This window comes from Nycticebus coucang, chromosome 12, assembly GCF_027406575.1.
Source record: "Nycticebus coucang isolate mNycCou1 chromosome 12, mNycCou1.pri, whole genome shotgun sequence".
Lineage (NCBI taxonomy): Eukaryota > Metazoa > Chordata > Mammalia > Primates > Lorisidae > Nycticebus > Nycticebus coucang.
The window spans coordinates 55,631,780-55,775,958 of record NC_069791.1 but is presented as its reverse complement, the minus strand read 5'-3'; the positions used below and the strand labels follow the sequence as shown (position 1 = coordinate 55,775,958).

Below are 144,179 nucleotides of genomic sequence, written 5' to 3'. Positions count from 1 at the left end.
GATCTTTCATGTGACAGGTTGTTTAGACAATTCCTTGCCTCTCTGGTGAAAGGGGTCCCAAGGTTGAATCTCCTATAAGGACTCTCCCGCCATCCCTACCCCTTGAATCACTGGAGGGGAACAAAGATGAGTGCCAGTGGGAGACAGGGGGTGCACAAAAGAGGAGGGGATGGGGAGAGGGCAGGAGAGCCGTACCAGATTCCACTAATGTCTAGTTATCCATCAACCTCTGTCCTTTCTGACTCTGGTTGTTTACAAAACCCTCACCCCAGTGTGAGCTAAGCTGTCTCAAACAGCCCTCACTCCTTCCTGTAGACGGAGGCATTGCCTTTGTTATGGCCAAATCTGAAAACCAAGACTTATCCAAAAGCTGCTTTCCAGGTGATCCACACCCAAGAAGTGTGAGTGTGTTCTCTGGATACTCTCAAAGGCGATCTTTTCCTCCTTCTTCCCCTCTGCACTGTGTATGAGTTTATTTATTACAAGCATGGGATGGGGGAAATGTGAGGGGGTGAGTGCCACCAGTTCCCAGCAGGAAGGGGACGTGGACTATCATGGGTAAGCAACCAGATTCTAAGTCCCAGTAAAGCCTAGGGCCCTGTTAGGGAATCTCTCTCAGCCCATGTGCTCATTCAGGAGCAAGAGCCCTACAACACAGCATGGTGCCCCCTCCTAGAACTTCGGTAACATTCTTTCTAAGGTTTCAGAGTCCCTGTGAACTGAGGATAAATGTGAGTCTGACCCCTCCATACCTTCAGCATGCCCCCTTGTCCACTCACCATCCTCATCTCACCCTTCACAAAATCAGTGCGTGCTCAGGGAAGGCACAATTATTTTAATACGACCTGGAAGAAAGGCACTGAAGGTAGGGCCACTGCCCACCCCCTCCAGGACAAACAAAAACTCTTAAATATTTCAATGGTTTTGTGATTCCTGTGTCCTCCCAGTCAAGGACACAAGTGCATCTTTCCATTTGTTGGAAATCAGACCATTCAGCAGATGTACGTGTAAAGCAACTGTGCTGTGAATCCTTTTGCACAGCGTGACTCCATCTCCCTACCACCTCGATCCGGGGGGCGGTGAGGGCAGTCCTGGGCCCTCCTTGCCCTGACAGGGCAGCCGGCTGCTCTCTGGGTCCAGGCAAGCATCTCTCGTGGATTTACTTTCTGCAAGAGCTTGAGGGGAGAGGACAGGAGAGCAGTACCATAGCCCCAAAAGTGTTTTGCCCCCAGTACACAGTTTCTTGATTTTCAGCCCTTTTTGGATTCCAGGGCAGTGTAAGTTATGTGTGCCTGGCTCATTGCAAACAGCTCAGCAAAGGCTGGTTTGTAAGAACTATTTGGTGATTAAGATGCCTTTCTGTCCTGATCTTTTGGGCTGGAAAGCCCAGCCCCAAACCCCAACTCTGGCAAGAAGCGGGAGAGACACCACCCAAAGTAGCAGTGTGGAGGGAGCCCAGGCACCATGCAGAAGAGCGCTCATCCTCAGGACCCTCCTTCCCATGTCACAGGTGAGCCACAAAGGCTCAGACAGGGACCCAGCCATTTGTGAGTGAGAGACGGCAGAGCTGATGAGTCTGCCTGACTCCCAAGCCTACCTTTCCTGCTGCCCCGCTAACTTCATACCCCCGGGGAGCATGGGCTCAGCCCGGAGGGTGCCAGCCCAGGGCTAAAGCTCTACTTGGCCACTCTCCTCGGTTTCCTCTTGCTGAAGCCCTGTGTGAGTTGGACTCTAGAAGGGCCATCTTGCACTTCCCCAGGAAAGCTGTCCTGATTTTTGCTATACTATTACCATCAACACCTTATCAATGTCATGTCCTTACCTGCTGGCCCTGATGACTTGGGGAGTAAGTGGTGAAGGGGAGAGGGACACAGTGGGCGGCACTGTCACGAACATTCAGTGGCACCTGAGGAGCCCTCCACACTGGGGCCATATCCCTGGTCGCTGAGACCCCTTCCCACTCTGACAACGTGAGAGAGATGCTGCTCCTCTTCCTAAGAGGCCAAACCAAAAACTTTTTAGCCTGGAAAACAGTGGCTGTGAGTCTCCTGAGATATAATGGGCAGACATGGAGTTCCAGCAGGCGAAATGGAATCTGTCCTGCCTCCTCTAAGGAGCTGCCAGGATCAGAGAAGATAACATCTCTGAAAACATTTGTCAGCTGTTTGGTGCCAAGGCAAGGATCAAGGACTTTTACTGTGTACAGGAGCTGGGGGTTCTCTCCTGGGGCTTTCAGGAGTAAATAAATACAGCCTTGCTTTACAAAGAGGGGCACAAACCACCCAGCAGAGGGAAGGCAGGCTCATAAGTGCAATAGTTCCAAACAAAACTTTGAACAATTCACAAATATCAAAGGCTTCAAGGTTAAAATCAAGGCATGCCAATGCAGCTTAACACAACCCAAAAAGTTATTATAATCTCCATTCGCACCCACCATCCTTTAAATGTGCACCTTTCACACTGTTTGGTTTGATCTTCACCACACAGTTCAGGGAGGAATTATCTCATTCTACTAAGAAGAGGAAATGGAGGTTCAAAACTGGGTTTTATGAACTGCCCCAGGTCGCACCACCAGCAGGTGGTACAGCTGCCTCTTCTAACTCCAGGTGGAGGTCAGTGCCCTTGCCCCTCTATCTTTGCTCACTCCCATGATTGAGTCCTTCACTCATCCTTGTGTTTATGCAATCAAAAGATATTTACTAAGCATCTTCCAGACAAAGGAATCTGCAAACTGGATCGTATTTTCTTTCCTTTTTCATTGTGAGATCAGGACATGCCCACGTCACACTCTAAAACCACTTAACGTCATCTCATTGTCTTTGATACTTCTTACCCTGGCAGACTAGATCTTAATGATTGGGCCCATCTCTGACTTCATCCCTGCATCGTCTCACCTCCCTCTCTGTGTTCTGAGTATACTGACCCTTCATGACACACACCAAGCTTACCCTGTCTCAGGGCCTTTGCACATGCCATTTCCCTGGTACATGCCATTTCTCCTATACAAACATGACTGTACCATTCTTATAATTCAGGTCTGAGCTCAAATGTCATCTCACAAACGATTTTCCAGAACAGCCTCAATACACACAGGCCCTCTTCTTCCCAGTACTTTTTTTTTTGATGATGATGCTTATCACTATCTAAAAATTTCTTATTTTTATTTACCTGTTTGCTATCTGTCTCCCTCTACCACTGGCTTCAAGAATGGACACTCTAGGAGAGCAAAGGACTTGTCTGTCTTGTTTACTGAAGTAGGCACCTGTCCCATGTTTAAGACATAGGAACCATTCAACAAATGTTTATTGAATAAAATCATTAATTATTGCTCAAAGTGTTTACTACATTACATTCAATTGCACAGTATACAGGCAGTAATTGTTATAAGCTACAAATGAAAAAAGAAAAGCCTTTCTTTAGGTTATTTTGAAATCGAATTGCCTGCAAGTAAAATGTTTTAGCAGCCATAGTCAAGTCACACACTAGATCAGAATCCTATTCCCTTCATCCTTTCTTGTGTGTTTGTTTGCATATGTTATCAATTTACGGACACAGTTCCTTCTGCTTCCAGAGGTACCTTGGCTCATGGAAATAAACTCACTTGCCCAAGTTACAGAGCTGGGACATGGTAAGGCTAGAATTCCTTCTCACTCGGAAAGCCTTAACCTTTCCTTCGGTGTCCATCTTCACATTTGCAAGTCATGGCAACCTATTGAAGAATGAGCTCATCGCTTCCAATATATGCAATTATATTTTCATTTCCCGACTTAGAAGTGAATGTTCAGACTAAGTTTTGAGTCATTTTCTTGGGTTTGGGGGACATTCTATATGATACTGTCTTCTTAGACAAATATTGACTGATACCCTTGTTTGAAGGGACAGGGAGAACCTGTCACTAGAAAAGCCCATGGCGGGGTGGCACCTGTGGCTCAGTCGGTAAGGTGCCGGCCCCATATACTGAGGGTGGTGGGTTCAAACCCGGCCTCGGCAGAACTACAACAAAAAAATAGCCGGGTGTTGTGGCAGGCGCCTGTAGTCCCAGCTACTTGGGAGGCTGAGGCAAGAGAATCGCTTAAGCCCAGGAGTTGGAGGTTGCTGTGAGCTATGCGATGCCATGGCACTCTACCGAGGGCCATAAAGTGAAACTCTGTCTCTACAAAAAAAAAAAAAAAGAAAAGCCCATGGCCATGTCCTCACAGAGCGTGCGGTCTCATAGGGACAAGGGGAGTGGAGGAAAAGCCATACTACTTAAGGAAAATGTGGGCTATGTCAGATGGGGGGAAGTGTGGAACCAGGGGGAGGGATTGCGATTGTGCAGGGGAGGCCTCACTGAGAAAAAGGACTTGAACGAAGACGAGCAGCTTGTAGTTAATCTGGGGAAGGCTCATTCCAGGTGTGGAGATGGCAAGGACAAAGTCTCCGAGGTAGAGCAGCACCACATTGGTTACAAAGATAGCTTAATTGTATGAAAAAATATCAGTCTGATAAGTTGTTTGGTATTTTAAATGCAAAAAAAAAAAAAAAAAAGCAAAGAAGAAGGAAATCTTGAGATGAATCTCTGAGATAGAATCAGAACAGTGGTTTTACCCAGGACAGGGTGGTGCTGCTTCTTCTGGGTACAGTCCACAGCTTCAGCCCTTGTGGGATCACATATTCTTGCATTTACACAGTTGATGTGAAATAAAAAGTGATAGCACAGTGATAATAAAGAGTGGGTGAGGGAGGATGCTGGGGGCAGGGCATTAGAGGCTTACAGCCACCACCTGCTACATACTTACGATTGTACACTTTGCTCTGTAAAGTTACATCTCAATTTTTATTTATTTATTTACTTATTTTTGGTAGAGACAGAGTCTCACTTTACCGCCCTCGGGTAGAGTGCCGTGGTGTCACACAGCTCACAGCAACCTCCAACTCCTGGGCTTAAGTGATTCTCTTGCCTCAGCCTCCCGAGTAGCTGGGACTACAGGCGCCCGCCACAGCGCCCGGCTATTTTTTTTGTTGCAGTTTGGCCAGGGCTGGGTTTGAACCCGCCACCCTTGGTATATGGGCCAGGTGCTCTATCCACTGAGCCACAGGTGCTGCCCACATCTCAATTTTTAAAAATGCAAGAAAGAGAGGCCTTAGCTTTCCCCTTATGGCATCTGAAGTCACATATTCACAAACTGCATAATAGTATCAGAATTTTTAGTGCACATTTCATGTTTTCTTCTTGGCCAGCCCCCATGTAAGACCACAAGATTTGCTTCAAAAAACACAAGCTTAACAAGAACAGCCTTGGAGTCTTGGCTCTGTGATCTTTGTAAAGTCAATCACTCTCTCAAGATCTGGCTTTCCAAACTAGAAAGAAGGGCTGATAATGATAGCATCCGCCTTTTGGAACTACTGGGAGGCTGAACAGGGTAATGTCTGTGAAAGTTCTCATTTAACTGTTAGACCACAGAAATCCTATTCCACATGATAATTATAGTGTACCTGGTGTTTCACCAAGAGAGCCTGCAGGGTCACTCCTAGGGTCAGCTCTTACTTGGGCTCTGCCACTATTTCCTCTTGTCTTCTGCTTGTCACCTCTGCCCTGCATGGTGGGTCCCTCCTGCCACATGGTGTTCCACAGTGATGGGGGAGATATGACTTCTATTGCTGTTGGGAAAGCTGTGTTGGTAAGGAATCCCGAACTGAGCTAGTTATTCCCTAAAATCTTGGAGGTTGAATCAAAAGCCCCTTCTCTTTCCACCACCCAACCCTGCAGGACTCAGACTTGTGTCCAGAAGGGGCTGGTCAAGAAGACCCATGTGACCAGTGGGAGAGGCCAATGCCAAGCTGTGGAAAGAAGTCCGTCCTCTCTCTGGAAACCAAGCTTTGTAACTAGATGACACTTGTCCTCCTGATCCTTCAGGATGCATTCTCCCAAGATGGAGGGCTTGCGTGGAGACAATTAAGGGACAGGTCAGGAGGCATCGTCTGTAGGGGATTTTAAACATTGGTGATACTAAAGCTTGTCTGACTTGTATTATCACTAGCACCTGCAGTTCTTTTTTTTTTTTTTAGACAGAGTCTCACTATGTTGCCCTGGGTAGAGTGCCATGGTGTCACAGCTCACAGCAACCTCAAACTTGGGCTTAAGTGATTCTCTTACCTCAGCCTCCCAAGTAGCTGAGACTACAGGTGCCTGCCACAACATCTGGCTATTTTTTTGTTGCTGTTGTTTAACTGACCTGGGCCAGGTTCAAATCTGCCACTCTCGGTGTATGTGGCTGGTGCCGTAACCACTGTGCTATGAGCGCCAAGCCACGCCTACAGTTCTTAAAAAGTCAGTGATAAAATACCGCTCCTCCCAAGACAGAATATTATATTGGTCTATGTTCTGAATAGTTGCTGTGATTACTATTTATTGACCTTAATTATATACACATATAATTATATATGTATAATCATATTAAATGTATGACTACCTTTTCATTATCTGTTCTTAATAAACATTGTATTCTATATGGCAGTTAATGGGGAACTCCTAGTTACACAGGCCTGTTCCCAGCTACCCACCACATCCTCAAAGACTTAGCTAAAGGCCTCTGTTTCCAGAGTTGATTCCTAATAGCATAATGGTTTGGAATAGTTGGAACTTTCTTCTGGGTACAGTCCACAGCTTCAGCCCTTGTGGGATCACATATTCTTGCATTTACACAGTTGATGTGAAATAAAAAGTGATAGCACAGTGATAATAAAAACAAAGAAACAGAATTTGAGTCACTTCAATTTTGTCGTCTTCTGTGAGGTTTTAAGAATTTTTATCTGTGTTTTAAAAGCTAAAACAGGGAAACAGGGTATGAGCTGCAAGGTATAAGGTTTTATTTGGTAATAGTTCATTTTTGATTCCAGCATGAAATATTTTATGAATTTGGATAATATCTTTAATACTGTCATTTATGCTCTTTTTATTGTTATTTTAAAACTAAAGAATAGAGTGGGAGTGGTGGCTCACAACTCTAATTCTAGCACTCTAGGAGGCTGAGGTGGGTGGATTGCTTGAGCTCAAGAGTTCAAGACAAGCTGGAGCTAAAGCGAGACCCTGACTCTAAAAAAAAAAGAACTAGCCAGGCATTGTGGCATGTGCCCGTGGTCCCAGCTACTTGGGAGGCTGAGGCAAGAAAATCTCTTAAGCCCAAGAGTTTGAGGTTACTGTGAGCTATGATGCCACAGCACTTTACTGAGGGTGACAAAGTGAGACTCTGTCTCAAAAACAAAAACAAAACTAAAGAATAAATCATGAAAGGTGCTGGGACTGCGATCGGCACCCTCCCACCTCTGGAAGAGCTGCACCGGGACCTGTGATCGGCACACTCCTGGACCTCTGTACGAGCTGCGCCCTCCCAGATCTGGGTAAGAGCTGCGCCAGGCCTCCCCATTCCCTGACCAGGAACTCGGGGAGCTGTGCAAACCCGTATCCTCCCTCCTGTACCCTCCCTAACTCCACACCACCTGCTGGTCTGGCTAGGGACTCTGGTACCACGTGCCCTCCAGAGCCCTTCCTGCCTCTGTGTGGAGCCCTTCTCCTGGCCAGAGACTGCTGGAGCCTTGAGTGCTCTGTGCCAAAGTGACTGGGTGCCAGACCCTCCCAGAACTGTGTGCACCACTCCCCACCCTGTTGCTGGATCGGGGGTGTCACACTCTGGAGCTGCTCCCACAACCAGAAGTCCCTGGCTGGGGCAGCCCCAGAAGAGCTACACAGGGTCACTCCCTACAAAGATCCAGCAACAATATAGTGATCCCCCTGGGGTCTAATCTCAGAGAGACACCACCCCAACTCTGAGGAAGGCCAGAGGCAACAGTGAAAAACAATCATGAGACGAAATCAAAGGAAAAACTCTGGTAATATGAATAATCAGAGTAGATCAACTCCCCCAAGGAGCAATGGGGCAGACACAGCACAAGATCCCATGCACAAACAAACAGCTGAGATGTCAGAAATCGAATTCAGAATATGGATAGGAAATAAGATCGAATTAGAATTCCAAGCAGTAACCTAAAAGATGTCTCAAGAATTCAACGAATTCAAAGACCAAATGACCAAAGATTTTGACACATTGAGACAAGAAGTTGCAGCCCTCAAATATCTGAGAAACACGGTCAAATCCCTCAGTAACAGAATGGAGCAAGCAGAAGAAAGGATTTCTGACACTGAAGACACAGCTTTTGAATGCTCCCAAACTGTCACAGTGGAAGAGAAATGGAGGGCAAAAACAGATCACTCTCTCAGGGATCTCTGGAACAATTTGAAGAAAACCAATAATCATCTTATAGGAATCCCCGAAAGCAATGAAGTGGCTTCACAAGGCACAGAGTCTCTTCTCCATAAGATTATAAAAGAGAACTTTCAGACATGCCAAGAGAGCATGAATTTCAGATAGCTGACAGTTTCAGAACTTCAGCATGACACAACCCGAATAAGACATCCCCCAGACACATCATAATCAATTTCACTAAAGTTAATATGAAGGAGAAAATTCTGAAAGAAGCCAGACGAAAGAAAACCATTACCTACAAGGGGAAGAATATTAGAATAACTGCAGATCTCTCTGCTGAAATCTTTCAAGGTAGAAGAGGATGGTCATTGACTTTTAATCTCCTAAAACAAAATAACTTTCAACCCAGGATAATGTACCCAGCTAAACTGAGTTTCATTTATGATGGAGAAATAAATACTTCAATGACATTCACATTTTGAAGAAATTTGCCACAACTAAACCAGCTCTCCAAGATATTCTCAGACCTATCCTCCATAAAGACCAGCATAATCCTCCACCACAAAACTAAACCCACCCAGAAAATTTTGATCAAATTCCAACTTCCACAGTTGCAAAAAGATTAAAAATGTCCACCAGACTCTCAAAAAGCTTATCCATATTCTTAATTAATGAGAATGGTTTAAATTGTCCTCTAAGGAGGCATAGGTTGGCTGACTGGATACAAAAACTCTAGCCAGATATCTGCTGCATACAAGAATCTCATCTTATATTAAAAGACAAATATAGACTCAAGGTGAAGGGATGGTCATCTATATTCCAGGCAAATGGAAAGCAGAAAAAAGCAGGTGTTGCAATCGTATTCGCAGATGCAATAGGCTTTACACCAACCAAAATAAGGAAGGATAAGGATGGACACTTCATATTTGTTAAAGGTAATACTCAATATGATGAGATTTCAATTATTAATATTTATGCACCCAACCAGAATGCACCTCAATTTATAAGAGAAACTACAGACACAAGCAACTTGATTTCATCCAGTTCCAAAGTAGTTGGAGATTTTAACACCCCTTTAGCAGTGCTGGATAGATCCTCTAAAAAGAAGCTAAGCAAAGAAATCTTAGATTTAAACTTAACCATTCAAGATCTGGACTTAACAGACATCTACAGAACATTTCATCCCAACAAAACTGAATACACATTCTTCTCATCAGCCCATGGAACATACTCCAAAATCGACCACATCCTAGGCCACAAATCTAACCTCAGAAAATTTTAAGAAATAGAAATTATTCCTTGCATCTTCTCAGACCATCATGGAATAAAAGTTAAACTCAATAATGACAGGAATCTGCATACCCATACAAAAACATGGAAGCTAAATAATCTTACGCTCAAGGATAGATGGGTTATAGATGAGATTAAGAAAGAAATCACCAAATTTTTGGAAGAAAACAACTATGAAGACACGAATTATCAGAACCTCTGGGATACTGCAAAGGCAGTTGTAAGAGGGAAATTTATAGCACTGAAAGCCTTCATCAAGAAAACAGAAAGAGAGGAAGTTAATAACTTAATGGGACATCTCAAGCAACTGGAGAAGGAAGAACATTCCAACCCCAAACCCAGCAGAAGAAAAGAAATAACCAAAATCAGAACAGAATTAAGTGAAATTGAAAACAAAAGAATTATACAACAGATCAATAAATCAAAAGTTGGTTTTTTGAAAAGGTCAATAAAATAGATAAACCTTTGGCCAACCTAACCAGGAAAAAAGAGAGTAAAATCTCTAATTTCATCAATCAGAAATGATAAAGATGAAATAACAACAGACCCCTCAGAAATTCAAAAAATCTTTAATGAATATTACAAGAAACTTTACTCTCAGAAATACGAAAATGTGAAAGAAATCGAGCAATACTTGAAAGTACGCCATCTACCAAGACTTAGCCAGAACGAAGTGGAAATGTTGAACAGGCCTATATCAAGTTCTGAAATAGCATCAACTATACAAAATCTCCCTAAAAAGAAAAGCTCAGAACCAGATGTATTTACATCAGAATTCTACCAAACCATTAAAGAAGAACTAGTACCTATATTACTAAACCTCTTCCAAAATGTAGAAAAAGACGGAATATTACCCAACACATTCTACGAAGCAAACATCACCTTGATCCCTAAACCAGTGAAAGATCCAACAAGAAAAGAAAATTATAGACCAATATCACTAATGAATAATAGTGATTTTTTTGATGCAAAAATACTCAATAAGATCCTAACGAACAGAATCCAACAACACATCAAAAAAATTATACACCATGACCAAGTGGGATTTATCCCAGGCTTTCAAGGCTGGTTCAACATATGTAAATCTATTAATGTAATTCAGCACATAAACAAACTAAAAAATAAAGATCATATGATTCTCTCAATTGATGCAGAAAAAGCTTTGGATAATATCTAGCATCCCTTCATGATCAGAACACTTAAGAAAATTGGTATAGAAGGGACATTTCTTAAACTAATAGAGGCCATCTACAGCAAACCCACAGCCAATATCGTATTGAATGGAGTTAAATTGAATTCATTTCCACTCAGATCAGGAACCAGGCAAGGTTGCCCATTGTCTCCATTGCTCTTTAACATTGTAATGGAAGATTTAGCCATTGCCGTTAGGGAAGAAAAGGCGATCAAGGGTATCCACATACGGTCAGAAGAGATCAAGCTTTCACTCTTCACAGATGATATGATCGTATATCTGGAAAACACCAGGGATTCTACTACAAAACTTTTAGAAGTGATCAAGGAATATAGCAATGTCTCAGGCTACAAAATCAACACCCATAAATCTGTAGCCTTTATATATACCAACAGTAGCCAAGCCGAAGAAACAGTCAAGGACTCAATTGTGCTATAGTTGGGTTATAGCCTTCATATGAAAGTTGTAAATTAGCTTCATAGTAGGATTCAATTCCTTTTACCAAAGAAGATGAAATATTTGGGAGTTTATCTAACAAAGGACGTGAAAGATCTCTATAAAGAGAACTATGAAACTTTAAGAAAAGAAATAGCTGAAGATGTTAACAAATGGAAAAACATACCATGCTCATGGCTGGGAAGAATCAACATTGTTAAAATGTCTATACTACCCAAAGCAATATATAATTTTAATGCACTTTCTATAAAAGCTCCATTGTCATATTTTAAAGATCTTGAAAAAATAATAGTTCATTTTATATGGAATCAGAAAAAACCTCGAATAGCCAAAACATTCCTCAGCAACAAAAACAAAGCAGGAGGAATCACGCTACCAAACCTGAGACTGTACTATAAATCCATAGTGATCAAAACAGCATGGTACTGGCACAAAAACAGAGAAGTAGATGTCTGGAACAGAATAGAGAACCAAGAGACGAATCCAGCCATTTACCGTTATTTGATCTTTGACAAGACAATTAAAAGCATTCAGTGGGGAAAAGATTCCCTATTTAACAAATGGTGCTGGGTGAACTGGCTGGCGATCTGTAAAAGACTGAAACTGGACCCACACCTTTCACCATTAACTAAGATAGACTCTCACTGGATAAAAGATTTAAACTTAGGACATGAAACTATAAAAATATTTAAAGTAAGTTCAGGGGAAACTCTTGAAGGAATCGGCCTGGGTAAATATTTTATGAGGAGGACTCCCCAGGCAATTGAAGCTGTATCAAAAATACATTACTGAGACCTGATTAAACTAAAAAGCTTCTGCACAGCCAAGAACTTAGTAAGTAAAACAAGCAGACAGCCCTCAGAATGGGAGAAAATATTTGCAGGTTATACCTCCGATAAAGGTTTAATAACCAGAATCCACTTAGAACTTAAACGTATTAGCAAGAAAAGAACAAGTGATCCCATCTCAGGGTGGGTAAAGGACTTGAAGAGAAACTTCTCTAAAGAAGACAGACCTACAATCTACAGACACATGAAAAAAAGCTCATCATCAGAGAAATGCAAATCAAAACTACCTCTTTCATGTTTACATGGATGGAGCTGGAACATACTCTTCTTAGCAAAGTATCTCAAGAATGGAAGAAAAGGTATCCAATGTACTCAGCCCTACTATGAAGCTAATTTACAGCTTTCATATGAAGGCTATAACCCAACTATAGCACAAGAATATGGGGGAAAGGCCAAGGAAGGGGAAGGGAGGGGGGAGGTTAGGGTGGAGGGAGGGTAATGGGTGGGGCCACACCTACTGTGCATCTTAGAATGTGTGCAGGCGAAACCTACTAAATGCAGAATACAAATGTCTACATACAATAACTAAGAAAATGCCATGAAGGCTACGTTGAACAGTTTGATGAGAATACTTCAGATTGTATATGAAACCAGCACATTGTACCCCTTGATTGCACAAATGTACACAGCTATGATTTACCAATAAAAAAAGAAAAAGAATAAATCACGAAAATAGTTATTCTTACATGATCATTATGGGTAATAATGTTGAGGGAAAGAGGGAGGGGTGATAACAAAATTAATGACTCTGGGTGTCAAATGTACTAGGCACATCAAACACTGCATGTGTTACCTACGCCAACTCGTTGGATTCCACTGGTAGGGATATTTCGTGCTCAAAGTCCTACCATGCTGCGTTATCATCGCCACCCTTCCAGGATGGTTTCAGATACAGCCCTGTTAGGAAGAAGGGGGTGATGAAGATGGCCTAGGAGATCTCTGCGGTCACTCACTCATTCAAAAAGCACTTATTGGGCACCTGCAGTGTGCATGCCGGCATGGCAGAGCACCGTGCTTGACCCTGGAGGAGAGAAGATCCAGGGCTACAGGAGCTACGGTGTCCCTACTTTTATTCCCCAACTGAGAAAAACAGCAACAGACAAAGGTTAAATGTCTGGGTGTTTAAGTGGCTACCAGTACTGTATCATTTCCAAAACACACCTATTAAAACCAGGGGTTTATGGGGAGGAAATGCACACTTATAACCTAATAGTTGATAAACAGAAACCCCATTTACGTTATTATATATTTAGAAGATGAGTCCTGACCTGCTGCAGAGAGAGGGAGTAATTGTAGAGAGACTCCTTCACAGCAGAGCCGTACATGCCGCAACACCCCACGGGGCTCAGGGAGCCTGGACCTGTCTCCGGAACATGTTGTGAAGTGTGTCTTCCTGATTCAGTTAATAAAAGCAATTCTTCCTCATTATTCTTTTTATTATCATTGGTCATAATGATGACAGGGTGTTTGAACATGTTACATTAGCCCTGGGATTGGCCAGGAGGGCAAACTCATTTCCTGCTGTTTATTACTCATCTAACAGTGGAGACCTGTGAACCAACAAGTGAGCGTGGGGGTGGGGGGATACACTGTCATGAACCAGGGAGGAGTGGTCAGTGCTATAGGTCACTGTTATCTAGAAAGGCAAGGACAGCCGGACATGGCACAGTGGCATGCTCTTGTCGTCCCAGCTACTCATGAGGCTGAGGCAGGATGGCCTGAGCCCAGGCGTTGAAGGTTATGGGGTGATAGTCAGCTATCCTGATGCAACCACACTGCAGCCTGGGTGGCAGAGCAAGACCCAGACTTTAAAAATAAGAAAAAAACTAAATTAATTTTTTAAATTTATTTATTTTTTTGAGACTGAGTCTCACTTTGAAATCCCTGGGAAAGTGTCATGGTGTCGTAGCTCACAGCAAGCTCAAACTCTTGGGCTCAACAGATTCTCTTGTCTCAGCCCCACAAGTAGCTGGGATTTCCAGTGCCTGCCACAATACCGGCTGTTTTTAGAGATGAGGGTCTTGCTCTTGCTTCGGCTGGTCTCGAACTCCTGGGCTCAGGCAATCCACCTGCCTTGGCCTTCCAAAGTGCTAGGATACAGGCATGTGCCAATCACACCTGGCCTTTTAAATTAATTAATTAATTAAGAAAATAAAATAGAAAAGCAAGGGTAGCAAAAACTACTGGACACTGAAAGCCACCTCGCTCTCTGTAAGCACTCAGATGTAGGCAGGCTTTGTCCCTGGAATAAAGACAATGATGAACAGTTTCCCAGCCCACTGGGGTCTGCCACTGGCTTTCTCACGTGGACAAGTCTTTTATCGCCTCCTGTTGAACACAGGTGCAGTCCCCTTGGCCCTGAACACAAAGGAACTAAAAATCAACTGGGGATGCCAGGAAGAGAAGGTTCATGCACTGACCCAAGTTTGAAGCTCCTACTACTTGATAGAGGTGATACTTTCCAGAAGTTACTCCAACCTCCCAAGCCCCTTTGTCCTCAGCTGTGCATGTGTCTCATGACACCAAGCAAGAAGCACATTATGAGACTTTGATGCAAAACTGTGTGCTGAAACAGCTAGCACACACTGTATGCTGCAGCAGGTGGCTACTGTCGCGCTGCCACACCCCCTACCTCTACGCCCCTTGTCGTGTTTATGGCAATCCTGTCCAAAGGGGAACTGCAGCCCACAGTGACCTTCCCTGTTATTCATTCTTCAGGAAGTCTCCTCTCCTCATTCCAGTTGTCAGAATAAGGAGAATGAGTTGGAATTTTTTATTTCCTCCCAAGGCATTTACAAATCGCTTTGATCAAGAAATTCTTCATTTGTTTTTATTAACTACAATGACGGCAAAGTATAATGGTTCCTATGCTTTAGACAGAGTAACTGAGGCCTGAAGGAGGTGAGGGAATCACTTTTCAAAATCTTGTGATAAGCTAGAGCTCTTTTACACAGGAAGTTCTGGGTTTCATTTTTCCCTTAGGGTGCTTTCTTTTTTCTCTCTCTTTTTTTTAATTTTATTAAATCCTAGCTGTGTACATTAATATGATCTTGGGGCTCCATACACTGGTTTTATAGACCGTTTGACACATTTTCATCACACTGGTTAACATTGCCTTCCTGACATTTTCTTAGTTACTGTGTTAAGACATTTATATTCTACATTTACTAAGTTTCACATGTACCCTTGTAAGATGCACCGCAGGTGTAATCCCACCAACTTAGGCTGCTTTCTACTCTTTTCATGTTGGTGAACAAGAAATAAAATAAATTGGAACCACTATTGATAAACAGAGCTCTTTACAGTTTACAAAGCACTTTCACAAAAAAGTCTCTCTGCTTCCATGTATAACTACTTTCGCTTCAAGTATGCTCCCTCATGCCCAAACCCTCACCCCTGCATCATTTCTCTGAAATCTTTGCTCCACTATTAAGCCTTCCTTAAGTCATTGGCTCTCAAGATATCCTGGTCCTTAGCTGGGTGTGGTGGCTCACGCCTGTAATCCTAGACTGTGGGAGGCCAAGACAGGTGAATCGCCTGACCTCAGGAGTTTGAGACCACCCTGAGGAAGAGCAAGACCTTGTCTCTGTTAAAAATAGAAAAATTAGCTGGGCCTTGTGGTGCATGCCTGTAGTCCCAGCTACTCAGAAGGCTGAGGAAAGAGGATCTCTTGAGTCCAAGAGTTTGAGGTTGCTGTCGCTATGATGACAGAACAGTACTTTACCCAGGGTGACAGATGAGACTCTGTCTCAAAAAAAAAAAAAAGTATCCTGGTCCTTTAACCTTATCTTTGTAGTCCTGATGCTCTTGAGGTTCATCTTACATTTATAGTGCATTTATAGAGTGAATTTAAATTCATTTGATCATCTGACTTTATTTTTTTATAAAAAAAAAATTTTTTTTGAGACAGAGTCTCACTGTTACCCTGGATAGAGTAACATGGTATCACAGCTCACAGCTACCTCAAATTCTTGGGCTTAAGCGATTCTCTTGTCTCTGCCTCCCAAGTAGCTGGGACTACAGTCGCCCCCCACAACACCTGGTTTTTGGTTGTAGTGGTTATTGTTGTTTGGCAGCCCCAGGCTAGATTTGAACCCACCAGGCTCCAGTGTATGTGGCAGGTGCCCTAGCCGCTGAGCTATAGGCACCGAGCCTATCATCTGACTTTAATACACAATCTGTCATAAAAGATAATCCAAGGTTTGTGGGACCTGAAATGTATGCAATTAGGAGGACTCTTGTAGGTGAAAAACCCTCAAAATCAAAATTATGTACAGAGCCTTATAAAAAGCCCATGTAAGGGAAAGGCTCCAAAACTTAAACTTCTGAGCTTCAGGGCAGAAGCTATGAATCCACCGATGTGCCCAAGTAAGATTCCACTCCAGTCTGGTTACCTTTCTACGAGTCTACTTCGAAGTTTAGTTCACTTACCTCTCATAGCAGCCTCGCCAGGAAGGTCTGACTATCCCCTTATCACTCAACTCCTCTCCAGCTTGTTGTTTTTAATTCATGTTTGAGTTGCTTGAGCTGAGGGATCTATCTGCTTTTTTTTTTCATGGTAAAGTCTCCCTTGAGCCCAACACAATCCTGAGTTCATGAATGTTTTATGAATGAATGGATGCTTGAAGAAACGAATGAATAAAGGAACATGTTCCATAGCTACTTGCTGACTTTATGGCAGAAAATGTAATGATTATCATAATTACCATGTATTGAAGGCCTATTATGATCCAGTCACTTCTCATATATTATTTCCAACTCACACAGCCACCCCACAGACTGGGTATTATTATCTCTGTTTTATAGCTGAGGAAACTGAGGCTCTTTGCAGTTAAGTCACTTGCCTAAGGTCAAACAGTTGGTAGGCTGCAGAGCCAGATCCAATTAGCTCGAAAGCCCAGGCTCTTTCCATCTCACACTACATCTTAGAAGCAAGAATGAGGAGATTGCAGGCAGGGGTACTATGTCATGCCTGGCTCTGCACCTGCTCACAATTACGCCTCACCTGTAGGTGGAGGTGATGGGCGGTCCCTCCTGCTGTAACAGGCTCTGTCTTCTCTTGGGCCCCTGTGCTCCCACAGTACCTTGCACATGCTCTGCCCACGTAACATACTTGTCACATGAATAAGAACTATGGGTAAAATTCCCATGGTAGGTCTAAAGGAAGAAGTTGGGTTAAAGAGACGTTGAGGTCAACACTCCTGAATCACTGCCTGGGCCCAAGCAGAGAGGAAGAGGCAAACAAGACCCTCTGGGACTTTTGCTTTCTGCCATAGACTTCTCTGTAAATACAGCAGAAGAAAGATGGCCCTTGTGGTCTCTTTGGACTGACAAGACTCTGTGATCATAGAGGAATGTGAGGATGAATGCCAGATTCCCACCAAGTGCTGGTAATAATGAAGTCTCTCTTGGGTAATTTTTATATAATGAAAATGTGGTTGTGCTTTTAAGTTTCAAGAGCCTCAGGCCAAAAGATGCTCTGATAACAGCAGAACAGGGTGCTCAAAGGCTTTTACCTCCATTATCTCATTGAAGTCTCTCCAGTCCTTTAGGGATGGGTGGGAGGAGGTCAAAGTAATTCCCATTTTACAGAAGGGAAATTAAACACTCAGGATCATAGAGCCCAGAAGTTCTGTGTGTTAATTCTATATTTGGTTTATTAGGTGGGTGCCTTTAATATAAAAGGTGTAGGGCAGCGCCTGTGGCTCAAGGAGTAGGGCGCTGGCCCCATATACCAGAGGTGGCAGGTTCAAACCCGGCCCTGGCCAAAAACTACAAAAAAAAAAAAAAATGTGTCTAGAAGATGTCTTTCCTTTGTATTAAAATTCATTCTAGCATCACAGAGAATGTGGTATTTCAAGAATGCTGTTTGATGTTGGGTGATGATCACAATGAAGACTGGAGCAGCTTACCTATTCCCAAGTCCTGGAGCCCTGAGCTCAAAGACCTTGCAGAATCCCCCCAGCTTGCTAACAAACCCCTCCTAACATGAGCTACCAAAAAAAGGGAAGCAAGAAGATCAGAACCAACCTGCTCTTTAATGTATAGTCCTAGTCTGTAGTTAATGATTCCAGATTCCAGGTGATTCCCTGAGCTAGCTCATCAGTAACTTCTTTCCATAGGCATATCTAGCTTTGTCTGTGGACACTGGCAGATGAGGACGCGTACTGCTCAGATGGCCCTTCTTAAAAGGTCTTGAAGTGTAATTAGCTGGTAGGTTCCAGCTTCTAGCTTCCTGGGGTCTACTTCAGCTTCCTAGCAGGGGTCACACATTTCTTAAAAGGGAGCAGGTGAGAGTCAGCCCAGGACAAAGCCAAGTGTTAGTATAAAACTCTTCTAGATATTGGCCTAGGAAAAGAATGTATGGTAATGAGAATCACAGCAACAACAAAAATCAATAAATGGGACTTGATTGAATTAAAAAGCTTCTGCACCACCAAGGTAATAATCAACAGAGAAAAGACAGCCTACAGAATGGGAGAAAATATTTGCATGCTCTACATCTGATAAAGAGCTAATAACCAGAATCTACAAAGGACTCAAGCAAATCAAGAAAAAAATCAAAACCTCACTATAAAGTGGGCAAAAAACATGAACAGAAGTTTTTCAAAAGAGGATAGACAAATGGCCAATAAATGTATGAAAGATTTCTATTTTGTTTTTTTAATCCCTAATTAACAGTAATACCTGGTGATTTCTGTGCTATGTGGGACTCCTCAATTGGATAGTCGTTGCTCTGGAGATACCCATTGGACTGGCAGAGACATTGTTAGATGCACATTATGATCTTGTGGCTCCCCCTACCCTATTCTGTTTTCTCCTCTTTTCTCTCATAGGTCTCACTCCCTCCAAACCTTGTGCGTCTCAGTATCTGCTTCCCAGAGAACCCAACCAACATGCCTGCCTTAACCTCCAAAGCACTGGAGGTATCCAGCGCCTGGACAAAACTAGAAACATTGGAACATGCACCCAATAGAAAGAGAAGGAAGAACCCAGCCCATAGGTCCCTAGAAGAAGAAGACAGCTCAGTGGCTGGAGGCCTGGGTGGCACAGCTGGCACCAAAGCTAACCAAGGGTTTCAGGACCCCGGGGGCAGGTTCCTTTTCAAGCACAGCTGGCTGCACTTAGGTGGTAATGCTGAGACTTTCTGCAATAGTGTGAAGCTAGGGTAAATGGTTTTCCTGCCTTCAGTGTCAGTTTCACCACATATAAAATGAGACAAGTAACAACATGTGTTATTAAGATTTGCCCTTCAGTTGATCTCAAGATAATTCTAGAGATAGAAAGTAGATTAATGGCCACTTAGGAGAAGATGGGGCTATAGGAGGATGACAGCTCAAGGGTACAGAATTTCTTTCTGATGTGATGAAAATGTTCTAAAGTTGGGGCATCAATTATACAACTCAGTGAATATATTAAAAACTAACCGTATACCTCAAATGGACGAGTTGTATGATACATGACTTTTATTTCAATGAAACTATTATTTAAAACTGTTCAATGAATTTTTACAAAATGAATAACCATATCATCATCATCACCCAGGTCAGGGGATGGAATATTCTTAAAGTCCAGAAGTCTACCTACCCCTGTGAGGACATGTATTTTTATTTGTTTGTTTAGTCCCTTCTCCACGGAAATATTACTGCAAATTTCTGGACTAGGTCATTGGTGTGATTGGTATCAACTTCTGTTGGGTGTGCAATAGAACATGGTGGCTTTCCTTGCCATCTTTCTCATGAAACACAGAGTTAACTTCTGGTGTCCCATTCTAAAAAGGATGCTGACAAATCTGGGGTTATCCCAAAGGCTTACGGATAGGGAAAGGACTAGATCACACAATAAACAGCTGAGTACCCCCAGGTCTCCTCAGCCTGAGAAAATGCCTCTGGGGGACAGGGGAGATAATTGCTTTCTTACCAGGTTCAAGATTTGCGTGTGGAAGTGAGCCCACGTGTGCTGTGTCACCCACAGGGCAGATCAAGACGATGAGGAGCAGGGGCAGGCATAGCATCTGGTGTCACTTACATGTGGCCCCTTACACACAGACATCCCCAAAGACATTCACCGAGGCTCTGCATATCATCTCACATCCTTGCAGAGACCTGGTCAGATGGATACAATTACACACATTTGACAAACAAGGAGTCAACTGGGAGGAGAAAAGTTGCTGATGGGGACAGGTCACAGAGAGTGGTCCTCACCAGCCCAAACATCTTTATCCTGCTTGAAATGAACATGCAAGCTTGCCCCAAAAATAATCATTAAAGGCTGACTAGAAGAGGAAGAGGAATCAAGAGGGAGCCAGGAGCTTCCCAAACTGGTTGTAGCTGTGGTTCTAAGAAATGCAGAGGCTCCCCATCCTCTGACCCTCCACACAGTCCTCCAGATTCACTTTGAGCTCCGGGCAGAGGTTTCCTTACTTTTACCAGGAAGCCTATTGCAAAGGACCAGGGAATATCCTCTCGAAGCACAAAGCCAGAATGTTCCTGATGTGAAGGAGGGGAGACCAAAGAGACCAGCAAGCAGGGGTGGGTTTTAAGAGAACTGCTGATGAATGCCAGGACCCATGTGGCACAGAAAGGTAGTGTGGCTACTCGTTGGGCACTGAGGGAGAGACTGTTCCTGTAGGTGGTCCTGGCCCCACCTGGAAATCCAGATTCCAGTTCCCTGTGTCCTGAAGGCCTACTGTAACTTGCCAGATTCACTGTGAAGTAAGCAACATGGTCCCTATTTTAAAGATGGTGAAATGAAGGCTCAGGGAGGTTAAGTCACTTGCATGAGTTGAGACCACCAGCTGCATGTGAATCATTGAGTGAAAAATTGGTCAAAAAATCTGTTTCAAGCTTCTTCATGCTTCCTCATCTAACCCATGATGAGGTTATTCACACATACTCCAAGTCACTCTTTTCCTAGACTTGGTGTCCCGATCTGCGAGCTAGGGGCAATGGGCAGTGGTGGTATGGTGGCTTGAGCCAGAGATCTGAAGAGAAAAAAGAAAATGGGTTGTTTTTGTTTTGCTGTTGTTTTTTTTAATTATTATTATTTTATACAGGGTCTTTTTTTTTTGTTTTTTTTTTTTGTTTGTTTTTGGCCGGGGCTGGGTTTGAACCCGCCACCTCCGGCATATGGGACCAGCGCCCTACCCCTTGAGCCACAGGCGCCACCCTATACAGGGTCTTGCTCTGTCACCCAGCTTGTAGTGCAATGATGTGACCATACCTCACTGTAACCTTGAACTCCCTCCAGGGTTCAAACCATCCTTCAGCCTCAGGCTCTCAAGGACTAGTACTACAAGCATGTGCCGCCACACACCAGGCTAATTTTTTTTTCTTTTCTGTAGAGATGGGGGTCCAGACTGGTCTCAAACTCCTGTGCTCAAGCAATCCTTCTGTCTTGACTTCCCAAAGTGCTGGGATTACAGGTGTAATGCCAGGTCAAGAAAGTGCTTTTTTGGAATTGGGTCCATGCTGTAGCATCATTTGGGTGTAGCCCTACAACTAATTTTGGCTCAAATTGCTCATGAGTTGGCCATAAAGAAAATGATACAGGTAACTAAGATTTGCTGACGGTGTCAAGAGATAGGACAAGTTGTTCTAGACTTGAAGACCAAGGTTTGATGGTTCAAAGCTACAAATCTTGTCTCTGGGGCTCTGGCCAAATCCTGTGACATGTATTTGCTTTTGGTTTCCTTTGACAGAAGTGTGGAACTGGTAGGTCAGGGAAACCTGACTTTTTCCTCAGATCCTATCACGCATACTTAATAGGTGTGCATTTATGATCATCCAGTGAGGCCATTGATAGCTTCTCAACTTCTGTGCTCACACCCCTGCGGCCTAGCCCTGCTCCATCCTTTTGAGCTCCACCAGTCAAACTTTCAATGAAAACAGAAACAGGATCCCTAATGGCCCAGTGGCTAGCTCTGGCTTCTTTCTTGTTCATTCTATTCTTGGCCCTCTTACATGTTCTCCATACTCTAAAGCAGTGATTTTCAGCCGGTGTGCCATGGCACACTGTTGTGCTGTGAGAGGATCTTACCCTGTTTCCCCGAAAATAAGACATCCTCCAAAAATAAGACCTACTTACAGAAAAGATAAGACATCCCCTGAAAATAAGACCTACCGCATCTTTGGGAGCACACCTTAAAATAAGACACTGTCTTATTTTCGGGGAAACAGGGTAGGTTTGCCTCCAAACTTTTTAAAGAGCATTCATTAATTTATTTTCGAATGAAGTTCAAAGCACAGAAAGTATATTCTTTTTTTCACTCCTTTTTAAAAAATCAATGTAATTTAAATGTGCCATAGAAGTTTATAAGTTCAAATTGTGAGAAAAGCACTGCTCTCAAGGAAAGATTTTGTGAACTCAGTGAAAGGCTATAATCATTTCTGGCTTCTGTACTTCTAGCTTGGGGTAGTTTAACCTCTCAGGGCTGCAAGAGCTTTGTATATGCCTAGATCGATTCCATTGCCTCTGGATTGGCGACCTCTTGAGAGCTTCCCCGGCCTCTCCTCCTCCTCGTTTCTTAGAGTCACAGCTGAACGGGTCTTGTGAATCTTCGATCAGATCAACCAGGCATCTCCAAAGATTCTCACCACCTGTGCCAATGAGAACCTCAAGGTGAGCACAGACGGTGCCTTGACAGCTCACATCTGCTGCTTTAGAGGGCTCAAAAAATGCAAGTCCTTGTAAGGACAGAGCAAGACCCTGTATAAAACAACAACAACAACAACAAAAAACACACAGAAAACAAACAACAATAACAGCAAAACAAAAACAACCCATTTTCTTTTTTCTCTTCAGATCACTTGCTTAAGCCACCATACCACCACTGCCCATTGCCCCTAGCTCACAGATCGGGACACCAAGTCTAGGAAAAGGGTGACTTGGAGTATGTGTGAATAACCTCATCATGGGTTAGATGAGGAAGTATGAATAAGCTTGAACTAGATTTTTAGACCAGGCTGTATCAGGTAGTAACCCTGCCTTCCCCCGGTCTCCTTGGAGCCTCCCCCTCCACGGTCTCACAGCACTGCCTATGTTCAGCTCTTGTTAACAGTCCCATGCAAGGTTTGGTTGGGTTCTCCTGAACATGTAGCTCATTTTCTCTAATAAAATCTATTTACCTTAAGCAAGGTAGATATAATGTATACTTAACCATCTTTCCTATTATGGCTGGCATTAAGACTAGCAAATAGAAATGAAAATAAAGCTGTGAGTTATGAGTACTTACCCTGTTCCAGACACTAAATGAAACTTCGACTACTTAGCTAAGCTTAGATTAACTTGACAAAAATCCCATGAGCTAGATATTGTTACCATTTGAAAGACAAGGAGTTAGGAATCAGATTCATTAAGCAACTTGTTCCATCGAGATCACACAGCCTGTGAGAGAGGAAATCAGCTTTCTAGCCTAGGGCCATCTGAGAAAAAGCTGCATTAGTCAGGCTGGGCTAAGGTATGCTGTGGTAACAAATCAATTCTAAAGTTTTATGTACTTTAGAACTTTAGTACTTTTGTGTATTAAAAGTGTATTTTTCACCCATGCAAAACTGCCACAGATCCAAGTAGGTCTCCAGGGCACTTTTTCCCATTGTGGCAGCTTTGACTCTTTCCCTTGTGGCCCTGGCACCCTGCATATGGCCTCTGCTGTCAATCTGCCTGAGAAAGAGGGGGATGGATGGTTGCACAGGGGCTTAGAGACAACCTGACCTTATCACTTCCACTTACATACAACCTAGCATAACTAGTCACCAGTGGGGCCCCACTTAGCTTCAAGGGAGCTGGGAAGTGGACTTCTCTGTGCCCAGGAAAGAGGAAAGCCAGGTATAGGGGGGCCTTCGTCATCTCTGCTACAAAAGCTGATGTGTGTTCTACCACACTAAGTTGCCTCTAAAACTTAAATAAAAAATAAAGTGTTGTCTTATGACATCACCACTCGGGCTGTCACTTGGACACCCAGAGAAGAGTGGGTGAATTGGGGGGGGAAAGGGAGCTCTTTACTTTGGAGATAAGACATAAGACTTTGGTACATTGACTCAGTCCCCAAATTCCCAACCTAATTATCACCCAGACAGAGGAGCTGGACTGCCCCTTCCTCCCCCTCAGACGACTGCTGTTCTCTGTGGCTTCTTCTCATTAAGATTCCCCTAATATTCACCATAACCTAATCTCCCCCACACACATGCCCATATGCTGGTGGGGTGCCCAGTAGCAAGAGGGAAGTCTGGAGGCAGGGCTGCTGTGTGTGATACTTTCCAGTTTACGTAATTCTTTTCACCTACACTTTCTCATTTAAACCTCACAGCAAACAATCCTCTGAGCAAATCTAATGTAGCTCTTGGTACTTTCACCTATGGAATAGTGCAGAGAATTGAGACTCAAAATGATTAAATAACTTTCACAGGGTCACACATGGGGATCGTCTGAGTCCAAATCCCCCGTACTTTTCCTCCTAGGATCATGCTCAATTTGTCACCATGCCCTTTTATTTCCTGAAATGGATTTCAGTGGCATTGAACTGGATAAATCATAATACTTATTTCATGATGCACTCGTATAGTTGTTCCATGCATAACCCTGCTTGTTTGGATATTGTTTTTAAAAACGCAGCAAACTCCTAGAAATACACTGCATAATACACCATTCTTTTTCATCCTATCCTCTTTGCCTCTTTCCATAATCAATGTAATAGAGTTTGGATATATCATTCCCTTGCTTTACTTTTTATATAATCTTATTTCACTTATATGTCATCCTAAATTATACACATTTTTATTTGATTTAATTTAATTTCATAAAAGAGTATCATTTGTTGTAGGTTTTCTTTGGGGGGGATATACTTTTCCACTGAATATGATAGCACTACAATTTATCCGTACTGTGCTTCACCATGGTTCACTCATTTTTAACACTGTATAATATTCCACTGTGTGAATTACTATATATAATGTTTTCAGCTACTCTCTAATTTTTGCTATTGTGAGCAAAGCTGCTATGAAATGTCTTTTGTGTGTGAAAAGATTGTTGATATAACTAGAAGTTAAAATTCTGGGCTCTTGAGTATGTGAACATTTTTCAAGGAGGTTGTCACCATTTCTGCACCCTTAAGCAATGAGATATGTGGACCTACTTCCTCTCCAACATTGGGTTTGGTCAGACTTTTAAATTTGCTAATTGAATAAATGAATTTCTCTGGTCACCAATAGGCTGAGTATGTCTTTGTTTATTAGATGTGATTCCTCTTCTGTAGAATATGTCTGTGTCTCTTGATAATTTTTCTATTAGGTTGTTCATACTTTTCTCCTTGATTTGTAGGAATTCTTTACAAATTATTCAAACTAGAATCTACAGAGAACTCAAATTAATCAACAAGAAAAGCGCAAAGAATCCCACTTATAAATGGGCAAGAGACATGAACAGAATCTTCTCCGAAGAAGATAGAATAATGGCAAAGACACACATGAAAAAATGCTCATCATTTCTAATCATCAGAGAAATACAAATCAAAACCACCCTGAGATATCGCCTAACCCCAGTGAGATCAGCCCACATCACAAAGTCCCAAAGCTGCAGATTCTGGCACAAATATGGAGAGAAGGGAACACTTTTACACTGTTTGTGGCATTAAAAATTAATATGGCCTCTTTGGAAAGAAATATGGAGAATCTTCAAAGAACTAAAAGTAGACCTTCCATTTGATCCCACAATCCCATTACGAAGTATCTATCTAGAAAGAAAAAAATCATTTTACCATAAGGATATTTGCACTAGAATGTTTATTATAGCTCAATTCACAATCACCAAGATGTGAAATCAACCCAAGTGCCTGAGAACACATAAATGGATTAAAACTGTGATATATATATATATATATCACGGAATACTATATGTATAGTATCTATGTTATAGACTATACTATACATACTATAGATATATATATCTATGTGAGAATATATCATGGAATACTATTCAGCCAGAAAAAAACATGGTGACTTTACATCTTTTGTATTAAACTAGATGGAGTTGAAGAACCTTACCAAGGTATCACAAGAATGGAAAAGCAAGTATCCAATATGTATTGGATAAGCAAGTATCCGTATTAGTATTTCAATACTAATATGAAACCAATAGGAAAACAAGTACATACCCACATGAAAGAGAAAGAATTAAATTCAAGGAGAGGAAAGGGGGAGAAGGGAGAGGGGAAGAGGGAAGGGGATTGGTAAACTCTTACCTAATGGACACAATGTGAAGGTATACCGCACACCCCCTGGGTGAAGGGCTCAACCACAACTTGGATTTTTTCTGACAGATGCAAACAATGTATTTTTGCCTAACCATTTGTATCCTCATATTAATTTGAAATAAAAAAATTCTTCAAACTAATATATTTATTGCTTGCCTTTTCAGTTTCTTTAACGCATCACTTGATGTTCTTTGCTTTAATATCTCTAAGGCTAGTACTTTCTATCTTATGTTTGAGAAACCTTTCCCTGCTCCAAAGTCTAAAAGATATTCATTTATATTTTTTGCTAAATTTAGAGTTTACAATTTGAAATTTAAAAATCTTAAAGTTTTCTTTTTGATAATTAAGTCAACCTGAGGCTGTTTATTTTTATATGGTGTGAGGTAGGGAATAATTTTCCCTTATGAATGACTGGGTTCCTTTTTATTTTTCCAGTTTCATTTATTTGTTTATTTATCTATTTTCTTTCTTTCTTTCTTTCTTTATTTATTTTTTGAGACAAGAGTGTCACTATGTTGCCCTTGGTAGAGTGCTATAGCATCACAGCTCACAGCAACCTCAAACTCTTGGGCTTAAGTGATTCTCTTGCCTCAGCCTCCCAAGTAGCTGGGACTACAGGCCCCTGCCACAATGCCCGGCTATTTCTGGTTGCAGTTGTCATTGTTGTTAAGCAGGCTCTGGCAGGCTCAAACCCACCAGCCTTGGTGTATGTGGCCAGCACCCTACTCACTGAGCTACGGATGCCAAACCTTCAGTTTCATTTATTCAATAAATGAGAGTTCTTGGAGGGAAGGTACCTGATGGGATTGAGGTCTTGGTCTGCCATTTATTCAATAAATGAAACTGAAGCTTCTTTCCCCTTAATGAGCCATGCCACCTCTGTCACATTTCTCAGTTCCAAGCATGCATGTTTTTGTGTTTTCCATCCTATTCTATTAGTCAGTATGGCCACTCTGTGGCACTACCACAAAGTCTTTTTTTTTTTAATATATATATATAGTAGCTTTATTTATAATGGCCCCAAACCATAAACAATCCAGATGCCCTTCAACAGATGAATGTTAAACTGTAGTATGTCTAACAAAGTCTTGATTACTCAGGCTGTGTGAGCTTGGCCACTCCTGGCTCTGCTTCCCCACAAATTGACAGCAATGTCATCTCTCTCCAGAACTTATGGTTCAGATGAATTTCCTTTCCTCTCTATCCATTCTATTGAAATTTGATACTTATTACATGCAAGGGGTCTTTACACATAGAAAGAGTTGGCAGACTAAGACCTTGATCCCATCAGGTACCTTCCCTCCAAGAACTCTCCCCCTGAGTGATGGGAGCTCAGGACCCAGGATCTCACACCTGCTTGTCATTAGCCTCAGACGTGTCTTTCTAGACCTTTCCAAAACCACCCATCAACTCTGGAAGCTCTCATAGCATCTCAGATAAGCAGCATCCCCATCTCTTAAGAAATTTTACTAAAACCCAGGGGAACATTTGTAATGGGAACAGAAAAACTCCCAAACTTCTGAGGTTTGCTCTGTTTTGTGGCTAAATGAGTCCTGCTTGCCCAAAATTTGATCCAGTCCAAATTAAAGAAACTATAATTTCAGAGTTTTTCTTGGTCCTTTATGGACCTAATGAAGGAACACCTGGGGTTTAGGAAAACTCCTTCAAGGGATCTTTAGATATGCAAAGGGAGACAGATCTCAAAGCTCAGTGTAATATTGAGGTTAAAAGCAAAATTGCACAGAGTTGGGACTCTGGAAGAGGGAAGATGGGTAGAAAGGTCCTCAGAGGAGGGTCTTCAAATGGAGGCATGGCCAGTGTTCCATGTCAGGGAATAGCCAATGAGTTTCTAGATACAGTGCTGTCTGGCCTTTGATGTGGAGCTTTTCCTCCCTGTGCCACCCAGCCAGTTGTACCTAACCCTTGGGAGAAGTTCAGCCCAGTGGCCTTCTGCTAGTCATGCTTTGGGGAAAGGAGAATGGGCATTCTAGGCGAGAGAGGGATGAGTAAGAACTATTGCTCCAGGCTGGGGTTAGGGAGCGAGCAACAAAATGTAAATGAGAATCAAGAATTTCATAAGGGAAATAATCAGAAGACAAATATGACCATGAGAAAATAAACCCTCCAGCAGAATCCTGGGAGATATTGGGGAGGGCTCTGGCAAAGTCTCTGAGCTCCCCAAGGTAGTAGGATGAGTGCTCATTCCATATGGGTGGGCCTCCATTTAGTGATGCAGGGTCAGAAGGGGTGCTAGGGAGGTGATGGCCATGAAAAGTGACGGGGGCTCTTTACATCTGGTCTAGTCTTTCATTTCATAGTTGCTTTGTGGGGCGGCGCCTGTGGCTCAGTCGGTAGGGCGCCGGCCCCATGTACGGAGGGTGGAGGGTTCAAACCTGGCCCCAGCCAAACTGCGGCCAAAAATTAGCCGGGCGTTGTGTTGGGCGCCTATAGTCCCAGCTACTCGGGAGGCTGAGGCAGGAGAATCGCTTAGGCCCAGGAGTTGGAGGTTGCTGTGAGCTGTGTGACGCCACGGCACTCTACCGAGGGCCATAGAGTGAGACTCTGTCTCTATAAAAAGAAAACATAGTTGCTTTGTGAAAGAAACAGAACTGGATACATGGGCAACCCCAAAAGCTGAAAGATTAACTCACCAGGGCTGAAAGACAAAAATCCACCCCTCGGGGGCCCCTGTGTCCTGACAATAGGCCATTCTCTGAATCAGAGGACCAGCCATTATTAGACGTTGGCTAAGACTTTTCTTTCTCCATCTCTCCAGTCTCCCTTATTGCCCACACATATGATCACCAGAGAGCATTTGTGAAGCCAATCTGAATTTAGGCTGCACCTGGCAAGCTTGGATTAAAAAAAAGAAAGCAGCAGTCCTCAGAGTGTCCCTGAGCCAAGGGCCCTCCAGTCATTCGCCAAATGACTGAACAATCTCTCTCTCATCTCTGGTGTAAAATTCACATTTTAACCATTTTATTAGTTTAACCTTTTTTAAATATAGATGTTAGTGCCATTAATTACATTCACAATGTTTTTGGGGCAACCATTACTGTTTCATTACCCCAAACAGAAACTCTATACCCATTAGATAATAAACCCCCATCTTCCCTTTCCCCAACCCCTGGTAACCTCTAATCTACTTCCTATTTCCATGAATTTGACCATTCCAGGTACCTTATATGTGTGAAATCCTACATTTGTCCTCCTGTGCCTGGCTTACTTAGCATGATGCTTTCAAAGTTCCTCAAAGTTGTAGCATTTAATAGACCTTCATTTCTTTTTATGGCTGAATAATCGTTGATTGCGTGTATACACCACATTTTGTTTATCCATTCTCTGTTAATGAAGACTTGGGTAGTTTCCACCTTTTAGCTATTGTGAATACTGCTGCTATGAACAATGGCAGACGAATATCTGTTCAAGTCTTAACTTTCAATTTCTTTAGGTATATACCTGGGAATGGAATTGCCAGATCATGTGGTAATTCTATACTTAGCTGTTCACAGTATTTAAACTGTTTCCCCTAGCAGCTGTAGGGGAAACCATTTCACATTCCTCCAGCAATGCATATGTCCCGATTTCTCCACATCCTTGCCATCATTTGTTATTTCACTAATGTATATGAAGTAATATTTCACTGTGGTTTATTTATTTGTTGGTTTGTTTTTGAGACAGTCTCACTTTGTCGCCCTCGGTAGAATGCCATGGCATCATAGCTCACGGCAACCTCAATTTCCTAGGTTTAAGTGATCCTCTTACTTCAGCTTCCAAAGTAGCTGGGACTACAGATGCCCACCACAATGCCCAGCTTTTTTAGAGACAGGGTCTTGCTCTAGCTCCAGGCTGGTCTTGAACTTCTGAGCTCAGGCAATCCACCTGCCTCTGCATCCCAGAGCGCTAGGATTACAGGTGTGAGCCACTGCACCTGGATCATTGTGGTTTAGATTTGCATTTCCCTAGTAGCTAGGGATGTTGAGCATCTTTTCATGTGCTATTGAATATTTGTATATACTCTTTGGAGAAATGTCTATTCAAGTCCTTTGCTCATTTTTTGATTGAGCATTTGATTTTTTGTTGTTGAATTATAGGAGTTCTTTATATACTCTTGATATTATCAGACACATAATTTACAAATATTTTCTTCCATTCTGTGTGTTGTCATTTTCACTCTCTTGATAGCACCCTTTGAGGAACAAAACTTTCTAATTTTAATGTGATATGATTTATCTATTTTTTTCTTTCATTGCCTATGATTGTGGTGTCCTATCCAAGAAATCATTGCTAAATCCAATGTCATGAAGATTTTCTTCTTTACTTTCTTCTAAGAGCTTTAGTATTATTTCTTACATTTAGCTGTTTGATTCAAATTTTATATATGGTATAAGGTAAGAGTCCAATTTCATTCTTTTGGATGTAAATAATCATTTTCCCAACACGATTTGTTGAAAAGACTGTCTTTCCTGTATTGAACAGTTTGGTCTCCCTCGCTGAACATCATTTGACCATATTCTCAAAGGTTTATTTCTGAACTCTATTCTAATCCTTTGGTCCATATGTCTGTTTTTATGCCAGTACCATATTTGTTTGATTACTACAGGTTTGTATTAAGTTTTAAAATGAAGAAGTGTGACTCCTCCAACTTTATTTTTCTTTTTCAAGACTTGTTTGGCTATCTAAAGATCCCTTGAGATTACAGGTGAGTGTTAGGATGGGTTTTTATATTTGAAAAAATTTTTTAATTTAATCAGCATTGCAGTGAATCTCTATATTGTTTTGGGTAGTATTGTCATCTTTACTATATTAAGTCTAATAATCCATGAACATGGGATGCCTTTCCATTTATTTATTTCTTCTTTAATTTCTTTCAGTAATGTTTTATAGTTTTGAATGTACAAGTCTTTCTCCCCCTTGATTAAATTTATTCCTTAGTACTTTCTTCTTTTTAATGAGATGAAAAATGAAATTGTTTCTTTAATTTTCTTTTCAAATCATTCATTGTATGGAAACACAACTGAACTTTGTATCTTGATTTCATATCAACTTTGCTGAGTTTTTGTGGAATGTCACACCATGTGCAAATAGAGATGAGTCAATTTCTTCCTTTCCAATAAGGATGCCTTTTATTTATTTTCTTGTCTAATTGCCCTCGCTGAATTTCCAATACAGTAGAACTTCTGTAAGTTGACCACCCAAAGGACTGAAATAAGGTGGTAAACATAAGGAACTTCCATTGAATACACATAGTACATGTCCAGTTTATGAAAATTAGGTCAACTTACAGAGGTTGTCAATATAGGGAGGTAGTCAACTATGGAGGTTCTACTGTATTATAGAATAGAAATAGTGAAAGCAAACATCTTATTCCTGATCATAGGAAAGAATCTATTTTTTATTGGAAATGGAATCTTTTCATTTTTCCAATGAAGAAATGAAGTTTAAAGTGTACCTAAAACAGCAATATGAATATAAATTTACAACTGGAATGACTAATATTAGATCCCCCTTTGGGATAAATATTAGAAAATTAGAACTTACAGGACTCGTAGGGATCATGGGTAGCTGAAGGCCCAGAAAGGTAGAGTAAGTTGCCTAAGCCCACATAACGAATTGGATACCAAGTAAAAGCTAGAAATCAAGATTTCTGACACTTTTCAAGTGCTATTTACATTAGAGCATGAACAAAAACACAAAATAGGCCCCTGCAACTCTCTAGGTGAAAAAGGAATCTCAAGAGTAGCAGGATTGGCTCAGCACCTGTAGCTCAGCAGGTAGGGCACCGGCCACATGCCCTGGGGAGGGTTCAAACCAAGCCCAGACCTGGAAAATAACAATAACAACAACAATAATAAAATAGCCAGGTGTTGTGGTGGTCACCTGTAGTCCCAGCTACGTGGGAGGCTGAGGCAAGAGAATTGCTTAAGCCCAAGAGTTTGAGGTTCCTGTGAGCTGTGATGCGATGGCACTCTATTGAGGGTGGGGGGGGGGAAACAAGTAGCAGGAAAGGCCACAGAATGGGAGAAAAGCTTTTGAGAGCCAGACTGATTTAAAGCCCTTGCTATGGCATAATTTGGCTAGAATGCACCTGGAAACAAATTCAGATGTACAATTGCTGCCAGTGGAGGTTTAGATTAATAATTTATTCATTTAAAAAAAGTATTGAGGCCTACTATGCTGCAGGTACTGGGAATGCAGCATTGAATAAAACCAACAAGGATGCTGCTCTCAATGAGCTGACATTTTAGTGCTGCTCATTTTGAATCCCATCTTTGACAATTTCTTTCTTTCTTTTAACTCTCCATGGGGCAAGTTGAAACATAAAAATTGGGAAAATTCAACTGAGGTCAGAGATCCTTATTAAAATTTGGAACATGAAAATAATGACTCCAACTAAAGCAACTTTGGGGATTCCTTAGGGATATGAAATGTGTCTGGGGGCCTCTGTCTCCTCAGGGACGATGAAGAGTTGATGGTAAACCCAGCCGTGGAATGGTAAAGCCAGCTCAGCAGTGGCTGATGGAGTGGCAGGAGTCCATTAGCTCTGTCACTATACTAGGAAGTCCTTGGAGCTCACTTTCACTCATCAGATTGAAGATACCACACCAAATTCCAGCTGTGGTTCTCCTATTTCTGAGAAAGACATGGCGTGCATTTGAATGTAAGACAGTCAGGTCCTGTTGCAAAGTTCAATTCTAGAAGCTATGGAGAAAGCAATCGTAGGCATCTTTGGCTGGCAGAACTGGCCTTCATCAACATTCTTAGGGTGGTTTGCTCCTTTCTCACAGCTGGTTCTCTCCCCTCTGCCTGCCTCTGTCTTTCTATTCTACTCTCAACCCCACCCTCAGCCCTAAAAGGCAAAAGGGAAGAGCAGGGAGAAGGTGAGGTGAGAAAGCCTTCAGAAGATACAGAGTCCTTCCCTGGAAGTTCAGGGTAGACCAGAGGCAGGAGTCAGAAGACTTAAATGTTAAGTTTCATTTCTTTTTTTTTTTTTTTGTCTTCTTTATATTCCTGGAAAAAAAAAATCACTTTACTGTTCTTGACCTCAGCTTCCTCATCTGAAAAATGGGGAACTGCATTAGTTAAGATAATGCTATTAATAGCTACTACAGCAGTGAAAGCCTCAAATCTCAGTGGCTGCAAAGGAGGAAAAATTCTCATTTGCTTAAAGTCTACCTGGCACTGGGAGTGAAGAGCTACTCCACAGCCTCATTCAGAGTCCCATGCTGGCAGGGGCTCTGCCATCTTCACGCTGGCTTCCAGAGATGCCTGGCTGTTGACATCCAGCTGCCAGACAGGGAATAAGAAAGTGAAGTGAGGATTTCATGGGAGATGTCTATTCTGTGGACCAGGCCTGTAAATGGCACACAAAGTTAGGACAATCTAATTAATGAACTCATCCTAGAAAAAGTACTACACACCTCATTACTGAATATCACTACAGTCACCTTTGACGGACTCCCCTTGGGAAGCTCTGCACCAACGCCAGCACCTAGTCTACCGTTCAAAGCAATTTTGGAACTCTTTTTCTGGAACGGCCATCAGAGCTGTCCTCGCGTGAGGTCTGACAAATGAAGTTTGCAAGCTCATCCTAGAAAAAGTGATTATTACTGCTGAAGTCACCTTCGAAGTACTCCCCTAGGGAAGGGCACTGAGGCCAGTGCCTGGTCCACCCTTCAAAGCACTTTATCTAGGATGAGTTTGTGAACTTAATTGTCAGGCCTCATATGATGACAGTTCTGATAGCCATTCCAGAAAAAGAGCTCCAAAATTGCTTTGAATGGTGGACTAGGTGCTGGCATCGGTGTGTAGCTTCCCAAGAGGAGTAACTTGAAGGTGACTGTAGTGATATTCAGCAGTGAGCACTTACATATTCAGCATGTAGCACTTTTTCTAGGATGAGTTCATGAACTTAACGGTCTGACCTTGTATATCACACTGTGCACGTTCAGTGGCAACATCTCCAGGTAGTCTAGGCAGCATAGATGAGCCATGTGCCTGAGAATTAAGGGAAGCAGGCCTGGTGAGTAGCAAGTCAGCCTCTGCCCCAGGAACACAGGGTCTGCTTAGTAAAGCCCACGGTATTGTTTTTTGAGTTTTTATTCGATAATAGGCATCAAAATGCCTTGAAATATCAACATTGCTATATAGTGTATGGAGGTGTTAATAATTAATATAATAATGATTCATCATGTGTTCAATAAATGATTTAACACCTAACATGCTCTGAGCAGACCTTGCCCTTGTGTTTTCCATAGACCACAGCATCAGCATTTGCTGGGGACATATTAGATAGGCAGAAGCTCAGACCTCTCCGCAGATGTACTCAAGCAGGACCTGCATTTGAATAAGAGCCAGGGTGTCTTGTATGCACAACTCAGGTTTGAAAGGATGTCTAAGGAGGGGAAGTGCGGATGTCCAGCAGCCCAGCTTCCTTAGTGAAAATGACTAAGGACTTTGGAGTTTAGTGAACCAGAATGAATCCAGGCTCTGCCACTTCCTAGCCATACAATCTCAGGCAAGTTACTTAATGAATCTCAGTTTCTAATGGGAGTAATAATGATAATAATAATAAAAAAGTTAACAAATGAAACAGATTACCACTCAGTTCAAGGTGCCTGGTACGTGGTTTATGTTCAGTACATGTTAACTGATATTGATCTCATCACTGCTATTGTTGTTCACAGAGTTGATCTTCCTACCTCCCATAAACCGACTTCAGCACAAAGACAGCAGATGTGTGGTATATGTCTTATACTTTATTCTCCTGTGTCCTCAATAGATGTTGCTGATCAATCAGAACACTCCTTCTCCCGGGGCCCAGGCTTACCATAGAATCTGTCTTGCTCAAGGTTCCAGATTCATGGAAGAAGGTATGCCAGATAAAAACCACTGGCCACCTCTGGTGGACTTGGACATTCCTAAAGACCAAATCTCTCCTTCACTCTCTGCAATGCTCATATTCATGTTAGTAACTGAACTGGGGACAAGGAAAGGAGGAGAGCAAAGACCCACAGTCTGGGAGGTGGTGAGAATGGTGGAATCAGCAACAACTCAGGAGAGGCAGGAGAGAAAGTGTTTAGAGGAATGTGCTCAACTAGGAGTATGTTGATTTTAAGACATCCAAGTGGGACTGTCCAAGAGATAGTTGAAAATAAAGGTCTGCATTTAGGAGAAGCATCTGGCTTTGGAGACAAAGACTCAGCCACCATCCATGGCAGACACTGTTGACTGGCCAAGAACTGACTTCTCAGATAACTGTGCCCCACTTCTGTTCACTTATAGAATGGTCACATCTTCAGAGGAGTGTCTTCATCCCAGCCCACCTGCACCAGCCTGTGAATGAATCTTGGATAGCCCAGAACAAGCATAGATGGCTCCGCTCCCTTTGCCAGTGGCAGGATGGAAACCGTAATACAATTTTGGACAATGGAATGGCAGGGGAAGTCTGCAAGGAAGATTCTAGGAAAGTCATCTTTTAAAAGAGGTAAAAAGAGACTCCCTCCTCTCTGGGAGGAAGCCTGGCTGGAAGCTGCTGCAAGCATCCCAGGACCATGAGACACAAGTCCAAGGGCAAAACCCAGCCTGCTGAGGATGGCAGGCAGAAAGATACAAAAAAACTGGATCTCTGATGACATCATCAAGCCATTGAGTTATCCAACCCCAGAAACAACGGCAGGACTCCTTGCTGTGTGATAATAGCAATAACATCCTGCTTGTTTAAACCGGTTGAGTCAAGGTCTCCATTGGTTGCTGCTGAAAGTATTCCAACCAATTCACCAAATATGCACTTAAGTATCTGCATGACGGAGGTGACCACTAAAGCATGGGAGTGTTTGTAAAACTCAACTGAGTGTGCACAGTTAGGAAAAAAGCAGTGGAAAGGGTCAATAGTACAAAGGGGGAGAAGAAAATGAAAGAGAAAAAGAGACAGGGAAAGAGCACCGTCGGGTGGGAAGAGAATGGAAGCACGCAGTGTTGAGCTGGTTAACGTGATGAAAAGGTTCAAGTACAAATATATGCTAAGCAGAATGAAACCATGTGTGGAAATGGAGCTGAATTAGTTCTGCAAAAACAGAATAGTGCAGAAGCCAGTGGGAAGAAGGGGGAGAAAATAGTTTCTCTTGGTTAACTGACTACCTGATCACCTGTTGGAAAGCTTTGGCGTCCCTCCCCGGCCACTCCATGGTGGTCAGGACGATCCAGGCTTCCAGGACTCGGGCAGCTTTGATCTTTTGGTGAGAAAGCAGCATCCCTCCGTGGGGTGCCACAGGCCCAGGGTGTCTGGGACTATGGAGTGTACAGAATGCTGCCCATTGTCAAATCAAGAGTCCTGACACCTGGTTCTGACCCTATCTTCTGTAGACAGAACATGAAACACAAGAGTTTTTTTAATCTGTTGTATGTGTTTCATTTATCACTCGAGGGAAGTTACTTTGTTGCATTCTTGTTACCAGTACAGGGAACAGGCCCAGCTTCCTGGTCCCCTTCTCACTCTCTCCTTCCTCCTGCCTTGATCCTTGGATGTCCAGCATACTCTGTTTCCTAGTCTTTGCCACATTCTTCCCACTGTCAGGAATGTCCTTCCTCCTCATCCCATCTACATGTTAAACTCCCCTTTCCTGGTTGAGTGTGGTGCCTCGTGCCTGTAATCCTAGCACTCCGTGAGCCCAGGACAGGAGGATTTCTTGAGGCCAGGAGTTTGAGACAAGCCTGAGCAAGAGAAAGACCCCATCTCTACAATTTTAAAAATGAGCAGGTGTGGTGGCAGATGCCTGTAGTCCCAGCTACTCAGGAGGCTGTGGTGGGTGGCTTGAGCCCAGGAGTTTGCGGTTACTGGGAGCTAATATGATGCCATGGCACTCTAGCCAGGGTGACACAGTGAGACTCAGTCTCAAAAATCACAAAAACAAAAAAACTAAAAGGACCTGGCCCCTCCTCTATGGAGTCCTCCCTAGTATCCCCAGGTGGAAATCACCTCTAGGGCTTCAGCACCTCCACTCTACCTAGCTTGGGCCTCTGTTCCTCTAAGCACCAGGGAGGACATATTTGGGGCATGTGTGGTCTCTTGGGAGACATGAAAGCAGACCCAGAATTAAACAGGAACCTTGCACAAAATATCTGTGCCACAAAGGGGAGAGAGAAGTGACCAAACCCTCTCCTTCCACCTATGAAACATCTTTGATATTCATAAGGAATCAAAGGTAAAATGTCCCTCTTACTTTCTCAGATTGTCTTTTAAATTCGATCAACCTTGGCAAAGTAGGATGGGTAATCCCCTGGACATTGGCAGTGAACAATCCTGTACCCGCCTTTCCTGCTTTCTGAGAGCAAGTGACCTCACAGGACTTCAGACCAATGCACATGCACCCTGTGAGCCTTCCCTCCCCTTGGCCTCTCTCCACCCCGGCAGACTCTCTCCTGGGCTCCAGGCCCACTGTCTGGCCACTCTGTCCTTATCTCCCTTTCTCATTCTTTATCTGTCATTGTTTCTTTCTCTGCCTGCCCATCTCTCTCAGGCGCTGTCCTTGTCCTTTCTCACCTCTCTCTCTTACTCCCTGACTGAAAGGAAGACCCTCTAAAGAAAACAGACAGGCATCCTTGCACACAGAAGTGAAAAGCTGTCGACAGATCCTGAGGAAAGAGAAAACATACCCCAAAGTGACAAGGTTTTAGGGGATACTGAGCTGCAGAGAACCACAGTTCTGCAGACCTGATCTGAACTTGGAATGAAAGCACCTGCCACGATCCAGGAAGCCTGAGCCTGTGTCTTCACTAGTGTCGCAAGCCAGTGCCTAATTCTTTCGACTGTGCTGCCCTATCAGTTAAAACAAACTGAATGCTTTTCTCGATACACGCATATCTACTTCCTTATAAATCACATGTAAAATGAAAACCATCTATTGGGACAACTGATGATTCTTGTTTCTTTTCTTCTGTGGTATTGAACTCCCTGAAATTCAAATGGCCCCATAGACACCCAAAATTCAAGTTCTATTTCCCATGCCCTGGCAGCTGAGTGTGGCCATGGAGATTAAGCTCCTGCCAATGGGATTTGAGCAGAAGTGATCATGGAAATTCTTGAACCCTCCATTTCACCCCCAATTTCCTGCATGCCGTCCTGGGAGTGTGGACTGAGTAGCACACCACCTCGGACTTTGTGAATAAGGATAAATCTAGAATGGTGAAGGGACGGGAGAAGAGGGACCTGAGTCTCTGCACTGAGGCTTCACACTAGCCCAGGCCATCTGCCTTCTAGACACTTCTGTCTCATTTCCATCCCACTGTCACGCAGCTGAAGCTGCATTTGAACTATACTAGACCTTTCTAAAAACACGCTGTACATCAGAAAACACAAGCAAAATACAGACTATGAAAAGGATGGAATTCTTTGCAACCTAATTTTATATGCCCCCATATTAATCTGAAATTTAAGAAAGAAAAAGGCAAAAAAGAAAAAGATGCTATTCTTCAAATGATCTTTTTATTTTAGAATAAGTGTAGATTTACATAAATGTTTTTTGTTGTTGCCCTTGTTGCTGTTTTGAGTGAGACTCTGTCACCCTTGGTAGAGTGCCATGGCATCATAGCTCGTAGAAACCTCAAACTCTTGGGCTCAAGTGATTCTTTTTTTCTTTTTTTTGAGACAGAGTCTCACTATGTCGCCCTCAGTAGAGTGCTGTGGCATCACAGCTCACAGTAACCTCAAACTCTTGGGCTTAAGCAATTCTCTTGCTTCAGCCTCCCAAGTAGCTGAGACTACAGGTGCCCACCACTACTCCCGGCTACTTTTTGGTTGTAGTTGTCATTGTTGTTTGGTTAGCCAGGGCTGGGTTCAAACCCACCACCTCTGGTGTATGGAGCTGGCACCCTAGCCGCTGACCCACAGGCACAGAGCTTCAAGTGATTCTTTTGCTTCAGCCTCCACATTAGAATCCAAAGGATTTAAGTGCCGAGGACTAAGAAATGGAGTGACCGCTATGAGCACAAAAAGCTTCCTGGAGGTTGTGCCAGGGAAGCCAGGTACTGCAAAGAGACACAGGGACTGATGGAGAGAAAATTCTAGCATTTCCAAGGTAGAGACTACACCCTGTGCAGCCCCAGGAGTGGGAAGGAGCAACAGTGAGATGTGGGTGGCAGCGAGGTGGAACCTGGTTTGCATTAGGAATGTGGGCTGAGAAGCAGCACCAAGCAAAGCTGACCAGGGTGGTGGGCAGACATCTGGCCAGAGTCTTGGGTACTTTCCTTGTTCCTGAACCCAAGGCACTGTCTGTTCTGCTGGGCTCTGTGTATCCTGGCTCCTCATTAAAGTGGTGGGATTTTCCTTGACCCTTGGGAACCCGTGTGTCTGGAGGGCAGCATATTTTGGAGAAAATTCAGAGCAAGACACCCTTTTCCAGGACAGGCCACAAGATAAGCGCTATCGGGAGAACTACGGCCTTTTCTGGGACATATGCCGAATGCACCCGCCACATACGTTACACATCCCTTGTTGACAGCTTCTATTCAGATTCTGATTCCCAGCAAGGAGTAAGAACACAGTTTTATGTGGCTGTGCTGGAAGATTCCTAGGAACAGAACGAGTTCAAGAAGCAGGGCTCCTGGAATCATCTGAATTTGTTCTTGTTTGGGGAGACGAGACCCAGAAGTTGTGCCTGGTGGCCCAGCATCCAGGCTGTCATCTACGTCTTTTTTGTAGAAACACAGGCGTACAACAAGGAAGTCACAGACAGTCCTGAGCAGAAGGAACATAAAGTCCCACACATACCAGGGCATTGAAACAAGCGGTTTACTTGCCTAGTCTGTGACCATTCCTGAGGTAGACCAGGTCTTGTTCCCCCTTGCCTGGCCTGCAATATGTGTTAAAGGAATTGTTCACCCACCACACTCACCTCATTCATGGCAGAACCAGCTGGAACCTGGGGATCCTCAACTTTGGGTCTCAGCATCCCTTTCACTGAACTGCTTCTGGATCTTCAGCTTCGCAGAAGTTCCAGATACTTTCTGGTCCCTGCTCCCCTCCTCTCCTGGTAGTTCAACTGAGCTGATCAGAGCATGAAACTGACAAAGGCAGCTGTGGCCGCAGGGTTGGGGCTCACCTGGGCTGGTTAACTTCAGGCATCATCAGGCTGTGACTTCCTGGCTCTAGGAAGTCTTCTAAACAAGAAGGTACAAATGAGTACAGGCGGTGTTGTTCAAACCTGTAATTTTCCGTGGCTCCCTAAAGGACAACAGTCTCTCCATGGGGTGCACATACCACAGGGGTGCACGGATGCGGGGGATCAGGAAGAATAGGATAAACTTCTCCTAACTTAAGAAATTCCACTGTAAAACAGGGACCTAGCCAATAATAATGTATTGGTATTGGTTCATTAATTACCAATAATAATATATTAGGATTGGTTCGTTAATTACCATAATGCCATTAATTACCAAATACACCATCACAAGGTATCAATAATAAGGAATGCTGGATGTGAGGAATCAGGGAGCCCTCTGCCTAGAGAATAAAATCCAAACGTTTTAGGGTAGAATTAAGGTTCTTTATTTTTTTTGCCCTCTGTGTCTCCAGCAGCTTCTTTTACACTCTCACTTGTCTCCTTACTCAGATCACTCACTTCCCTCAAAATATGCATGGTTCATTCAAATTTAATATTTTCTATTCCCTACTCCTGGCATTTTCCAAGCCTCTGCTCAGATTTTCCTAGGCCTGGGGATCCCATCCCTCCCCCCCCACCTCTCCCAATCCAAATCCTCCTCTCCCCTAAATCCTGGATGGAATTTCACCTCCTCTAAGCTTTCCTGACTCCCCTTCTACCTGCTGGGAGATAATGAGCGTCACTCTTTCCTCTGTATTCCCGCAGGCACACTTACTCCCCAGCAATACAGTTCGTTTTATGCCCATCTGTGTCCAGCAGAAGACCATGAGTTGTGAAGGACCTGGGTGCTGGCCTCCTTGTCCTCCATGTCCCTCCCTCACCCAGATGCTTCTGTACATCTGACACTGGGGAAGGGTGGGGGTGGAGTAAGTGGGCAGGGGCACTTTCTCCTTGTTGGAAGAGTAGGGCTTTCTTACTGGTTCACATTCTGAATGGGAACATCCCAAGTGGACTATTCTTAAAATAAGTTTGGTGAGACCACTACTGTGCAAGGCAGAGAGGATCTTGGGAATCTCGAGATTGAGCAGGGACCATATAAATTAGCTTGTCTGTCAGTGGAAGCATTTAGACCTGGAATGAGCAGGCCGCTTAGAGCCCAGGCTGGGAAGAACTGGCTAACCCAATCTCTGGGGAACAGCACCTGATCTCCAAAGGGGCAGGAGGACTGAGTTATAAACTCACAAGAGGCTCAGTGGATCCCAAAGAGGAGAGGGAGAAGTCAAGACATCCCTGTGAAGTCGCTAGCTCCTCTCCCTCTTCTTCCTCCTTCCCTTAGTGATACTGTCCAGAGCCAGAAGTTGAGTGTGGGGGTGTGTGAGGAACCCAGCTGCTTCCCAGAAGCCAGTCTGCATTTGGAGAGGAAGAGGAAGACGGATGGATTTAATAATTCTGGCTCCCCCAAGGGTGAAGGTCACCAGCACTTACTGCTTTACCTTGCCCCTCAGAGGGGAGGGAGGCAGCAGGGACTGCGCATGGAAGACACCACAGGCACGCGGATCTTCCCTTTCTGGAATCCTCTTTAATACCCTTGTAAAGATGGGCTCCAAATTTACCACTCTGAACTTTACGTCGAATCCAACTGGGAACAAAACACGCAACGCCAGGATTGTTCATAAACCCTATCTAGCACAAATGAATGTCAAAAATTGCATCCCCTATGGACAAGTCTTCCTGCAGCCATCCCATCAGGCACAGGTGTGGGTACCACCTCCCACTTTCTACCTCTTCCCTCCTGGGAAGATTCCCAGATGTCTCCCCCACAGGTCCCAGGGAAACCCCGTGGCCTCTGAAGATAGGGCTAGTTCCCATCAGTGGCCTTCTCCCAACATCCTCCATGCCACCCCCCTGTGCCTTTTCCCTCTGAATGCCGCTGGGATCCTTGGATGGAAGGCGCTTGGCAGCTCTGTGGATTTCCCAGGCAGCTGCTACTTCCCTAGGCTCTTGCTGGTGACCTTCACCCTAACACAACCATGACCCTTGGGCTTGGAACCAGAATCATTAAAACCATCCATTTCCCTCTTCCTCTTCAAACAGGGTGGGGTGAACTGGCTTCTGGGAATCAGCTGGGTTCCCAACACCCACCATATTCTACTTCTGGCTCTGGGGAGGAACAGTAAGAGCCTGGGATAAGCTGTCCATGCTTCCCTGAGAAGGGCCCATCTCAGCAGCCTGAAAACACAATCAGCTCTGTCTCCATCAGATGTCAGGGGACCCACCATCTCAAAAGAGTACTGGGTCATTCACATAAGGAAGGAGTGGCCCACATAACACAAGATCATGAAGAACCCCAAACCAATCCTCTTTGGCTTTGGAGAACAAGGATTGTTTTTACTTTTTCTGCAGCTAACTTTTCTAACTCTAGTGAATATTAAAATCAATGCATTTGGGCCAGACACAGTAGCTCACACCTGTAATCCTAGACTCTGAGAGGCCAATGTGGGTAGATTGCTTGAGCTCACAAGTTCAAGACCAGCCTGAGCTAGACCAAGACCCCTGTCTTTAAAAAATAGCCAGGTGTTGTGGCAGGTGCCTGTAGTCCCAGCTACTCGGGAGGCTGAGCCAGGAGGATCACATGAGCCCAAGAGTTGAGGTTGCTGTGAGCTATGACACCATGGCACTCTACCCAGGCAACAAGGTGAGATTCTGTCTAAAAACAAAAAAAAAAACACAAAACAAAAAATCATGCATTCCCTGAACAGGAATTCCCTGTGAGACTGACTATAGACCAGTCTCAAAACAGACATTCCACATGGAAATGCCTGACTGTTCTTTGAGAACAGACAAGAGTCTAAGCACTGTGTGTATACAGTATTTCCTCTACTTTGAAGACCAGTCATAAAGTTTCAGTGCTGGAAACGGACTTTGAGACCATTGAATCCAAGCTCCTCTTCATTGAGATGAAGAAACCGGAATCACTGGCAGGCAGTGGGGTGGGCTGAGGCTGAAAAGTAACAGCACATCTCTCATCAGATACACTTGCGGAAACCCACCTGCCCGCCCAGTGCCCGTGGCTCTGCAACTCCACATAGACGTTTCTGCCCCGTTGCTATTTTTTTGCACCTGCTGGGTGTGTCTTTCTTTGTATGTGTCATTATGCACATTTTAATGGCTTATTTCCTCTATTAACCTATAAGCTGGAAGAAAATGGAGCCTATGGGTTTCTTCTTATAAAATCTACATGAATGACAAATTAGTGACTTGGCACAAAGTACCTGATGACTTCTAACTAAACCTCCTCCACCCGGGTTTAAGTCATGACTGCTACTTTCTAGCTATGTGATCTTGGTTAAGTGATTTACCTTCACTCTGGAAGGAGTGGCTTAGCAAGGGAGGGCTTTAGTCTGCATAACTTCCATAGCCACCCCCAAACATAATAATGTGTAAAGTGAAAGCCAGGCATAGTGAAAATCAGCTTCAGAACAAAATTTCCTGGTACCCCTGTAACCAGATTATAATCTGTAAATCCTTCCGGTTTATTAAAATTCTGAAGCTGCCACTAATCCTTTCCTCTCAATTTCCTCACCTGTAAAGGGGGGGAAATAATATCTTATGGGGATATTAGGGAATTTAGGTAGGATAATCCATGTAAAAAAGCACTTGGCACTTTGAAAAATGTGTCAATACATGTTAGCACCAGACGCTGTAACTGGGTTAGACCCCAATGACAAAACCTGGTTCCCAGTCTCTCAAGGTGCTCACAGGTCCATAGAAGAGACGGGAGTTGTCAAATGAGTGTATGATATGATCGGTGACGCCATCCTTTTCACTGGCAGGGTAGAGAAGATTTAACTAGAGGTTAAACTAGGTTTAACTAGAAGAAGGTTTTAACTAGAGAAGGAAATAGTAACGCCCAGCTGTTTGAGGAGTTCTGGGAGGATTTCACTAAGGATGAGATGCCTGAGCTAGAATCTGGCATTTCCCAAGCAGGCATGTGAGTACTACGCTGGACAGAAGGAATGCCCTGTAAAGACAGCCAGGAGCTCTGAACTGCGTGGCACTTTCAGAGCATGCGAGTAATGAAGCAGGGGAGTGGGAAGTAGCTGGCAATGAGGCTAGAGAAAGGTGGGAAGAGCATGAGACTGCAGTCAGCAGGCATCAGCTCCAGTGACAGCTCCAGCACGGGCCAGATGCAGGAGCACGTCCCATTACCTCGCAGAGAACCATTCGGTTGGAGGATGCAGCCCAGGAGAAGGACGTCCTCGGGCTCTTGCAACATCCCAAGAAAAAGCCAATGAGGGTAGACCTGCTGGTAGGAGTGGTGGGAATGCCCACAGAAAGCGTGGTTGAGTGACTGGGTGAGCTGGGGAGCAACATGATCAGGCTGGTAGAACTTTAGGTGAGGCAAATCATGGGGAGAAGGAATTGAAGGTGAAGCCCTTACCAACTCAAATTGTAAGAGTTTTTTGGCTGTGAATCAGAGTACACAGAAAGCACAAGATACAAGTTAGCATTGTTATTACTCGTATATTACTGAGTTTTCCTTTTAGAAAGAAACTTGCACCCTCCCCCTCCTTCCAGGATGAATAAGCTGAGGACCAGAGAGTCAAAGTCATTCTCCCAAGGCCTTGGGGGACAAGAGATGAGGGTGCATTGGGAACAGGCAGTGGGCTTGAAATAAGTACTGGGGACTCCTTGGGCCAGTGAAGTCTCCAAGGTCACTGGTTCAATGGCCATGTGTACAAGTAGCTGTACATTTTAGTTTTTAAAATCATGTTATGAGCTATTTAAATTGATCTTAAGAAGGTGTGTACTGCAAAGGGAATTGGGCCCTTTTACTAGAAGCCAATTGCTGTCAGGGCCACGTTATAATTTTTTTGTTTTTTTTTGGTGACAAGAGTCTCAAGCTGTCACCCTGGGTAGAGTGCCATGGCATCACAGTTCACAGCAACCTCAAACTCTTGGGCCTAAGTGATTGTCTTGCCTCAGCCTCCCTCTCTTGCCTTGCCTCAGCTGGGACTACAAGGTGCCAGCCACAACGTCCGGCTATTTTTTTTTTTTTTTTTTGTTATAGTTGTCGCTGTTGTTTGGCAGACCTGGGCTCGATTTGAACCTGCCAGCTCTGGTGTATGTGGCTAGCACCCCAGGCAGTTGAGCTATAGGCGCTGAGCCTCAGGTTATAAAAATTACTACTTGAGGCTGTGTCTGGTGGCTCACACCTGTAATTCTAGTTCTTTGGGAGGCTGAGACAAGAAGATTGCTTGAGCTCTGGAGTTTGAGACCAGCCTTGGCAACATAGGGAGACTCCATCTTTCCAACAAATAGAAAAATTGGCTGGGCATGGTTGTATGTAGTCCCAGCTACTCAGGAGGCTGAGGCAGGAGGATCAATTGAGCTCAGAAAGTTGAGGCTGCAGTGAGCTATGATGATGCCATGATACTCCAGGCCATGCAACAGAGTGAGACCCTGTCTCTTAAAAAAAAAAAAAAAAAAAAAAAGATTGCTACCCAGTGCCTTGGAGAATAAAACCATGTCGGAAGGGCTGACCTCAAAAGGCAGAGCTCTTGGAGCAGTGCCATTCATACCTTGGGCAGACCTTTCTGTCGACTCCATTTCCCTGGCCCCTGCTCTGTGAGCCACCCTTTTTGGCTTGGTGGCTGGGCAGAGGAAATGCTGAGAGAGGGTCAGCACGCACATGCGCCCACAGGAGCAAACTGGCAAGTCCTCTTCAACGGCTGTCCTCCTGAGGGTGGAGCTATACCTGTGTGTATGAGGAAGGGTGCTTGGGCGGAAGAGCTACAGGGGGTCTTTGCACACCAGGAACAGCAAGGAGATCCATGGACTTTGCATGCAATTCTAGCCAAGCAAGGAGCTGCCTCCATTGGAAGAAAAGCTAGCCAGGGCCTGCCAGGCTCAATCCAATTCCCCTCTGTCTGTACTGGGCAGTGTGCATCTTATGCCTGCCTGCTGGCCCGAGGCCTCTCTGACATCCCACATACAGGTTCTCCAAGCCTCATCCTGCCTTTCTCAGAGCCCCCCACTCATCACCTAAGCTGAGTACAGGCAGAAGCGCCCAGGCCCAGCACAGGCTGGCAGGAAAAGGCTGACCCCTCTAGCATGCTACCCCCCAGCTGTCACTCCCTGCCCATGCCTACTGGCACCATTTGGCAGAAAGCAGCCCCCCCACCCTCCCACCAGCCTGGTCCAGCAGGCACAGCTTAAATTTTCACAGGAACTCTGCATTTCCTGGGGTTTGAAGCAAGCCAGGCAAAAAAGGATATATGTAGGTGGCTTTTGCTGGCCACCAGGCTCAGCCAGCCATGCTTCTCTCTGGTTTCCAACTGCTGCTGGCTTCTAGAGGGCCCTTCCTCCTGCAGCTTCTGGCAGAGTATGGTCACCGTCACTGCAGAGACTTGGCAAATTTTGGCAGAAGGGCATGGGGTAGCCTATTGTAGGGTCCTATTCCTCTACTCCTTGAAATCCAGGATAACAACAATTAAACCTTTTAAACCTTTCTGAGAACTTTCCAAACATTCCCTCACTTGATCCTCATTATTTCCCTACAAGGCAAGTAGTCTAATTAAGATTAACCCTTTGGGGCCAAAGGAGAAGCAGATACTAGAGGGGATGAGATGACTCAGGCTGATTTAGCTGGCATAGAACCTGTGGGATCCTCTCCATACCACACCATTGCCACCACCACACATTCCATATTCTGCTGGAGATGTTACAGCATATTCGACCAGAGGCCACCACAAAAATGTCTTTGCACTTTCACAGTCTCCCCTAGCATAAAAGAGCCTGGTCAGCCTGAGTAAGAGCAAGACTCCGTCTCTACTAAAAATAGAAAAACTAGCTGGGTGTGGCAGGCGCCTATAGTCCCAGCTACTTGGAGGCTGAGGCTTGTTAAACCCTCTTTGAGGTTGCTGTGAGCTATGATGATGCCACGGCACTCTACCCAGGGTGATGGAGTGAGACTCTGTCTCAAAAAAACAAAAAACAAACAAAACAAAAAAAAAAAAAAAGAAAAGAAAAGAAAAAAGAACCTGGACGTGCCCCATTTGGGAAGCATTGGAGCAGCTGAGGGAAAACAGTGTCCTATTGGGCAGCCTCTCCATGTCTGGGCACTGGGACCTGCCCTGCCTTCTCCCTCAAAGCACGAAGTCTCTCCCAAGCCTGATGGACTCATGTGCTTTGCAATCAGCTCTAGGTCCCGAGCAAGTAGGTGTTTTTTGGTCAACATGAGAACTCCATGGACAAAGATGTTCTGTCTGTGTTCTTCCATAGAGACAATGGGAAACTTCAAAGGGGACAGGAAATGAGGAAGGACTGGGAGGATGAGGGCAGGTGAGGGAAAGGTGTGCAGGCTGCATGGATGGGAAGGAAGGAGTCTCTGGGGTTTGCTCCATATTGCCCATTTCTAGGCAATTCTTTGTGTGGACCAACTGATTTGGTCCTACTCTGGCTTGAGAAGAGAATGCCTCCAAGGACAACCCATGACTCCTCTTTTCTGAATCCACAGGGCCAAGATCACAAAGTCCCTGCCTGTGCAGTCCCATCCCAAGACTCCAACAGTGGCTGAGTCCCAACCCTCACCTTCAAGATTTCCAGAGAAGGAGATGCCTTTCTCCAGGACTCGGATGTTTTCTGTGGTCTTCCTTGGATCTAGTCAAAGACTTTCCTGCTACATTTTTTTAAAACCTCTTCTTGGGATCGCTATGGAGGACAGCAGGCTTGGTGCCAACAAGGAGGAAGTGACGTCACAAAGCCGGCCGTTTCCGCTTCCGTCCCGCTCCTCCCTCCGCCCTCCTTCCTCGTTGTCCTCCTTCCTCGTCATCCCATTTCCCCCAACCTCGGGGCTGCCTGTCAGATGTTTTCACTGTGAGGAGCAATGCCTGCATGTACAGTGCCTTGATGTGTTGTCGATTTTTGCTGTGAGCCTTCAGGCTTCTCTTTGCAGCCTTGACAAGGAAAATCCCATAATGAAGGATTTCACGGAGCTCCCCAGGCTGGAGGAGGCTTTTCTTTCCATCTGTCATTTTCCTTTAAGCCCTGACCTTTCTGTTCCCATGTGAGGCAGGACTAGGAAGAGCCTTGGGGTGGACGGCAAATGTCTGGGTTGGACCTTGGACTAGACTGCCAATGATCGAGAGCAGGTAGCTTAGGAGTTAGGCATTAAAATGAGGAACTTAGAAAAACAGCACACACTTCAGGAGGCGTGATCAGAGGCAGGGAAGGAAGCTAAGAGTTTAAAGAAAGAAGAAACTTTTTGGTTTAGAAGGAGGTCCTGGAAGTAGGAAGGCAGAACAGCCTAGGAGCCCCCCATCTGGACATCCCTGGCCAGACATTCAGGTGTTTCGTTTTTATCAAAGAAGGCAGAGGCTTCCGAGTCCCAAATATCTGGGTTTGAATACTGGTTCCACTGCTCGCATGCGAGTTGGAGCAGGATTGTCAACATCCTTGCTAAGCAAACTTAGCTTCTTTAACTCTGAGTTTCTTCATTAGAAACTTAGGGGTCCCAGTGCAGCTTCACAGGTTTGCTTTACAGATCAGTCAGGATAATGGTAAAAAGTGCTCCATGGAGCACCTGAAGACAGGTAGCACTTAATCAAGGTAGGCTACAAGCTTTTTCAGATGAGGGCAGATGGTTAGCATCACCTAGAAGAAAGCAGAAACCAAAAGGCCCATATTTGGGCTCACTTTGCTGACAGAACCCCTCGAAACTTTCCAAAGGGCCTCGAAGCAGAACAAACGGCCTATGGGAAATCAAACTTGGGGTTTTGATGCCAGCAAAGGGCCACCTTCTGACCAACTTTCCCATGTCAGGTCGATAGAGAGGCTGGAAAAAAAAAAAAAAAGAAAATCAGTCTCCAAGGCTCCAAGACAAAATACCCGCCCGGCACTGCTCTGAAAGGGCAAACCCTTCGAGATGCACAAGGATTTTGATTGTTTGAAATGTTGGTAACATTTCATCTTCCCAGAGACCTTGTTCATTTATCAGGGTTCTTAAAACCCTTTTGTTCATAAGCTTGTGGTGAGGACAGAAAACATTCTATCTACTATCAGAGCACAGCTGTTCAGTGGCAGAAAGACTTAGGGAAAAGCCCTTTAAAAAAAAAAAAAAAGGAAGGGGGTGGGGGAAACACCAGGGCTACAAACATGGGAAAAACAACTAGGGCTGAAAGAAGGCCTCGCAAGCAACAGCTGCCTCACAAGAATATGCTCTTTGGGAAGTGTGAGAAACAGAGCCAGCATGCTGACAGCAGGGCCTCCGAGGGGGCTCTATGAACACTGTGACCAAGGTGAGGCTCCCTGAGTTGGGCTCCTCCTCGCGGTGGGGTTCCTGGCAGTTGCACAAGGCCCTAAAAATGTTTGCAGTAGGTGCAGAGTCTTGAGTAACATCTTCTTAAGGGCCAGTGTGGCTGGAGGAAAAAAAAAAGGCCTAGTGGAAAACTCTGTCCATCCAAGGCCACAGAAGACCAGGAAATATTTTCTAAAAAGGGCTTTGATTGCTTCTGAAAGCACAAGACAGATTGGGCAAGGGTTGGGCCAAGGCGAGGACCACGTGGTGCTGGCCACTGGTGGTGTGAGGCCAGGGCACACAGGTCCGGCATCTCAGATTCATGTTCAGCTCTTAATTATCCAGTCAAGGATTGTGTACAACTTCACAAATTCAGATTAAGGAAAATCGCATCCATGATTATGAAATGTCTGAATAGTAGACTTCTTAAGGATGTGATTTTATTTTAAACTTCAAGCCAAATTCTAAAAGGAAAAAAAGATGAAAGTAAATGGAGGTAAGTTTTCAATACTGAAAATTACAGTCCCCTTGTTACATTGATACTAGTCTATTAGAGGTGGCAGGACCATGAGCTCTGGAATCAGGAAGTCCTGGGTTTGAACACTAGTGCTGGGTGACCTTGAGAGTCCTTATCAGCATGGCAAGAATAAAGGCCCTTACTTCATAGGGTTGCTGCAATGGCTACACTAGCTACTACGTATGAAGCGCTTACAAAGAATGGAACCTGACGAGCCCCACAAAATCAGAAATTATAATTTTTTTGTTTTTTTGAGACAGTCTCACTTCATTGCCCTTGGTAGAGTGCCGTAGCGTCATAGCTCACAGTAACCTCAAACTCTTGAGTTCAAGTGATTCTCTTGCCTCAGCCTCCCAGGTAGCTGGAACTGCAGGTGCCCACCACAGTGCCCAGCTATTTTCAGAGATGGGGGTCTTGCTCTTGCTCAGGCAATCCACCCACCTCGGCCCCCAGAGTGCTGGTATTACAGGCTTGAGCCTCCATCTCCGGCCCAGAAGCTATCATTTTAATGAGATGGGGGTTATCATGAGACTTTGATGTCATAAAAAGAGTCGAGTCAGGGAACTTGGCTGGTCTCTGCTTGACCACTAATTGAATCCCTTAACACCTCCATGCCTCCATTTCCTCTACAGGAGGTCAATGGTAATCCATCTGACATAAATGCTGTGGTCACAGATGCTTAGGAAATGTGACATCATTCATGAATGTGATCTATGATGATTATAAAGTTCCCTTATTATGCAATACATTTCCCCTTTTTTACCAAACATTCTAATGCAAGGACTATGAGTGATCAGCTAATCATTCTGATACTTGAGACTCTGGATACTGATTCTAACAAACCAATTGCAAAAAGAGAGAGAAAGAGAGACAGACGGAGAGAGAATGGAGACAATCAGGGAAATTTGATAATATTAAAGAGTTATTGATCATTTTTTGTGACAACTGTATTGTTGTCATGTATGTACGTACAGGAGGGCTCATATCTGCTCATGCACGGAGTATTTATTGATGAAATTACATGATGTTTGGATTTGCTTTAAAGTTATCTGGGTGGGAGGGAGAACTGGGATCAGGTATAGAAAAAAGGTGATTGGCCCTATGTTAATCATTGCAGCAGCTAGGTGAGAGGTACCATGGTAGTTAATTATATTATATTCTCTACTTTTATGTTGGGAAGTTTTCCACCATAAATGGGAAAAACAAAACAAACAAAATCTAAAAAGAGATCAGTGATTAAGCATCCATGGTGGAAGCACCAGGTAGAGTCCTATCTGGGGTGGTCAGATCCCTTGGGGATGCTTAGTAATAGAAGAAAACTGGAGATGGGATGGCCTGCTACAGACTGAAATGCTCCTTTCAGTATTAACATATTATTTTCAGAGAGCTTAAGTAATTAGGTACACTGTGCCAGATTTTCTAAATAGAATATATAAACCTCACTTTCAAGCAAATGAAATTATTTAAAATGTACCAGAAATGCTCTCTCTTTAAAGAAGCACCACAAGAGAGTATCTAGCTAAGTGACAGATCTTTTGCGAAGTGTGCACTTTCTGTCCCAGTTTATTTGTGGCTGCCGATTTACTTGTTACAATGAAAGGTCGACTGACCAAAGCATTCAGAGTTTGCAAAAAGTTCTTCCTTCAAAAGTTCATTTTTTATGTGTGCAATGTTAACTTCAGAGGAAAAACATTCTGTATATTTCTCTTAAAATCAGATTATCTTTCTCAAAAGCGGGAGTCTACTTTTCCCTTTTAGCAAGCAAAGAACAAAGAATGCAAATTTCTTGGTGCTCTTGGAGGGTTCTAGCTTGAGATTATCACTGGATGCCAGATCTCACTGTAGGTGACTGGACATGTAGACAGAACAGGATGAGATCGAGTTGCATCTACACTGACGCCTTCTGGAAGGTGCATTTTCAGCATCAATCTTTGTATGAACCAGTTTTACTCTCCTATAAATGAAAGACAGAAGATAGAAGAGCATTTAATAAAGGGTTTTGACTGGCTGAAGTAATTAATCAAAGTTTTGCTGAAATAAGTTTTCTCCCTGCATCCCTCATTTTCAAATTTTCCACATATTTCTCTATGCTACCCTAAAGGTTTGGAATAAAATTTTCTAGGACATGGCTTGGAAATCTCTCTCTTATTCCTTCCAAGAAGTGCCTGATTTTGTCTAGCACTAGAAAAAGTGGATTCAACACTAGTTTATTCTCTCAAAAGCATCCTATCTCGTTGATCATTGAAAAAGCAGGCTAGAAATGTATTTGAACAATCAACAAGCCAGCACTTTTTGAACAACTATTGTGTACTACAAGAGATACAAAGGAATGAGAAGGTCCCTTACTTCCTTTCGTTGAGAGACGAACCAGGGACAAATCCTGGGGTTTCAACATCATGTTCACATCTCAGCTTACTCCTTACTCCTTAGCAGTTGAGTACTTAGGTCTCTTGTCTCCTCACCTGTAATATGATGATAAAGTAACGCCAACGCTTAGGGTTGGGGGAGGGATAAATGAGATAATCCCTGGAGAGCAGTGACATTAGTGCTTGGCACATGGTAAATGTTCAGCAAGTTTGTCTATGGACCTGAAAAATGTATTCATGCAAGAAGCCACTAATACCAGGAGGCACTGTACCAGTGAGGTGACCACGAGACTTAATGCCTGAGACCAAATCAATAGTAGAGAGGGTGTATTTGCCACAGAAATGGAGTGTGAGTGTCTTGGGGAAACCAGGACAAACCAGGTTAGCTTCAAGAGTGTCTGAAGCTTCCATCACCTAAATGTCTGGTCTGAGCCTTAGCCCACCATGGCTCCCTGCCCTGAATGAGTACAGACTGGTAAGTTCTATGGAGGTGGGAGATGGTTGATCAGGAAGGGATTTACAGAAAGGGAGAACTGGCCTCAGCTTCAAAGATGGGTAGAATTTCAGAAGGTTAGAAGGCAGGGATAATGAAGATGCCACCTTAAGATGGCTTGTTTCTTCTCTCTAGAGCAGCAGTTCTCAACCTATGGGTCGCAACTCCTTTGGGGGTTGAATGACCCTTTCACAGGGGTCACCTAAGACCACCCTGCATATCAGATATTTACATTACAATTCAGAACAGTAGCAAAATTACAGTTATGAAGTAGCAACAAAAATAATTTTACGGTTGGGGTCACCACAACATGAGGAACTGTATTAAAGGGTCGCGGCATTAGGAAGGTTGAGAACCACTGCTCTAGAGGTCCCCTCCATGGTCATCTCTCCAAAGGTTGAATTCTGTACCCTATTGGAAATGGACTTCTTTCTCTCCCTGAAATCCCCCAGCCATTGCTCAAACAGAAACATATCTTTTCTTGTCTGGCTCCTGGGAGAGCTGCTACCTACAGCCCTTCTTCCACAGAGCAGCCCTTCTTAGATCTGAAGGCTAAGGTCATGCCAGCCTTTCCCTGGGGTTTTCCTCTCTCCCAAGGACCATGTTCTGCTGGTCTCCTTGAAGCCACGACTTGTCTGTGTGCACTGCCCAGCACAGGGATGCCAACCCCTAAGTGGGGTTTGAGGCTTTTCCTGGAAGGGCCCCAGGCTTGTGGCTGCTGTCTAGCTGCCCTCTCCAATGCCCTGCCACCCCAGAGTTCTGGGGATGTGGCCATCACCGGCTTCCCTTCCCAGTTCAGTTCAGACACTTTGCTCTCTCAGTTATCCCTACATCTTACCCAGGTCCTTGCAAGAGATTTAAAGTGAAAAACAAAACAAAAACTGAGGAATGTCTTCCTATATTATCACAAAGTATAAACAGTAAAACATATGTTCAGCTCTGCCAATTACCAGCTGGGTGACCCTGGGCAAATTAAATAACCTTTCTGTGCCTCAGTTTCCCAACCTGTTAAACGGGTAATAGCAATCTCCATCATGGTATTGTTTTAAGAACTGAACAAGTTAATGTAAAAGTAGTACTTAGGGTTTTTTTCTTTTCTTTCTTTCTTTCTTTTTTTTTTTGTGGTTTTTGGCCGGGGCTGGGTTTGAACCCGCCACCTCCAGCATATGGGGCTGGCACCCTACCCCTTTGAGCCATAGGTGCCGCCCCTTAGGGTTTTTTTCAAGATGGTTGACTAGAAGCATTTCAATCATGCCTCATTCACTTAGAATAACCAAAATAGTGTATAGACAATCACACTTTGAATACATTATCCAAAAGGGAACATGGGAATTGAATAGAAAAACAACAGAAGACACCAAAAACAATGAAGGAAGAGAATACAGGCAGCCTGCTTGGCCAGGACTGGCTGGTATCTGGGAGAGAGCAAGAGTATTTCTGTGGTCCACTTTCCCACTGGGGAATCCTACAGTCTGGGTCACAGGAGAGCACTGTGACCCTCCCAAGGTCTGAGTCTAACTTAGGAAACAGAGATATGAGGAGAAATCCCTCCAGGGAGGGAGCTAACCTGGGTCCCATGCCCTTTTGGAAACCTAAGCAGCTACAGCAAGACACCATTTTCAATCCAATTTTAAACAGGCTGTGTGCTGTCCTGGGAACCAGTGGTTCTAGTCTTAGGCATTAGGAAAACTTGGGCTGTTATTTGTGGAACTGGAGTGCACACGGGGAGTGGGCTGCCACATCAAGATTGAGAAGTGACTGTCAGGCTGCAGTCACCAGCACTGGGGTATGGCTGCTGCTCCTGAGACTTGAGCTGGACAAGAGTTGTATATGAGGCTTGGTTTTGAGTTAGGTGAGGGCACCTGTGGCCTGGTGACTATGAGACTAGGCTCCAACTGCTGGGTATCATGGGTCAGCCAGGTAGGGTATGCAAGCCAGGACTGAAGCATGAGAGGAATGCATGTCCACCACCCATCAGCCAAGGCGGTGGCCATTAGGGCTGGCCTTGCCCTCCCTGTGGCAGGACCTCAGAACAGCAGCTGCTTCCACCCACCCACACAAACATTCTGCTTGTGCAGACAGTGAATGAGAGCCCACCCAGTCCAGCTTTGCCTGGCTTAACCCTCCTCTTTTAAATGGAGTGCACAACTCAATTCACCACCCAAAACACCAGTGCATACCTCCCAAGGGACTGAGGCTGGGCCTAAATACTACTACCAACTGAGTTGGCTCCTACCTGCAAGCTCCACTGGCTGGCCTGGAGGCCAGTATATACAGTGCCAATTGCAGCTATTTCCAACACAAATGCATAGCACCTGGAATCCAGAAGAGCACGTCATTACTGCAATGGCCATTTCCCATGCCATATTGGCCCCTCAGGGACTCAAGAGTCTGCTCACCCACCTGTGCACCACTACTGCAACTGGCATATGACCTGGCCCACTTGAATGACCAACACAGGTACCAGTGTATGCCACCGTAGGGCACAAGACTAGATATGCCTATCTCACCATTGTTACTACAAAAACCTAAAGATGGGCCCCATTGGCATTTCAGTCCCCAGCATAACTTCTCCACAGGCTCCACTAATAACTCCACCTTAACACGCTAAGGAAAACACAGATACTACTGACACTGTTTACAGCCAAAGAAATCACATAGAGACTTGACTACTGCATGTTCCCAGAAGCAAAGCCAGAGGACCCTACTGAATCAAAATCATAGTCACATCTTCAGGGAAAAGTCCAAAGTAAATTCAAAACTAGGAAGAAGAGACTGTTATACCAGATGAACAGATATTAATGTAAAGAAACAGGAAACATGAAAAAGTAATGACACCCCATAATTCTCTAGCCATAGATTTAAAAAACAACAACAACAACAATTCTCTAAATCCCAGGTAAAGAATTCAAAATACTAATTTTAAAGAAGTTCAATTAGATGTAAGAGGAATCTTGAAAACCAATCCAGGACATAAAGATGACTCAACTATATGCCGCTTAAAATAAATTCACCTTACCTATAAAAATACATATAGATCACAAAGGATAGAAAAAGACATGCCATACAAATGGGAAGTGAGCAGAAGTAGCTATACTTATATCAGATAAAAAAGACTCTAAGTTAAAAGCAGTAAAAAAAAAAAAAAAAGGACAAAGAAATCATTATATAATGATAAAGGGATAAATCCAGCAAGAGGTTATAACAATTCCTTCTAAGTACATACCCAATACTTGAGCACCAAGATTCATAAAACAAATATTACTAGACCTACAGAGATAAATATGTATAATAGTGGAGGGCCTCAATACCCCACTCAGACATTATACAGATAATGGAGACAGAAAACCCACAAAGCAACATTGTACTTAATCTGGACATCAGATCAATTGGATCTAACAGACACTTTCAGGACATCATAAGCAACAACTGCAGAATATACAATCTTTTCCTCAGCATATGGAACATTCTTTAAGATAGACCATAAGTTAGGCCACAAAACAAGTCTCAAGAAATTTTAAAAAGTTAAAATCATTCAAATATCTTCTCAACGAATAAGGTTAGAAATCAACACCGAGAGGAACTTTGGAAACATTACACTTACATGCAGCTTAAACAACATGTTCCTGCAGGAACACTGGGTCAATAAAGAAATTAAGGTTAGGGCGGCGCCTGTGGTTCAGTCGGTAGGGCGCCGGCCCCATATACCGAGGGTGGCGGGTTCAAACCCAGCCCCGGCCAAACTGCAACCGAAAAATAGCCGGGCGTTGTGGTGGGCGCCTGTAGTCCCAGCTACTCGGGAGGCTGAGGCAAGAGAATCGCTTAGGCCTGGGAGTTGGAGGTTGCTGTGAGCTGTATGAGGCCACGGCACTCTACTGAGGGCCATAAAGTGAGACTCTGTCTCTACAAAAAAAAAAAAAAGAAAGAAATTAAGGTTAAAATCAAAAAAATGTTGAAGCAAATTTAAATGGAAATACAACATACCAAAAACCTGTGGGATACAGCAAAGAAAAATGTTTATACCATTAGAGGCCTATAGAAATATCAAAAGAAAAACAGAAAGATTACAAATGAACAATTTAACAACCTACCTCAAGAAGCTATAAAAGCAGGAACAAACCAAACCCCAAATTAGCAGAAGAAACGAAATAACCAAGACTAGAGAGAACTAAATGAAACAGACTAAAAAAACAGTACAAAGGATCAATAAAATGAAAAGTTGGTTCTTTGAAAAAATAAATAAAATGTGTAAACCACGACTAAACTAACCAAGAAAGAGAGAAAATACAAATAAACAGAATCAGGAATGAAAAAGGAGACATCACAACTGATACTACAGAAATACAAAAGATCATCAGAGATTATACAACTATCACTCACAAACTAGAAAACCAAGAGGAAATAGATAAGTACTTGGAAACATAAAATCTACCAAGATCAAATAAGGAAGAAGTAGAAAACCTCAGTATACCAATAACAAATAATGAGATGAATCAGAAATAAAAAAGCCTTCCTACAAAGAAAACTTAGACAAGATGGATTCACAGTTGAATTCTACCAAACGTGCAAAGAAGAACTAATGCCAATCCTCCTGAAATTATTCCAAAAAAATATAAAAAAAGGGAATTCTCCCTAACTCATTCAATGAGGCCAACATTACCCTGTTGCCCAAACCACATAAAGACACAACAAAAGAGGAAAACTACAGGTCAACATCCCTAATGAAGACAGACAGAAAAATACTCACCAAATTACCAACAAACTGAGTCCAATAGCACATCAAAAAGGTCATACACCACAACGGAGTGGGATTTATACCAGGGATGCAAGGGTAATAGACGTGCAAATCAATAGATGTGCTGCATCACATCAACAGAATAAAGGATGAAGACCATCTCATTAGATGCCAATAGATGCAGAAAAACCATTTGATAAAATTTAACATCTCTTCAAGAACTAAGCATAAAATTTAAAATTTAACATCTCTTCAATAAACTAAGCATAAAAGAAAATAGCTCAAAATCATAAAGACCATAAATGACCAACCTCCAGCTAACAATACTGAATGGGGAACAACTGAAAGTCTTTCCTGTGAGAACTAGGACAAGGATAGCCGCTTTCATTTAACATTTAAATAACTCCTATTGAACACGGTATTAAAAGTCCTAGCCAGAGCAATCAGGCAAGAGAAACAAATCAAAGGCATTCAAGTTGGAAAAGATGATGTGAAATTCTTTGCTGATATGATCTATACCTACAAAAAACGTAAAGACTATACCAAAAAGCACTTCTAAATTTCATAAATAAATTAAGTAAAGTTCCAGGATACAAAATCAATGTACGCAATTCAGTAGCACTTCTTTACACCAAAAACAATCTGGCCGAGAAAAATATCAAGAAGGCAATTGCTACAATAACTACAGCCCCCCCCCCCCGCCCCAATATCTTTTTTTTTTTTTTTTAGAGACAGAGTCTCACTTTGTCACCCTTGGTAGAGTGCCGTGACGTCACAGCTCACCGTAACTTCCAGCTCTTAGGCTTAGGTGATTCCTTTGCCTCAGCCTCCTGAGTAGCTGGGATTACAGGCGCCCACCACAACGCCCAAACTGCGGCTGGGTATAAACCAGCCACGCTCGGTATATGGGGCCGGTGCCCTACTCACTGAGGCACAGGCGCTGCCCGCCTCCCGCCCAAAAAAAAATATCTAAGAAAAATATTTAACCAAGGAAATAAAAGATCTCTATAAGAAAACTATTAAATACTGATGAAAGGAACTTTGTGTAGATAACACAAAGAAGTGAACAACATCCCATACCTGATGGATAAGAAGAATTAATATGGTTAAAATGACCCTACTGCCCACAGCATTCTACAGATTCAATGAAATTCCTATCAAAATATCAATTTTTCACATCATTAAAAATATTTAAATTCATACAAAATCAAAAAAGAGCCCAAGCCACAAAAGTAATCCTGAGCAAAAACCAAATAAGCAAGCAAGCAAACATAACAAAACAAATAAAAGCAACCACAAAGCTGGAGGCATCGTATTACCTGATTTCAAACTCCATTACAAGGCTATACTAACCACAAACAGTATAATATAAAACATACATATAGGTCAACGGAACAGAGTAGAGAACCCAGAAATAAAGCCATATACTCAACATCACGTTCATCTTTGACAAAGCACACAGAGCATGTATATCCTGGGAAAGGATACCTTCCTCAATAAACAGTGCTAAGAAAACTGGATTATCACATGCAGGAGAATGAAATTGGACCTCTCTCTCTCACCACATATAACAATCAACTCAAAATGGATTAAAGACTTAAAACTATAAAACTACTCTAAAGAAACTTAAGGAAAACTCTTCTGGATATTGGTCTAGGGCAAAGGATGTCCAACTGGCAGCCACAGGCTACATCATGATCTTGTGAGGACTTTCTGCTCATCTGTGGTGTTAGATATCATGAAAATTATTCATGGACCTTTTTTGCTAATCAGCTTTTTTTAATGTTTGTGTATTTAATGTGTGGCCCACAATAACTCTTCTTCTTTCAATGTGGGCAGAAAAGAGGAAAGGTTGGAAACCCCTGGCTAGGTAAATAATTTGTAACTAAGACCTCAAAAGCACAAGTGACAAAAACAAAAATAGATAAATGGGACTTAATTAAACTAAAAATCTTCTTCACAGTAAGAGAAATATATAATTAACAGAGTGACAAGACAATATGTTGAATGGAAGAAAATATTTGAAAACTATTCATTCAACAGACTAATATCCATACTGTACAAGGAACTCGAATAACTCAACAACAGGGGGCAGCGCCTGTGGCTCAGTGGGTAGGGCGCCAGCCCCATATACTGAGGGTGGCAGGCTCATACCCAGCCCTGGCCAAATTGCAACAAAAAAGTAGTCCAGTGTTGTGGTGGGTGCTTGTAGTCCCAGCTACACGGAGGCTGAGAGAAAAGAATCACCTAAGCCCCGGAGTTGGAGGTGTCTGTGAGCTGTGATGCCACAGCACTCTACCGAGGATGATAAAGTGAGACTCTGTCTAAAAAATAATAAATAAATTAATAAAATAACTCAACAACAACCCCAAATCATATTCATGCAATTTGCCCATTAAAAAGTAGTCAAAAGACATGAAGAGACATTTCTCAAAAGAAGATATGCAAATGTCCAAGAGGCATATGAAAGAATGCCCAACATCACTAATCATTAGAGAGATGTGGATCAAAAACCACAATGATGGCTCGGCACCTGTAGCATAGCAGTTACGGTGCCTGCCACATACACTGAGGCTGGCAGGTTTGAACTTGGCCCAGGCCAGCTAAACAACAATGACAACTGCAACAAAAAATAGCCGGGCATTGTGGCAGGTGCCTGTAGTCCCAGCTACTTGGGAGGCTGAGGCAAGAGAATCACTTAAGCCCAAGAGTTTGAGGTTGCTGTGAGCTATGACACCACAGCACCCTACCAAGGGTGACATGGTAAGACTCTGTTCTCAAAAAAACAAAAACAAAAACAAACAAAAAAAAACCCACAATGATGTATCATCTTATCCCAGTAAGAATGGTTAGTATCAAAAAGACAAAAAATTGCTTGGTGCCTGTAGCTCAAGTGGCTACAGCACCAGCCACATACACTAGAGCTGGCAGGTTCGAATCCACCCGGGCCAGCTAACCAACAATGACAATTACATCCAAAAAATAGCCGGCGCAGCTACTTGGGAGGTAGAGGCAAGAGAATCGCTTAAGCCCAAGAGTTTGAGGCTGCTGTGAGCTGTGACACCACAGCACTCTACTCAGGGTGATGAAGTGAGACTCTGTCTCAAAAAAAAAAAAAAAAAGACAAAAAATAACACATGTTGGTAAGGATGCAGAGAAAAGGGAACTCCCATAGACTGTACAAAATAGTACAGCCACTATGGAGAACAGTATGGAGATTTCTCACAGAACTAAAAATAGAACTACCATTTCATCTAGCAATCCCACTTCTGGGGACCTACCAAAAGGAAAAGAAATCAATACAACAACAACCACAACCATGCTCCACCTGCCTTTGTATGTTTATCATAGCACCATTTACAATAGCAAAGAGGTAGAATCAACCCAAGTGTCCATCAGCGAATGAACGGATAAAGAAAATGTTGCTTATATACGTGACGGAATACTATTCATCCATTAAAATAAAGAAATCATATTATTTGCAGCAACATGAATGGAACTAGAAGTCATTATCTTAAGCAAAACAAGCTAGACACAGAAAGACAAAAATGGCATGTTCTCACTCATTAGTGGGCGCTAAAAAATGTGTACACGTGGACATAAAGAGTAGAATGATAGACAACAGGGACTCAGAAGTGTGAGGGAGAGACGGTGTGGGAGGGCAGAGGATGATTAGAAATTACTTAATGGGTACAACACATGCTATTTGGTGATGGAGACCCTAAAAGCCTTGACTTGACCACTGAGTAACCTATGCATGTTACAGAATTTCACATGTACCCCATAAATGTGTACAATAAAAAAAAGAGAAGTGTTTAAGACAGTGCATTGTACAGAGTTAGGACACTATTTATGTTGTTGTTGTTATAGTGCAGGCGTCCTCAAACTTTTTAAACAGGGGGCCAATTCACTGTCCCTCAGACCGTTGGAGGGCCGGACTATAGTTTAAAACAAAAAACTATGAACAAATTCCTATGCACACTGCACATATCTTATTTTGAAGTAAAAAACAAAATGGGAACAAATACAATTCACACCGCTTCATGTGGCCCATGGGCTGCAGTTTGAGGACGCCTGTTATAATGCTTCAGAGTGCATGGTTCTGAATCAGGCAGACGTTAGAGATTCCAACTAACTTCTCTGAGCCTCACTTTCTTCATCTTTTTAGAATGAGGATAATAATCAGACCCACCTCATTGGATTGTTGGAAGACCAAGTGAGATGATGCATGCTAGTGGTTTTACGTTACTGATTCAGCCAAGTCGTTGGCATATAAGAAGTGAGAAAAAGACTTGTACCTTGAAAAAGAAAGAAGAAAGAAAATCCTGAAAGAAAGAGAAAGAAAAAAAAAAAAGGAGGGACGAAGGAAAGAAGAGAGAGAGGGAGAGAAAGAGGAAGGAAATCTCTCTTGATAAAATAATGACCAGTCATTAGAGATCTAAGAAGACCTGCCACCCGCCCCACAACATGCAGCTGCCTCACCTGAGTCATCCTCACATCCCGACTGTGCTTAGTCTGGGGTCTTGCACATTGCAACGACTGAAGTAAACAAGTGTCAAATGACCAGCATGTTTAAACATGTCTGGCCCCAGGAAACCAGGGAGTAAGAAGAATCCCTTCCAAGACTTTTCTGTCCTTGCTTACCACACAAGGGTTCCACCATCCAGGAGGTGGCTGTCATAGGTGGCACAAATTGGATGAACCAGCCAATGGCTGTTGACTATATGGTCGGGAGCCTAGGCTTTGGCTTTTGAAAGAGGAGGCTGGGCTCAGAGGCTGGGCACAGTGGCTCACGCCTGTACTCCTAGAACTCTGGGAGGCCACGGCTGGTGATTGCTAGAGGTCATGAGTTCGAGACCAGCCTGAGCAACAGAGAGACCCCCATCTCTAAAAAAAATGGCCAGGCATTGTGGCGGGCACCTGTAGTCCCAGCTACTTGGGAGGCTGAGGCAAGAGGATTATTTGAGCCCAAGAGTTTGAGGTTGCTGTGAGCTATGACACCACCGCACTCAACCCCAGGGTGACTGAGTGAGACTTTGTCTCAAAAAAAAAAAAAAAAAGATTGCGGCTTAAGTCTTAATTCTGCCAGTTGCTGGTTACAGGATTTGGGTATGTTTCTTAACTTTTCCTAGCTTCAGTTTCCTTCCTCATAAAATAAGAATTTTGAAACACACCTCATCATGGACTTGTAAAAATTAAATGGGATTATCTGTAAAATGCCAAGTGCAGTGTCTGGTACACGTAAGTGCTTAATAAATTTTTTCCATTATCGGCAACCCTGGATATCCAAATCCCTAAAGATAGCAGGGCATTCCATTCATAAAGTAAGTTTAGGGAAAATCTTATACCTTCTCAATTTTTCTGGTTGGGGACTAGGAGAAGACGTGGGAGGTCATGGCCTGAGCCTCTGGAATGCTTCTGACCAATGGCCCAGCATCCCTGATGCATTCCCATCCTGCTCTGGGGACATCGTCCTCCTCTGGCTGCAACTGTCATTCCCCTCACCATCAATACCCCCTCCTTCTGCAGAGATGGTGAACACTCTGGCATTGTTTCTTTTGGCCAATGGCTTCTCTCTGGCCTGTGATTGGTACCCCTGAGATTCCAGCACAATCCAGGCATCCCAGCTATGTCAGCGTGACTCAAATTGTGTGTGTCTGACATCCACATGGCCCCTCAGAAAGCTGGCTCCAGCAAAAGGTTTTTTGGAATGCTGCTGAATGTTTAATGGCTGTCAAGTTATCTTCTTGGGATTAGGCCATTAAAGTTGCATCTGAAGTTTTATGAAACAAATGAGATAAACTGCACGTTGAAACCCACAGGACACAAGAAGATTTTTATGGATGAAGATGCAGTGGCAGCTAAATGAGATGGCTCTTTTTAAATCCAAACTTTGTCATTTTTCTTATACGTGGCTATTTTCCTTGAATTTAAAGCAAAAGCATTCCCAAAAGTAAGGCATAGAGATCGCCATAGTGACAGTCAAGAAAACCCAGGGCTGCTGGGTTGGTTACCTGTAAAGAACACGGGGTCATCTCTGGCTCATGTCATCTCAATCAGAGACAGCTATCTGTTCTGTCCCTAAATTCTCTACCCAACCCTACTCACATGCCCCAAAGAAAAATTCTTTTCTAGGCCAACTAAATCTCTCCTGGGTGCTTTCTAGTTCATGCTCCTGACACCTGTCTCTTCCATGCTTCCCCGAAGTGACCAAAGAGCCATGCACTCCAGCCAATTCTTGGTCCCCTGAGGACCCTACGTACTTCTCCACTTATGTTCCTGGGATTTGTTGCCTTGGCCCAAAGCATCCTTCCTTTCCATTTCTGCCCAGCATTCATCCAGTGAAATGGCCCAACAAAGAGTCTACCCAAGTAATAGGCACATTGCCAAGCAATGATATGATAAGAAATAGAAGCAGACTAAGCATCTGAGCCTTCCCAACCTGGAGGCCCTGACTCAAATGCCACCGCCTCCATGAAGTCTTTTTGGTCATCTGCTCAGCTGAACCCTTCAGTCCCCCTCCTCCTCCACTCGAATAACATTGAATTAATCCACTCTCCTTCTCTCTTAAAGTAAAAGTTGTGTATGAAGCTGGGGACCTCAAGGTGCTCATTTTCTTTTTTGGACCACTTACTTTATAGAAGCAGGACTTCGAGACTTTTCTCTTCCTACTGACACTTGAATGCACACAGAAGCAAGTACAACAATGCTTGATAGAACACTATTTATAAAAGCAGTTGGTGAAGACGGCACCCAAAGGCCCATTAATTGTGGGAAGTCATTAAATTATGATACATCCTCCCTATTGGAAAGCATTTACCTTGAATGAAATAGATCTTTATGTCCTGATGTGGAAAGACTCCAAGAGATTATAATTAACTGCAAAGATATTTTTAGCATCTCTATTGAGATTTTTAAGCCTTTATGTTCACAAATGAAAACCACAGACATCCCTCTGATGTGATCAGGTTAAAAGTGGCAGGTTATCTGAAAATGTTGGGAAAGTGAGAAATCATTAAAAAAGTGAAGCACACATACCTTAAACATTTTATTTGACACTAATGTAGGTTTATTTATCAATCTTTTGATGTCAATCCAAAGCCTATTTTCGGTATGGGTCTGCAGTCAGAGCTCTCCACCATCTTTCGCACCAGCCACACTCACAATGCATGTCCAAGAACTCTGGCTGCATTTTCTTTAAAGTGGAACAAGAACTTAAAGATATGGATACAGTAACTCGAGTGCAGGATCCTCAATTATGATATGTCGAAGCTGTGCAATCCATGTAAGTTATAATAAATAACCTCTTTACGCATCAATTTCTAATCTGCAACAAAGGGCAAAATACAGGGGTAACTGTGAAAGGAAATGTGATTCTTTGTATACAAGGCCTACTGCTCAACAAGGTTGAGCTATCTATTAGGTATGTTACTTTTCTATTATTACAGAACAGTCAGAAGACAGAACAGCGCCATCAGACTACCCTACCTGGGACTCTGGCCACCTCCTCTTTCTGCCAAAAAGATGCGCAAAGTCCAAGGACACTAGACGAGTATCCTGACATGAACGAACAAGAACCTGCTCTGTGCCAGGTCTGAACTAGGTAGGCTGGCAGCATAGAGCTTATTGAGTTTCTGTTCCAAAGCACATTACAATCCAATGACACAGGTTGGATATACATAGGAAAGTAATAAAAGTAATACAAATAATAATGAGTATCAATTAGGATATATTCAATTACAGAAAATACCAAAAAAAAAAAAATAGCTTAAATACCAAAATTTTTAACTGGCTCAACCGATGGAATATTGCAGAGGTCAGAGGGATGTCAGGAGATACTTGATCAAGCCTCTGGTTCTAGATTCTTTGATTTTCTGTGCAGCCTTACTATGTTGTGTCACCTTTGTTTTCAGGGGGGCTTCCTCTTCCCTCTAGGTAAAAAAAAAAAAAAATTGGCCCTCGCAATTCACAATTCACAATTTCACAAGGCTGTGAAAACATTATCAAACTGCAGTCTTTCAAATCACTCTGAATTAGTCAAGTTCATGTATCAACTCTCAGCTTAATCAGCCCGGTCCAGTCAGGCCTCACCCATAGATCTGATAATGAAGTTAATTTCTTGAATGCTTCTTCTCCACGTCAAGCTCTGTGAGGCTTGCCTTTATGTGGATTATCACATTTATCCTTACAATAGCCCTATGAGGTAAATGCTACTACCATCTCTAGTTTATAGTTGAGGAAACGGAGGCCCACAGAGATTGGATAACTCTCCCAAGGTTACACAGCTAATACATGGTAGAGCCAGGATTCATACTTTGGGCCTCTGACTCCAGACCTCACATTAATAACCGCTAACCTGAGTCAGCCAAGGCATTAGTCCTGAGGACGTGTAGCACAGACAAAATTTACTGGAGGAGCACTTGGCCAGGCAGGGGTGAGGATATGAAGGTAGGACCTGAGGTAGGTCTTAAGCAAAGGTGGGAAAATAAGATCAAGTAAACTTTCAGAGATGGAAATTGCATTACAACAGAAATAACAAGGCAGTGGGATTGGGTAGATTGCCAACTTTGCCACTTTAGAGCTGAGTGAACTCTTTCAAGTTATTGACTTCTCTGAGCCCAAAGGTGAAATAATAATCCATCAGAGTGAATTGAAAGCTGATGGAAGAATCAAAGGAAAGAAGACGGCTGAGAATATGATCCTGGAGACCCTGAAGAAGACCAATAAAAGTCAAGCCCAGGCGGTGCCTGTGCCTCAAAGGAGGTTTGGTTGTTTTTTTTGTTTATTTTAATGTTGTGGATAGTTGTTTTGTTTTTTAAGTTCAACCTTTACCATACAGATCCTTTTTCTTTCTCAATTTTTCTAGTTTAATTATAATTTCCCATTGCTGCCTATTTCAATAATTAGAACTTCATTTTTGTTAGTGTTTCTACTGCTTTTATTTGGTTTTTCCAGCCAATTTTATCCCGTAAAGTTTTCTGTTTGTTTGTTTTGGTTTGATTTATAGCATTTTTGTCTTTCCTCTCTACTTGGTGGAGGTGGGGTACTGTGTCTGATCAGGTTAGCAAAGAGCTGCTCACCTCAAGGGAACCACCCAACTGGGCACCCCCAGAAGGTGGTATTTTTTTTTTAAAGGTTGTATCAAAGTACCCTACTGTACACCTATATTACTCTGTCTCCCTCTTTCTGTGCCTCTCTTCTTTTTGTCAATATTTCTTTTACCCACCCCCTCTCCTTTCTCTATTTTTCTTTTTTTTTCCTTACCACTCGGTCCTCCTTTCTTTCATCCCCTTTTTGCTCTTAAACCTTCTCACCCTTCTGGTCCTGTAACCCTTAGTCCACAGGCACGAGAACTTAAAGAGCAAGAGGAAGTGAAAGGAAAATTAGGGCAAGGAAACAGATAAAAGAAATCACCCATGAGGAAGAATCAGCAGAAAACTCCAGGCAACATGAAGAACCAGTCCAGAACAACCCCGCCAAGGGACCATGAGGTAGCTACTGCAGATGATTCCACCTATACAGAAATGTTAGGAATGACAGAAAGGGAATTTAGAATAAATATGTTGAAAACAATGAAAGAAATGATGGAAACAATGAAGGAAACTGCTAATAAAGTGGAAAATAACCAAAAGGAAATCCAAAAACAGAATCAAATCAGAGATGAATGATATGAAGAATATAAAAAGGATATAGCAGAGCTGAAGGAAATGAAACAGTCAATCAGGGCACTTAAAGATGCAATGGAAAGTATCAGCAACAGGTTAGACCATGCAGAAGAAAGAATTTCAGAGGGAGAAGACAAAGTTTTTGAGATAACTCAGATAGTAAAAGAGGCAGAAAAGAAGAGAGAGAAAGCAGAACGTTCACTGTCAGAATTATGGGACTTTATGAAGCGTTCCAACATACAAGTTATAGGAATCCCAGAAGGGGAAGAAGAATGCCCCAGAGGAATGGAAGCCATACTAGAGAATACTATAAAAGAAAATTTCCCAAATATCACCAAAGATTCTGACACACTGCTTTCAGAGGGCTATCGGACCCCAGGTCGCCTCAACTCTAACCAAGCTTCTCCAAGACACATTGTGATGAACCTGTCCAAAGGCAAGACAAAAGAAAAGATTCTGCAAGCTGCCAGGAGTAAGCGCCAGTTGACCTACAGGGGCAAATCCATCAGAGTGACCGCAGACTTCTCTAATGAAACTTTCCAAGCAAGAAGACAATGGTCATCTACCTTTAATCTACTTAAACAGAACAATTTCCAGCCCAGAATTCTGTACCCTGCTAAGCTAAGCTTCAAAATTGATGGAGAAATCAAATCATTTACGGATATACAAACATTGAGGAAATTCGCCACAACAAGACCAGCTCTACAGGAAATACTTCAACCTGTTCTGCACACTGACCACCACAGTGGATCAGCAGCAAAGTAAGAACTCAGAAATTAAAGGATAGAACCAAACCTCCACACTGATCCAAAAGATAAAACTAAGCAATGGACTCTCACAAAATAAGACGAATAGAATACTACCACATTTATCAATTATCTCAATAAATGTTAATGGCTTGAATTCCCCACTGAAGAGACATAGATTGGTTGACTGGATTAAAAAACACAAGCCATCCATTTGCTGTCTGCAAGAAACACACCTGGCTTCAAAAGACAAATTAAAGCTCCGAGTCAAGGGTTGGAAGACAATTTTTCAGGCAAATGGAATTCAGAAGAAAAGAGGAGTTGCAATCTTATTTTCAGATACATGTGGATTTAAAGCAACTAAAGTCAAAAAAGACAAAGATGGTCACTTTATATTGGTCAAGGGAAAAATACAACAAGAAGACATTTCAATTCTAAATATCTATGCACCCAATTTAAATGCTCCCAGATTCTTGAAACAGACCTTACTCAGTCTGAGCAATATGATATCTGATAATACCATAATAACAGGGGACCTTAACACTCCTCTTACAGAGCTGGACAGATCCTCTAAACAGAAATTAAACAAGGATATAAGAGACTTAAATGAGACCCTAGAACAACTGTGCTTGATAGACGCATATGGAACACTCCATCCCAAAGATAAAGAATATACATTCTTCTCATCACCCCATGGAACATTCTCCAAAATTGATCATATCCTGGGACACAAAACAAATATCAACAGAATCAAAAGAATTGAAATTTTACCTTGTATCTTCTTAGACCATAAGGCACTAAAGGTGGAACTCAACTCTAACAAAAATGCTCGACCCCACCCAAAGGCATGGAAACTAAACAATCTTCTGTTGAATAACAGATGGGTGAAGGAAGAAATAAAACAGGAAATCATTAACTTCCTTGAGCATAACAACAATGAAGACACAAGCTACCAAACCATGTGGGATACTGCAAAAGCAGTTTTGAGAGGAAAATTCATCGCTTTAGATGCCTACATTCGAAAAACAGAAAGAGAGCACATCAACAATCTCACAAGAGATCTTATGGTATTGGAAAGAGAAGAACAATCTAAGCCTAAACTCAGTAGAAGAAAAGAAATATCCAAAATCAAATCAGAGATCAATGAAATTGAAAACAAAAGAATCATTCAGAAAATTAATGAAACAAGGAGTTGGTTTTTTGAAAAAATAAATAAAATAGATAAACCATTGGCCAGACTAACGAGGAATAGAAAAGTAAAATCTCTAGTAACCTCAATCAGAAATGATAAAGGGGAAATAACAACTGATCCCACAGAGATACAAGAGATCATCTCTGAATACTACCAGAAACTCTATGCCCAGAAATTTGACAATGTGAAAGAAATGGATCAATATTTGGAATCACACCCTCTCCCTAGACTCAGCCAGGAAGAAATAGAGCTCCTGAACAGACCAATTTCAAGCACTGAGATCAAAGAAACAATAAAAATTCTTCCAACCAAAAAATGCCCTGGTCCAGATGGCTTCACTCCAGAATTCTATCAAACCTTCAAGGAAGAGCTTATTCCTGTACTGCAGAAATTATTCCAAAAAATTGAGGAAGAAGGAATCTTCCCCAACACATTCTATGAAGCAAACATCACCCTGATACCAAAACCAGGAAAAGACCCAAACAAAAAGGAGAATTTCAGACCAATCTCACTCATGAACATAGATGGAAAAATTCTCAACAAAATCCTAGCCAATAGATTACAGCTTATCATCAAAAAAGTCATTCATCATGATCAAGTAGGCTTCATCCCAGGGATGCAAGGCTGGTTTAACATACGCAAGTCTATAAACGTTATCCACCATATTAACAGAGGCAAAAATAAAGATCACATGATCCTCTCAATAGATGCAGAAAAAGCATTTGATAAAATCCAGCATCCTTTTCTAATTAGAACACTGAAGAGTATAGGCATAGGTGGCACATTTCTAAAACTGATTGAACCTATCTATGACAAACCCACAGCCAACATTTTACTGAATGGAGTAAAACTGAAAGCTTTTCCTCTTAGAACTGGAACCAGACAAGGTTGTCCTCTGTCACCTTTACTATTCAACATAGTGCTGGAAGTTCTAGCCAATACAATTAGGCAAGACAAGGAAATAAAGGGAATCCAAATGGGAGCAGAGGAGGTCAAACTCTCCCTCTTTGCTGACGACATGATCTTATACTTAGAGAACCCCAAAGACTCAACCACAAGACTCCTAGAAGTCATCAAAAAATACAGTAATGTTTCAGGATATAAAATCAATGTCCACAAGTCAGTAGCCTTTGTGTACACCAATAACAGTCAAGATGAGAAGCTAATTAAGAACACAACTCCCTTCACCATAGTCTCAAAGAAAATGAAATACCTAGGAATATACCTAACGAAGGAGGTGAAGGACCTCTATAAAGAAAACTATGAAATCCTCAGAAAGGAAATAGCAGAGGATATTAACAAATGGAAGAACATACCATGCTCATGGATGGGAAGAATCAACATTGTTAAAATGTCTATACTTCCCAAAGCAACCTACCTATTCAATGCCATTCCTATCAAAATACCAACATCGTACTTTTAAGATTTGGAAAAAATGATTCTGTGTTTTGTATGGAACTGGAAAAAAACCCGTATAGCTAAGGCGGTTCTCTGTAACAAAAATAAAGCTGGGGGCATCAGCATACCAGATTTTAGTCTGTACTACAAAGCCATAGTGCTCAAGACAGCATGGTACTGGCACAAAAACAGAGACATAGACACTTGGAATCGAATTAAAAACCAAGAAATGAAACTAACATTTTACAACCACCTAATCTTTGATAAACCAAACAAGAACATACCTTGGGGGAAAGACTCCCTATTCAATAAATAGTGTTGGGAGAACTGGAAGTCTACATGTAAAAGACTGATACTGGACCCACACCTTTCCCCACTCACAAAAATTGATTCAAGATGGATAAAGGACTAAACTTAAGGCATGAAACAATAAAAATCCTCCAAGAAAGCATAGGAAAAACACTGGAAGATACTGGCCTGGGGAAAGACTTCATGAAGAAGACTGCCACGGCAATTGCAACAACAACAAAAATAAACAAATGGGACTTCATTAAACTGAAAAGCTTCTGTACAGCTAAGGAGACACTAACCAAAGCAAAGAGACAACCTACACAATGGGAAAGGATATTTGCATATTTTCAATCAGACAAAAGTTTGAGAACTAGGATCTATAGAGTACTCAAATTAATCCACATGAAAAAAGCCAACAATCCCTTCTATCAATGGGCAAGAGACATGAATAGAACTTTCTCTAAAGACGACAGACGAATGGCTAACAAACACATGAAAAAATGTTCATCATCTCTATATATTAGAGAAATGCAAATCAAAACAACCCTGAGATATCATCTAACCCCAGTGAGAATGGCCCACATCACAAAATCTCAAAACTGCAGATGCTGGCGTGGATGTGGAGAGAAGGGAACACTTTTACACTGCTGGTGGGACTGCAAACTAGTACAACCTTTCTGGAAGGAAGTATGGAGAAACCTCAAAGCACTCAAGCTAGACCTCCCATTTGATCCTGCAATCCCATTACTGGCCATCTACCCAGAAGGAAAAAAATCCTTTTATCATAAGGACACTTGTACTAGACTGTTTATTGCAGCTCAATTTACAATCACCAAAATGTGGAAACAGCCTAAATGCCCACCAACCCAGGAATGGATTAACAAGCTGTGGTATATGTATACCATGGAATACTATTTAGCCATTAAAAAAAAAATGGAGACTTTACATCCTTCGTATTAACCTGGATGGACGTGGAAGACATTATTCTTAGTAAAGCATCACAAGAATGGAGAAGCATGAATCCTATGTACTCAATTTTGATATGAGGACAATTAATGACAATTATGGTTATGGGGGGGGAACAGAAAGAGGGAAGGAGGGAGGGGGGTGGGCCTTGGTGTGTGTCACACTTTATGGGGGCAAGACATGATTGCAAGAGGGACTTTACCTAACAATTGCAATCAGTGTAACCTGGCTTATTGTACCCTCAATGAATCCCCAACAATAAAAAAAAAAGAAAGAGGGGGACAAGGATGAAGTCTCAGACACTATAAAACTATATTCATAAAGATAGCTCCTTATAATTCCCTAATTCTGGAGTTGGGTGGGACAATGGACAACTGGCTCATTGTACAGGTAAGAATGAAGACACACTTGAATGCTTAAATATAGAGAAGTTTATAGGTAAAGTGCTTAGAACAATGCCTCGTAAACAGTAAATGGACAATAGGCCATATAAGATATTATTGGTGGATAATAATGGTTCTTATTATTCTTTGAAGTGACTTATCCAGGGTCTCAGAACTTGGTTAGTGTCCAAAAAGAGAAAAAAATCTCAACAGAATCAAAACTAACAACATGAGAATCCATTTATTTTAACGTCTAGTGTAGTTCTTTCCATAACAATTAAGGTTTTTTTCCTATGGAAAATTCAAGCTGAAGGATGTCAGATACTACTTAAAGAAAGATTTATTTATTCTTCTCACATCTCTTCCCCTCCCCTCCCTTCTCTCCTCTTCCTCTTCTTTCCTCTTCCCCTCTCTCTCTTTCCCCCAAAGCCAGCAACCCAAAGTAAGAAAAACTATCATAGAAGGAAATTGTTGGAATAAGCACTGGAACAAGTATTAAGAGTTCAGAAACCAAGGTTATTATAGGAAAAAAATTATAGAGACAAAGTAACTGTGCAGTGGCTGCAAATCCCAGCTCCTCAGGAGCCTGAAGCAGAAGGATTGCCTCAAACCAGGAGCTTGAGACCAGCTTGGGCAATATAGCAGAACTCCATCTCTTAAAAAATTTTCTTCTAATTAGCCAGACATTGTGGCACACAACCGTAGTCCCATCTGCTCGGGAGTCTGAGGCAGGAGGATTGCTTGAGCCCAGGAGTTGGTGGTTTCAGTGAGCTGTGATCATGACACTACACTCGAGCCTGGAGAAGAGAGTGAGAACCCATCTCTAAAAAACATTGAAAAACCTTAAAAATAAGAAAATTGAGAGCAAGAAAAGACATGAAAGTTGGCTTCAAATGTTTGGAAAAGTCTGCATTCTATTATAAAGGTTAGATTTATGTTGTGTGAGGCTCCATGTGACAGAAATAAGATCAAGCAAGAAATAGGCAAGTTTCTGTTCAATACAAAACAGAAATTTGTCCATGTATTTCAGAGCTCTGCTATTAGGTGCGTATATTTGACTTTTTTATTGTTATAAAATTTTTTTTTTTGCTAGTAACAATTTTTGTCTTAATGTCTATTTTGTCCAGTATTTGTATGGCCAGTTCAGGTCTCTTTTACTTACCATTTTAATGGTATATATTTTTCCATCTTTTTACTTTAAACTTATTTGTCTTTGAATCTTAACGTTTCTCCTACAGATGCACATAGCTGGAACATGTTTATCTATTCTCTTCTTTTTTATTATTATTAAATCATAGCTGTGTACATTAATGCAATCATGGGGCACCATCCACTGGTTTTATAGACCGTTTGACACATTTTCATCACACTGGTTAACAAAGCCTTCCTGGCATTTTCTTAGTTATTGTGTTAAGACATTTACATTCTACATTTACTAAGTATCACATGTACCCTTGTAAGACACACCACAGGTATAATCCCACCAATCACCCTCCCTCCGCCCATCCTTCCCCCTCTCTTCCCCCATTCTTAGGTTATAACTGGGTTATAGCTTTCATGTGAAAGCCATAAATTAGTTTCATAGTAGGGCTGAGTACATTGGATACTTTTTCTTCCATTCTTGAGATACTTTACTAAGAAGAATATGTTCCAGCTCAATCCATGTAAACATGAAAGAGGTAAAGTCTCCATCTTTCTTTAATATTCCATGGTGTACATATACCACAATTTATTAATTCATTCGTGGATCAATGGGCACTTGGGCTTTTTCCATGACTTAGCAATTATGAATTGGGCTAAAATAAACATTCTGGTACAAATATCTTCGTTATAATGTGATTTTTGGTCTTCTGGGTATATACCTAGTAGAGGAATGATAGGATTGAATGGCAGATCTATTTTTAGATCTAAGTGTTCTCCAAACATCTTCCCAAAAGGAATGTATTAATTTGCATTCCCACCAACAGTGTAGAAGTTTCCCTTTTCTCCACATCCACGCCAACATCTCTGGTCTTGGGATTTTGTGATATGGGCTAATCTTATGGAGTTAGATGATATCTCGAAGTAGTTTTGATTTGCATTTCTCTGATGATTAAAGATAATGAGCATTTTTTCATATGTCTGTAGGCCGTGTGCCTGTCTTCTTCAGAGAAGTTTCTCTTCAAGTCCCTTGCCCGGTCTCTGATGGGATCACTTGTTCTTTTCTTGCGTATACGTTTGAGTTCTCTGTAGATTCTGGTTATTAAACCTCTGTCGGAGGCATAACCTGCAAATATCTTCTCCCATTCTGAGGGCTGTCTGCTTGCTTTACTTACTATGTTCTTGGCTGTGCAGAAGCTTTTTAGTTTGATCAGGTCCCAGTAGTGTATTTTTGAAGCTGCTTCAATTGCCCGGGGGGTCCTCCTCATGAAATACTTGCCCAGACCAATTTCTTCAAGGGTTTTCCCTGCACTCTCTTCTAGTATTTTTATAATTTCATGTTTTAAGTTTAAATCTTTAATCCAGCGAGAATCTATCTTAGTTAAGGGTGAAAGGTGTGGGTCCAGTTTCAGTCTTCTACAGGTTGCCAGACAGTTCACCCAGCACCATTTGTTAAACAGGGAATCTTTTCCTCACTGAATGTTTTTAATTGGCTTGCCAAAGATCAAATAACGGTAAGTAGCTGGATTCATCTCTTGGTTCTCTATTCTGTTCCAGACATCTACTTCTCTGTTTTTGTGCCAGTACCATCCTGTTTTGATCACTATTGATTTATAGTATAGTCTGAGGTCTGGTAGCGTGATTCCTCCTGCTTTGTTTTTATTTCTGAGTAATGTCTTGGCTATTCGAGGTTTTTTCTGATTCCATATAAAACAAAGTATTATTTTTTCAAGGTCTTTAAAGTATGACAGTGGAGCTTTAATAGGGATTGTATTAAAATTGTATATTGCTTTGGGTAGTATGGACATTTTAACAATGTTGATTCTTCCCAGCCATGAGCATGGTATGTTTTTCCATTTGTTAATATTTTCAGTTATTTCTTTTCTTAGAGCAGGGGTCCTCAAACTTTTTAAACAGGGGGCCTGTTCACTGTCCCTCAGACTGTTGGAGGGCTGGACTAAAGTTAAAAAAAAAAAACTATGAACAAATTCCTATGTACACTGCACATATCTTATTTTGAAGTAAAAAAACAAAACGGGAACAAATACAATATTTAAAATGAAGGACAAGTAAGGTTAAATCAACAAACTTATCAGTATTTCAATGGGAACTATGGGCCTGCTTTTGGCTAATGAGATGGTCAATGTCCTTTTCCATATTTGTCACTACTAGCCGTAACAAGTGATGCAAGCGTGCAACAGTTAGTCTAGATCTGGTTGGAGATTTCAGATGTTTCATTCTGGAAAAAGTCTGTTCACAGACATAAGCGCTGCCAAAGATGGTTGCCATTTTGAGTGCATGGTTCCTGAGATTAGGATATGTCTCAGAAGGGAGAGATAGAAATTAGGTGCAGGAACAGGCACGATTACAGAGCTGCTTGACTTGAATGCGTCTTTCAGAGAGTCACAATTCTGCAGTTCAGTTCCATTTGGTAAATCATATCCACATTTTCAATGTCAATAGAAAATGGGTTACAGAAAAGCTGTATGTCCTGTTCATGGAGATGAAGCTCTTTAAATCTAAATTGGAACTCCTTTTGCAACTTTTCCAGTGAATCCACGTTTTATTTGGGAATGCAACCAATGGATTTTCCACTAACAGATTTTGAGTTGTGAGGAGATGGCAGAAATTTTCCTCCTTCACTTGTTTGATGAGGAAGCCTAATTTTACTTCAAATGCTTTCACATGTGATTGCACATCACAGATGAGCTTCCCCTTTCCGTGAAGTTGCACATCGAAACTGTTGAGTAGCTCTGTTACATCTCTCAGAAAGGCAAGGTGCCATTTCCATTCTGCATCATTGAGCTCTGGTACTTCTTTGTTTTTTGAAAGCAGAAAAGCTGTAATCTGTGGAAGTAAATCATAAAAATATTTCAAAACTCTCCCTCGACTCAGCCAATGGACTTCTGTGTGGTATGGAACATCATCACAGGCAACATTTAGCTCAGACAGAAATTCCTGAAATTGTCTGTGGTTTAGTGCATTACCTCTAATGAAGTTAACACAAGATACCACAGTTTTAATAACAGAGTCCCACTTCAGTGATTTACTACACAGCGCTTGTTGGTGGATGAGGCAGTGTATGGCTATTGGATGAGAATGGTTATGTTTGTCTACCTCTTGGTTAATGCGAGCAATTACTCCTTTCTTAGACCCCACCATGTCAGTAGCACCATCAGTTGTCACACTGGCTAGTTCAGCCCAGTCCAGCTCCAAACTATTCACAGTTTGGAAAACCTTTTCATAGATATCCTCTCCTGTAGTTGTTCCTTTGATGCTTTGCAGTGCAGCAAGCTCTTCTGTGACTTTGAGATAGTCATTTGTCCCACGAATAAAAATTAGAAGTTGCACAGAATCACGAACATCATTACTTTCATCGAGTGCCAAGGAAAAATAGGAAAGTTTTTTGCAGAGTTTTGCAAATGCTGATGCAAATTGTCTCCCATTTCTTCAATCCTTCGTGTAATTGAGAGTCCTGAAAGACTCACTGTACTAAATAAATCGGCCTTCTCTGGACACATCTCTTTGGCAACAGAAAGAAGTCATTCTTTAACAAATACTCTCTTCACGAATAGTCTGCTAGTGCATGCTATTAGCTTGGCAACTTGAAAACTTGCTCGCAGTGATGAAGTATTTAGCTGTTTCTGCGTCACAAAAGTATTTTGCTGAGTTGTCAATGTATATTCTCACTTCTCCAACCAAGCACTCATATTTATCTTTATGTTGAGCTTGATAGTGTCGACGCAAATTGTATTCTCTGAACACAGACACTATATTCTGGCATATCAAACACACAGCTCTTTCCTTGTTCTGCATGAAAAAGTAATTATAAGTCCACTGTTCTTTGAATATCCTACACTCCGAGTCAATTTTTCTCTTTCTTGATATTGTTTCCTAGAGATTCCAAATTGCTATTAGTAAAATACCAATATATATATATATATATATATATATACAGTGCTCCAGAAACAATATACCAGCAGTAACTTTGCCCACATAGAGACATAAAGACTGCACTGCCCATCAATGCAGTCTGTTCAGTGTCCATCAATGCAGTCTGATCAGTGTTCATCAGTGCAGCCTTGCCCAGTCCACATCATTTCATCCTCGCCATCCACATCATTTCAGCCTCGCCAGTGCCCATATGGTGGAACTCTGCTTTTATCTCAGGCTCATACTGGTGCAGTGTGGGAAGAGGCACAATTACAGAGCCAGTTCCTCTGCCACCTTTCCAGTTCACACTACCCTGTGCGAACTGCACTGTGCTCTGTGAACTCGCACAGGAATCTGATTGTATGGGTGAGAAGACCCATGCGATCAGATTCCCCTGCAGGAAAAAAGAAGGCACGTATGCCTTTTTTCTTCTGAATCTAATGTGAGTTCAGCCATACAAGCATATGGCTGAACTCGCACTGCTCAGGAATCGCAACAGTGTGAACCGAGGCTTACACAGCACACAACATACAACATCATACACAACTGAATAGCAATCAGAATATAAATGCACTTATTGTCAATTAAATTGGGTTTCCTACTCCTCAGCTGTCTGCAGAGCCGAATTAAGTTCTCATGGGGCCCTAGGCAGATTACCAGTTTGGGCCCCCCATGTGATAACACTGAGCACTGACCATTTGCATTAACACTGACCGCTGACCATTAGTATTAATACTGAGCACTAACAATTTGCATTAACACTGAGCACTTAGAATTATCATCAACACTGAGCAGTGACTATTTGCATTACCTCTGAGCACTGACAATTTGCATTAGCACTGAGCACTGACTATTTGCGTTATCACTGTTATGCAACCCCCCCAGAAACCACCCCCAAATTGGCCTGTTCAACATCAATCAAATAACCAACTTAAAAAGAAAAGGCTCTCCTAACTTCAAAAAAAAGGCTCTTCTCACTTCAAAATAAAGGCGCCCCCTATCTGCAAAAAATATGACCTCCTAACTTCAGAAAAAAAAGGCCCCCCTTAACTGCAAAAAAAAGCCCTACTAACTGCAAAATAGAATAAAAAAATAGACCTCCTAACTTAAAAAAATAAATAAATAAATCCTAACTTGTTCTTAACTCGGTCCTTAGGCAGCAGCAGGCAACCTGGTGACTCCTCACTCTTCTGATTACACCAAAGACTGAGAGGAGGAGTTGAGAGACAGAGAGAAGGAGGGGAATCAGAGAGTAGGAGGGGAGTCAGAGAGTATGGGGTACATTCCACATGTGCTCACTGCGGGCCGGGATGAGTGGGCTGCTAAGCAGGACAGCAAAAATGCCCGGTGGGAAGAGACAGAGAGAAGGAGGGGTGGGGAGAGACAGAGAGAAAGAGCGGAGTCGGAGAGTTGGTGCACATTCCGCACATGCACACTGCGGGCTGGGATAAGTGGGCTGCTAAGCAGGCCGGGGAGGGTGGCAAAAACACCCAGCGGGCCAGATAAATGTCCTCAGTGGGCTGCATGTGGCCTGTGGGCCGTAGCTTGAGGACCCCTGTCTTAGAGTTTCATAGTTCTCTTTATAGAGATCTTTCACGTCCTTTGTTAGATAAACTCCCAAATGTTTCATCTTCTTTGGCACTACTGTGAATGGAATAGAGTCCTTAACTGTATTTTCAGCTTGACTATTGTTGGTATATATAAAGGCTACCGATTTATGAATGTTGATTTTGTAACCTGAGATGCTGCTATATTCCTTGATTACTTATAAGAGTTTTGTAGTAGAATCCCTGGTGTTTTCCAGATATACGATCAGATCATCTGCAAAGAGTGAAAGTTTGATCTCTTCTGACCCTATATGGATACCCTTGATCGCCTTTCTTCCCTAATTGCAATGGCTAAAATTTCCTTTACAATGTTAAAGAGCAGTGGAGACAATGGGCAGCCTTGTCTGGTTCCTGATCTGAGTGGAAATGATTCCAATTTAACTCCATTCAATACGATATTGACTGTGGGTTTGCTGTAGATGGCCTCCATCAGTTTAAGAAATGTCCCTTCTATACCAATTTTCCTAAGTGTTCTGATCATGAAGGGATGCTGGATATTATCAAAAGCTTTTTCTGCATCAATTGAGAGAATCATATTGTCTTTGTTTTTTAATTTGTTTATGTGCTGAATTATACTTATAGATTTACGTATAATGAACCAGCCTTAAGATGCTGGGATAAAACCGACTTGGTCATGATATATAATTTGTTTGATGTGTTGCTGGATTCTGTTTGTTAGGATCTTGTTGAATATTTTTGCATCTATATTCATTAGTGATATTGGTCTATAATTTTCTTTTCTTGTTGGGTCTTTTCCTGGTTTGGGGATCAGGGTGATGTTTGCTTCATAGAACGTGCTGGGTAGTATTCCTTCTTTTTCTACATTTTGGAAGAGGTTTAGTAATATAGGTACTAGTTCTTCTTTAATGGTTTGGTACAATTCTGATGTAAAGCCATCTGGTCCCGGGCTTTTCTTTTTAGGGAGATTTTGTATGATTGATGCTATTTCAGAACTTGATAGTGACCTGTTCAACATTTCCACTTGATTCTAGCTAAGTCTTGGAACGTGACGTGCTTCCAAGTATTGGTCAATTTCCTTCACATTTTCATATTTCTGAGAATAAAGTTTCTTGTAATATTCATTAAGGATGTTTTGAATTTCTGAGGAGTATGTTGTTATTTCGTCTTTGTCATTTCTGATTGATGAGATTAGAGATTTTACTCTTTTTTCCTGGTTAGGTTAGTCAAAGGTTTATCTATTTTATTGACCTTTTCAAAAACCAACTTTTTGATTTATTGATCTCTTGTATAATTCTTTTGTTTTCAATTTCATTTACTTCTGCTCTAATTTTTGTTATTTCTTTTCTTCTACTTGGTTTGGGGCTGGAATGTTCTTTCTTTTCCAGTTGCTTGAGATGTCCCATTAAGTTATTAACTTCCTCCCTTTTTGTTCTCTTGAGGAAGGCTTGCAGTGCTATAAATTTCCTTCTTAGGACTGCCTTTGCAGTATCCCAGAGGTTCTGATAATTTGTGTCTTCATTGTCATTTTGTTCCAAAAATTTGGAAATTTCCTTCTTAATCTCATCTCTGACCCAGCTATCATTCAGCATAAGGTTATTTAACTTCCATGTTTTTGTATGAGTATGCAGGTTCCTGTTCTTACTGAGTTCAACTTTTATTCCATGGTGGTCCGAGAAGATGCAAGGAATAATTTCTATTCCTTTAAATTTACTCAGGTTAGACTTGTGATCTAAGATGTGATCGATTTTGTAGTATGTTCCGTGGGCTGATGAGAAGTATGTGTATTCAGTTTTGTTGGGATGAAATGTTCTGTAGATGTCTGCTAAATCCCAATGTTGGATGGTTAGGTTTAAATCTAAAATTTCTTTGCTCAGCTTCTTATTGGAGGATCAATCCAACACTGCCAAAGAAGTGTTGAAATCTCTGACTATTATGGAGCTGGAGGAAATCAAGTTGCCCGTGTCTGTTAGTTTCTATCATGAATTGAGGTGCATTCTGGTTGGGTGCATAGATATTACTAATTGAAATCTCATCATATTGAGTATTACCCTTAACAAATATGAAGTGACCATTCTTATCCTTCCTTACTTTTGTTGGTTTAAAGCCTATTGTATCTGCAAATAAAATTGCAACACCTGCTTTTTTCTGATTACCACTTGCCTGAAATATGGATGACCATCCTTTCACCCTGAATCTATATTTATCTTTTAAGGTAAGATGTGACTCTTGTATGCAGCAAATATCTGGCCTGAGTTTTTGTATCCAGTCAGCTAACCTGTGCCTCTTTAGAGAACAGTTTAAGCTGTTCACATTAATGGAGAATATTGATAAGTCTGGTAAAATTTTGTGTATCGAGTTTTTCGAAAGTCCAGTGGACATTTTTAATCCTTTTGCCACTGTGGAAGTTGGAGTTTGATCAAAAGTTTCTGAGTGAGTTTCCTTTTGTGGTAGAGGATTGGGCTGGTCATTACGGAGGATAGGTCTGAGAACATCCTGAAGAGCTGGTTTGGTTATGGCAAATTTCTTCAACATATGAATGTCTTTAAAGTATTTAATTTCTCCATCATAAATGAAACTCAGTTTAGCTGGATACAGGATCCAGGGTTGAAAGTTATTTTGCTTTAGGAGATTAAAAGTCGATGACCACCCTCTTCTGGCTTGAAAAGTTTCAGCAGAGAGATCTGCAGTCATTCTAATATTCTTCCCTTTGTAGGTAATGGATTTCTTACATCTGACTGCTTTCAGAATTTTATCCTTCATATTAACTTTAGTGAAGTTAATTATGATATGTCTGGGGGATGTCTTATTTGGATTGAGTCATGCTGGGGTTCTGAAACTATCTGCTATCTGAATTTCAGAATCTCTTGGCATGTCTGCACAATTCTCTTTCATAATTTCATGAAGAAGGGCCTCTGTGCCTAGCGAGGCCACTTCATCACTTTCAAGGATTCCAATGAGGCAGATATTAGCCTTCTTTGAATTATCCCAGAGCTCTCTGAGAGAATGATCCATTTTTGCTCTCCATTTCTCTTCCTCTTTGAGAGTTTGGGAGCATTCAAAGGCTTTGTCTTCGATGTCAGAAATACTTTCTTTTGCTTGCTCCACTCTGTTACTGAGAGATTCTACTGTATTTTTCAGATCTTTGAGGGCTGCAAATTCTTGCTTAAGTGCATCAAAATCTTTGGTGGTTTCGTCTTTAAATTTGTTAAATTCTTGAGACAACTTTTGAATTTCTCCTCGAGTTTTTAATTCCAACTTTTGAATTGCTGCTTGAATTTCTAATTCCAAATTTTCCTCCATTCTATTAATCTTGTTTGCAATCCAAATTCTGAATTCGATTTTTGACATCTCAGCCAGCTGTTTATGAATGAAATCTTCAGTTACATCTGCCATATCTTTCCTTGGCGGGGGGAGGGAGGGTTTGATCTATTCTGGTTATTCATGGTACCAGAGTTTTTATGCTGATTCCACCCCAGGATTATTTTACACCATTTGATTTTTCCCCTGGAGCTTTGTCAAGGACCCATACATTGCTATGGCTTAAGAAATTGGGGACCTGTTTGGTGTGATGGGGCTAAGTGGTTCTGTCTTGTTTTCAGCTGGTCTCTGTCCAACCCCAGTGAAACAGCTATTCTGGGTTGAAGTCTTAGCTGTGGAGAAATACCAGCAAGTAAGTCACCCCGCCCCCCACAGTCAACAATTGGAAAAGGAAAATCAAATCTTCCTACAACCACACACCCAGGGCACCACTTGAATTGTCCTGGGCGATTGGCTCAGTTCAAAAAGTCCAAATCAATTGTCTCAGTTAGCACCTGTCTCAGGTGGGAGAGTTTAAAAGGTCTCTGGCAACTGGATTGCAGGGGTCTGGTGACCACTCAGATATGACTTGCTCCGGTGCTCCGTGAAGTCAGGAGTACCCACCCAGCAAATAGATTAGTCTGGGAAGGTTGATGTCTCCTTCCCCACCTTGCACCTCTGTCACACACAGTCACTGATAGCCCTGCAGGGCTGTGACCCAGTTGCCTCTAGTGAACAGATACTCCAGGGGTTTGCACCTGCCTGAATCACGAGGAAATCTATATCTGCTTAGCCAGGCCTCTGCGCTCTGCCTCTATTCAGCAGGGGGAGGTGAGGCCTGACAACCTCGGGTGCTTGATGGAGGCTGAGGTGTGTTCACTCAGTTCCAGCCCCGCCCCTGATTGATGTTACTGACAGAACAGAACAGAACAACTTTGCAGGAATTTGTTTCTGTCCCTGCTAAATTCCCCTGCAGAAGAGAAGCTGTTTTGAGTTTCCAGAGCCTGCGCCTCAGGCCCTGTCTTTGCTCCTGTAGGTTTGTATTTGGTTCCCTGTCAGTTCTAGCCACCTGTCTTCCTTTGTCTATAGGCTGATGATCCCCTGAGGGGCAGGTATGTCTTAGGCTTAGTAAAGCGGTCCTCTGGGTCAGCTGCGCCGTGGGAACTTCCCAGCTCTGCGTAAGTGTTTCTAGTCCCCGCGCTCCACCCAGGCTGGTACCACCTCAGGCAAACCCTTTACTCACGGGACCTGCGTTTCCATCCCAGATCTTTTCCATGGTGGTTGCCAACTGAGTAGATGCCTGGCCTCCTCTGGATGCCCAGGGAGACAGGGGATGTGGCTTCAGAATATCCGGGAGTGAGCCCTATTGTTTCTAAAAGACAGCTGTTGCTCTGTGCCTCGGGGCACCGCCGCTCCGGTGTGGTTCCCTCTCAGCTGACCGTCCTCTCCTCACTCCCGTGCCCCAGAGTCAGCACTGACCAGCTGCAGTTTAGGCACTGTCCATAGCTCTCAAGAAATCACCCAAGAATCTGGATTCCTGGGGGACAGGCCTCCAGACCTCAGAGTGAGAGTGGAGGGGAGTGCTGGGAGCTCAGAATTGCAGGTAGAGAATATATATAGTTTTATGCCTGGCAGGAGAATGCCATGGCACCCTAATAGGGGAGGTAGGTCCAGTTTTTAGAGGGTCTCTCCCATGGAGTGTAGTGAGAGGACCTTTGAATTCTGCTTGTTTGTGGGGCACTCCGAGCCATTATCATGGGGGAGGAGACTCCTGTCCGCTTGGTGATGGATTTTGTACCTTTTGTTTGTATCCTTGGGATCGCAGCTCACCTCAGCAGGGTTGATGTGCATTCTTCACCCTTCTCTCTTATTGCAGCTCTAATCCACCAGGTTACTTGCTAAATTTCTGTCCCTTAACTCTCCTTCTGGACAGGAGCCTCTGTAGAAAGTGGAAAGCTGGCTTCAGTTAGCCATCTTCTATTCTCTTTTTTGATTGATGTGTTTAGTCCATTTACATTTAATGCAATTACTGATAAGGTAGGATTTATGTTTGCCATTTTTCTGTTTTTTTTCCTTCTATATGTATTATATCTTTTTGTTCTTCTATTCCTCCATTACTATCTTTGTATTAAACAGATATTATCTATTGTGTCATTTAAATTATCTTATTGTTTCATTTTCTGTATTTTTTTTTTGTTATTTTCCTAGTGGGTGCTCTGGTGATTATAATTAACATCTTATTTTGAAGCAATCTAGTTTGCATTAATGCCAACTTAATTTCAGCACTATACAAATCTTTACTCCAATACAGCAGTGTTCTCTCCCCATTCTCTGTGCAATTGTCATACGATTTACATCTTTGTACATTATAAGACCACTAATTATTGTTTTAGATAGTTGTCTTTTAAATCAAATCAAATAAAGCTATTACACAAAAAGAAAAGCTACACTTATATTGTCTTTTATATTTACCTCCATAGTTATGTTTACCAGTGCTTTTTATTTATTTGTATGGATTTGTATGGGGTTACTTTCTAGGGTCTTTTCATTTAAGTCCCAAGAATTCCCTTTAATATTTCTTATAGGGAGGGTCTGCTAGCAAAAAGAAAATTCTCAGTTATTATTTATCTGGAAATTTCTTAATTTCTCCTTCATTTTTGAAGGATAATTTTGCCAGGTACAAAATTCTTGGTTAACTGTGTATTTCTTTCAGCACCATGGAACAGACATGACATCTTACTAACCTTCTGGCCTCTATGGTTTCTGATGACAAGTCAACTGTTGCCCATGGCCATACCACCCTAAATGCACCTGATCTCAGAAGCTAAGCAGGGTCGGGCCTGGTTAGTACTTGGATGGGAGAAGTTAACTTTTGAATTTATTAAAGATCCCTTATGGAATGAACTGCTTCTTTTCTTGCTGATTTCAAATCTCTCTCTCTTCATCTTTTACAAGTTTGACTATATCTAGGTGTGACTCCTTCAGTTTATTCTACTTAGAGTTTGCTAAGTTTTCTGTATATATGGATTAGTACTTTAAAATAAATGTGGAAGTTTTCAGCCATAATTACTTTAAATATTCTTTCTGCTCCTTTCTCTCCTCTCTTTCTGAGACCCCAATTATGTGTATGTTGGTAGGATTGCTTATGTGCTACAGGTCTCCATGATTCTGTTTCTTTTTCTTCATTGATTTTTCTTTCTGTTTCTCAGGCCAGATGATCTCAACTGACCTAACTTCAAGTTAGCTGAAACTTCTGCTTGTTCAAATTTGCTGTGAAGCTCCCCTAGTGAATTTTTCTTTTATTTTACTTTTCAATCTCCAAAATTTCTACTTGGTTCTTTTCTTAATAATTTCTGTTCCTTTATTGATATTCTCTGTTTCTTATACTTCAATTCTTTATAGATGGATTCATTTGGGGCTTCATACATATCTATAATAGCTGATTTAAAAATCTTTGTCCAGTAAGTACAACATTTGAGCTGCCTTGTGCAGAGTTTCAATTGATTGCTTTTTTCCTCCCTGCTTATAGGCCACAATTTCCTATTTCTTTGTGTGCCTCATAAGTGTTTATTGAAAGCTGGACATTTAAAATTATATAAGGTAGCAACTCTGCAAATAAGAATCTTCCCCACCCCCAAATGGATTTATCTCAATTTATTGTTGATGTTGCTATTTGTTTACTTAGTGATTTTCCTGGACTCATTCAATAAAGTTTGTATTCTTGATCATGTGCAACCACTAAGTCTCTGGTCAGCCAACAGTTATTCAAAGATTTCCTTAAAATGCGTTAAACTGATAAATCTCTCAGCCTTTGCTGAAAGACTCTGGGTCTGTTAGAGCAACCCTTTAACAATCTGGTAGGGATTTTAAAGTTCTGCCTTCACTGTCACTTTCTGTTTACACAGAGCCTCAAGTCCTTCCTAGGAAGGTGCAGAACTATGCACAGGCATATGGTCTTCTAGATTCTCAATAATATGTCAGAACTTTTCAAAGCTTCCTATGGACAGCATATTCCCCAGTTTTCCCTTTCCATTTTTCTAGTTAGCCTCTTGCTAGTACCAAATGGCATCAGGTAGTTGAAAGATAAATTAAAAAGTGACTTTGAGGCTCTGTGCCTGTAGCACAGTGGTTACAGTGCCAGACACATACACCGAGGCTGACAGGTTCGAACCCAGCCCGGGCCAGCTAAAACAACAATGACAACTGCAACAAAAAATAGCCGGGCATTGTGGCAGGTGCCTATAGTCCCAGCTACTTGGGAGACTGAGGCAAGAGACTCACTTAAGCCCAAGAGTTTGAGGTTGCTATGAGCCGTGACGCCACAGCACTCTACAGAGGGTGACATAATAAGACTCTTTCTCAAAAAAAAAAGTGACTTTGAAAAAGGCAGAGACATTTATGAAAGTGACCAGATGGATGAAAACCTACGTGGAGAAGCAAAATTACAAGTAGTGGTGGTCTGGTGAAAAGCAAGGCAGGTGCCCAATCCAAAAACCTAAAGTCAGAGGTATCATTAAAACAGAAGTGAGCAGGAAGACGTACTTAAGGCCATTTAGAGAGCAGAATGCATTTGTGAAACAGAGTAAAGGCAGGAAAATATTGGTAGAAGCAGCAAGGAAATTGGGAAAAATTTTAACAATACTTATTAAATAAGAAGAGTCCATGCAAAGTCTTAATCTGTTTCCTAATACTCATAAAAATAAGCTTCAAATTACTAAAATACAAAATGCTCCTCTCCTGTGTATGAACCTACCTCACTTTGGGAAACACTGGATTTGATGTCTAAGGTTCATTCCATGTCTGTGATTGTGTGGATAGGTTTTCCCTGTACCTTCAACTCAGACATGTACTAAGGTTACCTCTTAATATGTGTCTCCGAGAATGAGGTCGTCTCGTATCTCAAATGGACTGGTTTGAGATTAACCCATGCTGGCAGCAGCCTCTGAATAACTGACCGAGGGTGATGGTGAATAATGGTTAGAGATGCCCCAGGGCTGAAATCTAGCACAAAAATTTCCATACCTCCATAAAGTACATTAAAAAGAATAATAATTCCACAGAATCATAGACGTTAATTCTATAACAATACAATACAATCAATGCTAATAATAATAAACCTCACAAAGCTTTTTTTAAGTGCTACTCCATGCAAGTGTACTATACTAAACATACTATAAACATTAACTCCTTACTATCATTCTGCTGAGCAGGTATTATTATTCCCATTTCACAGATGAGAAAACCAAGGTTCGGAGATAATAAATGACTTATCAATCTTCTCATAATATCCTAATGAGTTGCCCTAGGCTTTTACCCTGCCGTGCTGGGATGGCTTGCAGAGGAAGCTCAATTAGGACCAGAAATCTGCCTCTTAATGTTTTATCAGAGAAACTAGTTTTGTTCCCTGGGGCCACATGACACAAATGAAGTAAAATTATCCCTCATTTAATTCACCCTATTTATAGATGAGAAAATGGTGTTTAATTTCGGGTTTCATGAATGTAATCTGCCTCCAGAAGGCAGGATTACTATTTTTTCTATCCTCTCTAGACCAGCATATTCCCAGTGGTAGTAGAAGATGTTTGTTCTAAGAGCCTGAGGTCAGGTAGGCAAAGATGGCACTGTATAGCCATCTTGGTGTTTTGCTATAACTGCCTTGATGATTGGAAGGCTTCCCAAGTTGCTCTAAGTTTCTCTTTTTCATTAGCCACACATTGTGAAGGATGGGATACTTCAAGATGGACATCAGTGAACCACTGGAGGAGGGTGGCCTGCTAGTAAGGATCTACTATGCAACTGAAGGGGATAGGTAGGGCATCCTTGCTGAGGGGCAAGGTAGCTCAGCCTGAGGGAGAGAAGATGAAGGGATGGCACCTTCAAATATCTGTCCTGTAAATGAGGGAGATTTCTTCTTCCTTATTTCAGTAGCTAGAGACAGCATGTGTGGACAAAAATTGGCAGAATACAGTAAGTTTGGGCCCCTAATAAGCCATTTAACTAAAGAAGTTCCTCCACGATAGATGGGAGTATGACTTGGGAGACCCATGGAGTTTCCTTATAACCCTAAAATACCGTGACCTGTGATCCTGATGAGTCTTGCCCCAAGTTACACAGCTTGTGGTAGAGCAGCAGAGACTCGAATACACCTCCCTTAATCCCAAATCCAGCAATCTCTCCACGCCATGTACCATAAATTAAAAAATAAAATACAATCATACCATGTACAGAACAATGTTTAGAAACTATCCTACATGTATTAATAATTGTTTATTAATTTCGGTAAGTTTCTCTTTCTCAGTAGCCACATTTGAAAATGAAAATGTGTCTATGAACAGAATTTTGTAAAGTAATTTACATCTAAGTGGAATTCATTGGAGTGCAGAAAACTCCAATGAGAGACGTTTCTCCAATGAATGTAGTTTCTCCCATGTTCAAAGCAATGAAAAATGAAGGGGAAAAGTGAGATACAAACGCTTTGCTTCCTTGTTCCTGGTTATAAGAACATGCCAGAAAGCAAGGGGGGTGGGGTGGGGGTGTCTTGCCTGAAGATTGCAACTCTGGGAAATTTGCTTCGGTTCCTTTTCACCAAAGGAGCAAACTGATGTTCCCTGAGTTTTATCAGGCTCAGAAGGAGCCTCTTTTAAAGAGGCCTCATGAGGGCTATGAACTGTCACTTAGTCACCTCAAGAAGGAAGTGCAAGTTAGGATCCATTCCAAACCCTGTCTACATGTGCTCTGATGGGGTGATGAGTTGTTGGAATAAGCATTAGGTTGGTTTCAGCTATGTGCTGGGACAGTGTTATGTCCCATTTTTACATTCTACATATATCTGAAGACCGTCATTCTTTTACTGACTTAGGTCAAGGAAGATAGCATTTGCCATTGGCTGACAACAGGTGCCAAGTATCCACCTATAGAAGGAACTGCAATTAAAGGGTTTCAACTGTTGCTGGCTTGATATCTCCCAGATGCCTAAATCCACAACTTAAGAATCCTTACATAAAGCATGAAATACACATAAAAGATGCCATCTAGACTTGATTCCCATTTTGATGATGATAAGGATAACAAAGACATTGGGATTCTGGAGATTTTAGAGCTGAAGGGAAACTTAATGATCATATACTACAGCATGCTAATTTTGTAGCTGAGGAAAGTCAGTCTCAGAAACACATAAGCTATCACCAAGGTAACAAAGCTAGTTAGTGGCAAGCAGAATCAGAAAGTGAGTACAGTCAGCCTTCCCAATCCTTAGGTTCTGTACCCGGAGATTCAACCAACCTCAAATTGAAAATATTCAGGAAAAGAAAGAAGAATAAAAAATATAATGTAACAACTGTTTATGTAGCATGTACATAGATAATATAAGTAATTTAGAGATGATTTAAAGCGCACAGGAGGATGTATGCAGGTTATATCAAAATACTATGTCATTTTGTATCAGAGACTTGAGCATCCTGGATTTTGGTATTGGGGACCCGTTACCCCATGGACAGTGAAGGATGACTGTATTCTAAATTCTAGCCTAGAACTGGTTCACTACAATGATGCTGGCAACAAGGACAGTATTTTTTTTTTTTTTGTTAGAGATAGAGTCTCACTCTGTCACCCTTGGTAGAGTGCCGTGGCATCACAGCTCATAGCAACCACCAGCTCTTGGGCTTAGGCAATTCTCTTGTCTCAGCCTTCCGAGTAGCTGTGACTACAGGTGTCCGCCACAATGCCCGCCACAACGCCTGGCTATTTTTTGTTGCAGTTTGGCCAGGGCCAGCTTTGAACCCGCTACCCTGGGTATATGGGGCCAGCGTCCTACTCACTGAGCCACAGGCGCCACCCAAGGACAATATTTTCTGCAACAATTCTAGGAGACAACCAGGCTAATAATCAGAGGTCTATATTCTGCTCTCAATGTCTGGGTGTCCCACGAGAAGAAAATGGGCTATTGTGACCTCAAATTCCCTAACCAAAGAAGTGAAACACTAATCAATGCCCTGTCAGATACAGGGAGGGTTCGGTCAGACGAGAAACAGATGCCCTGGGAAATACAGCTACTCAAAGAAAGGAATGCTCTCAGAATGATGGACCAAGGAAACAACTCTATCTCTGGCTACTTTAAAAGGACTAATCAAGCCCCAAATATGTGATATGTGACCCACACATCAAACCAAGTAGTTCAAATAGATAATAAACAAATTAAAAACATAATTTTAAAAACACTATGCATGCAAACTACTAGTTATTTGATTATACTGAGTTTTAAGGAGAAGATAAGTTTCCACCTCCCTGGTTTAAGGTAAGTTGTGTAAGGTGGGTAATATAGCGTATCATTCTATGCCTTTTGTTCTATGACTTTATTATTTTAAAAAATAATCCACTTATTTTAAAAAGTATTTAAAATATTAATTTAAAAAATATCCACTTAAATATCAGTAGGATACTGATTCTTTCTCACGCTTAATCACTAAACAATGTGCTTCTCAGGGACAAGAACTGTATTATTCAACTCTCTGTCCCTCCTCCTTGCCTTCCAAAGCATTTATGGAGCATCTACTGTATGCCCACTACATACTCAAAGCCTAACACAGTGTTTAACACTTAGTACGGACTCAATTTTAATCAGATAAATAGCAAAACACATAGGCATTCTCCAAAGCACCGCAATCTCAGCATCTCAGTCATAAAGAGTCTTTTTTGACTCTTTCATTAAAACCACTTAAATTCTACCTTACAAATCTGAATCATGCCCTTGACATGCTCTGGTGTATCTGTGCATGGACCTGTGATGTTATCAGTCTAACACATATGTGATCTCTCAGCATGAATAACCCTGATGAACACTATATAGAGTTTCAACTGCAGACTTAAAACACAGAGGGCATATTCTATGACTGGCCAAAATGGCATGAGGTCCTACAGTCCATTCCCCTGGCTCTGTGGTAGAAAACAATGCTTTTCCTAAATTTGAAAGATTTCCACTGAATGAAACAGTCTGCCTAGGTAAAGCCTTAAGTGTCTAAATGGAAGGTCAGACTGATTTCTTCAGGTAAGTATGGTTTTCATCCCAAGTGTAGTGAATTTCACTGGCACTCTATTACTAACTTACTTCATTTGCTAGATGACAAAAAATTGCAGGTAATTACACTACAAAGAGTAATTATATGAACTTTTCTTGTACAAAAGCAAGTAAATTTGAGCCTTACTCAATATTCTGTTAGGGAAATTTTAAATTAAATAAGCCATTTTGTTTAAGAAGGGAAACGTTAGAAGAATATATATTCAGAACAAAGTAGGGAGTGGAAAAGCTTGTTGTTCACTGGTTTATTGGACTTATGCAATGGAGATCTGCTGCTCCTTGATACAACAAAGTTTCCTAAGTTTAAATGATTTCAGTGAGACTTGCACACAAAATGGCCTGCACCATTCAGTCCATGATCTGCACAGACTCTGTTCATGACCTAGGCTTCCCTCTCTCAAAGTACTTTTTAAAAATTATGTTTCTGATCCTGAAATGATTGGGAAGCCAGATGTAAGACATTTCATCTGAACCCAAATCAAATCTTAAGATGCTGCATAAGAACATCTTCCTTGATACCAGGAAAGAGTTTGGGTCCTGGGTGTGGATTTGCCAAATGGCCGCTCTCGGAAATAGAAACATACGTGGGCATGATGAAGGAAAGGCTTTGGAAATTAGGCAAAGGGACTTTCCTGTTTACTTTTTGTCCTGTGTTTTTTTTTTCTTCTCCTAAGCAATAGGTATATTAAATTTTAGTGACTTATTATTTTCAAAAGCACATAAATTGAATGCTTTTGGTGTTGCTTCTCAGAACAAAAACCTAGTTCTAATATGATAATTTATTTACAATTTGATGACAGTTTTTAAAGAAAGTGAATGCGCACACATACTCAATGCAAAGACAAGGAGGAAGAGAATTGTGCTGCATGTATCATCATCGTGATTATTATTACTAAACAGGGCTTGAAGAAATTCACCTCTATACACCACAAAGAAAGAAATCATTTGGTTTATAGCTGGTAGGACCACAATGAAAGTATGATTTGAGAGAGGAAAAAGCAGAAATAAATTTGGATTTTCTGCTCTCATGTCACTCTCCACATAAACCCCACTGATTCATAGTTGTGCTTTTCTAAGTTGTTCACACAATGCATAGGTGCAGACTTTGTTTCAAGTTCATGTAAGAGCAGATGCCCTTATTTAAGGCTGAGCAAAGAGGAAATATATTCCTCATAGGAGTCTAAATCCAACCTAGCGTGAACTGTCTAGCATGCTTAATACAAACTACTTGCTTTCAGTTCAATTCTAAAATAGAACATATCTCTCCAGAGGTATACATTTTGAAGATTATAAAACTTAAAAAAAAGACCTGTTTCTCATTTCAAACCTTATTCCTTTTAATGTCAACAAAAGGACACCAAGAAAATAATTTTAGGTAATTTTTCAATCTGCCTCCTGAAATTTGCTACCAGGAAAAGAAAAAAAAAATTCAAGAAGAAAATTATTTCTCCGTTTTTCATTAATTAGATTTTTAAAGTTTGGAGAATATGAATTCAACATGTTGTGGAATTATGTCATGAATTATACTGACAGATGTAGCAATCCTTAAGTTTAAAGACTGAAAAATAAAATATGAAATATTTATTATAAATACTTTATATTGCTCCTATTTAGTTGTAACTAACACACAGTTACAACTAAATAGGAGCAATATAAAGTATGGCTAACTATAGTATGGTTATAACTAACTATAACTAACAGCTAGTATAACTAACACACAGCTGAATAAAACCATGAAATCAAAAGAATAGCCAATGACACTGGAAAAGTGGATATTTTACAGGAGAATGAATGTTTGAACAAAATTTAAGTGTTTAGAAAACAAATAAAATTGATTATTGCTCAAAAAAAAATCTGGTGGGAGTAATCTTGACATTTTATAAAGAATTTACATGCATGATGTGCTTAACTTGACCTCCACAACTTAAGTGTCTAAAATGAAGCTAGAGCAAAATTTAAATGACATTTGTCTTTTTGGTTTTTTAAAACTTTCTTTGGCTCCTTCCTTCTTTCATTTTCTTTTATTAATTTATTCTGTTTTTCTACCTTTGTACACACAAATCAAGTACCCATCAAACCAGGCACCAAAACCCAGCACTTTTAAATACAATTCATTCAGGCTGAACTTCAACAGTAATTACTGACTTTTTTTTATTAATTATAACTCCTCTTTTTCCCCCAGAAGGAACAAAACAAAGTCTCTTGGGTCAGACCAGCAATCATTAAACGAAAAAAAAATAAATAATAAGTTAAAAATAGAGAGAAAGTGTTAAAAAGAAGTACTGCTCATAACCAAACTCTGTCATCTTAAAAAAGAAACATTTCCACACTTCAAATCTGATTCAAACAGAAAGATTCTCCCCTACTTTTGAAACAAATAATTCCACTTAAAATCCACATTTTCAGAGAAGCCCCCAGCTTTTTGCATCTGATTCTTAACAATATCACTTTACCTCAGTGAGGTAAAAGCCAGATCACTATTTCTCCTCCAATATTCCCCCATTGAAGATCATAGTAAATTTCAGTATAAACTCAGAACTGTCACTGTCGGTTTATAAGATAATGACAGATTTCGGCTATCACTCCCTTAATTGAAAGATTAAAAAGACTGTACCCAATTTTTAGTGTAAATGAAGGTGCGTGGGCTCACTCTGCAGTTGGGAGTTTTCAGACCTCATAGTCTAGAATGTTCTCCATGAGTATAGATGCCACGTGGGTATCCAGGCAGTGGGAAGGAAGTCGCCCTATACTTTTGCCCATATATTTGCAGCTTTGGAAAAGGGTATTTCTAGATTACTATGCTCAAAATACAACAAAATTCAGCCGATATTGCTCACCAAGCATCCACGGGAGATCTTACTTGTCATAACCATAATATTAATCAACCCAGTTGTTTAGATAGGGAAGGGGGTGGTGGAGCAGGGAGGATTATGTCGCGCGTGGAAAAACTTAGGATATAAAAGTAAATGCACAACTCACTCCCCGAGGAACAGAAAAACGCATTCGCATCTCCTTCGGTGGAGAGAGGATAGAAACCCAAGTGACGAGCGTAGCGACCAGCCATCGCGACATTCAGTCTGATCTCAGTATCAAGCGGAACTGGACCACAACCCAAAGAAATAAACTTTTTCCGGAGCAAAAAGCTGCTCCCGATTTCAAAGAAAAAATATAAACTCCTTGCGGGTAGAAGATGGCCGAGGGAGAGGGGTGAGAAGGGAGCCCTGGGAGGAGGGTCGCGAGTCCCGCTCCGGGGCCAGCGAGCGCGCTGGGCTGCACCGCCCGCAGCGCCCACCGCGAGAGAGCCGGACACGCTGCCGCGCCCGCGCCGCGCCGGCCCCCTCCCCCGCCGCTTCCTCTGGCTCTCCCAGCCCCTTCCCCCACGTGTAGATGACGTCAAAATTCCGCGAAAAAGCCGCGTGGTGGCTCCCCGAGCGGAGGCGCGATTCCGCGGCCCCGCGGCCCCCTCCCGGGGACGCCTGGGGGAGGAAGGAGGCCCGGGGTACCAGGTTCCTTTTCCTCCCCGAGGCCGCCCCACCCCCACGCCGCCAGCAGGACGCCCCCCGCCCCAAATCTTACTGGAAAATTCAGTTTTTTAAAGCAAATGCATTTCCAGGGCTATTTTCGGCGCTGTGAGGCGTGTCCTGAGCTGAATTAGACAGGAAGAGAGGAAATTCAGGTCTTTTTCATTTTTTTCCCCCTGTGGGAGGGGAGTAGGACGCTAGGTGGGTTAACAGACGGCAAGCGCTAGCCCTACTAACCCGTGCCTAGCGCATCTGCCGCCTCAGGAATGCAGACCCGGCCCCAGCCGCAGAGCGCTTGGCGTGAACAGGCCGGGCCGACTCAGCCCAGTGCCGCCGCGGCTCGGGCTGCGACCGAAGAGGCCCGGAAGCGGGTTCACACCTGCAGTTAGTTGCCGGCCCGCGCGCCGGGGAGCCTCGAGTCCTGGTCCCCACCCACCCTCTTTCCCTGTGTACTCCCGTTCCCGACCTTTCCCTTTTCCTTTCTCCTGTTTTTCTACTTTGCCTTTGCTTCTACCCCATTCCTGTTTCGGTGCCTCCTCTGACATCGCCATACCCTTTTATTAGATAACAGTAGGATTTGGGGTTTTGCTTGACCAGCCCACCCTTCCAAGGAGAAGCACAGACAGAGGGGAAGATGGGGCAAGGCGATGGAAGACTTAAGTCCCCTTCCCGGCCACACGGCCTGAGCGCGCCTACCCAGAGGCGGAGGGACTCGAACCCGCGCAGCTCCAGAGCTTTGAGCTTACCGCAGGCTCACCTGGCTGGCCAGCACCCGCCAGGTGAGCTTGGGAGTATGTGTGCTTAGCATTGCAGGTTGCTGCAGAAATGTGCCTATAAACACCCAACACTTTGCTGCACCCTGCACCTACAGGGTATTGTACACTTTCCAACCGAAACTCCAAAACACGAGGAGTAGGGGGCGGGAAGCCAGCCCGAGAGGGAATAAAAGCCCAATAAAACTTGTGTTCACTAAAGTTTATCACCGATCTTACAAAAGACAGGATCTATTTTTTCCTTGAGGGGCGAAAAAGGGATAAGGAAGAACAGACATTCTTTTTTGTTTTTTCCATGGTGGCCGGTTTTGACTTCAAAGTCAGAGCACAGGCGCTTGCGCTTTTTCTCTAAACCTAGGTCTATACTTAAAGAAAATGCGCACTTTTGCCCAGAAAGCAACGTGCCTTTGCCCGCGTGCTAGGTGGAGTGCTTTTAACGAGAAATTAAGGTTTTAATACATGGTTGGAGTGGCGACCAAAAGGGAAAACTCAATTTCCAGTCCAAGCCTCCTGAGACATTCCTGCCAACCTCCGCACCCTCTTACGCCCCACCCCACGTGTTAGAGACTGAAGAACTACTGAACTACTGGGGGATTGATGCGACGCGAGGTTCACGTTCGGGAACAGTATGTTATCGGAAGGGGAAGTGAATGGGGAACTTAAAGAGGCGAGCTTGCCACGCGGGAAGCGCCCGAACTTGCGGGTCTAGCTGAATGAAGAGAGCAGCCGGGAAGGCGGGGGATAGGGAAATCCGCCTGCGACCCTCTCCGCTCCTCCCCTACCTTGGCCACCTAGGCTCACTCCCTCCACCCCCCACCCCCGCTGGAATTTCTCTGTAAAGCCATAAGGGTTAGGGGGGGAGGGGGAGAGGGAAGGGGCGCGAGAGCCCTTTGCTCACTCCTGAGATGTTAGAACTCGCCACCCAGGCTTTCTCTTAGGCGTGGGACAGGCCCCGGGGACGCCCACCCGCCTCTTCCCTGCCCACACTCGCGACTTTGGGAGGCCCAGAGCTCGGAATGTTTTCGCGTGGGGAGGTGTAGTAAAGACCGTAGTAGGTTAGTTATCCAGTGATGTCAAGAAGCTAGGAGCCTTCCCCCAGCTTCTGTCCTTGCCTGTCGGGTTAGATATATACTTTAAAAATACCTCTCTCACTACCCTTTTCTCCACTCTCCCCCGGCAACTTTCTTTGATCCACTCAAAGGTGGCTTAGGTGAAGTTTAAGCGATTCTCCTATGGAGTCTTAAAATGTACATTAATCTATTTATCCGGAGTGACTCAAAAGCTTAAGTCGGGAAGTCCAACTTGACTAAAATCAATACATAATTGTTGGGGACACCGACTGTATTGCGATGAAAACGGTCCTCGGCCCGTGTGTCATCCGCTGCGCGGGACTGTTTCACTTTGAGTTTGCAACATGGGTTTTTCAGAGAGCTTTTTTTCTTCCCGAAGGCTAATGGCTTCCACAGCAATTAGACATTTTTCTCGCCCGCCCCTTCCCTCCCCTTTCTTTACGTATACTCGATTGGATACTAATTCCTGCTGCTATTGATAAGGTCAGAGCTGCCCGGCCTCCCCCCAGCCCCCGCCAGCCCCAGCGCCCGCTCTCTCTCCGCCTCCTTTGGCTTCCTTTTGATGTAGCGGGGAACGCGTCCTACTAAAAAAAAAAAAAAAAAGTAATCTGCCCGGTAACAATCAGCGCGCAGTAGCAGGAGCCCCAGAGCTATTGGCTATGCAAATAGAGGGAGGGGAGACGGCGCCCCAAACTCTTACTCACCCTTTTAAAGCAATATCCCCCTTCTCCTCCCCCCACCCCTTCCGCCCCACCCTCGTTTAAAGGGGCTGGCTCCCGGGCCTGAGTTAATCGCTTGCACCTCTGGTTTATTCACTCCCCTCCTTCGCTTTTCAGGGAACCTAGCGAACAGCTCACCCAGACTGCCACTCCCACCCCCGCTGCCCGTCTCTTTGCCCCTTCGGGCCCCCTTCTTGGAGAAGGAGGTCTTCTGTTGGCCTCGGTGCGCCCAGACAACCCCGAGTCACGCCATGCTCACTGCACGTGCCAAGCGGGCCAACACACTAGGGTGTTGGACTCTCCCCTTCCTCCCCTAGAGAAATACACTGAAAGGCAGGGTGAGGGGTGGCGGGAGGGAGGAGGTGAGGAAACGCCATCATATCCCCGGTTAAGACAGCCTTGACTCGAGGATGCGTGAGAGCACATGTCAGGGCCGACTGCGCTGGCAGCGGCTCCACCGCAGTCCTGCTCCTGGGCAGAAAGCCCTAGTGGGCGAGTGAAGCGCGAACCTGGAGGGGTCGGCGAGGATGCCGAGATAGACAGAGGGTGGACGCCTAGGCCTCCGGGGAAAGGAAGGGGTGGTGGTGGCTGCGCAGGGGGAGCCAAACCTAAACCTTCCCTCGCCCCCTCCCTCTCCCCCTCCCGAGCCATTTCCTAGAAAGCTGTATCGGTGTGGCCACGCTCTGCGCAGACACCTCGGGCGGCTTGTCAGCAGATGTAAGCGCAAGGAAGCGGGTTTTCCTGCGTGGCCGCCGGCCGCGGAAGGACCGCTAGTAGCCCTGCCCCGGGCCTGCGGTAGCCGTGGGCGCTCGAAGCGCCCCCAAGTACACGTTAGTTTCTGCTCGAGGGTCACATACTATCAAGCCAGAGAAACGGTCGTCCTCCCTCCTCATACCCACCCGTTCCTCTTCCTCTCCACACACATCTGCAGCTGGGCAAAAAGTTGTTCTGATCCCTTTAATCGGGCTTTTCAAACAGCTTCGAAGTTATCGGGAACATAAACTTCAGGGACGTAACCTTTATCTCTGGGTATGCGAGGTCGCTCTTTTCTTAAATCATCCCCTTTACTTCTCACTTAAGGGATCTGTTTCTAAATCGTCTGCGCTCACCCCATCTTCAAATTATCCACCCTCCATTCCAGGATCTTGGGTACTTGGGCAGGAGGAGGTTTTGAAGAAGCCAAAGTTGGAGGGTCGCATTTTGGCATGATACACCTCCAGAATGTGCGAAATTAAGAGGGTATACATCGGTGGGGTTTTGAGGGTTCCCCTATCCGGGGCCCCTGGCATGTAGGGCTGGATGGAGGGAGAAGGGTGGGGGGACGGGGGCCGCGTTTGAAGTTAGGTCGGGCCAGCTGCTGCTCTCCTTAATAACAAGAGGGAAAGGGAGGGAGGGAGAGATTGAAAGGAGCAGGGGAGGGCCGGGAGGGGAGGGGAGGAGAGGGGAGGAGGAACCAGAGAGGGGAGCGACCAGAGGGAGGAGAGCTAACTGCCCAGCCAGCTTGCGTCACTGCCTCAGAGCAGAGAAGAGCAAGCAGCGGAGAGGGAGACGAGTTTGAAGGGGAGGACTGGTGTGAGTTAGGCAGCCCCCGAGGCTCTGCTTGCCCACCGCCCACCCTTTCCTCTCTTCTCCTGCGGCTCTCTTCCTGCCCGCACCTATTCCCCGAAAAAACCTTATTTAGCCAAAGGAAGGAGGCAAGGGAATTCTTTCCCTTCCCCCTCCAAAAAAAAAGAAAGAAAGAAAAGAACTTTTTAAGTCCGGAGAAAGCAGGGGACCGAGTGGTCACACAGCTAGCCATGGAGCTTCTGTGTTGCGAGGTGGACCCGGTCCGCAGGGCCGTGCGAGACCAAAACCTGCTCCAAGACGACCGTGTCCTGCAGAATTTGCTCACCATCGAGGAGCGCTACCTTCCCCAGTGCTCCTACTTCAAGTGCGTGCAGAAGGACATTCAGCCCTACATGCGCAGGATGGTGGCCACCTGGATGCTGGAGGTAGGTCCGCCGGCGACGCTCGCGAGTAGCCACCGCCCCACGCAGGACCCTAAGGTTGGGAGAGGACAGCCCAGCGCCGGCCTCCGGGCGACCGTGCGCGAGGCCACCCGGCGCCCTGTGGCGAGTCGCGTGGCTTCATTTCTGCTCCTTGGGGGACTAATTGGGGAGAGGGGAGGGAGAGGAAAGTCTGGGAGAAAAGCGGCGGTCTCGGGGCGGGGGTGGGGAGCATCCCGCGCGCGTGGGACTCCTGTGGCTTCCTCTTCTTTCCACCCCCATCCCGACCTGTCTTTCGCGAAGCCGCGGCTGCTTTCGGTGCCGCAAAGAAAGGAGTGGGAGATGGAATCGGGACCCACTGCATAAGTCTAGCCCCCCAAAGGCCTGAGCAAATTCGTCCCAGCCTTGGGTCCCCGCATGTGGTCGCGACTCCGCGTTGGCACTTCAGGGGGGAGGAGGGGGAGGGAGAAGGGGAGAAACGAGGAATTCTGTAGCCCCGGAAGTCCCAATGAAGAAACGTGTGTTTTAGGGGAACCCGAAAGAACCGCTTCTTTACCCTCGCTGCAAGGCTTTGCCGAGCGAGCTGTGTGCCCACGTATGCACAGCTCTGGACCTGCCGTGGTTTCGCCATGTTGCTTTGCAAACTCCGGTTGGAAAGGCTGGGAAACGTCGCCCTCTCGCCCTCGCACCCCGTTATCCCGGCCACCCCCCTTCTCATCGTGCCCTCTCCCCCAGCCCCCACCTCACGAAGGTTACTTACAGTTTGGCTTTCCAGCTTCTTCGGTGCGCAGATTTGGGTGGGGTAGGAAGGGGGAGGGGGTGTGTGTAGGGGGACATCGGGACACCCCGAAAGGAGAGGTCGAGCCCCCAGCGCCTCTTTCCGGGGCTCCCTGCTCCCTCCTCGCCCTCAGCTCGTCACACGTCCCCCAGTTTCTGCCCTTGGGCCGCAGCCGGGCACTCTCGAGCGGCTCTCACCCCTTCAAGTTCCCCCCGAGGGATCCTAAGCCCCTGGGGTCCAGATACAGACCTTTCTGGCACCCAAAACCTCCATTGCGGGAAGCTTGGGTCCTCTTTGGGGTTTTCACGCCAAAAGGGCTTTTCTGGGGTATTTCCTCGATTTTTAATTATTTTTCGAAAGCTTCCCCCCCCTGCTCCGGCTCCAGCTGCCGAGGCTGCGGCTCTCTCCCTCCTCTCCTCCCTCCCCCGCTCTCCCCACCTCTCCCCACCCGCCCCCCCAACAGCGGCCCCTGGGCCGCCCGGGCGCCCCCAGACATTTTTTTCAATTGTCGGGAATGATAGAGCAGGATCTGGGGGTCCGAATGGGACCAAGAAGTAGAGCCCCGGAGCCTCCAGAATATTTCTATTGATTTTTTGAAAAGATGACGAAATCCAAAAAAGAGTGAGTTAGAGTGCGCGAAGGAGCGGGTGGCCAAAGGGAGCGTCGTGGAGCTGCGCCGGCGACTGCTCGTTTCTTTGACTCTCCGTTTGGGGTCTTTAGTTCACCCCCTTTTTTTAGGCTTCCTGGAAATACCCAAACACGGATGGACTATTCCGATTTACCTCAGCTTCCTCATCTTTATTCTTATCACATGTTTTACTCCCTCCCCCTCCTCCTCCCCACAAAAATTATTTTCTTTCCACAGACCATGCCTTTTCATCCCTTTTCTATTTTTCTGATACTATTTTCTCTCCATCCACCCCCCAATCCTTTCTTACCTCCATTGTAGGTCTGTGAGGAACAGAAGTGTGAAGAGGAGGTCTTCCCTCTGGCCATGAATTACCTGGACCGCTTTTTGGCTGGGGTGCCCACTCCTAAGTCTCATCTGCAGCTCCTGGGTGCTGTCTGCATGTTTCTGGCCTCCAAGCTCAAAGAGACCATACCGCTGACTGCTGAGAAGTTGTGTATTTACACGGACAACTCCATCAAGCCTCAGGAGCTGCTGGTAATGACTGCCCCATTGCTCCTTTCCTTTCTGCCCTTCCCTTTCTCCTGGCCAACAATATTCCTTCTAGCCATCACTCCAAAATAAAAATCCTTAGGATCCACAAATTAGCCTTGCCACTAGAATTTTCCCACTTAGAGGAGATAGGTCTTTTAGGAAGAAATCACTTCACTTTCTGTGTTCCTACTATGCGCCAGGCACCCTGCTAAGCACATAAACAATGTCCAGGCATAAGATCCTCCTGGAGCCTGTGTCAGTGGGATTTGTTTGCAGTTGTGTGTACCATGCACGTGTATAGGGGAAGCATGGCATATTTTAATCAACAGTGATAATATTTTAATTAAATTCCAAATTTTCAAACACCAAACTCTAAGAAAATAGTTTGACTTCTTATACCCTGGGAATGTGTTCACCTGATAGGAATGTGTGATGGTGTGTCTCCTAAGTACCTGGGGTCCAAAAGGCAGTGGAGTCTCTAGATACCTTCACATAAGTATCTGTTCACTAAATAACAGCTCATTGACTTTTGAGCAAAGTCAAACTTTGGCCTTTTATTGAAGGAGTCTGAGGCCTGAGTTCTTAATTCCAATGGGAGTGTGACCTCTGTACAACCCCAGGGGTCCTGTCTTAACTGTGATTTTCTGCCAGAGAACTTTTGCCCACCCAACCTAATTCCTTTCCCCTTTCCCCTTCACACATAAGACTGCCATATCGAAGCAGTGCTGGATGGAAGAGCCGCTTCGAAGCCCACCTTCAGTGGTTGGCACACCTTTTTCTGCACTGTTAAGAAAAGGGGCCCCCCTCTTCCCACCCCCTCCCCCTGCTTACTGGCAGGGCCTGCACAGAGTCCACAGGGCTGAGACTGGCTTCTTGAACTGAGCTCTTTGTGAGGAGCCTTCCTTTCTGGGGCTGTGCTGCCATCTAGTGGCAGACATGCGCAAGGTTGGGGGAGGAATTGCGGAGAATGTAGAGGGGCCTGAATGACTTCACCTTTGAACCACTGCCAGATTTCAGCTGCTTCTGGTTTGGTCTGAGAGGCCCAGAAAGGTGCTTTCTTCTGGGAGATCCGCTTCCTTTAATAATGGTGCAAGACGAGTGGTTTGGACTCACAATCCCCTTTGAGAAGGAAGGGCTGGGATTTCAAGGCATCTTTGAAGATGCTGGCTGTTCAATTGTCTCTTAGGGCTTTTTACCCCAGCTCTCCCATAAAAAGCCAAGGCAGATTTCAAAGCTTGTAAAGAAAAAAAAATGTTAGAATTGGGGACCAATTTGTTTTTCTCACCAATCTTCATTTGGTTAATTCATTTTAACATGATAGTGGACTGAGGGGTTCTTCCAGACACCCCAAATTTTCCAGGACTAAGCCAAGCTCATTTATATTGTTCCAAACAAACTTGGCTTTTTTTCCATTCCCTGTCTTTTTATCCCAGAAATTGGGATCTGGAGGAGTCCTCCTACCATACAAATGAGAAAGCCTGGGAGGGGAAGGGCCACACAGCTAGTTAGCACTGCAGCTTGAGGGCTAGTGGTCTGATTGCTAGCTTAGCATCTGGCCTTTGGCTTAGCAAATGGAAGAGATCCCAGGTTCTTAGGGTGAATGGAAAAGTTGGGTACACTGGTGAGCTGATCCCTGGGTCTCATTCTTCTGAAGACGACTAATTGATGGGCATATTCTCTCCCTGATTGCACATAAATATTTTAAATTTTTTACTCTTGAGCTGTTTCCCTTTAAGCACTATTTCTCCTAAGTGTCTCAGTACAGGAGAGAAAAAAGATTTTTCATCAAGGTCCCAAAAGAGACAGAGTTGTTTCCTCCTGGCACTTGGACTGAGGGATTCTGTGACCCTGAACAAACACCTTTACCTTGCCCCAGATCACCTCCATCTGCAAAATGGGGTTACTAATGACCATCCAGCCCTTTAGTCGTGATGACAAAGGCCTGTGAAACATTTAGGTGAAAGGGCTGAGTGTCACATCCTGAAGATTTCTGCATGATGTGTCAAAGGGGAAAGTTTTAACAGCAAAGAGAAAAATGGCACTTTTGGCACCATGTAAAAGCAAGCTAATTGGTTGCCAAGGAGTTGGGCCAAGAAACCCTATTTTGAGCTTTATTTGCATGCATCATTTTTCCATGAGAATTAAAAAGACTATTAATCTAGTGATAGAGACATACAATAAATATACAATAAATTACTACCAAGGGGCCACAATGACCTTGGCCATATCTTATTATAGGTTCCAGCCTTCTGGGTGGGCAGGCAGCAATATTGCCTGGAAGTTGGGGGTGGGGGGGCAGGCTTGGGGGAGCAGGAGGAGAAAGAAATTGAAGAAAATAGAATCTTGGCAACAGCTACCTGGGTTCTCATTATTCTCAGTGGAGCCTAACATTTGAAACCTAAGCAGAGCCGTCAACAACTTCAAAGCTTTATGGGCACATTGACAAATGGGCCCGCCTTACAATCTAGCAGCCACGTCCTAATGAGCGTCATTAAAATGGGTCTGGATCCCAACCCCCAGCCCCAGACACCAGGTCAGCCTGTGGATTTTATACTCTTCCTTTCCCTGCCTCCCTTCCTTGCCAGGAGTGGGAGCTGGTAGTACTGGGGAAGTTGAAGTGGAACCTGGCTGCCGTCACTCCTCATGACTTCATTGAACACATCCTTCGCAAGTTGCCGCAGCAGAGGGAGAAGCTGTCTCTGATCCGCAAGCATGCGCAGACCTTCATCGCTCTGTGCGCCACTGGTGAGGCTGAGCTGGAGCTGAGGGGAGGTGGAGGGGAGGCTGAGGAGCTCTTTGGGAGCTCTCCCGGGGAGGCAAAAGGTGGTAGGAATGCTCGTGTTAGTTTGGGGGTTTGGGATCTTGGGGGAGGGGTGGTCTCAAGTAGTCTAGAGTCCGAAGTTTCATTCCTGGGTTGCTTTTTCTTTAACTTTATCTGAGCTGCTATAATCTCTTTCACTGCTAAACTCATAAATGGTTTATGAGGACAGGTGTGCTAAGGGGAAAAAAAAATTAGTGCCTGTTAAAATATTCTTTATGATGTCTAAAGTGCTCTTTGAAGATTATATATACTGTTCACTGGTTGCATTTAAATCTTTAATCTTTTGAGGAAAAGGATGACTTGGAGATAAGCCCAAGAGGAAATTTGGGGGTGAGTGGGTGGGGCAAATATAGGTAAAGGAACAATGTCAAGATAAATACGTTGCCTGCCCTGATAAGTGGTAAGGGAGACCAAAGGGATTTTTTTACTGTAGGGCCGTTATTATCTTCTAGTTCTTCTGCTGGATGGGGGAGTGGACCTGTTAGTTCTCAGTAAGGGCTCACTTGCTCAGCTGGGCTCTAGTACACTCACCTCCTGTGGCCATGTTTTGATTTTGGCCACAGCCTTTGACATAGCAGTTATAACTGGCTTTTTCCAAAATGTTAACAGTTTCCCGCTCACTGTGCTGCTCCCACAGTTGATACTTAGTTGTTAACTTGCCCATTTGCTCTGTATTTTTCTAATAAACTAGAGGCAGCAATTTGCTGTTGTCTTACTCTGGCCTGTTTTTACTCTGGGTCAAGGCGATGGCAGAGATCCTGGAATCTTCAGGAGTTCATGTTTTCATGATCAGAAACATTAGAGAAAGAAGTGATCATTTGGGCAGGCCTGTTGAGGGGTTCACCTCAAGTTTGCCAAGAGTAACTAAATGGTATAGGTGGGACTTGGGGGAGGTAGTTTCTTTTAAGACCTTGTTACATGTTACTGGCTACAAATGATGATATAACGTGCAGTAGAGTGTATATGTTCTTTGTTTACAGTCAAAAGGTCAGGCTTTGCTACTTATGACCAGGTGACCTCCGACAGGCTGCTTAACCTCTCTGAACCCCAGGTTCTCCATCTGCAAAACAAACCTTTTGATACATTATCATTCTACAGCCTTTTTAAAGTGGCCGGGAAAATTAAAGTCAGAAAGAGGTAATACACGTGGGAGTGCTTTGTGAACTAGGAGATGTGTGGGTCAGACATGCCAGTGGGAAAACACTACCTCTTATTTTAACTCCAATTTTAACTATTCCAGGCAAGGTAGATGTGAGCCTTGCTTTCCCGCCAGCCCTCATCTGCTTCTAGCAGAACCCCTGGACTGTGCACTTGCTGGCTTGAGTGTGGGCGTTCAGAGGACAGGTTTCCCCTTGCTGGTTTTCTTTAGTCCTGCCCTCTGGACCCAGATGGGGCCTCATCATACACATGTGCTCTGCATGCCTTTATGGGAGAGTCAGTTGTCCTTCCTGAGGCCCTTTGGGGTGGGTCTGGAGAGCTGCCGGGACCCTTGCTGCCTTTTGGACAGTAATCATTCTTTGGCTTCCTTCCCTTCTCCTGCTGTCTGGCCTGGGCCTGAGAGGTCAGTCCCCCTACTGACCTGTCATTTTGTCTCCCAGGCTCAGCTGTCCCTTTCCTCTCTTGTCATGATTCACCATGGGGGAGGGCTCAGCCAGTCCTTTTTCTCTGGCCCTAGGATAGCTGACCCCCAACCCTGAACTACCCCATTGCCCAGCTGTTGATAGCCAGAGCTCTGCTTTGACGTTGTCTCTTGACCAACAGATCTTTTCAGGGTCTGTCCAACCCCCTTCCGCCTCTCAGATCTCTGGGGTCAAGGTGCTCAATAGAATTACCCAAGTGCAGATCCCCAGATTCTGTCTAGGCCTATTCTCTAAAATTGGGGATCCCATCCTCCACCCGTGGCCTTCTAGCCCAGATCTTTGGGCTGGCCGCCAACTTTGGGGCCAGAATAGGGAGCCTGGGATTCAGAGACTGAAGACAGAGAGGTCTGAAGGGAGTCAGAGGCTGTCATGAAGATTGCCTTTCAGGGGCCTTGGGCTACCTTTGGTCAGGAAGTGGGGAAGGACAGGAGAAGGAACACCTCCAACCACATGGAAACCGTGTGCCGAGTACTGTGCCTCAGGCACGGGCTACGCAGAGCAGAGGGAGGTTCTCAGAAGCTACCTGGGTCTGGGAAGGCTGAGTCTACCTGAAAAGGCATTTCTTTTTCTCTGACTGGCACTTGGATTGTGCAAGTGACTGAGCCACATAGAATTCCTCTTGCATGGAGGTTTCAGCAGTTGGCCTGGTAGCAAGAACACAAAGGGCTTCCAGGGAGATGAGATTCCGTGTTGTGGAGCCAGAGTTGGATGAGTTGGGAAGTGCCTAGGACTGTGTCTGGCAAGTAGCAGGCACTGGGTAACTGAGGACCGGAGGTGGGAGATATGGAGATCTTCCACCTGAGCTCTGCCCCTCACCTGCTTCTCACATCTCACACCTACTTTCCACTATCCTGGATGTTCTGCCCAGGAGCTGAGGAAGCACCTGTAGCCAGAGTCTGGGGCCTCTGGTGGTGGTGGGGGGGAGGGCCAGGGGTGGGGGTGTCCAGAGGAGATGGTAGCCAGCCCTCTAGATGGGTGGCTAGTTGATGGGAAAAGCTGGTTATGAAAGAGCTGGCAGTCATTCTGCAGAGTATGTGGAGAGCATATGTGTGTGTGAAAGGGGAGGAGAGAGTGCACAGAGGGGCCGTGGGAAGGCTAGTGGAGTGGCCTTGCAGCACTCTGGGGTAAGAGGATGGCAGGGCAGAGCAGTGTCCTCCTTCCCTTCCCTGATCTTGGCTTCTTGGGGGGAGAGACAGCCTCAAGCTGCCTGGTACTGGGGAGAAAGTGGGGATCTTCAGAGCTGCCCCTCCTGGCCTTCCCTGTCTGGAAGCATTGATTCTGGGGCCCCAGAAATGAGGCTTAGTGGCCTTGCTCTGCTGTTAGAGCCCCCAGGTCTGCACATGAGGAAAGACTAGTGAGATGACTTGGGATCTCACTCTGGAGATTCTTGACATGTGATATCATGTTCAACAGATGACTTGCTTAGTCCAAAGAGGCAATGGTGTTGAATGTGAATTTGGCATGGGGCTGGGGAAGGTGTTTACTGTCCCTCCCCAGGCACCCTACATCTCCCTCTCTCTGCACTGGGAACCCACCAGGATGCTGTCCCTCTCTGTATCCATGTGATCTTTGTGTCCCATGGGAGTAGCCACCTCCAGAGCTCCCCAGACTGAGACCCAAACCCTGGTTCGAGTAGTTCCCTCTGCTTTCCTGGTGTCCTGGCTCTATTGGTAGCTCTTTCCTTAGTTTCCATCCCCAGAGTTCTAGGGGGATGTTGGTGGTCCAGAGAAGTTAGGTGACCTGGTCCTTGATCCAGAATGGGAGATGTACCTTGGTGGGTGCTGAGAAGGGAGAAATGAAAACCATCTTTCCATCTGTGAGCCGCTGCGTTGCCTCCATAGTCGGGAAGTCATGGGCAGAGGGGAAGTGGCATGCTGAACTGCCAGTGTGGTGCTGGCTGTCTCACTTCCCGGCTGCCTGTTATCCTCCCACCCAGGCCTGTGGGAGCTGCGTTGGTCGGGGCAGTCCTGCCCCCACCAGGACAGGGTGTGCTGACCCTATTCTAGGGCAGATGAGGTGCGTGTGCGTCACTCTGGCCAGTAAACACCCTGGGTCCTGGCCCTTTTTAACTTCCACCTGGCTGCAGGTTGCTTAGAGGGAGTATCTCTCTCCCCCTAGTGGTGGATAAAAGCACAGCAGTCACTCATGTACTTCACACCAAAACGTTCAATGTTAAACTGAACTGGGCACCCAGAAATGCTGACACCAACTTGATGAATACAGAGCACTTCTCACTGCCTTTTGCCAGATCAGGGAGGCCAGTGGGAACCCTGGGGGCTCCTGTGGCTTCTTTGGAAGGATAAGCAACTTGTGTAAGATCAGCTTGTTGCTACCTTGGCTGGGACTTTGGCTCCTGGAGTGCCTTTCTCCCACTTGGGGACGAAAGCCTACCCTGTATTCTTTGGTAGTATGTGGAAGGTGACCTGGAGGGGTCATTTGAGTTTTGGTAAGTTATAAAGAGCTCTGGATCCAGAGTCTGAAAGTCTCCATCCTACCCTGAGCCTAACACTCATAGAGAGTGACACTAGACAGGTCAGTTAATCTCTCAATTTCATGGACTTGCCTGTAAAAGGAGACTGTTCAAACAGGTGGATTTTAAGTTCCTTTTATTAACACCTCATCATCACCACCGCCAACATGAACAAGCATGGACACCACACCAGACCTGTAATCTGTGCTTATCAGGAGAGCTGGGATTCCCCTGGGTGTGTCCCTTGCCTCCACCTCCTCATTAGGAGGGCTGAGGGAAATGTCGGATGCTCCTAGGATGTGGGATTGTCCCTTGGCTCTGGGTGAACCCCATTCGAGCGAATGTGGGTGAGCTGGGAATGTAATTGCCAGCTCTGTTTTATGTTCACTATGTGTTCGTGTGGCTTTTTCCATTCCTCTATGGAGCTGTCTTTGTCCCACTCCTCACAAAGCCAACAGGAGGCCATGGGGAGCTCAGTGAAGTCATTTCTGGGACCCATACACGACTGATTAGTGAATGAACCTCCAGGAAGCATGGAGCCCTCTTTTCTTCCTGGCCTCAGCATGCTTGGCCTGCTCGGTGTATCTGCCTGCAGTCCCGGGATGCTGGGGGATGCTGGGTACCTGTCTCCTCACTCCCAGGCACTAGGTAGCATCCCCAGCAGTCAGAACTGCCCACCACAGTCCCAAAGGAAGTCCCAGTAATGAGAATGGTGAGGATGACAGTGACATTTATTGTTTACCTAAAGCAGGCACTGTGAATTCACATCAATTGTTTTAGTTCATCTTCAGAACAACACTATGAGGTGGATATAGTTATTCTCCTCCTTTGCAGGTGAGAATATGGAGACTCAAGAGGGATCATATAACTTGCTCATCTTCACACAGTTGGTAGGTGGTGGGACAGTGATTTAATCCCAGGCCGACTCCAGGGCTAATACTCTGAACCAGTAAACTACATTGCTTCATGTGTCTGCTTTGGTTGGAGGTAAGCCAGAGGCCAAGGCCCTTAGATGGCTTCTGTCCCCCATGGCAGGATATGTGGCTACTCCTGCTTTGCTTAGACCCCCAGATGTGGCAGCCTGAGTGAGACCCTCCTGGGTCTGGTAGGAATTGATTACCAAGTGGAGTCTGTCCAACCTCCATGCACTCCTCCTTCCATCTCAAAAGGTGTTTGGCTCTACCGTCCAAATGGAGAGTCTTCCCAGGAAGTGTCTCTGTGCTCCCCTCTGCCAGCGTGCCTCCCCTCTTTGGGAAGTTCTTTGAGAAGTTACCATGTAGTACACACCTAGCCATTGATAGCACACTGTGCTGTGTTGGGTCACTGAATTGGTGCCCTGGGTATCTTCTTTAAAACAGGAACAGTGTTGTACTTTTGGGGGGACTTATCTGTGCTGCTGGGAACAGGCAGGAACACACTGCGATGACTCGATCAGAACAGATCACTGATCAGTTCATTGCTTCTCACGCAGCTGCAGGAGAAGGAAAAGACCTCAGGAAGCCGTAAACATCTCACCTTCCCATGTGGGTGAAGAGGACGGCTCATCGCCCCTGTGTCTTCTGTATTAACACAATAGCTTGTTGGCATTTTTGACCAAGAGACTTAAGAGATTTCTGAGAGATTTTTACCTGCTTTTTATTTATACCATGAAAAGAAAATTTTACAAGATTATTTGTGTTTCTCCCACCTAATAGGACAGTTATCATTTCCTCTGTATCCTTTCAGTTCAGCTGTATTTATTTATTTATGGGCAGCTGGAATCTTCATCATAGCAAGCATGTGCGCTGCCTTCTCCCAAGTGTACATTGTGAATGTTCCCCCATCCTGTTGGGTATCTAACATTGAAGACTTCCAGGAATGGCTGATAGGCTGGGTGGAGTTTTCCATAGATGAAGGTGGGGGTGGGCTAGAGCTAGTGGAAGGGATGAAGCTAGCACAGAATGAAATGTTTCCCTCCTCTGTTTTTCTCTCTGCTGTTTCTCCTACTAGAGGGGAGGTGGGTGTCCTGGAGAGAGGACCTGGGGCAGCTCTCGGTGCCACGCAGACATAGCACTAGCTATGTGGGAAAGGATGCTTTGTGGCTTTGCCAGCTGGCAAAGCTGCGCCACATTCTGTGGTCTCTAACTCTTGGGAATTATTCCCATTTCAGACCCTGAAGTAAGAGCAAAGTAGAACTGGAAGGCTCCTGGGAGGTTACCCTGCCCTATAAACTCTTTGACCTAAGCCATGAAGGAAGAAGTATGTTCTATAATACACTCCGGATACTGATACATCAAAGTGATACAGAAGTTTCCCCAACAGTGTTTGCTCTTACTTCCTGCAGCGCCTTCTGATACTTTCTACCCTACTTCATTCCATTAAATAAGCACAACAACCAAAACTGCTGGTCGCAACCCACAAATGAATTTCATGACCCATTATCGAGTTGAACTAGAAGTTTGAAAAACACAGGTATTGGCGGCGCCTGTGGCTCAAGGAGTAGGGCGCTGGTCCCATATGCCGGAGGTGGCGGGTTCAAACCCAGCCCTGGCCGAAAACCACACACACAAAAAACAAAAAAGAAAAGAAAAACGCAGATATTACCCAACCCCTAATTAAGAGACAAATTGGAATACAGGGGGGTTTTGGGGGGGGAGGAAGTGACCTGGCCATGGTCCCACAGGCTAGCTCAGCTTGTGGGCTGATGTTGCCTCATTGTCTGGGGTCAAAAGGAAGATGATGGTCTTCTGCTACAGTGACAGCAGAAGGGCGGCTCTTTGTGTCTTATGCGGGGAGCTCACTGCCACTCGGAACTGCAGAGGGACAGACTAGTTCATGTAGTGTTACCCCCTGTTCTGCTGTTCCAGAGGACAGTGTCCCTAGGAGGACTCCCCTGAGTATTTTCTTAGTAAAACAAAGAGGTACCTGGTTGGCTCCGCCTGTAATTCTAGCACTCTGGGAGACTGAGGTGGGTGGATTGCCTGAGCTTAGGAGTTCAAGATCAGCCTGAGCCAGAGCAAGACCTCATCTCTAAAAATAGCCGGGCATTGTGCTGGACACCTGTAGTCCGAGCTACTAGGGGGGCTGAGGCAAGAGGATCACTTGATCCCAAGAGTTTGAGGTTGCTGTGAGCTAGGATGCTACGGCACACTATCAAGGGTGACAAAGTGAGACTCTGTCTCAAAAAAATAAATAAATAAAACAAAGAGGGCGGTAGAGTCCCCTCATGTACCTCTTGTGCCTGTTCTACACATGGCCACTGGCTTCCAGAAATTAATTCTTGTGCTAAAGAATTGCTTGGTTTTGCGAGCAGTGGAACAACATAGGCTGGTATGAGGGGTGCTTCCCGGTCTGCAGCCTGGGGCAGAGGGAAACGAGGGCTGGAGATACTTTCCTACCCCTTCCCAGCCAGATGCTCCCACCCAGGGCCTTTGTGGGCCCAGGGCCATGGGCTGGCTGCCTCTTTGTGTTATGAATGTCACAGGGGGGAGCTAACGAGGTTATTGGGCAGAGAAACACTCTCCTGTGACCCATGTGGAAGAGACCTACAGCAGAGCAGGAGGCAGGGAGGCTGGCTTTGTTACATCCAGGGGGCAGAGAAGGCGAAGGAGGGGCTGGGGCAGAGCACCATAACATACGGCTCGCAAGAGGTGGAACTGGTGAGGGGGCGATGAAAAGAGAGCCAAGGAGACAGGCTGACGGCCGGGTTGGCTCTGTGTTCATGTGACTCAGCCGGGATCGGAAGGCGGTGGGGATGCTCATGGTTCAGGGACCCACCGTGTTTCTAAGAACGCTCTGACTTGATGCTGGGGGCAACAGGCTCACCATTAGAACTGCTTCGGTAGAAAATGTTCCTGTGATAGAGCCTCGTGTAGGAAGAAAGAGAAATGCTAGGGGTTCTGTTTTTTGGTACACTCAGTCTAACATTTCTGCTGAAAGTAAAGAGAAAGCCGTGTTTCCCCACAGATGCTGCCACCTGCACCTGCGTGCACCTCCCACTGTCCATACGGTAAACCACTGGAGGTTGTACACTGTGGAAGATTTGCTCCACTCTAGAGCTGTCACTAGGATGACTGATTAAATTGTCGCCTCTTTAATGCACCAACACAGGGCAGGGCAACTTAACCTTAAAGAAACCTGAAGCATCAAGCTGTCGCCCAGGGTAGAGTACTGTGACATCATAGCTCACAGCAACCTCCAACTCCTGGACTCAAGTGATTCTCCTGCCTCCGCCTCCCAAGTAGCTGGAACTATAGGTGCCCACCACAACACCTGGCTATTTTTTGGTTGCAGCCGTTGTCGTTTGTCAGGCCCAGGCTGGATTCAAACCCTCCAGCTCAGGTGTATGTGGCTGGCCCCTTAGCCACTTGAGCCACAGGCGCCGAGCCAAGCATCAGGTTTCTTACAACATTAGTCATACTTGGGGGCACCTTATACAGTTGAAATGTGGATTAAACAGTACAGAACCTGTGAGGCGTTATCCATGTTGGTCATTGGTAGCCGGTAGCAGCAGTAACAGGTGGAAGGTATGTCTGGCCTTACCTCCTCTTGATGGACTGAGCAGTCACTGGGTCGTGGTCACCCAGCTCCTTTGTCAGAAGAGAGCTCAGAGGAAAACGAGGTGTCTGGTCTCCAGGCTGAGCTCTCTAGTGCATAGGACCATCCTCTGTATTTGCTTGCAGATAAATGGAAGTGGGGGAGGTTTAGACACCTCAAGTGTATCTTTATTTTGCACTTCTATGTAGCAACCACTTTTTTTTTTCTAACAAGAAAATGGTGCCTTCAGGCCAGTGACTCATAAAGTCTAGACCAAGTCATGCATCTGATGAGGATGCTGTGGGTGATCTTTGGTGCTCGATTCGAGCCCTGCTCCTGCCCTAATGTTCTGTGAGGATCCCGGCCATCGGGCCAGCAGCTGGAATTGGGTGAACCAGCTCACTCCCTGGTTTGCTGCTTCTCTCTCTTCATCCCCTTTGATGCTTATATAACCCATAGGACAGGATCCCATCTGGATTATCTTTCTTTTTAAAACTTTGCCTGATTCCCCCCCTACTTTGTATCTTTTCTCTTTCCTTGGCTTACTCCACATGCCCAGCACATGTGGTGTCTTAGGTGCTGATCCCAGACCACCTCCACACGAAAGCACATGTGGCCCACGCTGTTTCAGCCAGAGGCTGTAACGGCACCTTGCACAGCTAATCCTGCTTAGGATTGCGGGACTTAGGGGCTTGGAACCCTTGAGTTTTCTGTGAATTCACTGTGTGCACTCAGACAACCTCTCTTCCTTCCTTGCCTCAGTCTCCTCATTTTAAATCTGGAACAGCCATAGTGCTGACAAATAAATAAAAGCCTTCTTGTGAGGGAAGGACGGCAGGGAGGATACGCCCACAGGGTGAGGGGCCACCTGTGCAGCTGACGCTGTGCCGTCCTATTTCTGAGTGTCTGCAGGCCAGGGGATGGGGTCTCCTGGATCCAAGTTCTCTCTGCCCTGACCTTCTGCCTCTCACTCCTTGCAGACTTCAAGTTCGCCATGTACCCGCCATCAATGATCGCAACTGGAAGTGTGGGCGCAGCCATCTGTGGGCTTCAGCAGGATGAGGAAGTGAGCTCGCTCACTTGCGATGCCCTGACCGAGCTGCTGGCCAAGATCACCAACACAGATGTGGTAGGTGTGACCACCTTCTTGGTTAAGACCAGACGTCTCTTCTCAGCTCAGGAAAAGAGAAAACTGATTTGATCGTGATCAAGGCAGATCGCGTCAGAGGCATCATTTTGGTTTTTGTTGTCTGAGGTCGACATCCATGGCTGTACAAAATTCAGCAGGTGATGCTTCCTCTTAAGGTTTTGAAACCCCATAAACTATAAAGTACAGAAAAGAACTCAGCAAGCAGACGCGCGCAGGAGGCCTGTTTACTCATTTTCCTCTATGGCGTGGGCTTCCCAGTGGGTCTGAACCGTTGCTTCATGTGCATATTTGTACACATTGTAGAGCTGCCTCTGCTCCACAGTGTAGAGCTTGTGTGTCTGCTCACACACGCCAAGGCCATAGGCACGGAGGGAGAAGGGACAGTCACAGCCAGGAGTCAGCTGAGTGGAGGGCGTAGAGATAAGAGGCGCTCACCATGAGAATGGCATGCAGCCACCCTGTGCCTCTGTGAATGTAGTAATGGGTTGAAAAACATTCATTTGAAATACAAATTGCCACACAAAATCAAGAAACTTGATAGCTATCAGTTTTTCCCATTCTGTGTGCCCTGTGGACGGCCCAGAGGCTGTTACTTCTAGCTGCCAGAATTTGAAGCTCCTGAGAAGAAAGGTTTTGAGAGAGACCGGGTTCAAGGGATGCCCTAGATTCAACTAGTGGGAAACTAGAGGTCAGGAAGGCAGTGGCTGTGCTTTCCACAGGTGGCACACAGGGGCTGAAGTCGCCAGCCTGGGGCAGGGTGGCAGTGGTGGAGCTGGGAGTAGAGCCTCCAAGCTCCAGCTCCAGCCTGGAAACCTTACCGTGTACCTTTGCTGCATCTCCTGAGGTCTTTGGGTTGGAAAGAAAAGCCTTTGGTTTAAGGGCGACTTGAGAGAGGCATTGCGCATCACCACGGAAAGGCTCAAGAACACGGGGAGCTTCACCATGACACCCTCTGGATGGTCCAGGAGGATTCAGAATGCCCATGTGGGAATTCACTGGGTCCCGGTATCATGTGACCTCCACAAGGGATGCTGAGCAAGAAATGGCACAGGGAGGAGTTGAAGGGCCTAACAGAAAAACTCCAGTGTCCTCCTCTGTAGCAGCTCTTAGACATGCTTTTTAAATGCTGGCTCCTGTGCAAGGTGGCCCAGGCCTGTAATCCTAGCACTGTGGGAGGCTGAGGCAGGAGGATTGCTTGAGTTCAGGAGTTCAAGACTTGTCTGAGCAAGAGCAAGACCCCCATCTCCACAAAACATAAAAAACCCAGCTGGGCATTGGGGCAAGTGCCTGTAGTCCCAACAACTTAGGAGGCTGAGGCAGCAGATGCCTGTAACCCCAGAGTCTGAGGTTGCAGTGAGCTATGCTGATGCCACTGCACCCTGCTCAGAGCACAGGATGAGACCCTGTCTCAACAACAACAATAAAATAAAATAGAGATCAAAAAGACCCCTCCAGTGCTGCCTGAAGAATGCTTTTCTAATCCTTCAGAGAAAAATAATGGACAGAACTTAATATTTATGGAAGTGGTATGCTTCCTTCCTTTTCTGAATGTCTCCTACTAAGGCTGCCTTACAATAGGACTTCCAAACAGTTTAAGACAGCCCTTCCCCAACCCCGAAGACAGAAATGTCAGTGACAGGAGGTTGGCCCCTTGCCCCAAGACATTGAAACCTGTTTCAGACATTTATAGACATGCTCTATTGGGCTGACCACCCCACCTGGCCTCCAGCCTTCTTCCATGTCACTAGTGTCAGGTGGACAGAAGTCACCACCGGGATTGCCCCTGAGGCTCTTGAACTGTTTCTTGCTTTTCAGACTGCACACCAGTCTGTCATCTCCCACTGGAGACGCTAGTTGCTCTTTCAGATTCTATGTAGCCAGCCCATTCAAGTCAGCTGTCAGACCGTGTTGAATGGATACAAAGCCAGCAGAGCTTTTCTCCTACAAACCCCAGCTGTTGAGTTGGTACCTTATTTTTGTAATGGGGAGGCACTGTGTTTCGTAACTGGGAATGCATTCACACGCCTCATTCACACCAGTGGACCAGGTTAAACTTTTTTTTTTTTTGAGACAGAGTCTCACTCTGTCACCCTCTGTAGAGTGCTGTAGCATCATAGCTCACAGCAATCTAAACTCTTGGGCCCAAGCCAACTTTTTGCCTCTGTCTCCTGAGTAGCTGGGACTAGAGGGGCCTAGCACAGTGCCAGGCATATGTTAGAGATGGGGTCTACCTCTTGCTTAGGCTGATCTAGAACTCCTGAGCTCAAGCAATCCACCTGCCTCAGCCTCCCAGAGTGTTAGGAACACAGGTGTGAATCACCGCATCCAGCCTCTGACTTAAATATTTTAACATTAAAAACCAAGCATGAACAGAGTAGAATGTAAAATTCGTACCACTTTTTCAAGTAAAAATTTGAGACCTCAGCAAATTGCAAGCTTGCCTCCAGTAGCCCATATGGCTTACTTACTCTCTCCCTGGGAATGTCTGTAGTGGAAAGGTTTCAGCAGCCCTGGACTAGGTTGTGCGCACTTAATGTCAAAAGTACTCAGTCTCCTTCCATCCATCAGCCTGTGTTCTTTAAAGAGCTGAAGCTCAGAGTGAAAGAGAATAAAAGGACCAAAATTTGGAATGCATTAACATTTGAAGGGAGATGAGTTTTGCTTCCTGAGGTCTGTTTACCATTTCAGGAGTAGACAAGTGGCACATTTTAAGCCTTCTGCTCCATTCATTTTTGGAAGTGTTTACTGAAGCCTCGGTTGTTGCAGATGGGTTTGTTACAAGGTGTAGGAGTGAGCAAGGCATGGTTCCCAGGTATCATACTGGAGGTTGGGGTGGAAGGATGGTACGTGGAAAACAGAAGATGAGGTCCCTGCATTCAAGGAACGTAGCAATTGTACAGAGAACCAAGAATAAAGCATGCAAACCACTTAAGTATGTGAGTGAATGAATGCTACCTAATGTGTTATGAACTATACATGCAGAAGGGAATCAGCTCAAAAGAGGGAAAAGGAATGCATAGGCCTGGTGTAAAACACAGCTCTCCTAGCTCAGTATACTCAGTGATGGAAAATGTTCATTGAATCATCGGAATAGAGAAACAAAATGTATGGACATACAACAGAATATTAGTCAACCTTAAAGAAATGCAATTCTGACACCTGCTATGACATGGGTGAGCCTCAGAGACAGTATGCTAAGTAAAATAAGCCAGTCACAGAAAGACGAACTCTGACTGCACTTATCTGAGGAACCTAGAATAGTCAAATACGCAGAGACAGAAAGAAGAAAGATGACCAGGGGCCCGAGGAGAGGAGGGGATGGGGAGTTAGTGATTAATGTCTATGGAGTTTCAATTTGGCATGGTGCAAAAATTCTGGAGATCTGGCGAGAATTCTGATGGTTCCACAACAAAATGTGAATGAACTTATTGCCACTGTACATGTTAAAATGGTACACTGATGTTACGTATATTTTACCATGATAAAATGTACATATATTACACATACACACATACAGAGGATGCCAAAAAATATGTGCACACTTTAAGAAAGAAAAAAAAAACTATATTAGATTTTTTAAATACAAGTCATGTTTGACTTCTGCAATTACAAGAGGTGCTCAACGCAACTAGTATTCATTTTGTTTTTGGTAATATTGAGTAATACAATTTCAGTACAGTTTTTTCCTTTTTTAAAATGTGTGTACTTTTTTGGGCACCCTCTGTATGGATGTGGAGATGTATGTACGTATGCATCTGTGTGTGTATGTGTGATATATGTCCGTGGTAAGTGTTCTCAGGCTACTCTACCAAATGCCCGTGTGTGTGTGTGTGTGTGTGTGTCGAGCTCTCCCTGGGAGAAGTAAAATGCACGTGTGCGCTGAACCACAGTTTGCCCTCTGGCCCTAGTGCGCTGACAAATAGGAGTCGGACAGTTTCCCTGGGAGTCCCTGAGGTTCTACACTGGCCCCTTGTCATTTATGATCTCTTCAAACTTACAGTGTTCTCTAGTGCTCTGGGTGATAGGCCACGGATTGTCAGGAATCAAGCTGTTGAAAGAGGGTCCCCTCGATTCATGTGAGATGCCAGACCAGTTTCCCTGGCTCATGGGCCGGCAGCAGATAGCTTTGATAGGAGGGGTCCATGTGGCTCTGAGAAAGTTGGTCTTTGTTGCTCGGCCTGGTTGCCAAAATAAACCGGAACGCTTCATTCCAAAGAGAAAGCTGAGTGAGGAGCCTGACAGTTTTACAGGGAATAAAAGTCTCAGAGGGTGGTATATTTTAAGTACTTTTTCCTTCCAGTGGTAAGAGTTGCTAAAAACAGACACCAGCCAGAGGGGCGGTTCTGGCTTTCGGGGGAACTTCTACTGGGGCTTCCGGTGCCCGGAGTGGGTTGAGGGACGCGATCCTGGGTCCCCGCTGACCCTTGCCCTGCTTCCTCAGGCCGATCGGGTCCTCTTCCGTCCCCTCTGCACTCTGCTCGGGCTTGGGGCCAGCATTTATCTCACTGTTTCCTTGTCTATAGAACCTCTTGAATAAGACCCAGCTTTTACTCAGCCCTTTATCCAGGCCCCTGGCAGTCGTTGGGGTGACGCTGAAGAGAGGGAGGGACAGAGGAAGGAAGGAGGGAAGGACAAAGAGCAGGCAGATGGGTTTCAAGTGTGTTTCTGATTCACTGGCCTCTGCACGTCCTTTGGAAAGCTGTGTCTTTAAAAAAACAACCCCCCCACCCCCACATTAATTATAAGTGAGGATCCTCTGACTTTCACCTGACTTTATCTCAGAGCAGGTTGGTTCATTTTTCACATGGCTCAGTTTCACCAGTTCACTGAGGCTCACAGGCCATAAAGACGTTGTGAAGTTATCGGAAGCAGTTGAGTAGAACAGGTACAGACTCTTGGCATGTGGCCCCTATTTGTTTTTTTCCACCTAGGTTACATCTTAAATATCCCAGGGAAGTTTCCTTAGGTTCCATAGACTCATCCTGGCAGTTCATGACCCTGGTTGTCAGTGGGCTGATAAGTAATCATTAGCAGTGCAGCCGCAGAAATCCGTTTCGATCCCATGTGACTCACAGGGTCCCCATGGAAGTGCCAGCACGCTATACAGCACACACCATTTTTAGGCTCCACTGTGAGGGGTGCTGTCTTCCGTGGACTTCCCAGGGCCTGTGGTTGGGTCGGGAACCTTGGGAGCCTTGCTGGAAGGGAAGCTGGGGGCAGGGAGGTGGAATAGAATTGAGGGCTGATGCCTCCCTCTCCTGCCTGTTTCTCCCCCCACCCCCACCCCCCGGCCTCATTTGGTATGCAAGGAAATAAGCCAAACAGCCTGTAAAGAAAGGAAGCATGAGATAGTTTCCTAAGTTGTCTCTGCCTGAGTTGGCCGCGGGTCTGGGGCTCATTCAGCCCTTTGTCCCCCTGTTGAGTGCAGTGCGTGTGTGGTGACAATAGCGTGATGCAGTGACACTGAAGGCTAATGGTAGGAGTTCCGTCGGCCCATTCATGGAGGCAGAGGAGGGTGCAGGGCGCCGAGCTCGAGCCAGCAAGCAGAGGAAGTCAGAGGCCCTTGTAAGGAGCTGGAGATCACAAACACTGCTGTCAGGGCTGGGACTGCGGGCCGGGGGCGGCCAGGAGGGAAGGGGGCAAGGGAGGGGGCCTATCATCATAGAGCTTGGAGCTTTGCCCGACCTCCAGCACTGTGGAGTGCCACCTGTCCAGGCTGACAGACGAGTATTATGGCTTCTCTTTTAATCAGCTTAATTTGGGGCATCTTAACACAGTGGCTGGTGCTTTGGGAGGCTGCCGGGGAGCTGATGTCTTAGAGCTGCTGCGCTTTACACACATGTAGCATCTTTTGATCGGAGGCGCTGATGCCCCCAGCCACTTGGGCTACGTCTCCCTTTCTTAGAGATTGTCTGGCCTGTTCATTTTTACTTAACGCCTAGACAAAGCAAAGGTATATAGGAAAAAAGAGTTCTGGAGTTAGCTTGTCTTTTATAAAGCCAGCTTTCAACTGAGTGAGCCAATTTAACTCTCCTGGCTTCCCTGCCCTCGCCTAAAAATGAGGGCATTTGGCTGTTTGATCCCCCGACGCCCTTTGGACCTCCAGATTGTCTGATTGTGTGATTACTTCTGAGTGTTGTCTTATAATCCTGCCCCTTTGCAAATACTCTTAACTCCAGTCTTTTCTCAGCCTGACCCCCGAGCAGAAGCTGCCTGGCTGGGTGTGAGGCAGGGGTCTTCCTTCCTCCAGGTCTCCCCAGTCCCATGCTGCCCTTCTTTCTGCTTTGGGCAGGAAGGGGGCTCTGTGGAGTTGGTACGTGTGGTTGCAGGTGACCACACTGCTCCATTGTCCTCTCCCTTCACTTTCCACCAGCTCACAGCATTCACACGTCCCTGGGGGTCTAAGAAGAGTTCCTGCCATGGTCAAGGAGGGTGCAGCTGTGCAGTGAGCGTGCTCAGGCTCAAGCCTAGGGGGTGCTGATCTCTCTCTCTACCATCGGAGGTCATGCTGCACAGTATATATGCAGGACAGGCCCTTGTCCTTAGGACATTTTTTCTCTTGCTGAGCTGAGAATGGATTCATGTAGTTGAAAGTGGAGCTAATAAATGCCAAGTTGTGAGGAGGTGGAACCTGAAGGAGAGTTGGGCAGAGACCCCAGAGTGATTAAGCATCCTGCTCTATCACAAGGGAGGCTAGAAGAGAGCAGGGGAGGAGAGTCCGGTCCTGCATCCAGGTCACTGCCTCAGTTATCCTGTGCCCTTCTAATCAGAGGGGCATCATTAAGAGCTGGTCATCGTCAGTTATGATTTGGACCGACATTAAAATGGGACTGACTAAAGAAAGAGTGTGCATTTTGTATGAAATCTTCCTTCATTCTTTTTTTTTTTTGGAACAGCCTTGCACACATTCTTGACTGGAAGGTACATAAATGTGACTCCTTACACACGTTATTTCAACTCCCCTGGCTCTGAAAGTCCAGGACAGGGGACTTCTGAATGTCCCAGTCCTCCCTGTGAAGTTTTCTCAGAGCTATTCCTAGAAGGTCTCAGCCGCCCAAGGGAAGGCTGAATAGCAGGAAAAGTAGGAACATTGGTGACCCAAAAGCAAAGACTCCACATGGCCTGAAATGACATTCTTCAGCTTTCTGGAGCCTGTTCTCCCCGTTTGGAGGCCGTGCTGGGGTGGTTGATACAATGATACCGTATTATCGAGTTAGAAGATGCCCTGACCCAGATTACCTTGCCATGGGGCCAGAAGAGAGAGCCCTGAGGAGGAAGGCCAGGCAGGATTGGCCAGGAGGCACAAGGTCTTCCACAGGCTGCACACCAGAGAGGATTCCCCACATGGCTGCGCCATGCGAAGACCTCTTCAAAGACACTGCATTGCTGACATTTCTTTTTATTTTTAATGGTTCAGAGCTGTCATCTATCCATAGCACACATACACACATGTGGCCCCACAATCAGCTGAGAATCCTACCATCTTTTTTATGTTTACTGTATTTTTTTTTTTTCAAAGACAGAGTCTCATTCTGTTCCCCAGGATAGAGTGCTGTGGCACATTCACAGCTCACTGCAGCCTCCCTGGACTCAAACCATTGTCCTGCCTCAGCCTCCCATACTGGAACTATAGGCATTACCACCATGCCTAGCTTGTTTATTGGGGTTTTATTTTTGTTGTTGTTGTTGTTTTTAAGATGAGGTCTCACCCTGTTGCCCAGGCTGGTCTCAAATTCCTGGGCTCAAGCGGTTCTCCCACCTCGGCCTCCCACATTGTTGGAATAAAGGTGCAAGCCATCATACCTGACCCATCTTATTTTAGACAGCACAAGTTTTTAGGCCTTACGCTTTGAGTAGGATTTGTCTTCCACGAACACATATACAGTATATGAGGCACGTCTGTAGTTGCCACCTCCATGGTATAAAGGTGGTATAGAGGTATTCTGATTCATTCTCCAGGCTCCTGGAAAAAAATGTTAAACATACCCTTCCACAGCCCCTTAAATGGTAGATGTGCACCACACATTAACTTTCTGGATTTAGTTGATTATCCTCTGCAAGAAAAATAGAGAAAAGATAAAATAATACTAATTTAAATTTGAGGCCCAGCGTTCCACTTCGTGAGTGTGTGCAGCAGGTGCAGGAGGGCGGACGGGATGTGAGGTAGGATGCTGCTGTCTCTGTCTCAGCTCCTGCTGTGTCTCATGGGGTGAGGGACTGATCACACCACAGTGCATCGAGCACTTAAAGATGGGTATTGCCCGGCAGCAGAGCCCCTCTGAATACATGGCACTCAGATGGAGGAAGAGCTGTCCATCCCAGCTGTAGAAGAACTGATGGTGTCTGACTCACTGTCCTTCTCAGATGCAGGACCTACTGAGGACACTCCACAGTAGCTTTGACTGTAGTCACATTTTGCCTAATGTGTTCACCTCAACATTAGCTTTGATTTTGTATTTAAGATTTTTTTTTACATTATAAAGCTTTAAGGTTTTCAAACATCTACTGAAATGCAAATGCACCCAGAACTGTTATATGTTTAGCCTTTACCACCTAGCAAGTGGTGACCTGTGAGCACAGAGTGCTTCCACGAAGGCCTTGGAAGAAGTACTCCGGGAAGAGCCTAACAGGGAGGAGGGGGACAGACCCAGGAGAGTCTAATCACTAGTTAAGGGGGTCAGGTAGGGTAGGGCATGTGACCAGAAGATGCCAGGGAAAGTTGGAGCTGGGTCAGCAGGTCCTTAGTTGCCAGAGCCTGACTCCATCCCATCTTTGCTTGGGGTGGCAAAGAGACACCCATTGCTGGGTCCATCTGTCTTGCTCAACACTCGCCCTAGTGCCAGACACATGGTGGACCCTTTGCCAGTCTGGAGTGCATGCTAATCCATACCTCATTTCAAACAAATGTAAATAGTTATTTCAGATTCCAGGACTGATTTGCTGTTATACATAATAAAAAAATGAACACCTATGGGGTTGTCACTCAGCACTGCACATACATGATCTCAGTTGCTCTTGACTCTGTGTTTAATCATCCTTACTCTACTGATGGGGAAGCTGAGACCGGAAAAGTGAAATAACTTAGCTGCTGCCTGCAAGAGGGGTGGGTGGGCAGCAAATACCATGCTCCTGTATTCTAAATTCCAGGTGATAGTTCATCTCTGTCTTTAGCTCCCAGTCTGTTGTCGTTCCTACTCTTCATTTTCATTAAAAACTGTAGTTTGAAATGTAGAATAGATGAGAGGTAAGAAAGTAAAATTTAACAGTATGGGAACTTGGTTCATTAGTAGTTAATGCCAATGTTATTGTAGATCTTTGGAAAATAAAGGATGCTTTTGTGCTTGGCAGGATAGGTGGTGAAAATTACACTATGAACACACAAAATGGAATTTATATTTAACTGTGGAAAGACACAGGGAGAGTGCGGAAAGGCAGACTTGCAGAGAAGGAAGGCTGGGAAATGCCTCCTGGCAACAGCACTTCAGCTCACACCCACTTATTGATGTGAGCCACAGTCCCTTCCTAGTGACACCTGTGCCTTGCTATCGAATTCCATGCCAGCCACCTAGGCGAGGCTCCTGCCAGGGCCACACACACTCTGGATTTCCCCTACCAAATATAGACTAGTATTAAAGCAATGCTGCGTATATTCTTGTTTATTCCCAAATTGGACAGCTTGGGTGTCCAGAATTTTGTAACCCGTCTGCATTGTTTTGTTATGAGAGTTGAGGAAGTGATAAATAAGCAGAAACTCGGGGTATGTGTGTTTATTTTTAAGGGTTTGCACAGCTAATGTAAGGGTCAGCATAGTTCAGTCCATTGTCTTCCTTCTTTTCTATTCCTTGGTGACTGAGCTTGCTAATACTGCAGCACCTCCTGGGACCTTCCCCTTTTCTCTGCCACTTCCCAGCTTCCCCAGGCAGAAAGCATCCAAATTACCAACCAGGCCGTGCAGTCCATAAGTGAACCGCCACCTTGCCAAGTGCTGCTCAGGATGTGAACCACCTGGGCTCTGCTAAAACGCAGATGCTGCTTAGCTTGGTCTGGGGTTGACTGAGATTCTGTGTTTCCAAGCTCGCAGGTGATGCTGCCAGCTTGGGGACCCCACTTGGAGTAGTGAGGTTCTATGGCGCTTCAAGAACATCTCCCTTTACTTCGCTTTATTTCTATTAGAAAACTAGTATGAAATTATGCAAACTGAATTCTGTGTTTTCTTCATAAAACGCTCTGTGTGCCCTGCTCATCTTACTAACGGTCTGGATCATTTTTCTCCAGGATTGTCTCAAAGCCTGCCAGGAGCAGATCGAGGCAGTGCTTCTCAATAGCCTGCAGCAGTACCGTCAGGACCAGCGCGATGGATCTAAGTCGGAGGATGAACTGGACCAAGCCAGCACCCCTACAGACGTGCGGGATATTGACCTGTGAGGACGCTGAGTCGGGCGGAAAGAGAGAGGCACATTCACCATCTGCTCTCTCCTTCTCTCTGGTTATGTTTTTTTCTTTGTGTTTTAGAGTAAAACATAAAAAAAAAAAAAATTCTACCCCCCACCTAGATCATATTTAAAGATCTTTTAGACGTGAGAGAAAAGGGTCCTATAAAAACGGAATGATTAAAAGCATTTGGTGCCTATTTGAATTACAACATAAGGGAATCCCTTGTATATGCGAACATTTATTGTTTGATTATATAAAAGTAATAGTAAAATGCTTACAGGAAAACCTGCAGAGTAGCTAGGAAATATGTACGCCTGCAATATGGGAACGTATTAGAGGAGACTTTTATTTTCATGTTATAAACTAGCACATACACCCCTTTTAGTATAATTTTAAGGAAATGTGTATGCCATTTATGGCATGGTTAGATTGCAAAGCAATGAACTCAAGAAGGAATTAGAAATGAGGGACATGATGGGGAGGGAGTACAGAACCATCTCTCAACACGATGGAACCATTTTGGGCGGAGAAGCACTTTGGCTCTTAACCACCTGTTACTAAGTCAGGAGCTGATGGATCTCTACATTAAGGCTTTCTGCCGTCTACAGTAGCTGTTACCTGAAACAATGTTTGATTTTGCCAATTGGACACAGGTGATTGGCTCCTGGGTTTCACATTTTGTGACATCCTGCTTCTTCTTCCAAACGTGGTTCCTTGCAGACACCACCATCTTGTCATCTAATGGGGAAATGTAGCTATGGGCCATAACCAAAACTCCAATGAAATGGAGGCAGATGGAGACCAAGTGGGGGATCTGGAATGGAATCTTTCGTTCTTACTATATTCAAGAGGGTAATGTGACCTTGGCATCCTTTATTATGAAAAACTAATTTTTGGTGCTGATTGGCATGTCTGGTCCAAAGTTTAGCGTTGTCATAAACCATTCCATTCGAAAAGCACTTTGAAAAATTGTTCCTGAGGGATAGATGGGATGGTTTATGCAAATCATGCAGAATACGCCTTCCCTCTTCTCTTCTCTTTTCCCCATACTGTTCTGCCCCAGTCTGAGTCACTATTCACCTGCGGTATCTGACATTCTCTGGCACATAGTTCTGGTGCTCCTACCAGGACTTAAAGAGACAACCCCTTCTGCTGACATTCCCATCACAACATTCCTCAGAAAAGCCTAAAAACAAAAACGTTAGCATTTTTATGGCACAGAAGGATCTTATTCCCACCTATATATATTCCCTAATTCCCACTTATATATTTCTCCTTTGGACATGGAAAGAAAAGTTATTGCTGGTGCAAAGGAAGATGGCTAAACATCAGGGTGTGGCATTTTGTTCCCTTTTCCGTTTTTTTGTTTTTTTTTTTTAATTTTATTGCAAGGTTGTATTCAGCGTACTTGAATTTCTTTTTTTCCTCTCCACTTCTTAAAAGCATTCAGTTGGCAAAGAGGTTGGAGCAATGACTTTTTTTTTTTTTTGCACAATTGTAATTGACAGGTAATGAAGCTATTTGTTAAAATATTTGCCTTTTTTAAGTAAAAAAGAAAAAGCAGAACAGGGCTACATTGAAGAATTATTTTATACACAGATTCTGCCTTGTTTCATAGTATGAGGGGTGAAGATGGAGAAAATCTAAGGGTCTCTTATTTTTCATTTTATTTTGTTCATTTTATTATTATTATTTTTTTTTTTGCGCTGCTAAGAAGCTAAGATGGTTCATTCTTATTCACATTAACAGTACCTAGCTGTAATGTTTCACAGAGTGTGCTGCTATTTTATAAACATTTTTATAATATATTATTTTACTGCTTAAATTCCAAGTCCTGAAGTAGATGGTTGAGATATGAGTTCTTCGTACTGGAAAAGCCCTTCCATAGTCTGTTTTCTTCTGGTAGCATATTCATGGTTGGTTTTTTTTTGTTTGTTTGTTTGTTTGTTTTTCCTTTTTGGTTTTGTGGGTTTTTGTTGTTGGTTTTTTTTTTTTTTTTTTTCCTCTCATCACATTCTTCAAAGACAGAGTATTCTTTACCTCAGGTTTACTGGACAAAATCAATAACTACAAAAGACAATGATTCACAGTTTTGTTTTCACAATACCTCACAAACGTACAGTTTCTGTTTGGGAGCCCAGTAGGGTGAGGAACAGGGAAGGCGAGCAGGGTGAGGAGGGGCACCAAAGTCCCTCTCAGATAGAAGGCAAGGTGGATTTGGCCCCAGGGTCTCACACTCGGGACCTTTCCTGTCATGAAGGCCATCAGGCTCCCATTTTGACTCCGGTATCCTCATCATGATGGAAAAAATACATTGAACCAAGAGATCCTCCCTCCCCTACAAGGCAGACATCTAATACAAACATTTATGCAGTGTATTAGAAAGTCATAATTTGCACTTAGGTGTACCAGGTTATCAGGAAATAGACTGAAAAGAATCCCAGCAGGCTGTTTGGAGATCCTTATCTTGCAGCTTTTTCAAAAGCAGGGCTTTCATCTTCATGAGGACTTTTCATCTTGAAAGTGTCCTCTCTGTCTTTCCCCTTCCCTGGCACAGATGCCCCACCCCCACCCCAACCCAGTCTCGGCTGGTCTCTGAAGTTTTCCTAGTCTGAATCTGTGGGTAGGTGAATCTACAGTGCAGCGTCTGTGGTGCTTTCCTCCCCCACCTCTGTCGCAGACTGCACGGGCAAGCACAGTGCGAGGCCAGGTCCTCTGCAAAGCACTAAGTGGTCTTCAGGTTTTAAATCACATGGAGTTGGCATGATAGAAAAAATAGGTAAATGAGTATGGAATGGTAGTTGAAGGGAGAGAAAGAGGCTGCTTGTCTGCTGGGATGAAATTCCAAATGAGTCTGTCTCCTGTGACGTGTGTTTAGAAGGGTTCAGGACTTTGTGAGTTAGCATGACCCTAAAATTCTAGGGAATTTCTGGTGGGACAGTGGGTAGTGAATTCTGAAGTTTTGATGAGGAAAGTTGAGCAGCCAGCAAGTTAGCCAGTGTTTTGTCAAGAACCCACTTTGCACAGCACACTATTCTGGGCCCCAAGGAGTCCCATAGAATGAGGAAAAGACTGGTTCTTGGAGTTTGTGGGAGTCTTGGTGCCTAAAGAGAAAATAAGGTGCAAATTTATTTAACAGTGTCCAACTCCTGAGCTTAAGCAGAAGCAGCAAATTAAAGAATCTGACAAGGAAAGGAACAGGCCTACCAGACTTTACCTACAGTCTGTAACTTTCCATTCTTCCTGTAGCCCCTTGTGCCACTGGGTCTTTCTAGCTTTTTCTCTTTCCTGCCCCAAGGCCCTAGTGTGATGTGGGTGTGGGGCTGCTGCCCAGAAAGTACTGGGCTATTTAAATTTTCCGTCTGCTCCCCGCTTAAACTAAACAAGGAATCCTGGACTTGTGCAAGTAACTGATGTCCTCTCCTTAGATCTTGGTCTCCTGGGTAGGAGTTTTTGTTCCAGAGGAGTTCAAGGCTCCCCATGGATTTAAACTTGTTCTTTTTAAAATGTTTTTCTCTTTCTTACCTGCCACTAACAGGGTTCCAAACCTGATCTTTTTCTACTTTGTTATCTTTTCGTCTCTTCTTGACTTCCTTTTCTTTGTTTTTTCTCCATCAGTGGGGGCTACATTGTTCCCCCAGCCTGCCAAATTTTGATCCTTCCCCTATTTTGGCCAAATCGTAGGGGGAAGAAATCCTAGTATGCCAAAAATATATGCTAAGCATAATTAAATTCCATGCGGGTTCATAACAGCCAAGGAGCCTGCAGGAGAAAGCAAGGGGCAGTTCCCTTAGCAGAACGTGTGCTGATCAGCAAGCTCCTTGGAGAAGGGGCTGCTCTTGTAAGAGGCTTTATTTTGAACTACCCCAGGAACCCCTGAAGAGCACACCACACCTTACTGCCTGTTACCCTGGGTCTGTGTGCTCTATACAGGAGGCTCTGTTCTGTCTCTGTTATCAGCCAGGTCAGGGGCATGCATGGCTTGGAGGTTTAAGTGACAAAGCCAGAGGAGAAAGCAACCTTGGCAGCATCACGCTATGTCCCGTTGCTAGCAGGATGGGTGACTCGAGAGGGAGCTGCAGCTTTCCTGCAGTCTAGCACCCTCAAGGCCTCTCCAGACTGTCCCTGTGCTCTGGGACAGGCAGGTTAAGAACATTAGACAGGATCAGATGACTTTCTCAAAGAGGGCAGGGGAATTTTCTCTCCATGGGCCACAAGGGACAGGGCTGGGAGAAGAAATAGACTTGCACCTTATGTCATGTAAATAATTGATTTTCTAGTTCACGAAAATAATATTGATAGTGTGGGAAATGGAGGTAGGGTGAGGAGGAAGTCTGAGTAAGCCAAAAGGATTCCTCTTTGTTTATCTTTGAGACAGTCCAACCTTGAGAATAGCTTTAAAAGGGAAAAAAATAGTGCTGAGACAGTAAAGTCCCCTTGAGCCAACACATCCCCTGTAGCTATAGAATGAGTGCAGCTTCTCTTGGTGTGGACTTGGAGCAGTTTTCAAGAGCTGTTCATGCAGCAGCCATCCAATGTGTACAAAATAGGGTAGGAAGATGCAAGAGGATGTTTATTACTTCCTCACACCACGTGGCTTTTAATGATTCTGGATTCTAAACAACCCAGAATAGTCATTTCAGCCAGAAATGATGCTACACTTGTGTGTCTCTGCTTTTGAACTTGGCTGGGTTGTTAGACCCTGTTCTTGGCTCAGGTTTCAAGAAGCCATCAGCAAATGTGCGCATGCACGCCATAGCTGCAGCGTGCACCCTGTGCCTGCGGCCACCTTGGAGGAAAAAAAAGTGCCTTACTGACTGTAGCCATGACAGTATCCAATGTACATCCTTTTGACAGGTGCTTGTCCTTGAAAAACAATATTTTCTATTTTTAATTGGTTTTAGTTCTCACTGCTGGCCAACTCTCACATCCCCAGCAAATCCCTGGGCCATTGAATTTTTTCCATTATGTTCATTACCCTTGTACCATGTACCTCAGATCTCTCTCTCTCTTCTCTCTCTCAGTTTCTCATCGTGGACTTTTTTTCCCCTCTCTCTCTTTCCTTTTTTTTTCCCCCTTTTTTTTTTTTTTTTTTTTTTGCTTTAAAACGAGTGTGATGCCATATTGAGTCAATGTTATTCTCTCACAATGTACTCTATAAGAGGTGTGGGTGTTTATTTGGTCGGGATGCTAGAAAGTGCTAAAGTAGCATGGTCAGTATAAACAAAAAGGTTTTTAGGAAGTATGGCAAAAAAAATGTCTTATTGGCTATGATGGTGACATGATATAGTCAGCTGCCTTTTAAGAGGTTTTATCTGTTCAGTGTTAAGTGATTTAAAAAAATAATAACCTGTTCTTCTGACTAGTTTAAAGATGGATTTGAAAATGGTTTTGGATGCAATTAGGTTGTGCTATTTGGACAATAAACTCACCTTGACCTAAAATCTCTGGCCATTTTTGACTTCTTTATGACCATTCAGAATATACCTGTCTCACGTCGGAACTCTGTTGGCCACATATCGGGTGTGGCATTAAAATACAAATGCTAACCTAGAATGAAACCTAAATGTGCCTTTGTGTTATGACCATACAAGTCATTCTTGATGTGTTTTTTTCTCTTTGGGGCAGTCTTTGCAACCAGACTGTAAACTAGAAGCTTCAGGCCCTCTTTATAAGGGGTGGTGTGTGACCAGGCCTCAGAGAAGAGCCCCTGATCATGGCCAGATGCTCACTCCAGGCAGTGAGTGAGCAGCTCCCAGCACAGGAGGTGCTGGAAGCCTGCAATGCCCTTTCCACATTCCAGGGAGTCTCTGGGGAACCCAGCCCTGCAGCTTCCCTGGTCTTTTTTGATTCCTCATCCTCCCTGCATCCCTCTTCTGTGGCCTGGGCAGAGTCTTGGTGGAGTTTGGAGAGGCAGAGCCTGGGAGAGGGATGGGACCTTAACACTTAAACAAATCGCCAGGCCTGGGCCCAGTTGTTCTTGGGTCTTAGCTCCTCAGACCAGCTTCCCTCCTGGGAGTGATGGGTATGCAGAAGGCAATGGCCTACCACACCATTTTGAAGTTACTGTAAAAATGCGTAGTTCCCTGTCTCTCAAAGACATGAAAGGCAACTTGCCATTTTAATTCTGAGCTGAGGTACAAGCAGTAAGATTAAAACTCGTCATTGGAAAAGTTCAAATTAAGATATTCCCTACTGATCACAAGTAACCCTGCCTAATATGGCTTTTAAACTTAAAAGGACTCTAGAAATTCTCTTTTGTCCCCATTCCTCATGGACATCTACCGTTCTTAGAGACAACCAAGAGTAACATTTTTTTTTTTTTTGGATTTTTGCCCAGTGAAGTCTGCTGGCCTCCTGGGAATTTCCAGAGCCTCTGGTTGCTACTCTTAACCATCCTGGGGATTGTTTTCTGCACAACCTCATGTCCAAAGTTTCTCCCACCCTCCCCTTTGCTGTCTTTTTGCTCTGCTGGGTACTGTCCTGTCAGTGTCTCTGTTAAAAACACCATTCCCTCTCCAGAATCCCATCACGTGCTACCGCTGGGCTTCTCCCCTTCTGAGCAATGGATGTCGCAGGACAGGAAGAGTGCAGGGAAAGCTCAGAGCTGGCTGGTGACAAATCTAACTGCCCTGTACATGCTCTTTCAGACGCAGACCCTCTTATAACTGGAAAACCACCAACTTGGAACAAAAGCGTCCTTCCTGAAAGTGGAAGTTAAAGATGAAGATTGGAAATCCCCAATCTTTTTTTGTCTGCTGTAGGGAGTGCTTTTGTATTTCTGATGGACTTTCCAGACATCTGGAGATTTTATTCCATACACTGAGGTATCCCCAAAATTAAACTTTTCAGTTGGCTCAGCAATAATATTCTCAATGTACTATCATGAACCTAGTACTCTAAAGCCAAATAGTACCCCAGGTTATTTTCTCCTCTGTTGACCTCGCAATAACAAGAACAGAAAAAATGCTATTGACAGTGAGCTGGATGGTTAAGAATATCAAAAATGCATGTGCAGGGCCTTCCCTGGGCTTTCGAGAAAAGGAGGGAAAACATCTGGGCCCCATGGTTTAAGACCCAGGCCTGTGAAACTGAGAGGTCTATCAGTACCTGCAAATGCACACGGGGCAAACTGATGCTACAATGGGGAAGGGGCCCTTTCTGAGGAGATGGAACAGCTTTTCTTAGGCAAATGAGTTTTAGGAAAACATTTTTGTTTAGACATTCCCGTGGGTCAACATAGTTCGGAACCAGTAGAAACAGACTTTGTTCTTTTCCAAAAATAAAGGAATGGAAAGTGATTTTTTTCTTTTAATGAAGGGAAAATATTCAAATAGGCAGCTTGAACAGTGCTCACAATAGGTTTTCAACACTATAAGCACAGATTTTACCCTTGTGAAACAGGATATACTCGGCACAAACATTGATAAGGGATTTTTTTCATGAGGCTTAAAAAAAGAAGGCTGGAAATTTTAAGATGACTGGTAGGTTTCCCTCTCTCTAGGTCAGTGATTTTCAACCAGGGTGCTCCGACACGCTGGTGTGCCGCAAAAGGATCTTAGATACGCCGTAAAAAAATTTTTAAAGATCATTAATGGAATTATTTTTGAAGTTCAACGTAAAGTGTATTCTTCTTACTCTTTTTTTTTATCAGCAGAATGTAAATGTGCTGCGGAAGTTTAACTATAGGTTCAAGTGTGCTATGAGATTTTTAAAAAAGGTCTAGGCTGTGGGGGCCTCCCCAGCAGTGGAAGGGGCAGGTTCCATCAGCTCCAACCATAGACTCAGTCAACAGAACTGGGCGGCCTGAGAAAACGGGTCAGCTTATTTCCCTGTAAACCTAGCTCATTATCCCACTGAAAGCTTTGAGTTTACACTTATCCAAAACATGGCTTCCTTTTCATTTGTAATGGTTTGCTTTGGCTCTGGAGTTTCCGTTGGCCTCACCCCCACGGCGCTAGTAAATTGCTGTCAATTTTGTCAGAGTTAACCTGGTTAAAACATAGAGCTCTTCCCGTGAAGTCCACTAGGTGGTACTAAAGTCACAGCTGGGAGCCAACTTACAAAGAGACCCAGGGCCAGCAGGCGGGTAAGACCCGCCTCTGTGGACAGCCAGGGATCACTGGGCAGGCCTTTTCCGTCCACACCTGGCGGCATTCCCTCACCTGGCTGTCCCACAGCTACCGAGTTCTCACTCCATCTGGGCCAGCTGGTGCTGACTCATCACCTTTTCTGAGACGCTTTTCTTTCCATGGCTGAGCCAGAGATGGCAAACGGCAGCCTGCAAGCCAAATCCAGCCCGCAGACATCATTAGCTTGTCTCCCACAGTGATTGAAATTGTCTTGGGCTTACTTGCCAACATGAGAGCTTTAAGGCAGGGCCCGCCTTGTAATCCTAGCGCACTCTGGGAGGCTGAGGCGGTCATTTGAGCTCAGGAGTTTGCGACCAGCCTGAGTAAGAGTGAGACACCCCCCCCACCCCCCCACCCCCGTCTCCACTAAAAGTAGAAAAAGTAGCTGGGCGTTGTGGCGGGTACCTATAGTCCCAGCTACCTGGGAAGCTGAGGCAAGAGGATGTTTTGAACCCAAGAGTTTGAGGTTGCTGTGAGCTATGATGCCACACCACTCTATGCAGTGAGACAAAGTGAGACTCTGCCTCAAAAAAAAAAAGAGCTTTCACAGAAAAGTCAGGATTTTAACTACTCTTGGGAAATCTAAGTCCTGGCAACAACAGACCTGCTAGATCTCCAGAGCTGGAGCTGAGGAGTTCCAGACCTAGTCTGGGTGGTCCTCACCTCCCAGGCTAGAGGTAGGACCTCTGCAAGCCACAGGTGGAGTCATCCTCTACACCTCTTCACCAAAGAATAAGCCTGGAGCACTCCCTCCCACCAGTGGACCAGCCCCCTCCTCCCCACAAGAAGAAACACCTCCTTTTTATCAGGCTTTGTAATCTCCTTTATCTCTTTATGGGTGGTTTAGTCATCAGATAAACCAAACCCTCTGGAGCTCCGCCACATTTTAAAAATACCTTTGAGACCCCATGCTCAGCCTCACGTGAGGTAGGTATGTCCAGATAGGCTGCGGTGGGTGCAGATCTGCCTGCTAGTTTTGTTTGGGAATTATTTTTAGTTCTCTTGGCACCATGAAGACCCCATGAAAAGGCAAACCTGATGTCTAGATCTGTTGAGAAAGTGCAAACCTCTGTGCCTGTGTTTCACCCGATGACTCTTCACCGTCCGTCATCCACTTCCACAGACCAGGCCCCCGGGCACTGCTTACTCAACAGAGGAGGCCTGGGCGTAGGCCCTGCAGTCCGTACACTGAAGACCCCATTCAACACTGTGTCTTCAGAACCTGCTTTCCCAGGCACATGGTTCCCACTTCCCTTGATCTCAATGCTTAACGGCAGAGACAGGCAGGAAGGCACTGAGAGATGGCTACTTAGTGTGCCAGCAAAGAACACAAGTGCTCTGTGGCCTGCCAGCTCTGGAATCCCCACCAGGCCAGCCTGTGAGCGAGTGAGCTCTGTGACCTCGGGCACATTACTGAGCTGCTCAGTAACTCACAGTTTCTCCATCTGTGAAATGGGGTTAAATGGTAACCTTCCTTCCTCTAGGATTGTAAGTTGATTCATTGCAGCACTAGGCAGTGCCTTGCACACTTCCAGCACTTTATAAATGTTAGCTGTCATCACAGGCTGAAGAGGAGTTCAAAACAGGCCTTGGATGCAGGTTTTTAAAAAACTCATTTAACTGAGAATACTCAAATTCCAGAACTGTCTCAGAATCCCTGGGGAAATGCAGTCCACATTAATTGGGTGGAATGTGCAGTGTCCTAACTACAAAGCAAAGGAGAAGTTAAGCACCTGTGAATGCACTGCCCCTCGATGCTAACATCAAGCCACAGGCAGAGGACAGATAACCACCAAAGGCTTCGAAACTGAAAAAGTTGTTCCTGTGTCCAATAATTTGACAAGCTTCCTGGAGATGCCCATTGCGACCTATGGCTCCTCTTGTTTGAAGAGCCCAGGCTCCCTCAATCTGAAGGCAGGTATTCATTTGTCAGCATCTCTTCGGCTGCTTTCTTGGGACAGTCAGGGATCTGGGGTCCCAGGTACCACAGTGGAAGCAGGTGGCTGGGTAATACTCTACCTCCTCTGCCATCCATCCACCAGGTCCCTGCTAGTGTCACTCCCTCTTCAGATGGCCCCCTTTGCACAGATGAAACACATCTGGCCAGACTTCACACAGCTGCCAGAGGACCGTCATCTCTCTTGCTCATCTCATGCTGGACCACGGGGATTTGCTGCAATAACAGCTCCTACCAATTTGGTGTTCTTTACTTGCCTCTTCCAGGTTGTAGCTGTTGAACGCTGATGTGGCCAAGTTCAGTAGCTCATTTGAGTCACTTTGGAATCCCAATGTCTTATGCTAGAGTTTCCTATGACTATCAGGGGCCAATTGCTTAATAAAATGAGAATTAAGCACAGTTCTGTTCTCGAGAGTTCTGCTGATTCAGGGTCCAAGTTGGTACTCTTGTGGACTGCTTCCACTAGCCTTCCACTAAAGGAGGCTGAATTTTCATCCTTACACCAGGTCAGCTCACCTAACTTGGAAAAGTTCACTGGCTACACTTGTATTTCCCCACATGCCTTCTACAAGGCAGGTCTGAATGTAACCCCTGGCTGCTCTGTCAGCCTCTCCTGCTAGTCCAGGTTGATCATTCCACCCAGGGTCTTGGGTAGGAACCTCAGTTGCCCTATCAGCCAAATTCAAATCTGTTGAGGACACTTGACAGGTGTTAGATTTCCTTAGGAAGGAAGGATTTAAGGTGTCAAAGGAAAAGGCTCAATTGTGGGGCAGCACCTGGGGCTCAAAGGAGTAGGGCGCTGGCCCCATATGCCAGAGGTGGTGGGTTCAAATTCAGCCTCGGCCAAAATTGCAAAAATAAATAAATAAATAAATAAACCTTTAAAAAAAAAAGGCTCAATTGTGCAAACCTGAAGTTACTTACTTGGGCTTTGTTCTTTCCCCTGGTGAGAGGCTCTCAGATGAGAGAATCGAGACAGTTTGTTTCCTCTCTAGCCCCTCTACAAAAAACAACTCAGGGAGCTTCTGGAAATGACAGGTTACTGTTGAATGTGGATTCTTCAATATGGAGAGCTGGCTATGCCTATGAGATTTTAAGGGAGGAAAAGATAGAGGAGCTAACAGGGGGTCAGGAACAAGAAAAAGGCCTTCCCAACCTTGGAAACAGCCTCTTTTAAATGCACCTGCCTTCAGAATACCTGACTTAAACAAACCTTTCTTTCCAAATCCTTCCATCGGGCCTACAATTACGATCATCCTTTTCCTAATGTTTGGACGCTGCCTGTTCAACCTTATTAAGTTTGTGTCTTCTAGGCTCCAGCATTTCCACGTTAAGATGATGGTGATGCAGGGATTCCAGCAAATACTGGTGGAACCCATTGACCAAGTGGCCAGAAACCTCCAACCCCTGAAACCTTTTAGAGTAGGGACCCTGAGGGTCGCTGATAGGTAGGGCAACGCCCCTTGGTGACAGAAGGAAGTAGCTAAGAAAGGTCATCGTCCATTTTCCCTTCAAGATTTCAGGACCATATCTCCTCAGGGGGAAATGAGAAGGGACATTAAGAAAGGGGATTCAAAGGGGGTGGTGGGAGGAAAACCTGGCCTGTGGAACCAGGAAATCTGGAAGATTCATAAGAATGTGGGTATGAAGTAACCTAGGTAAACAATGACCAATAGAAAGAAGCCATCAATGACCAATAGAAAAGGCCAGCACTGCCTGGAGGCTCAGAGGGGCTTACTAAAGAGTTGCAACCAATTTCAAACTGAGAAGCATTTATATTCCTGCCTTTGCAATCTCACCTTCTCTCCTTCACGAGAGGAACTCACTTGTAACTCTCTCTTTGGAAGTGCTGTAAACTTTCTCTTTAATAATAAAATCTGTTACCCTGAAAAAAAATTCATTTAACAGACAGGTTCTCATCCTTTAGTTACTCAAGACTGCCAACCTACTGTATTGAGATAGAGACTTTTAGATCCTCAGCAGCTAAGTGTGTTTTGTGGTTCTCAAAGGGCTTTTCAAAAGCCTCTCATACAATTCCTACAACCCTTTGGTGAATCTGATGCCTCGTTTTCTAGCTACATGAACTGAGGGTCACACTGTCACTCAGCTGACCATATGGAGTTAGGCTGGGGCTGGGTCCCAGATGTGGCTGACTTCAAATATCATGTATCTTCCACCACACCAGGCTCCTTTATTTGATTCATATTTTGCTTATTGAGAACTGAGCTGAAAGAGTGAGAGCTCAGTGGGGTAGAATGGCTGATGATATCACTTATTGAAATCACCAGAGGATGGTCTTTTAATGAAGACAAAGTCCAAGAAGAAAGCAAAGGTCTTACAATCTAAAGGGAACTTAGTCAATGGATTTCTTCAACCTGGGAAATAGCATTCTCCTTCCTAGCATTTTTCTTTTCTTTTTTTTGCAGTTTTTGCCCAGGGCTGGGTTTGAACCTGCCACCCCTAGCATATGGGGCCAGTGCCCTACTCCTTGAACCACAGGTACTGCCCAGTCTTTCCCAGCATTTTTGCCTTGCCCCTTGGCTATTCACAGTAATTCTGCTCAGTTTTCTCCATCTACATTTTGGTTATAAACATGAGACTCATGAACTTACACGGGCAAGAATGTAACTACTAATATTTTCCCGTAAAACCCAAGTTTTGACCAAAAGACAGAATCTCAGTGCATTCTCAGCTTTTTGTTCCCCTTTTCCGGTTTGGGTTTGCTTAGCCCCAGTACTCAGGGTGGGGACAGAGGGCCAAGGGGTGGGGATGAGATCCCCTAGTTCATGCCTGGCCTTGAGGATGTTTGGATACTGATGTAAGTAAATTCTTTGGGTCAATATTTGTAGCCACTAAAAAACTAAAAAGTGGGTGAGGATTGGGCCCTCCCTTACAACTTGTTATTCACTTAAAATAAAAACAAGTCTTTGACTAATTTTAAGGTACATGCATGCAAACATTTAGCAGACAAACAGTGGGCCTTACATAGTTCACAGTATATGTGACAGCACAGGGATCTGTCTCTGCTGCCGCCTTGCATGAAAGGCTCCCTCCTCAAGGCAGATATCCAAATGTAGGATTTGTTTTATCAGCAACAAGCAACCAGAAACCTCTTAACCCCGTGGCTGGATGGAGCATTGCCAGAGTTCAGGCTCAGCAGAACCATAGGAGTGTAGGCCACAGTCCCCCTGCCTCCCGGCCCCGGGCTCCTGACTCTGTTATTCAGGGCTGAGGAGTGTCCCTAAGATGTCTGAGTGAGCTAAGACACAGATCTTGGTTTCAGTGAGGCCCCTTCTGAACTTGCATTGTGACAGTTGACAGGTTGCTATTTTCATGAATAGCATTTCTGAAATTCAAGATACCAGTTAGTAATAGCCTCATGTTTATAACCACATGTAGATGGAGAGAAATGAGTGGAATTACTGTGACTAAAACTTATATAACTTATAAAAAATATTTACATCTAGCCTGGCATGGGGGTGCATGGCCATAATCCCAGCTGAGGTGGGAGGATGACTTGAGCCCAGGAGTTTGAGTCTGCAGTGAGTGATGATCACATCACTACACCTCAGACTGGGCAACAGAGTGAGACCATGTCTCAAAAAAAACCCAAAAAGCAAAAACCCACATCTCTATTTGTTCCTGTTCCTCAGGGGCTCCTCAATATCTGTTTTTATTATTTATCCTCCAATCCCCACTCCTTCCCTCATTTAGCCCAGGGACTCTTTCTAGTTCAGGAGCAGGGAAGCTTTGTTCTTCTCATTACAGACACCCAAATCTTTGCTCTGTCAAGATCACTTTCATTATCCTACAAGAAGAGATATTCTTTTTCTTGGCACTTTGTGGTTCCCCTCCCCTCCTTGAAAAAAGGGACATAGCATGGAGAGCCCAAAAATGTAGGGGAAAAATAGTGGAGGAAACATTATTATTTAATCCTATTATTATTTAACATTATTATTTAATATTTAATATTTCAGAAACCATTATCCTACCATAACCTGAGGCCCTGCAAGGGTGAATGTCATGGTTAGGATCACCCAGCAATGTAGGCATCATAGTGGAAGAGAACTCTCAGCCTCTGCTGGTTTCCATTCATTTTCAGCTCAGTGAACCTCTGGACATACTAGTTAATCCTTTCTTGAAAAGTCTCCATCCACCTGATATTTTAAAAGCAGCCACTCACTTATATTTTTTATATGTCACTGTAAACTAAAAATGAAGAGATTAATTTGTTTTGGGATGGCACTTCCTAGGTATTAGAGACAGGACACTAGGATTTTAGGGACTTCTCTTTTCTTTAACCTTCTGCCAGGGCTCCAGCAAAAGCAAGAGCCTTGGCCTTTGCAATCACTCTCCTCCGATGTTTGCTATTTGCCTGAGGTATTACTGACTCTATCATACATTGATCGATTGCATACAACCATGTGATTGAATGTAATACAAGGCGAGATTCAGGATGCTGTAGCGGGAAAAGGTTTACTTAAGCAAGAAAATCTGGGTTTGAACCCTAGGCCTGCCACTTACTAGCTGTATGAGCTCTGAGCCTCTGCTTGTTCTTTTATGAAATAGGAAAGCTCACTGAATTATTAAAAGCATTAAATGAGATGATCTATGCAAAGTACCTAATACATATGAAGCTTCAACAAGAATCAGCCAAACTGAACATATGGAAACACACCAAGGACCATGTCACTCCTTTTTAAAGGCATTTTAGATGCAAATGCTCTAAAAAGGCAGAGGTGGATGCGGATATGGTTTTTCTCTAGATCCTTTAGGAGGAGACAACTGGTGAAAGGATAGCAGGAAAACCTTAAGCATCTACAACCTTCATAATTTCCCCCTGCACTGCTGCCATTCTTGGGCTTACAGGGCGTTCTTTTCCCCACTAAGTGACAGGCTAACAGGCAAGGCATGAAAAGGGATTAGTGGATGCATATATGCAAAGAAAGGGGGGTTCCTCAGAAGCACGGCAGGCTGAGAAGGCATCCTTCAACTGTCCATCAGGAGGAAAGCAGTTTCACTGGCAAATATGATCTTTTTGGAACCAGTAATAATGGGGAGCTATTGGCGACAGATGTCAGATGTTGGCAGACTGGCTGCCAACACAAATCTCCCTCCACCTTCAGACATCACGCTGATGGAGGCCTGGGCACAGTTGGACTGGCAGTCCCTTCTCACTTGGATCATTGGTCACATTATTATCTCTCAGTTGCTGGACAAAGCAGATGGTTTACCATGTATTTGTGATTTTTCTGTTGGCCTAAAAGTTCTGTTCTTCCATCAGGGTCCAGCATGTAATCAATTATGACAGTGGGTGGTGCAAGAAAATCCCTGCCAGTTAAAATCTTTTATTAAGTCTGCATAAACTACTACAATCTCCAACTTAAAAGCAGTAGAAGGAAAAAGCAAAGTAGTAGTGTTCATCAAAACTGGGGTAACCACACAAATTGGTTCTCACTTGGTTTTGAAGACTCCCAGTCTGTACTATGTGATTAGCTTTGTCCATTTTGTAGTCTTAAACTTGAAATCCTCTTGTTCTATTTTGGCAAGTCTTAAAGAGCTTTATCTTAGAATCAGAAAGTGACATAATTAAAAATAAGGAGAACAAATACCAAGAACACACAACCCCTCAACTAAGATTTTTTTTTTTATGTTCAGAGTTATACTCTATTAAATAGTAATAATTGTAAGTTGGTTTGTCTTAGTTCATATGAGTAACCACATATATAAGACAATATAGGCTTCTCTGTCATCCACCTTCTGGATAATTTTCTTTGTGAAAGGCATATTGCTTATTTACATGCATAGAACTCAGGAAACAAGTCCTATAGTAATAGCAGAACAAGCATTTTTAAAACTATAACTACCATTTAGAAAAATCCTTTACATATGTAATATGTTTCTTCTTGTCATTTTGTTTTTCCTTTTTTTAAAAAAAATGTTGGGGATTCATTGAGGGTACAAAGATCCAGGTTACATTAATTGCATTTGTCAGGCAAAGTCCCTCTTTTAAATGTATTCCTCCCCCAAGAGGTGTGCCAAACGCCGTGACCCCCACCCCTCCCTCCTTCCCTCTCTTTACTCCCCCATTCTCCCACTCCTTACCATGTGCTAGTCATCAATTGTCCTCATATCAAAATTGAGTACACTGGATTCTTGCTTCTCCATTCTTGTGATGCTTTACTAAAAAGAATGTACTACACCTCCATCCAAGTTAATACAAAAGATGTATAGTCTCCATCTTTTTTAAGGGCTGAATAGTATTCCATGGTATACATATACCGCAGTTTGTTAATCCATTCCTGGGTTGGTGGGCATTTAGGCTGTTTCCACATTTTGGCGATTGTAAATTGAGCTGCGATGAACAGTCTAGTGCAAGTGTCCTTATGGTAAAAGGATTGTTTTTCTTCTGGGTAGATGCCCAGTAATGGGATTGCAGGATCAAATGGGAGGTCTAGTTTGATTTCTTTGAGGATTCTCCATACTTCCTTCCAAAAAGGTTGTATTAGTTTACAGTCCCACCAACAGTGTAAAAATGTTCCCTTCTCTCCACAAACATACCAGCATGTGCAGCTTTGAGATTATGTATTGACATTTTCTTTTCTTTTCTTTTCTTTTTTTTTTTTTTTTTTTTTTGAGACAGAGTTCCACTATATCACCCTCGGTAGAGTGCCGTGGCATCACAGCTACAGCAACCTCAAACTCTTGGGCTCAAGTGATTCTCTTGCCTCAACCTCCTAAGTATCTGGGACTACAGGCACCCACCACCATGCCTGACTATTTCTTGTTGCAGTTGTCATTGTTGCTTTAGCTGGCCCAGGCTGGGTTTGAACCCACCAACTTCAGTGTATGTGGCTGGCGCCATAACCACTGTACTACGGGCACTGAGCCTATATTGCCATTTTCTTAACACATATTTTTCTTAAAAATCAGGCTCATAGAGGATAGTTTTCTGCTTATTTTTCCCATCAAACATACTGAGGAAATGTTATCTCATTAAATATCTTTAAGAATATGATTGACGGGCGGCGCCTGTGGCTCAACGTGTAGGGCGCCAGTCCCATATGCCGGAGGTGGCGGGTTCAAGCCCAGCCCCGGCCAAAAAAAAAAAAAAAAAAATAGCAGAATGCATATTAAAAACTCCTTAAAAAAAAAAAAAAAAAAAAAAAGAATATGATTGACAATGTTAAATATTGGTTGGGTTCCTGAAATGTATCTGCTGCTATTCCAGGCACTGAAGTCATAGAAGAAACAAGCAGTTCCTACCCTTCAGCAATTTCTACTCCGGTGGAGAAAGTCAGACACTGAACCTGTAAAAACAGTAAATAAGGATGTGAGTGCTATGAAACAGGATGTCAGATAGTGACAGGGCAGGCCACCTTGCTTACAAGGAGCTCTCCTGAGAAAGGGACTTTTCAGTTGATGCCTGAAGGCTGAGGAGATAATCATGCAAATATCGGAACAGAGACAGAACCTCACAAAGTTGTCTGTTCTGTTCTGTTCTGTTAGCAGCATCCATCAGGGACGGGGCTAAGCCTGAGTGAACACCTCCTTCCCATCACCTGCATCAAACACTCAAAGATGTCAGGCTCCATCTCCTCCTGCTAGATAGCGGCAGTCTGCGGGGGCCTGGCAGACTTCCTTGCGATTCAGGCAGGTGCAAACCCCTGGAGTGTCTGTTCACTGCAGGCAACTGGGTTAGCCATCTGCAGAGATACCAGTGACTGGGTCCGATGGAGGGGCAAAGTGGGGAAGGAGACGTCAACCTTCCCAGACTGCTCTGTTTGCTGGGTGGCTCCTCCTGACTCCACGCTGCACTGGGGTGAGCTGTGTCAGAGGAGTCACCAGGCCCCTGTGATCCAGTTCCCAGAGACCTCTTGAACCCTTCCACCCGAGACAAGTGCCGATTGAGACAGTTGATTCGGACCTTTTGAACTGGGCTAATAGACTGAGGACTTTTCAGGCGGTGCCCTGGGTGTGCGATTGTAGGAAGGTTTGATTCTCCTTTTCCAAGGGGCCAGAGGTGGGCAGGCGGGGTGACTTAATTGCTGATTTTTCCACACAGCTGAGACTTCAAGCCAGAGTAGAAGTTGCAATAGGATCGAACAGAAACCAGCTGAAAACAAGACAGAACCACTTTGCTCCACCACACCAGACAGGGCAACAGTTTCTCAGGCCACAACACTGTACGGGCCCTTGATAAAACCCCAGGGGAAAAACCAAAGGGAGTAAACCATGGGGCGGAATCAGCGGAAAAACTCTGGTAACATGAATAACCAGAATAGATCAACCCCCCCAAGAAAAGATACGGCAGATGTGATTGAAGATCCCATTCATAAACAACTGGCTGAGATGTCAGAAGTCGAATTCAGAATTTGGTTTGCAGACAAGATTAATAAAATGGAATTAGGAATTCGAGGAGAAATTCAAAAACCGTCTCAAGAATTTAACGAATTTAAAGACAAAACCACCAAAGACTTAGACACACTGAAACAAGAACTTACAGCCCTCAAAGATATGAAAAATACAGTAGAATCCCTCAGTAACAGAATGGAGCAAGCAGAAGAAAGGATTTCTGACATTGAAGATAAAGTCTTCGAACGCTCCCAATCTCTCAAAGAGGAAGAGAAATGGAGAGCAAAAACAGATCACTCACTCAGAGAGCTTTCAGATAATTCGAAAAAACACAACATAAGGGTTATAGGAATTTCGGAGACTGATGAAGTGGCTGCCAAGGGCACAGAGGCCCTTCTACATGAAATTATGAAAGAAAATTTTCCAGACATGCCTAGAGAATCTGAAATTCAGATAGCAGACAGCTTCAGAACCCCAGCACGATTCAACCCCAACAAGCCATCTCCCAGACATATCATAATTAGCTTCACTAAAGTTAACATGAAAGAGAAGATTCTCAAAGCAGCCCGGCGAAAGAAAACTATAACGTACAAAGGTAAGAATATTAGAATAACTGCAGATCTCTCTGCTGAAACTTTTCAAGCAAGAAGAGGCTGGTCATCAACTTTTAATCTCCTAAAGCAAAAAAACTTTCAACCCAGGATCTTGTATCCAGCTAAACTGAGTTTCATCTATGATGGAGAAATTAAATACTTCAATGACATTCATATGTTGAAAAAATTTGCCATAAGTAAACCAGCTCTTCAGGATGTTCTCAGACCTATCCTCCACAGTGACCAACCCAATCCTATACCACAAAAGTAAACTCACTCAGAAACTTCGGATCAAACTCCAACTTCCACACTGGCGAAAGGATTAAAAATGTCCACTGGACCTTTGAAAAACTCGATACCCAAAATTCCACCAGACTTATCAATACTCTCCATCAATGTGAATGGCTTAAACTGTCCTCTAAAGAGGCATAGGTTAGCTGACTGGATACAAAAACTTAAGCCAGATATTTGTTGCATACAAGAGTCACATCTCAACTTAAAAGACAAATACAGACTCAGGGCGAAAGGATGGTCATCCATATTTCAGGCAAATGGTAATCAGAAAAAAGCAGGTGTTGCAATTTTATTTGCAGATACAGTAGGCTTTAAACCATCAAAAGTAAGGAAGGACAAGAATGGTCACTTCATATTTGTTAAGGGTAATACT

At 44.0% G+C, this 144,179-nt stretch overlaps 1 protein-coding gene and 1 long non-coding RNA gene across 2 annotated transcripts; one reads left to right on the top strand and one right to left on the bottom strand.

The window, feature by feature from the left end:
* Positions 1-51,192: 51,192 nt before the first annotated feature.
* LOC128561828 (uncharacterized) lies at positions 51,193-100,674 on the bottom strand. Its single transcript, XR_008373352.1, has 3 exons — positions 100,266-100,674; positions 52,538-52,653; positions 51,193-52,145 (listed from the first exon to the last, which is right to left on the bottom strand). It is a non-coding gene; the product is annotated as an uncharacterized LOC128561828 (long non-coding RNA).
* On the top strand, positions 98,876-129,919 carry CCND2 (cyclin D2). Its single transcript, XM_053556482.1, has 5 exons — positions 98,876-99,511; positions 101,233-101,448; positions 104,031-104,190; positions 113,872-114,020; positions 124,317-129,919. Exons 1-5 carry the CDS (start codon positions 99,317-99,319, stop codon positions 124,464-124,466), a joined length of 870 nt encoding a protein of 289 aa, XP_053412457.1. The 5' UTR covers positions 98,876-99,316; the 3' UTR covers positions 124,467-129,919.
* Positions 129,920-144,179: the final 14,260 nt, after the last annotated feature.

Coding starts and splice junctions, on each gene's coding strand:
- CCND2 (XM_053556482.1), top strand. CDS start 99,317: ATGGAGCTTCTGTGTTGCGAGGTGGACCCGGTCCGCAGGGCCGTGCGA. Junction 101,449..104,030: donor TCAAGCCTCAGGAGCTGCTG/GTAATGACTGCC, acceptor CTTCCTTGCCAG/GAGTGGGAGCTGGTAGTACT. Junction 114,021..124,316: donor AGATCACCAACACAGATGTG/GTAGGTGTGACC, acceptor ATTTTTCTCCAG/GATTGTCTCAAAGCCTGCCA.